At 39.9% G+C, this 144,179-nt stretch overlaps 6 protein-coding genes, 1 long non-coding RNA gene and 3 other non-coding genes across 15 annotated transcripts in view; 9 read left to right on the top strand and 1 right to left on the bottom strand.

Moving 5' to 3' along the window:
• The first annotated feature begins 967 nt into the window (after positions 1-967).
• Positions 968-15,488, top strand: LOC139611922 (uncharacterized). 4 transcript variants are annotated; one of them, XR_011686392.1, is made up of 4 exons: positions 968-1,302; positions 2,281-2,354; positions 7,139-7,495; positions 8,080-8,172. It is a non-coding gene; the product is annotated as an uncharacterized lncRNA (long non-coding RNA). The 4 variants fall into 4 exon arrangements; XR_011686394.1 differs by having other exon boundaries at positions 7,139-7,228; positions 7,327-8,168; XR_011686393.1 differs by lacking the exons at positions 7,139-7,495; positions 8,080-8,172 and adding an exon at positions 14,715-15,488.
• trnap-ugg (transfer RNA proline (anticodon UGG)) lies at positions 12,586-12,657 on the top strand. The gene has a single exon. It is a non-coding gene; the product is annotated as a tRNA-Pro (tRNA).
• A 24,854-nt stretch (positions 15,489-40,342) lies between the features above and the next one.
• On the top strand, positions 40,343-40,414 carry trnap-agg (transfer RNA proline (anticodon AGG)). The gene has a single exon. It is a non-coding gene; the product is annotated as a tRNA-Pro (tRNA).
• A 1,399-nt stretch (positions 40,415-41,813) lies between these two features.
• On the top strand, positions 41,814-41,885 carry trnap-ugg (transfer RNA proline (anticodon UGG)). The gene has a single exon. It is a non-coding gene; the product is annotated as a tRNA-Pro (tRNA).
• An 11,821-nt stretch (positions 41,886-53,706) lies between these two features.
• Positions 53,707-91,254, bottom strand: atp8b1 (ATPase phospholipid transporting 8B1). 2 transcript variants are annotated; one of them, XM_071465567.1, is made up of 31 exons: positions 91,114-91,248; positions 84,775-84,844; positions 77,102-77,281; positions 76,748-76,845; positions 73,602-73,715; positions 73,411-73,509; positions 73,179-73,240; positions 72,976-73,048; positions 72,062-72,132; positions 71,090-71,172; positions 69,968-70,126; positions 69,301-69,389; positions 68,900-69,090; positions 68,245-68,329; positions 67,414-67,537; positions 66,179-66,222; positions 65,657-65,813; positions 65,221-65,409; positions 64,504-64,616; positions 64,206-64,370; positions 63,512-63,623; positions 63,288-63,363; positions 60,213-60,345; positions 59,948-60,076; positions 59,670-59,826; positions 59,335-59,558; positions 58,309-58,392; positions 57,594-57,839; positions 57,175-57,313; positions 55,999-56,129; positions 53,707-55,527 (listed from the first exon to the last, which is right to left on the bottom strand). In XM_071465567.1, the coding sequence occupies exons 3-31, from the start codon at positions 77,262-77,264 to the stop codon at positions 55,291-55,293; spliced, it is 3,747 nt and encodes a 1,248-aa protein (XP_071321668.1). In that variant the 5' UTR covers positions 77,265-77,281; positions 84,775-84,844; positions 91,114-91,248; the 3' UTR covers positions 53,707-55,290. The 2 variants fall into 2 exon arrangements, with proteins under 2 accessions (XP_071321668.1, XP_071321667.1); XM_071465566.1 differs by lacking the exon at positions 84,775-84,844 and having other exon boundaries at positions 91,114-91,254.
• A 65-nt stretch (positions 91,255-91,319) lies between these two features.
• On the top strand, positions 91,320-100,307 carry txnl1 (thioredoxin-like 1). Its single transcript, XM_071465568.1, has 9 exons — positions 91,320-91,408; positions 93,438-93,799; positions 95,091-95,187; positions 96,863-97,036; positions 97,578-97,700; positions 98,971-99,040; positions 99,212-99,384; positions 99,819-99,923; positions 100,020-100,307. The coding sequence occupies exons 2-9, from the start codon at positions 93,702-93,704 to the stop codon at positions 100,047-100,049; spliced, it is 870 nt and encodes a 289-aa protein (XP_071321669.1). The 5' UTR covers positions 91,320-91,408; positions 93,438-93,701; the 3' UTR covers positions 100,050-100,307.
• A 12,769-nt stretch (positions 100,308-113,076) lies between these two features.
• On the top strand, positions 113,077-115,535 carry LOC139611173 (tripartite motif-containing protein 16-like). Its single transcript, XM_071465575.1, has one exon. It carries the CDS (start codon positions 113,208-113,210, stop codon positions 114,867-114,869), a length of 1,662 nt encoding a protein of 553 aa, XP_071321676.1. The 5' UTR covers positions 113,077-113,207; the 3' UTR covers positions 114,870-115,535.
• A 1,198-nt stretch (positions 115,536-116,733) lies between these two features.
• Positions 116,734-119,310, top strand: LOC139611170 (tripartite motif-containing protein 16-like). Its single transcript, XM_071465572.1, has one exon. The coding sequence runs from the start codon at positions 116,943-116,945 to the stop codon at positions 118,638-118,640; it is 1,698 nt and encodes a 565-aa protein (XP_071321673.1). The 5' UTR covers positions 116,734-116,942; the 3' UTR covers positions 118,641-119,310.
• Positions 119,311-120,446: 1,136 nt separating this feature from the next.
• Positions 120,447-136,609, top strand: nars1 (asparaginyl-tRNA synthetase 1). Of its 2 annotated transcripts, none has more exons than XM_071465573.1 (15): positions 120,447-120,641; positions 123,151-123,233; positions 123,325-123,390; positions 124,024-124,116; positions 124,286-124,375; positions 125,261-125,339; positions 125,492-125,562; positions 126,111-126,197; positions 127,112-127,333; positions 128,979-129,178; positions 131,060-131,195; positions 131,809-131,922; positions 133,336-133,467; positions 134,373-134,504; positions 135,098-136,609. In XM_071465573.1, exons 1-15 carry the CDS (start codon positions 120,599-120,601, stop codon positions 135,227-135,229), a joined length of 1,680 nt encoding a protein of 559 aa, XP_071321674.1. In that variant the 5' UTR covers positions 120,447-120,598; the 3' UTR covers positions 135,230-136,609. The 2 variants fall into 2 exon arrangements, with proteins under 2 accessions (XP_071321674.1, XP_071321675.1); XM_071465574.1 differs by having other exon boundaries at positions 120,454-120,620.
• Positions 136,610-139,376: 2,767 nt separating this feature from the next.
• fech (ferrochelatase) overlaps positions 139,377-144,179 on the top strand; it is a 17,406-nt gene continuing 12,603 nt past the window's right edge. The window contains exons 1-3 of the mRNA XM_071465963.1: positions 139,377-139,563; positions 141,722-141,812; positions 143,807-143,926. Coding sequence (XP_071322064.1) covers positions 139,524-139,563; positions 141,722-141,812; positions 143,807-143,926 — 251 coding nt within the window. The 5' untranslated portion in view covers positions 139,377-139,523. The remainder of the gene's footprint in view (positions 139,564-141,721; positions 141,813-143,806; positions 143,927-144,179) is intronic.

A 144,179-nucleotide genomic window follows, 5' to 3' on the forward strand; every position in this document is an offset into this window, starting at 1 on the left:
AAAGAGAAGCGTTGGACAGAAGAATGGGGTGAGTGTGAGGGGGAGAGAGGAAGAGGTCAAGAAAATGATGGAACTGTGAGAGGGAAGAGGAGGAATGAGAGAGAGATTCAGAGCGAGAGCTGGAAGAAGTCGAAATCGACTGAGCAAGAATTAAGAGGAGGTAGAGGAGGATAGAGAGCGAGGGATGACAGAATGAAAGAGAGAGATTAATAGACGACAGAGGTAGTTCAGAGAGGAATGCTGACAAGTCTCTTTCAAGTGTTGGAGACTGACACACACTCACAAACACTCTCACACACTCAGGTCCCAGCGGAGGGCAGGTGTAGACAGCACCACCATCTGTGTATCAAAGCTTCAGATATTACTACTGACACACACACACACACATTTTAATGTAGGTGTGTGTGTGTGTGTGTGTGTGATGTACATAAACAAAATCATATAGACATCTCTATCAGGTGTAGAAAAAATACTTTTTTACTCTTCAACTCCATCTCTCTCTCTCTCTCGCTCTTTCTCTCTCTCATCCCTCCTTAATATAAAATGCTTATCTAAACCAACCATCTGCTCCACACACACACACACACACACACACACACATCTGTAGTGAGCACTTATTATGAAGCATCAAACTCAAACTTAAGTTTATTTATGGTTCATTAATTGTGCAGAGGCTAAACAGTGTGATTGACACACACAGGGTCACATGAGAGCGAAGGTCGGGTTTCTCCTGAACCTTTTCAATCTTTGTTCACTTATTACGACCAGTGCATTAAACTAGGGACATCAGCTCATTAATCAGCGCTAATTAAGATTAATTACATCACAAAGGAGTAGATTACTACTATTACAATACTCTATGTAATTGCTCACAACTGAATATGATATATGTTTTTCTGGAAATGACATTTGAAGAAGTTGGAGTCTGTCTTGAATCGAGGAGTGAGTATTTTGCATTATGGGTTGTTTGTAGCCTTAATGTTGCTAGGCTAGTGAGTTTGTCATATGTCTTTTAGGGTAAATCTGCCCTTGAAGGTGCATATGTAAGTTTTGTTACATAGCCAACATTAGCATTAACAGCTGTTTACCTAGCAGTCTAGAAGGAACACTATTCACCAAGCACCGTCTCCAGCAGTGGAAAGCTGCGTCAAAGTTAACTGTTGTTTTGCTCCTGCTTCTATTTTCTTCTACTGAAGTTAGCATGCTAGCCAGCTAGCCCTGGCATGGCACTGTCGCGTCCTGTCTGCCCTGGAGAAGTACCTGTAGTAAATGCAGTAATGGCTGCAGCTCTTGGCAAGACTGGTAAGTAAACAGCTGTTAATTCCAATGCTGTCTATGTAGCAATAGTGAAACTTACAAATAGGTTCTTTAAAGAGAATCTAATGGTCAAGGCATAACCACACAACTGTAACGCCCATGGTTCGACTTGTAGCTGGGGTACCCCTGTGCTATAACTGTCACTCTCCTAACATTTGCTGTCTGTATCTCTACGACTGATATAAAATACAGGCAAAAATGCCAAAAACAACTTTACCAGTGTCACTGAAAGTCATGGATGAAACGTTAGCCACTCTTAAGGTCATAATAGGAGAAGCTACACAAATGTAGGATTTACATAATGCTTCAATTGTAGAAATCTAATTTTCACTTGTAAAAGGTTTGACTTTTATAAGAGAAAAGTTTTTCTGTCTTTCCTTGAAGAATCTTTTTCCACAGGACTAATGTCAAAGTATTTTGTATCAGCAAAAACTGTTGGTTTTTTTTTTTTTTTTTACAAAAGCAGGTGTTAGAAAAGGGGGCTAGTTGTCTTATGCTCAGGGCTGTCTCATATTCAGGACAGTGCAGTATTTTAGTAAAACTTTATATCCTGGTCTAACATAATGTTTTGTGATAGTTTGTAATGTAACACGATGAAACATAATATAGCATACACAGCATCAAATAACCTGTAAGGCAATATGGTATAGGTTAATGTTTCATAGTGTTTTGTAGACTGAAACAACAACAATCCATAAGTTACAGTTTACGAGCATCAAACAATTTTATGTCACAAATCTAGAATAATGGTTGGAAAGTAATAATGGGTACTACTACTAATAATAATAATACTGATCGTAATAATAATCAAACTGAGACAGAACTAAGACGGAATGACATTATGATAGTTATCGACATGAAACTTTCAAAGTCTGTGGACAACACAGTTTACACTGCATGTGAGAGTCCAGTTTCACTTATCACATCACTGTTGACTAAATAAACTTGATTTTATTCATTTAGATCAATTGTTTTCACCCAGAGCGATGACGGATGAAGAGACCTGACCAGTTCAGTTCAGAGTCACGTCACTGCAGGTAAGAGATGCTACGGTCAAGGTCAAAATAAAATGCAAATACATCAAGTGTCCTGCAAACCTTACATGCTTAATGTTAAATATTTGACAGTGTGCTTGTGTGTGTGTGTGTGTGTGTGTGTTTGAACTCCATAAATTACAATGAGATGAATAGTTAAATATGAAAATGTGACAGGTTCGTCGTTTGACACTTGTTCACATTGACAAGAGACATCTGCTCTGGCCTGTGGAGAGAACAAGCTGAGTGTGTGTGTGCATGTGTGTGCATGTGTGTGCATGTGTGTGCGCGCGTGTGTGTGTGTTTAGGGTGGAGGAGTTGTACAGAAAACTTCTCATTTACATTTTTCCTGGGCATTTAGCCGACACTCTTGCATGTGTGCAGTTGCATAACTGTGTGTATTTTGTGTGTGTCTGTGCACGCACACTTCTGTCAGAAGAGGGGATGAAAGGATGAGGGAGTCTCATGAGAACAAACGGATGAGCAGACAGCGGATGATGGCGAGGGAGGGACGGAGCGTGACACTAGGCTGTACGAATGCCGCCACAGCAGCATTGCTCTGATTAAAACACACGTTCTTCTAACTAATACTTTAATGAAATATTAACACAGTTAACTGTAATTAAATTAATAGGAGAGCCGGGAGTGAGATTAGCGGCCATGTCAGAACAACCTTAGGAGGATAACCTCCCTCCAAATTAATGCCAGAGCATTAGCTTAGCCCCTCTGCTGTCACACACACAGGCTTATAGTGAGCGGACACCAATTCTCATGAGCAGATACACATACACAGACAAACTCTGAATCGCACTTTTACAAATACCTACAGAACCTAGAAGGTACTCCAGTCATGTTATGAAAACCCTGTTGAACAGCCCTTTCCTGTGGAACTACATTTTCAAAGTAGTTGCACTACACACAAGTACACTTATGCTGAGTACTTTCTGACTCAAACAGCTGATCTGAAAGATAAAGAGGTGAAAATATTTAAAATATGGTGTACATTTCAACTTTTCACTGGGACATTTTTTATTAGTTGCTAAAACACGTTTTTTTTCTGCTGGCCAGTACCTCTGGCTGTTTCTCTCAACTAGCGTTGCCACTTTCTATGTGAATAAATAAAGGGAAAAAATGCAGCATAATGCTGATTTAAATTTACGATTAGAGAGGGAAGGAGAAACTGCAGTAAAGGGCTACAGGTTGGACTTAAACCCAGGCCGCTGCAGTAAGGACTAAACCTTTAAAGTGTGCAGTCTACTAAGTGAGCTACAGAGAAACCATACTTCTGTCTTTATCTGTAGACGGAAACCATACGCGCATTTTCTCTCAGCACACAGAGCCCGTCAGTCTACTGCTCATTGACTTTTCCAGTCCATTTGTAGGACTGATTTGGCTTTACTTGGTGTTTCATTATTTGCAACACTTTGATTCTATGTGTATAAAAATACGGGACAAATCAATACAGAACACAACTTTTTTTTTTAATTGAAATTTGGAACGCTCTTGTATTATACAGGACGGGTGGCAACCCTACTCTCATCTGACAGCATGCCGATCTGAATCTACCGCAGGTATAAAACTGACTATAGATAAATACATCACACAAATAAATCAAATAACTCCAACTATCACTTTCAACTGCCAAAAAAAATCACTGATCTTGAAGCTGAATGACTCCATATGGGGAAAAAGGAGATAATCTGGAGGGAAATGACAAAGAGATCACAAACACACACTTACTGACCAACAGTGTTGTCTAGTGTTACATGAAGAACAGGCACTCTTGTTATTGCATGTGTGCATGTTTGTGTGTGCTGATGACAACTGGTGAGAAATAATTGCTAACAGTGTTAGCAGCAGGATGGTTGAGCCTTAAAGTGATAGTTCGGGTTATTTGATGTGGGGTTGTGTGAGATACTTATCTATGGTCATTGTATTAATTGCAGTAGATTCAGATCAGCTCCCAGGTTATAGAAGCAACAGGAGCACCGGTACAGAAGGCGAGTGAAGCTGCAGAAACGTGTTTTAGCCACTTTAAAAAAATGCCCACAGAACAAAGCTAATATTAGCTTAAGTGTGCACTTTATTTTGAATATTTTCCCATTTTTATCTTGCTGTCAAACTGCCTTTTCCTTTAGAACTATAATTAGTGAACCATCACACTACCGTATCCCTTTGCACAAGTGCAATTACAGTGCACAGCGTAGCACTCCACAGATCAGCTGTTTGGTCACATAGTGCTAAGCATAAGTGCGCTCGTGCATAGGAATGCAGTAGTTCGAGAGCGCCGTGATCCGAATCTAGTGCATTTACTGCAGGTAGTAGACGAACTAGAGGTAACTACCTCACACTGACCCAAGTCAAATAACCTGTGCTATCACTTTAACATGAGTTAGCATCAGTGACTAGCTCTAGAAGAGAACCAGCAAACTGCCAGTTACAGCTTTGGCTGATCAGACCTCAGGACTGTATGTACAAGCTGCCATTAATTAACAGTATCTGTTGTCAGGGCAGGACAAATCGTTCTTATTGGTCCATAGAGATTGGTGACCTCACATAAAGGCAGAATAACTCAAAACATCAGTGTGGGTGTTGCTTTGTATGACTTCTGTGTGGTTCAAGAATGTAGCACTTGCAACATGCATGATGTGACACAATGTTGTGATTGGAGCATGTTCAGTCCAGATTTCATCATATATCATGGGTAACTACATTTCTGGATTCTGGGCTATTTTGCACAGTGGTAGAAACCATAATCCTCAAAGCGATTAAATTTCCCTTGTTGTTAGCTGGTACTGTACCACTCCCTCCCAACCCCCCATATGGATGGGCTGTCCGTCCATATGTCCATATGTCCCATTCTTGTGAATGCTACATCTCGGACATGCTTTGAGGGATTTTCTTCAAATTTGGCAGAAACAATCATTTGGACTCAAGGATGAACTGATTAGAATTTGATGGTCAAAGGTCACTGCGACTCACAGAGCACTAATTATGACATAATTTTAGACAAATGTTGAATGGAATAAAAAGATGAAATGATGAGGTTTATATCCAAAAGGTCAAAGGTCACCTTCACTGTGACATCAGAATGTTCTGCAAAAACTCCTCGCCAGTACTCAATGCTGCAAAGGGGCGATTGGGACCAGATTTCCTGCAATTTAACTGGTTGGCTGAGGGAGGCGGTAATTCTAGTTTTGCTCTAAAATCTGACATCACAGCTTAGTTTACAACTTTCTCTAACCATGAGACCTGCTGAAATCATTTACACACTCACATATATGCATATATATATATATATATATATATATATATATATATATATATATATATATATATATATATATATATACACACATACACACAGTATATATACATACATATACTCAATAGACACACACATAAATAAATAAAAAGGCTATGCTAAAATGAACATGCAAAGATATAGGACCTGCATTCATCTTTTACATTACATTTACAGTAAACTAAAGCGAGCATAAAAACACACACATGCACACACACACACACACACACACACACACACACATAAATTTAGGCACAGTTACATAAAACTACACTTCTCTTTGCTCCCCGTCTTACAGCATGCACACGCATATTGAAATGAGAAGATTACCTTTGTTTGTGTGTGTTTGTGTGTGTGTGTGTGTGTGTGTTGTAGGAGACATGCTGTCACTGTTAATCATAAAGAGTATAAGACTTATAATGACTCGACTAAATAGACTTTGAATGACAAGTAATAACATTAAGTGTGTGTGTGTCTGTGTCTGTGTGTGTGTGTGTTTGTTGTGGGGGGGGATTAAGTCGTCCTGACGCTGAATTAAAACTCCCAATTAGCTGAAACTGTTTGATCTGCATTCACCAGGCCTGACCCAACACACAAACACACACACACCTCTGAACGCATGTTTGCATATGAGTGTGAGTGTGTGTGTGTGTTTGTAACAGAAGTAATGTGTGTATTATGGTGAAGTAGGATGAGGCATGAATGTCTAGATGATTTAAAATAAAATAAAAATGAAAAATGATGATTATTATTATGTAAATCCATGAATTTCAGTGACATTTACATTTGAGTTAAAGAGAGAGCGAGAAAGAGAGCGAGTGAGCGTGTTCGCCTGGTCTAACAACATTATCATAATTAATCAGATAACACACATTATTGGTGTAGCAATTGCCATTGCAGTTATCTGTTGCCTGCTGCTTGTTATTGTCCTTTCATTGTTTCTGTAATCATGACCATCATCATCATCCTTTATATGCTGATTAGTAAAATTGACAATTAATTTGCTCTCTGTAATATTTAAGTCATATGTCCTATAAAACCTGATCTGAGCTGCTGGTATGAAACAGTTTATCTGACTCTAATTGTCTTTAATTATAATTAAATATATTTTAGATATGTTTTTCTTCTAGCCAACGTACTGTACCCGGAGAAGAACAAAACCAACAGTGTGTTAGTATGCAAAGCCCTTTGGTTTCTGCAGACGTGCAGAGTTTAATTTTGGTTTTTTTTAAAGACTATATAATAATAATAAGTAGAATAAGAATAAGAAGAATGACAATAACAATAACACTAACAATAATAATAATAATTTGAAAGGAAATATATATCACTATATCACTATATATCATATATATCACTAAACTTATCCCATAATATGCATTTGGGAACTTTGTCATCTCCCTTTTTAGCCCAAAAGGAAAACCTGAACTTCCTCCATCACAGCTGCTTTCCCACCCTTAACTTATCTAGATATTACCCGCAGGAGCTGGATGTGTCAACGGCAAGTGTCCGAATTGGTTGGATCAAACATTAAACGGACGTTACCCTGCCAGCTCCCGAATACAAAATCCAGGTAATGTCCGGTTGACCCTCCATTGTCTGGAGAATTCACAGTGAGCGCGTTGGCGTGTTGATGACATTTCTCTAATTTCTCCTGCACACTCCACCCAGGCACCACCCCTCGCCTAAACTATTGCACGCAAAAGAGCAACTCACATCCTCAGGGGAAGAGTTGGCTAGCCAAATGCAGAAGGGAGGAAACTGATTGAGGTGCTGCAGGAGGTGTTGCATTCCCTTAAATGCATTCCAGAAGAGCAGCTCAGAGCAAGAAAACACAGGTGTATCCTATGTGAACCAGTTGCCATGCACAGTATCAGGACCCTGGAAGTAGCTCAGCTAAATGGAACGCAGTTGTTTTAATGTTGTCACTTATACCTGTAAATTTCCACAGCTATCAGCTGTGAAGGTCTGTCTGACAAGAACAACCAGGCCACTGTGGAAACAGCGTGACTGCAAATTCACAATACTCTATTTAAGCAAACTACTTATTGAGACAGGAATATACATTTACAACAGCTCTAATGTTACACATATTCCTATAAAGGAATATATATTTATATAGTCCATGTGTTTAATCTGAATCATGAGTAACTGATAAAAAACACTGCTGCAACTTCTTTTGCTTTTCTTTAGTATCCAAAAAAAATTCTATTTTCATTTTCTTTTCTTTTTTTCTTCCTTCTTTTGTCGCAAGTGGAATATTTACCATGGTCACCATCTTAGTGTAGCATGTCAGTCAGTACTTGCTAGTGAGACCTAAACAGTAAGTATAGGATTCTGTCAATATGTTTGCAGGTATTTGGACATAAATTAAAGTATTGGACAGCCTGTATTCAGAAACTGAGCCTTAAAACCAGCCTTCAGGACTTCTGGAACTTTGTGATGTCACAAGAAAGCAGTCACCAACCTCAGCCAAGCCCCAAGCCCCGCCTACCTGGACCCACCATCCAACCCTGCAGGATTTGATTTCTCAGAGTGTTCACCTGAAATCTGTTTTATTTATATTTGATCACTCAGAAAACAGTCAGCCAATCAGAAGAGAGGCTCAGAGTCTCTCTTCTGATTGGCTGACTGACCTGTTGTTACTAGAGCTTCAGAGAGAAGCCTGAGAGAGGAGATGTAAAACTAGATGGTTTTTGGTTCTTAAAACCACAAATATAGGTTCTAATGGATATCAACACTTTAGATAAAACACAGGAGACTTGTCAAATACGGGACCTTTAAATGAAACTAAATGTTCCCCTGACATTAACTCAGTTGTCAGATAGCATTCTGTGCAATGTAGGAAATCACAACTGAAACACAGGGTGGTCAGAGACAAAAGAAAACATTTCCTTTGTGTCCAGATGGACCTGAAGGAACTTTGTCTCCTGTTTTCCACTTACAAACCATCCACCTTGTTTGTCCTGATAAAGCCAGACGTAATTCCGTCGCCTCCCTTTTTACCATTGGTAGGAATAGCTTGTTCCACCCGGCGACCGGATGATGATGGATGATGATTGGCCGGCTGGATCAGGGTCTGCCATGTATTTCCATACATCATCTGACTCTCTTTCTCTGCCCCCGACGATCTGCACCTGCGCCGCCTCGCTTCCCCCGAAAATACCTCTGATTAATGTCCGGAGCCGGAGAGGGGAGCAGAGCGGGGAGATGCTGGGGTATTAATTGAACCAACCCTAATACCCCCTCCTCCATCACACATGTGGAAGAGGAAGAGAGATAGAGAGAGGACAGACTGGAGAAATGAAACAAATATCAAAAAAAAAAAACAGAAAGGGGAGAAAAGTGACAAGAAAAAGACAAGAAAGGAATAACAAGAAACAAAAACAGAAAAGTGGAAGGGGCTATAATGGAAAGACTGAAAGATGAAGAAAAGAAGAGGGAGAAGAAAGCAAGTGAGAAATGGAGAGAAGGAAAGAGTGAGATAAAGGAGATGTACATGAATCAGAGAGAGAGGGAAAGTGAGAGACAAGCAAAAACAAAGGAGAATGAAAAAGAGGGAGAAAACAAAGAGTGAAAGTAAAACAAAGAAAAGTAACGAGAAAGTAAAAGTCAAAAATGAAATATTGATACAAAAATAGAATTTGAGGTAACTGTAGATAAGAGACAAATGAGAAGAAACAGATTTAGTGAACGACATGGAAATAAAGTAACAGAGAGATAGTGTGGATGTATGGACGCTGTTCTGCCACCATACACAGGCTGCAGTGCTGCTATTGGTCAGGTGATCAACCTAATAATAAAATCTGCCGCTAGCTGTCCAGATAAATAACCCTGATCTAGTAAGCATGCATGCTGTGTGTGTGTGTGTGTGTGTGTGTGTGTGTGTGTGTGTGTGTGTGTGTGTGTGTTGGTGTAATATCTGTGTTAGCCACGTCACAGTAGGTATTGTGTGAAAAGTATTAAAGAGTCAAGAGTCAAATTTAACCATCAGGTTACACCGAGAAGACAACAGTTTGTATGTTTCCAATCATGTTGGAAATTAATGCCCTTTTTAAACCAAAATAAACTATAGGCAGGTTTTTTAAATGCAGCGATTGACTCCTTTTACACAGCTAGTAGCTGTCATGCAGACTTGTAAAACAGATCCTTTGCGTCTCATCCCCAGGTTGGAGTCAGTGTCGGAGCCGCCGTGTGAGCTGCTTCGGTCTGTCATTGTGTGTTTTTAGAACTTATTTCTGGGCTGCAGCTCACTCTTTCATCCTCAAGTGGAGTGTAGCAGTGTTTCTGGTTTAACAGCACCGTGCTGGTCATGTGACAGGACTGTTTACAGTGTGCTCTCTGAAAGATGCCACACCATAGAGGAGCAAAAATTAGCGTGTTCACCCAGGTGTTGTGTTTACATCAGAGCTGGAGCCGATAAATACCCACATCTACTGTAGAGTCAGTTTCATCCAGGAGTGCATGCTGATTGTATCCTTTTCCAAAGCCGAAAAAGTCAGATGTTAGTGGTTATTTGACGAGTGTGAAAGTGGCATTAGTGTTTGTACCTGAATGGTACCTTGGAAGGTTTGGAAAAAGCCGTCTGTCACAGCGAGGAGGAAGTCGGGATGTTGTTTTAAGAAAGTCTCTCCTGGAGATCAGTGATGCTCTCAGATATTGAGGAGTTTTTCTTATCTCCATTGTTATCTTGTTTTCCTAGGCCTCACTTGTGTCCCAGAGTTCAGGCCATAATAACCTTCACTGTGTTATATAATGGGTTACCATTTATACACTGTTATGACTGATAGATGAGGTCCGGAGACACTTTTATCCTCCGCTGCTGGGGCAACCAAGGTCTTATAGATAGGGATGTACTGTAGAGAAAAGCATAAACTAAGTACCAATGTAGTTCTTGTCAAGGATGAGCGGAGTAAGGGAAAGGACAAGACAGATTTAATATTTATTAGGTAAGGGCATGAGTTAATGCAGATTTGTGTGTGTCACACATGCCTAATTTGAAGTAAGAAAATTGTTGAAACCATGTGATACCTAGAAATATATAAGACAAGGCATGTCTTTATAACTTGGTGTGACTCTACTATGATTCACTTGCTGTCATTCGCTTGCAATAAATATTTCTGCGTGAGACATCTGCACTGGTCATCGCATTTTCTTCAGCTCACAAGGATTCTGTCACAAGAAGGGAGCTACAGAGCCGGTTCAAACCCCGGCCCCTTTCTCTCCTGCCAGACATGGGTGTGAATATGGACTGTTGGTTACGAAGGAAATTTTCAGACACAGACCTCTTCAATACGTCATTGGACAGTTGTAAAGAGAAAAGGTTTCAGAGCCTATTCGACTGTCCATGTTAATTTCGTGGTTGGATTTTCAATAATATTTGTACGGTGAAATAATTAAGGGAGACATTATGCACCATGAATAATAGATAAATTATCCCTTAATACAATAGAAGTGTATGGAGACCGTAACAATTATAATAATTCACATACACAGGAATAAATTCCGTTTGTACTTCAACAGCTGCTGGTTCTGATTTGGCCATTTGTGTGTCCTAAGTGATGCATAATGTCACATCAGCTTTAGTATGAACATTTTGTCACTGAGGAGGGGCTGCAGGATTCAGCTCACCTTCTGATTTTAAGGAGATGTAAAGAAGTTAGTTCTGAGCTGCAAAAGTCTTTTCACACATAAAATCACCTGTGTAAACAACACGGCAACAAGAAAATACTGTATATATACATGGCTAAAAAATAACAATCATAATTTACTGTGGAATCCCTCTTAAAGTTATTAAATAATGTTCTCAGGCAGATTTTGCATTAGTGAGGCAGATACAGAGAGAAAAAGAGCTGACTCCAGTAAACAAACTGAAATGTTTTTGTCATTGAAAGGCCTTCCTAACTTTTTGAAGGGCAGCAGCATCTCCCTGCTTTCAACCTCTGAAATAGTACTAATATTAATCCTACAAATAATGAGATAATGTATCTGCTTATTAAAAGGCTGAAACGATAATCGGAAAAGAAAACAGGCAGAAATGTAAAAAAAAAAAAAAAAGAAAAAAAAAAGCAACTCCCCCTGTGAGTGAGCGACTCTGCCGTTTACACCTAGCAGCCACTGTCTACAGCAAACACATTTATTTTTCAGCTGCATTATTTAAAAATGCAAATAGATGCAATTACACTCGCCTTGTTTATCAGCAGTTATTACCAGTATTTTGGCGTCGCCGCGCTGAAGAGGAGCCATATTTCAAAGCGTTCGCCGTTGGCCGCTCGCTAACGCAGATAACGAGTTTCCCCCCTCGCAGATGTAATTACAAAACTATTTTCTGGAAAACAACCCGGCCCCACGACCCCCACAAACACACACACACGCATATATGCATGTATGTAGAAAAAAATATATACATGTATATACAGATTTACATGTGGAGGCAAACACATGCACACGTATTCCCTCGCAGCAGTTCTAAATATAGCTTGGTCCTTACAGATAGAGATCAGTTGATGGATTCACAGAGAGGCCATTATTACCGGGATTAATAATAATTTACTCTGTGTGTGTGTGTGTGTGTGTGTGTGTATGTGGGTGTTGGGGTGGGGTGGGGGCCATGTTTTAGATTGCATTAATCATGTGATTAAGGCTCATAATTTAATTTTTTCAGATTGTTTTAAAGGAGGATCATTTGAAGCTGTTTTTCATAGAGAATGTGTCTGTACATGTAAACACTGTAGTAGTGTACTGTATAGTGAGCGGTAAATAAAGAATCCTTCATCATCGTCGTCATTTGTCACAGATGACTTGCCGTCAACATCAAATACAATGCAGGATCCACAACTACGCTGTGTTTCTTTGTAAAGGGTTTGGTTTCTGTTTCAAAGCTCAGCTCAGAATTTCAGATTTTTCTTGAGATGAAGGTCAAACTCCAGTGGCTTGTTGGTCTAGGGGTATGATTCTCGCTTTGGATGTGAGAGGTCCTGGGTGCAAATCCCAGACAAGCCCCATGTTTGGAACTATCTAGAAACTGAAGAAACACCTCTCATAACTTGTCTTTCTAAGGTGTGGGGTCTCCCACACTTCTAGTCTGTTTTTTATTTTTGGTCTTATAATTGCGAATGTGGCTGACTGACTGAGTGATGTTATTTCCACCAGTGCTCAGTGGAGTGCTGAGCTGCAGTCTACCAAGCCACTCTGGTTTCCCGGCTGCTCAGGACCTGCAGGGAAGTAGGGTGCGCTTCCAATACACTAAGCCTCCATTACAGCAAATAACCTTCTTTCATTACATGTATCATTATTACTAAAGGAGGCAGAGGAATAACTAAACTAAGACACATCGAGCAGAGAGAGCAGGAGACAGGGAGAAAGAGAAAAATCATTGGCCAAGCCATTTAGGCTTCGCCTTTGCCCTGGCGATCCAGGTTTGAGTTCAGCATGAAGCACTTTGTGACATCCTCTCTCACCAATTTTCCCGTATTTTTCATTATGACTGTACTAAAGTTCAAATGCCTCAAATAATAACTTAAATGGAAAAAGAATGATAGTCTCTCTCTCCTAACTTTCTCTCTGAGTGATCGTAAATGCAGCTGAAATCACAGCTCAGTCTTTGTTTTTCATTCATGGGATTTTGTCAGAAGACGTCGCAGTTATAAAATCAGGATTTGACCATAGGTGGCCCAGCCAGACACTAAGTTTTGACCTAGTCTTGTTATTTTAATACTGGAGAGTTTTATCTCTTTGGGCCTCAAAAAAATTAAATGGTATGTTACCTCCTGAAAACAATCTCACAATTCACTTATCATCTTTCAGATGTCTATGAATTGTTTTCACTTCAGAATTTTCAGGCTTAAAGAGAAACACAATACACGTTGATGAATGGTTAAAATAAACTGATAAAGCTGCGTATAAATCAGAGGAATATATTAGAACCTGTTGTCATAGAGACCAAAGTTCTATATGGAGCACAACATCTTTGTCTTTTTTATAGATGCCTGAGAGCCACTTCATGGCCATCTCTTCACTGTTCTAAACAATGGGCTCATCCAGGATTTGAACCCAGAAGCTCTCACACCCTAAGCAAGAATCATACCCCTAGACCAATGAGCCACATTCAAGGAGCTCTTTATGACAAGAAAGATCTCACGACTGTAGTATCAATAGGCTCAATGCCAGTTTCGGTTTCTCTCTTCTACATTCAACTCATTTCAGAGACGAACTGTTGCGTTAAAAAAAAGAAAAAAGGCAAAAACACCCAGAAAATTAAAGAAGTGATTCATTTAGCACTTTTCGTGCTGCATGAATGAATGAATCCACATTTTGCTCTTCTTCCCTTGTTACATACATGCTTCAGTTGGGAATCAGACCTAGGTCTCACAGGTAAAAGGTATAAATTCTAACATCTACATGAAAATACATTATCTGCTTTTAAATTAAAAAATTCTGATTTTGTGGTATCCTCAACCCCTAGCACATAATCAACAAAGTTTGGTTAAATTTGATAGATTTTATGAAATTGTCATCATGTGTGCTTTAACACTGTTGTCATATCAGCATGTAAAGTGTGAAGTGAAACTCATATATTCATCATCCGCCATCTGCGCACACGTCAATCTGTCACATAAACACAGAAAAGACACAACAACAAACACACAGCCAAGGATACCATCAGCTTTCACTCACTCACTCACTCACACATCTGCACACACACCTGCATTCATGTACATATGCACTTGCTAAAATGTCACAGACATGATTCATACACACATGTGAAAGCACAGATGCACAGTTAAACATATTTCTTACACACAGACACACACACACACACACACATACACTCTCTCTCTCTCTCTCCTGCAGCGAAGGCGTTGCAGTGCAGATGTGTGTGTTGAATGCACAGGATGCGACGCCACACATGAGTGGTTGTCATGGCGTTTGGATGACAGATGTAGTCCTCTGGTCTAGGCTCAGTTCCAGACACACATACACACACACACACACACACACACACACAGCTAAAGCCACTCTTCATTTATCAATAATTGTTTTTTAATTCCATTTGGCAGCCACCAGCGCGAGCGGCAGAACGACAATAATTAGTCCATCAGAGAGAAAGAGAAAGAAGAAGAAGAGATGAGAGGCAAAGTTTTGGGGACCATCTCAAATGTGACAAAAGCCCATCTGACCACCAATCGGATGAAAAGATTTGTTGACAGTAATATACTGTTATTTCTGTGGTCTTATTTTTAGAGACCAAAATGATTCAAACTGGGGACACCGCTGTGACATGATACATATCTGGGACCACTGAGCCGACAAGATGCCCCAAGGTTCCTGGTCTTTTTTTGTTTGTGACATATTTTTTTCTCAGATTTGTGCATTAACCCTGTCACCTACAAATTGCAGTGTGTGTGTCTTAGATGACAACATTAAAGGTCCCATATAGTATAAAGGTAGATGTCCTTGTCTTTTTTTATTATAAAGCAGGTCTAGTTTCTATATTAATACTGTGAAAGTATGAAAGCCTCAGTCCACAGAGAAATGCACACAGCCTGTATTCAGAAACTGAGCCTTAAAACCAGCCGCCAGGACTTCTTTAACTTTGTGATGTCACAATGAAACAGTCACTGCTCTCAGCCCTGCCCACCTGGACCCACCATCCAACCTTGCAGGATCTGGTTTCTCTGAGTGAAACCTGCTGTATTTTTATTTGATCAGAAGAGAGGCTCAGAGCCGCTCTGATCTGACTGGCTCACTGACCTGTTGTTACTACAGCTCCACAGAGAAGCCTGAGAGAAGAGATGTAAAACTACACTGAGATGTTTTTGGCTCTTAAAACTACAAATATATCTTCTTTTAGACACCAACACTTAAAATAAAACAAAGGAAAAGTGTAAAATATGGGACCTTTAAATCCCACTGTCGTGTTTGTGCCTTAAAGATAACACAGCTGGTTAGCTGAGCAGGAGAAAGATTGATCCTTCATCCTGTCCTGATGATGATCTCATCGTGACCCTTCATTATCACATCTCATAATCAGAGTAAAACTCGCTGAGCCTTTAATCCCCCACAGAGATGATTCCAGATTGTTCCTCTGCTCTGGCCTCAGTTCATTACATTTGATTCATATTAACTCTATAGATTTAATTCTAATTAATTTCATTAGTAAAAGTGGAGCTGCAGAACGCGGCTCTGACCTGTGACCTTTTGATTTGCAGTCGGCTACAGCAGATTGCAGACAACACTCAGGCAGCATGACCTTATTTAGAGTTTAATCACACACACACACAACATTTTTCTTTTATATTTCTGGTGATGTGGATGTCAGACATACATCACACACACACACACACACACACACACACACACACACACACACACACAGGTGTTTTAACCTCAGCTGCTGATGAAGCAAACAGGTGTTAACGCTCCCACATGAACCACAGAGCTGCCAGAATCACCACACTGACGGGTGATAACTGAGACAGACATAAATAAGAAAATATTGAATCCAATTCATTTACAACCATATTTAATCCAATGATATTCTAATTAAATGCACATGATGATTGTCAGTCAGCTGCTGAGGCAGGTTGTTGTAGAAAACACTGGTTAGACAGAGGGAAAAATAATTCTGTGAGGCAGAAGTAATATTTCTTACAAAATAACCAAAATACATAATATGAATATATTGTATATGTATATACATAAATGAATATATAACTGCTGGTCCTCTGACCTTAAAGTGATAGTGGGGCTGTGTGAGGTACTTATCTATAGTCAGTGTGTCAGCTGCAGTAGATTCAGATCAGTGCGCTCTCAGTTCAGAGAAGATGAGCTGCTGTGGATGGGGACAGAGAAGAAAATGTGTTTTAGCCACTTCAGAAAATGATCACAGAAAAAGTTTATATCAGTTGAAGAGTACACTTTATTTTTGATACGTTCACCACCTGATCTTGCCATCAAACAACCCTTTCCTTTGGAAGTACAAGTTTGTGAACTGTTGAACTCCTGTATTACTCCACAGATCAGCTGTTTGAGTCAGACAGAGTGAAGTGTAGGTGCACTTCTTCGTGGGAATACAGTAGTTCAACGGTTGAAAAAATATAGTTCCAAAATAAAGGGCTGTTTGGCGGCAAGATAAAGAATGAAATATGAAAATATTCAAAATAAAGAAACCACTTCAACTGATATTAGTTTTTTTGTTTTGCTTTGGGTTTTTTTTTCCTGTGGGCATTTTTGAAAGTGGCTAAAGGACTTTTTACAGATGGCCTGAACCACAGCAGCTCATCACTCAGCTTCTGTGCTGCTGCTCCTGCTGCTTCTCTACAGGGTGCTGATCTGAATCTGATCTACTGCAGATAACTCAGACTATGGATAACTACCTCAAATAAACCCACGTAAAATAACTATCACTTTAAGGAAGTACTTTCACCCAAACCGCAGTCTTCTCCTGAGTATTGTTGGGCATGGACTCGTGGCTGGATAGTGTGTGTCATGGAGGGTCAGGGGACATGGGCGAGACCAACTGACCACCTCTCAGTGCAGCACAGACGTGAGAAGTGAGAAGCTACTGACTTCAGACCCCCCCCCCCCCCCCCATTTATGGAACATGTGACTACAAAATGACCTCCGTCCCTGCCTGACCTTATTTCTACGTCACAACATCTCTCTAAATGTTGGCAACTTACTGGTCAGGTCAGACTTTTTGTGCCCTGAGTTTCGCCTCTCAGGCACGATACAGGCTGTCCAACGTTAAATATTTATTACAGTTAATATTCCCCTAAAAATGAGTGAGGAAGCAGCTGCCACAGCCAATGCCCAGTGACAGCAATTTTCCATATTTTCAATTGGCGGCAACTGTTGATGGAGCTGCTCAGTAAAACAGAAAAAAACTCTGCTCTTCCAAATTATTGAAACTGAATTTGAAATTTGACAAAAAAGCTCTTATTTAACAGTTTTTTTTTCATGACTCAGATTATAATTTTGTTGCTGAATTCCAGTGGCTCTGAACCTCCTCACCTGTCCGGACAGATTTGCAAAAGGAAGGAACATGTGCCTGTGCATGCATGCGTGTGTGTGTGTGTGTGTGTATGTGTGTGTGTGCAGGGGGTGGCAGAGGGGGATGGGGTCCTTTCATAGCCACAGGGCCAGATGTTCATGGTGAACGCCCCCCTCTTCCCTCCATCCCTCATTTTTTCCTCTCTCCCTGCTCCTTTTACCTCAATCTTCCATCCATCCTTCTTCCTTTTTTTCATTCTCAGTGTCGAATACAACACCAACAAATATATAAAAAAATCAACTGATACTGTAAATGAAGGTTATAAACCATATAGATACATATAACCGCAAACAACAGTCTGTGATCCAGTATATGATGCACACCTAAAGGCCCCCGCCCTTGCCTGCCACCCAGCTTACATGGCACCCAACCCCGACTCCTACCCCTGCAGGTGGTGGGCCCAGTTTTTGCAGGTTGTGCGTGACGACCCCTCCAAATGAGGTGACGTGTCCGAAAAAACTTACTCTGCTTCTGGGCTGGTTCTCTGTTGAAAAATTGTGGACCCCAAGTTAAAGAGTTTGAGCGCCTCAGGGTCTTGTTGCCGAGCGAGGGTAAAATGGAGCGTGACAATGGCAGACGGACTGATGCAGCATCAGCAACACTGTACCGGATCATGGTGGAGAAGACTTCAATTTACCAGTCGATCTACGATCCAACCCTCAGCTGACGTCATGAGCTTCGGGTAGCGACCGACAGAATGACATCATGAATATGAGCAGCCGAGATGAGTCTCCTCCATGAGGTGGCTGGACTCACTTGTAGAGATGGGTCAGGAGCTGGGAGTGTAGCAGATGGATGGATGGATGGATCTTCAACCCCCCACCACCTCCACCCACACACACACACACACCTTCCTCCACAGCAGCAACTTAAAAATGAACTGCACCTGCAGTCTGACAAAGGTGGGGGTTGTGTGTGTGTGTGTGTGTGTGTGTGTGTGTGTGTGTGTGTGTGTGTGTGTACATCATTCCTGACCACTGACCTCCAGCTGTCATCACAGTAACATCACATTAGAAATGTTAGATACAAGGAATCAAACCAGACTCACATGCATGTCAGTCTCTCTTCTCTTCTCTTCTTTTCTCTTCTCTTCTCTTCTCTTCTCTTCTCGTAGTGGAGCTAAAAATGTAAAGTTTGTCCTGAGGCTGGTGTTAGAAGTAAAAGTCACAGGGTTGCTAAAATGTAAAGGGTTCATCCTCTGGGCAGCAGGAAAGTGATCAGAAAAAAATAGAAACAATCTCTTTTGATATTTTTGTGAGCAAGTGAATACTTTGTGGATGGTGGAGCTAAAGGAAAGTCTGGACATGGACAAAATCAGTAGGAATCATCCTGTGGTTTATTCTGAAGCTGCTACTGCAAAATATTTCATAGCCACAATTAAATATCATTAAAGCGCTACTAATCGGTGTTTCTACATCACCCCTTAATCAAATAACTGTGTGTAATATGACAGGGGTAGTTTGCAGTGACAAAACCACAGAAATATCATTAACTCTGCCTCTCTACAGAATGATTTAACCCTCTCCAACCTCCTCTCTAGCATCTCAGCAAACAAGCTCTGATGAACCCACTACACACTTCATGCCTGGCACCAAACATTACACAGGCAGACAAGCTGGTGAAGAAAGTGAGACGTGTTTTTTTCTTATAATACATTTAATTAATAAATAAAATAAATTAAATTAAATTAAATTAATTTTCCTAATAAATCCTGTCTCCAGCAGAGGAGATTCAATAAAAGTAAATTCCTCTCCTCAGCTAATTAGCCACAATAACTTCTCTAACTAATCTGTTCTGGACAATCAGGCTCTCCGTCCCCTCCGTTCACCAAGGTCGACCTCTCCTCTGTGATTCCATTGGAAACAGTGTTACAGAAAATAAACAAAAAAATAACCTCTACACAGAAAATGATCATGGTAATCAAATTAAGACTCTTCTGCATTGGTGAATTTCCTTCTGTTTTCTTTTAATCATTGACACATCTTGAACCATCAGGGCTCTTCAGCGCTGAGTGAAGTGCGTGTGATGTTGTGATATATTGTGACTTAGGGCTTTAAGGAGGAAACATAATGAAATGTAAACCTGCAGGTTTTAGGATAATCCATTTCCCATACAGTCAGCTGGTGAGAAAATATGCTCTGCTATCCGATACCTCACACACACACACACACACACACACACACACACACACACACACACACACTGGTGAGTTAAAGCAGCTGTTGTTGTGGACTGAGAGAGACATATAGATGGCATCAGAGTGAGAGAGACAGTGTTGTCATCCTCCTCCATCGTGGGAAATGATTCTTTCCAGATTAAAATTTCTTTCCACAATTTCTTCATTTAAGTGAAGCACTGACTCATCACCTTTTAAGTTTATATGACCTGACCTGTTTATCAGACGGCTTCTTATTTACACAGAGAAACATTATCATTTATTTAGAGTCATGTTTCTGTCCTCCTGTCGAATGTAAGTCCAGTATTCACTTTCATTCAGCTCTGGTCTGGTCTTCCAACCCCTGGGAAAATTAGATTGATTGATTTATTTGATTTATTTATCTGCAAACATAAAACATTACAAATACATTGTACACAATGTGAGGTGAGGTAAGAAAGCCATCTAGGGCTTACGTTAAACCTCACCTCATCGCAGAAAGATGTAGATAATACAAGATGAGAAAAGAAAGAAAGAAAGAAAAGAAATTTAAATTAGAAAACCAGTTTAAAAAAACAAAAAACAGTAAAGGCCACCCAGTATTCAAATGATTACCTCAACCATAAATTCAATGAAAATCTACAAAAACAAAAACCCACTTAGTTTAGTGAGTGTTTACTATTGCATCTTTTAATTTTCTTTTAAAAACAGGTATCAGGCTCAACTTAGTGAACATATTGGAGCCAGATACCTGTTCATCCGTGGTCCATGTTCTGTTACTGTGGCTGCTGTTTGGTGCTGAGCAGGTATTGGACAGTGGGTCTCCACAGCTTTTCCTTGGAGAACAGCAGCTGTCTGTGTTTGGAAACAACATCTGATGGGAGTGGTGAGACTGAACCAGAACAGTAAAGTTGAGCTGTAAAACCAAAACAATGAGCTAGAAGATGCTGAAATGTGCCGTGAAGTAAGGATGAAGAGCTGTGTGACAGTTCTTTGTGGGACATGTAGGAAACATTTTTCATCAGCTATTGTGAGCTAATTAATTAGCATTAATTCAGATCATTGCAATCAAATGTATGAGGTTTTTCAGTTCACCTTTGATAAACATATCAGTTATTTAGTTTGAGACTTAATTTAGCCATGAAACAAAGCAGTAACTTACAATATTTCAGTTTTATGCTGCAGTTTTGGCTGTTTTCATCACCCAGCTGAGACAAAGACACTCACTATAAATAACTGGAGGGAAACAGATATAGAAAGTCAGCCAGACTTAAGGACAGACAGACAGACAGACAGACAGAGGTCAGGAGGGTGGGACAGAGCCATCAGTTCACCACTTGAACAAACTCTCCACATCCTTAAATATTTACCCGGTTGCCCAGACAACGGACATTCTTCCTGTCCCAGTATTTTAACGTTTGGGTTTCCCCGTCTGGAAAACTTTGCTCTGATGAATGAAGGTATCAGATTCAGATCTGACCACTGGTGACGTTACGTTTTTGTCTTTCTTTAGGTATGTATTCTCATTCTCATGCTTTTTTTTCCTCCAGTCTAAAGCAGGTGTGTGAATGAACGTCATCGTCTTAAAGAAATGTTGGACGGTCGGAGGTTGAATCTGTTTAGCGTCGGACTAAACCTCTGTGGAGTTTTACTTGTAAGTCAGACTTGTTTTTAATGGTTTCTTAACAGTCTTTAATATTCAAAATGACTACAAATTATGAAATATTTTTAAAAAGTTGTACAATGTTACGAGCACAGAAAATATTATAAAATATCATATTTGCAGTGCAGGATCTTCCATGACTGAAGTGGGTTTGAAGGAGCTAGGACTAATAACTAAGAACTAAGGAGCCAGTTTTCCTGTTGCTGCATAGCCAATGTTAGCATTAACAGCCGTTCATTTATCAGTCCTAGCAAGAGCTTCAGCTATCATTGAATTTACAAGATGAGAGGTTATAATACGTCCTGTAAACGGTGCCTCTTCGGGGGAGACCAGACGCTACAGTGACTCACGACTGGAAAGTGACAGTCAGCTGGTTAGCATGCTAACTTTGCTAATTTCAGTAGAAGAAAAGAAGTAAGAGGGTTTCCTCCCCCATTAGAGACAGCTAACAGTGAATAAAGGAATTAAGTTTGACCATGAACTCGCAACATTTCTTCTAGAGTGGTACATAAACAGCTGTTAACAACATGTTAATGCTAACGATATGTAGCAATAGCAAGTAACCTCACCACTGATGTAATTTATTTGCAGATTTTATTCACACAAGCTGTGTGAAGATCTACAAAGGTGTGGCCCTTCGTAGCCGTTGTAGACCGCTGAGGCCCGACCGAAATGAGACGGTCTGGTCTGGTCTTTTTTCTGATTACAAATACAAATTGTTTCTACATATTCAGCAGATTCATTTTATTCAGGTTTACAAAGGCTGATTTATGACTACAAACTTAAGAATTATTTGTTCATAAGCTCTAAATCTTATTGACCCTAATTTGAGCCTGTACCCCCCATGTGAAAATACATTCCTGCACACATGCACAGCTTAAATACAAAATGAAAAATACATATGTAGGTCGTGTCTGGAATTGTTGAAACATACTACAGAGTAAAGAGGGAGCCAAACAGAAGTGATGGAGAGTCTTTGGTGATGAGAGGTAGTGTGTGTTCTCGTCTGTAAACAGTGTGTGTATACAAAAGAGAGCTTGATTTTTGTTCAGCAGCAGTGTGTGATCTACAGTGATCTGATATCAGCTTAATAACAGAGACTCCAATTAGAGAGACACATGCGATACAGTCGGACCTGAGCTCTGACTGAGAAAAGTGCTTTAACCCATCCAGTGTTTTGATTATTGTTTTGATGCTTTGAACTCGACTCGATCATTTGATTTTAAACAAATTCAAACATTAAGTGTACATTTCTCCTTCTTGGACATGTCCACTTTTACCATTACAGCTGCGGTGGGGTAACTGTGGGGCTTTTTTTCCCATCAGGATGAAGTCAATGAATGCTCATCTTACAGAAAGAAGGAAAATAATATTATAATTTAAAAACTGTGTCTTATATTGTGTCTAAATGGCTTAAACCTGAAGCTGAACAGTCTGGTTTGCACCAGCTGACACAATGTAAATCTATCTGTCTCATGTTTCTGTAAGGTCTTTGGATAATTCACAGACATTCTCTGGGTTTCATGAAGATGTAATTACACTTAATATGATATTCAAGAAAATCCCACAACCAGTTGGAACCCTGTTGGGAAAATGACGGAACCATTATTATTTTTTTAATAAATAATGATTATCAATAACACTTTAATGTCATATTAATGCACAAAAATAGCACAGAAAGAAAACAGAACAAGATGGTCCTGTTCTTCTCTCTCTGCTGTCTTTGAAAACTGAAAAGTGACAGGAATCTTTTAAACCGTGCATCTGTGATGACAACCTATTTCCTCTCCAAAGAATAAAGAGAAAAAAATATCAAATTTAAAAGGTAATGTGCTGTCCATCGTGTGGAAACAAATTCTTTCCAACCAGGACTTTGCACCATCGACAGGTTCCCAGTGCATCATTGCCAATAAAGACATCTTTGAGCAGGTTCAGCAGGTATGTGTGTTTTTGTTTCCCAGGACCGACACAGGATTTGAATATACAAACTCTGTGCTACTAAACCAGCTGTTTAACTGTGCTGCCAACAACTACCTCAACTATCTTTGTACATTTTCAGATTTTTAACACCCACTTAGCGACTTTTATTTCCTTTCAAAAGAGAACCAGCATCTGAGCTGCCGCAGCTTTCTGAGCTACATCAGCTCTCACGCACAGAAAAATTGGACACAAGCCTGACATTTTTACATTTTCTTTCTTACATTTTCTTCTCTTAGTTTTTGCTACTGTGAATTTGTTGCAGACTCAAGACACAGCACTGCTGCACAGTATGAATGTACGACTTAAAAAAGACTTTAAAAGGTTTTCTCCCTCTCTCTCTTTCTACACTTTCATTATGGTCAGTTCATCTTTTTATACTTGCTGATCATGAGCAAGTGGAGAGGATAGTCTAAGCACAGAGGCACTGTGCAAAAACATCAAGATGTGGGATTGAATACCAGTTAAAAAAAAACAGACAAAAACATTGAAATAAATACTCAACAAATGTCACAAAATGTAAGTCAAAAACAAGGCTTTATATTCCTTTAGTGGATGTAAAAGGTAAGTTATTGTACTTTAATTGCACAGTATGTAACTGGGCTGTTAGGGGTCTCAGTCAAAACAATAACACAATACAGTGTTTGGTGACATCGTGAAGTAGCATGGGATCATGGGAGGCACTGGTGTCAGTGCAGTCAGCTTCCCCTGGTTTGGATTTCTTCAGTGCCAGTCGTTCAGGAGTTTGAATTATCCACAGAGGTCTCCTCCTCCAGACCAGGTGATTAGAACAGGTAAATAAAGCAGCTTCACATTAAAAGTTAGTGTTTCGCCAACGCTGTATGGTGGACGCAGGACGTCGGGGAGTGGTTGGGAGAGAGGACTGCTGCTAACGTTTGCTTGGCATTATTTGATCCAGACGTCTGATGACTAAAATCCTTCATTTGGGAAAAATACATAGTTGAAAACAACAAAAAAAAAAGTATCTTAAAATGAGGCTTTAACCTGGATAAAAAAGTCTGTACTGACCACTTCTGCAGATGCTTGCACAAATGGGATATGATGCCATTGACAGGAAACATCGATGTAAGTATGTAAGTGCACAACTCATCAGTGTATATAACAATGGTCTAGTCATTTTTAGACATTTTAACATTGAAAAAGTTACATATCGTACCTTTAGTGTAGGTTATAAACTGTTTCATTGTAGTTTCCTTTTTACCACATTTGATGAGGTTTGCTGTAGCTCAATTCGTCTGTATTTACCTGCACTGTGACTGTTCTCTATACAGTCTGGACATCTGATCCACAGAAGCCAACCAAGTATAAAACTTCTCAAAAATGCAGGGAGATTAATTTTCATTAAAAAAAAAAAAGAAAAAAAGGAAAATATATTTGATAAACATTCATCATGTTAAAGTAGGCCTTTGTAAGCAACATCACACCAGGAGGTCCAGGAGCAGGACCTGCAGCTGATATCAGGCATGGGGGGTAAATCCAGGTCTCCTGCAGGTGAAAGCCATTTACAGACGCTGAAGCACACAGCGTTCAGGGTTTGTGCGTCGGCTGCAGCTGTCATCCTGCATGGAGCTGCGCGCTGCAGCAGAGCGGCGGCAGCTGGTGATTGGCAGCTCTAATGACATGCAACAGTATTCAAACCAGAACGGAGGAAAGGAAGAGACTGCTATTTGGACCGATGCCAACAATCCTCCCTCCTCTTCTTCTTCTCCTTCTCCTCCACCTCTCCTTTGTGTCGACTTTTTCATGTCTTTTACTTTTCTCATGATTCCTCCTTCGCTCCACTCATCTCATCCCCTCTCCCTTTCTTTCCTGTTTTCTCCAGATGTTTTGCACTCTCCCTCCCTCCTTCCTTTTCTTTTATCTGCATTTTTCTCTCCCATCTCCTCATTTCACTTTCTATTCTTTGCAGTTCCTTCCAGATTTTCCAGGAAAAAAGGGGAATTTTTCTGTTTTTGTTGTTTTCCATCTCTATAACTTCCCTTTTGTTTTCCAACTCATATTTTCTTTCACAATTTTTTTTTTACATTTTCCTCTTATCTTTTCCTACCACAGTTCTGTCATTTCTATTTCTTCTTTTACATTCTCCTTTCTATTTTCTTTTCTTACTTGTTTCCTTTCTTTCATTCTGTCCTTCCCTCCTTTCCTTCTCTCTTTTTTTTTACATTACACCATTTCTCTCCACTCTGCATTTGTATGTGTGTTTGTGTGTGTGTTTGTGTGTGTTGCTGACAGCTGCAGATCATTAGTGTAGCAGGTAGATGCACAGACACCAACCACTGTATGTACACACTTCATGGCCAGACATGCTCCTGCACCTGGCCTATTGCATGCTCTTTGTGTGTGTGTGTGTGTGTGTGTGTGCTGAGGATGACAGAGATAAATAAACATTTATTAAGAGATTTCAAATGTCCTTATTTTTAGTCCAGGAAAAAACACACACACACACACACACACACACAAATGTTCAGATTCACACCATAACCTCTGTGTAGTTCAGAGACCCAAAACAGGGCAAGATTAATGTTGCTACTTTCCACCAGAGACTACTTCACCATGAGCACAAAACACACACACACACACACACACACTGTATCTGCTGATGTCTACATTTCCATTGTGGAATTTATGCTAAATATGCATATCTTAATTGCATTATCTGAAATAATTAGCTGGTGTATTTTTCTTTCCCGCTTGTCCGTCCATGAGCTGTGCAAACAGCACCACGCTGCAGGGGGCGGGGCACCGCCTGCCGCCGTCACCTCCACCAAATTAATCCAGTCCCTGGTTGCTAATTATTATCAACTCTGCTGTTCAGTTACACAAACGGAGAGTCAGAGTCTGCTAGGAGGGAAAGATCCTTCCTTTCCTGCTGTCCAAACGCAACAGAATAAAAATGAAACAACAATCAGAGGATGAGAGGAAGAATGGAGGTGACAAAGGAAAGTTGTGAATGAATCGTGGAATATAGTTGGATTATTTAACTGGTCATTAGTTTGATGTCTATGTAATTAATTATAATTACATTGATATGAGTAATTTAGGAATATTGTTGTAGACATGAAGAAATCTGATTTGGCAAGTCATATGAATTGTTATGCATAACAAGCCAGTACAAACTTCATCATCATCAAAGTGAGGAGGAAACCAAACAACAGAAGAAGAGAAAAATAAGTAAGGACAGAGGGAGAGAGGGGAGGAAAGCAGGGGAGGAAGTGAGAAGAGAGGAAATAAGGACACAAAAGATGGAAGGATTAAGTCTTAAGGAACGTCCTGTCCAACCTTAGTGAAAAGAAGAAAGAAATGCTGGAAACAAATAGGGATGAATGAAGAAAGAAGGCCAGGAGCATACAGGGCATAAAGAAGTGAAGGAAGTAACATTATATTGCCTGAGAAGGGTGAAAAGAAAGTTATAAGAAAAGAGTGTAGGTGAAGGAATAAGTGCAAGGACATAGACTTAAATATATGCAGTGAAAATGAGTGATTTAAGGGCAAGTTTATAGATGTTTTAAATATAATTTCAAAGAAAATGATGTTCCAGTTAATAAAAGTGTACAAAGTTCCTTAAATGCAACACTACATGTAAATGTACCAAAATGCAAATGAGAACATTTTGATTTGTTGTTTTAATATTAAATGTTCTAATTTCATATTTTATGACTAAAACTGACAAAATACTTTCCAAGAAGAGAAGAGATGAAAATAAACCTTCCATGTTGCATTTCATCCTTTAGCTGTTCGCTCCCTCCGAGGTACCAGGAAATGCCCCAAATACATCACACTCAATGACACCAATTAATCATATACACAGCTAATGAATATTTCTTTATTTGCCTTAAGTACCAAATACATTATCTCCTCTCTGAAGCTGAAAAGGTCAGTGTGATCCTTTAAGCCTCCAAACGCTTCAGGATGATACCTGCCGAGGCCTTCAGGGACACACTGTTGTCCAGTGTGTCCCTGAAGGCCTCTGATGGCTGACTGAAAATAAAAGACAGATCATACAGGTTCGTTTTATCACTTATTGGTTGATGTGTGAACGACAGGAGATGTTGTGACAGGATGGAGAGTCACATCTGTAACCATCCCACAAAACAGCGTAACTTTAGCTCTCGCTAATTAGTTGCTGGTGAGCACAAATATTGTTTTTTTTAATTATTTTTAATGACTTTCATTGAAAAAGGTACTTTTAAAAAAATGATTGATTAATTTAAACCTGAATTTGTTGATAACTGCTGTCACTTAAAGGAGTGGAAGTGGCAGTTGAGTGGGAACACTGAAATGAAAAAAGGGCTCAAAGTGTCATTTGAAATGAAGGAAATTAAAGAAGCTGGACTGAAATCTTCACTAAAAGGAGTTAAAGGAGTTGTTCTGAACTATAGGTAGTGTTTCTAGTGACAGTAGTACTAGTAAAACTAGTATTAACAGCAGTGTTAGTGCTCATACTGGCTTTACTATTTGTGGTATTGCCATTTCATGCTGCATTCCTATTGGTTGGTTGGTCGACATACGTCATAGCAGCGGTCACGTTCTGACACTGAGGCTGTCTTTGAACCTCTCTCCCAGTGCGACATGAGACCACCACTTTGGGGCCTCAACCAGACGTCTCCATGCTTCTGTCCCGTTGGTCGTCTTTTGTGCGGGGCAGCCCAGAGTCACACAGTGTGTACCTGCCTGAGGAGCTGTGGTGGGGCGCCGCAGCGGTGCGCGAGCCACGTGTAAGAACTCTGCAGCGATCACAAACATGATTACAGGGATGTTCCTGCCTTCAGATGGCATTATTTGAATGGACCTTCAGTCAGAACCTGGAGCTGTTCTATTCTCAATGATTATTGGTTGTTCGGCTGCCATGACAACAAACCATCCCCCAAATGAAGAGGCCCGGGAACAATGTTCCTGTTTTAGAGATGCAGACCAGTGCTCCTGCATCCGATCACAAGTTAATGGCTGTTTTACATGGTCACCGGCGCCCGTGGTTAAGGTGTTTCGGCCTCATCGGGCCACCTACTGCTCAGGCTCCATCCTGAGCAGTCCACCTTAACAACGCTCTGCCTGGCACTCAAACAAGCTTTGTTTACTGACAGGATTTGGCAGTCAGCCATTTTGTTTTTGCACATTTACATAAACACCAAATGGTGCCTGTTTCCTCTGTGTGTGTGTGTGTATGTGTGCAGGGGCCCCGGCTAATTCCCTCCCTTGCCGCTGCAGATGAAAATCGGAGGCAGTTTGAGATTCATTAAAGCGCGGCGGCTGCCTGGACACCGTTTTCCTGCAAAAGCCGATGAACTTGACACAAATGCTCACAAGCTGCAAGTTCATCTCTCCGTGCCTTAATTTAGTTGATTACTAAATTATGCAATGACCCAGCCAAAGACACTGAGGGCGGGGGGGTGTGGAGATGGGGGTGGTGGGGGGTTGATTTTTCGCTGCCAGTGATTTTTCCAGAATTACCCTGTTTTTAGAAATACTTCCTGCTCGCCGTCACCCCAGGCTAAACATGTGTGCCAGGCAGCACAGCAGAAAATAAATGAAGAAGTTTCTCTCTCCCACCTCCCCGCCAGTGGACTGTAATATAACCCTCATACATCAGGTGGACACGGACACGTACCATCAACCTAATTGTTCAGTATTATTGATTTTACCACATATAAAGTGGATAAACTGTGTTCTGCACTGAACGTGAAACATTTAAACCAGGTTCAAACTGATTTTAACTGGTTGGAGATGAATTATTTACTCTCAGTTCTTGAACTGTTTCTCTGACAGTTTTCTTCATCTGTTATTTAACTGTTTATTTAGCTCCTTACAGTCAGTATTAATTCATTATTATTCACTGTTTTTATCATTCATTTAATAATTCAATCTATCATTTCTTATAACCTGTGAATTAACGCTTTATAAGAAACGTTTTATTAATCCTTAAAGAGGAAACCAGTCAGATGTACAGACTGCAGCACCTGGTTTCCCACATAACCTTTGAGATTAAAAGTAAACATTATAAATATAATTGACCATTTAATGAAGAATAAGATTTACCCCAAAACAATAAAAAAAATAAAAAATGTGTACAAATCAGCTGAAACCGTTAGAAGTATGTCATAAATATGTAAGTGCCAGCGCTGAAAAGAGAGGAGGTGGCGATGGACGTTCACCGATGTTGCGAAGACGAAGAGGCAGCTGAAGTGAGGGAAGGTAAAGAGGGAGGAGCTGAAGTGTCACTTTGAGGAGTAAAACCTGAAAGATACTGAAGTGTGAGGAAATAAAGGCGTGAAATTAAACTACAGCAACAAAAAACTGTTGAATTAGCAGTTGAAGAATTTCACAGATCTGTTACAAAAGAAACAGCAGCGAGGAAGTTTATTCATCCTGTTAATCAGCTGCACACCAGGAGCTGTTTTACAGTTTTTAACACACAGTGTGTGTTTGGAAGTTTGCAGCCCAGTTGTACACTGAAGTTTACAGGTGAAGTCCTGTCTCACTGTGATCACCATGAACCTGACTCTCACTGTTTGTATTTGCAGTGCAGCTTGTTCACTGTAAAGTTTATTCACAGCATCATCAGACTCAGATTTCTCGTTCAATATTTTATCATTTGGTAACTTATTCTTCAGCACACTTGTGTTGTGTCTTTTCGTTGTGTTTTGATTCTGCATTTTGTAGTATCAGTAAAAGTGGTGACCTCCACCCACCTCCTGCCTCGCCACATGAAGGACGCGCTGCTTTCTAAGATGGCGCTGACCGCTGGTGTTGCTCGCTGATTGTGAGGAAAATAAAGTTTCTTCACTGCAGGTTCGGACACTGTAAAGTTTATTGGTTTAAAGTAAAGTCAGTTCATTTTCCGAAAACTTTATTTATAATAATTCACAGCCTTCCAAACACACCCTGACTTTACCTTTTTTAGATCTTAAATTAATGAAGTTAAATTAATTATACCTGAACATACTCAACATGTATTTTCGACACTCTCACTTGTTTTTGTTTGGAGGTGAGATGATTTTTTTTTAAAGCCTCCTGGGTGGTTTTATTTTTATATCACTGTCATGATTCACCTTCTCTCTCTCTTTCATTTGGTTTTATTCTCAGGTATGTGGCACTACATGTGTGAGTGTCTGTGGGGTCTGTGAGGTGATTTCTCTGGGACATCTAATAAATATCTAATAAACAGATGAAGATTCCTTCATGAGTCAAAGTGACTTATCATCCTGACTTAACAGCAGATCAGCCCAGAAGTCATTATTTCATTCCTTCACTCCTTGCCTCCTTTCTTCTTTCCTTCCTAAAACTAAAACTCACTTCCTTCCTCCCTTTCCTGCTCCCTTCCGTCCTAGCGTCCTCCCCGTGTTTCCGCTCTGATGAAGACTCCCGTCTCTTCAGGCTGTAATTAAGCAGCCCTGCCTCTGTCTCTGCGTTCAGTCATGGGTGGCTCATTGTGCACATGGATTCCTCTGCAACGCTTAATCGGCTAAACATTGTTTAGCCCACTTTGTCAGTTTTTCCCTCCTCTACTCTTATTCTTTTTTATTATTATCATCATCATGACTTCACCCATCCAGCTGCCCTCACCTCGCCCTGTTTTTCTTTCACTCAGATGACTCCTGCTCTGTCTTCACTCTTCTCATCATCACCTCTTCCTCTACTTCAGTGGCTGCCACCGTTTTTCACTTTAGCTCTTTACCTCTGGGTCTTTATGTTGAATCTGCTTTTGCTTTCTCTCTCAGTTTCTCTCTGTCCCCCATTCATCTGGCTGTGCTCCAGATCCAGCAGGGCTTTAGCCTGTGGTCCTAATTGTCAGGATGAGGGTAGATCCTGTATGAGACGGCCATATGGTGCCTGGCTACAGGGCGAAACTCCTCGGGCATTTTAAGGTGAATGTTTGTGAAACGACCTCAAAGAAAAAAAGAAAACTGGATGTACGTTACAGGCCAAAGTATGTTCAGTGGGGTTTGTGGGTAAACTCAGCTTAGTCAGAAGTTGGCACAACTTTGATCAGTCTAACCTGGACAAACTAAGTATTATTATGTATGTATGTATTTTGAGCAAGTAAAATGAATAGGTAATTTTTTGTAACTGCAGCAGTGGTCAGTTTGACGTCTAAGTAAAGCAGGTGAATAATCTGTAGTAGACTCAGCTCCACAAAGAGCAGAAATTCATTTATATTTCAGATGATTTTACTTTTCTGTTTCCTGCAGTTGCATCTTGCAGCTTATTTTCCTGACTTTTAATGTTTCACAGAAGCTCCAGTCCAGTGTGATCATTAAAAATTAAAAATTAAAAAATCATGCTTAAAAGGAGTTCAAAAGTTTTACCAACATCTCCTACACTTATGCTTCGTGAGTTTTAGTGTCTGATCTTTCTGTTGAGCTGACAACATCAGGCTATTTTACATTTTGTGTTAACACCATAAAAGTCTTCACCTCAACCAGATATAAAGTTTGGCAGCAGAAAACACTTTCACACTTTCCCTCCAACATGTGTCGGAACAGTCCAGCCTCAGAGCTCATTTAGCTGCACTTAATGCAAATCAAATATAATGTGACTGGGCTCGTTAACATATTTAAGTCTGAAGTTAAATACCCAACTAAATAAAATTTAAAAAATGTACCTAAGGCAATGATTTGTGACAGGCTTCATAAATATTCCTACATAAACATATCTGTAGCTTCATCTGTACATGTACGTTACTGCAGGGTTTACTTGCTGTGTGGCTCCTCGAAGCCTCAAAGTCCAATGACTTTCAACTTCCTGTCACATGGGACAAGAAAACCAAACAGGACAAACTGAAAGAACTTCAGCAAATTAGGAAGCACATTATATTGATGGGATAATTTTACACTTATTATTAGTGATGTAAATATCTAAATAAAATGAAACTAAATGACCAAACTGAAACACTTTTCAGTAATAACATTGTAATAATAATAATTATAATAGGTATTTTTTAATTGGTATGTTTGTTATCCTATTTCAAATGTTTTAAATGATTTCATAAAATGTATTTAATATGACACTATATCACTATAAGATGGTAATTTAAGCTCCAATAAAGTGCAGTTATTACTCAACATGCACCTGTTTTCATATGTTATATGTTAAACTGTTAACTTCTGTTTCCAACTGTTTCTGCTGAGGGAAAGTAAAGAAAAAGAAAAAGAAAGTTTTTCAGCTGAAATTTGTTCTCCCCTCTGAACTCTGGGAATCTTCCTTCAAAGGTTTGTTTAGAAAATAAAATCTGTGAGTGTGTGAGTGTGTGTGTTACCTGTGGTCAATGTATGCAGGTAATCTGCTCCATATGTTAATGGTCAGCAGTTCAGCGCTGCAAATATCCACACACACACACACACACACACACACACACACACACACCACTGCTTCACTTCAACAAACAGCAGGACACACAACCTGTTGGTCTCTGACACACACACACATGCACATGCGCACACACACATACAGGACTGCTGTCCCACATGACATCTGTCTGCGTGTGTGTGTCAGTGTGTAGTCCACAGGTAGGGCTGATGGTTGGCAGTGTGTGTGTGTGTGTGTGTGTGTGTGTTGTAGACATAACACAGGTCCCATCGGGAACTTAGGATCCAGCTGCTGATTTCAGTACAAATGGCATCTGCTGCCACACACACACACACACACACACACACACACACACACACAAACAAACCACCACCACCACCAAGAGTATACACAAACACACATGCACGTGCTAACTGGTGGTGTGACACACACACACTGGAGTGTAACAGATGTGTGTGGGCCTGAGACACATGCTCGCTCTCCTCCAGCTCAGGTGGTGAGGGAGCAGAGGATGTCACAGAGAGAGAAAGAGAGTGAACTGAGTGAAGAGGTGTCCATTTAACGTCTTGCTTTCTTTTTTATTGCTTTCTATACATTTGTTTTAGTTTTTTATTTTCAGACCTCTGTAGCTTGTTTTTGGTTTTTTTTCCGTTAAAGCACCTACAGACAAATCTAGTGACTTTTGGTCAAACCTTTCAATCGAAGAGAGTAGCAGTGTACAGACAGACAGAGGCTGTGTGAGACAAAATAAGAGAGATATTCCATCTGTCAAACTTTCTCTCAGTGATCATGTTAAGTTTATCCAGTCTTTTCTTTAACTTGTGTGTTTGGCAGCAGAGCAGCAGCGTGGAGATGGCTGGGGAGTTAATATGTCGTCTTAATGGGCCAAGTTTCAGTCACTATTTCTTTTGTCTTACAACAGAAACAGGAAAACGTGTAAATTAAAACAGTTTTATTGGGAATTTGGCTGCATTAAAACACTGTATGTGTGAGCACAGAGAGGAGGAGAGAGGCAAACAGATAAAGGGCTGAAACGAGGCCAACACCAGGCAGAATGCAAATACAACACGATGACTTTATAAATGTGCTAATCAGCATATTACATCATCTGGCGACAGTTAGAGGCTTTTCCAGCAGGCTTTAGCTACTTCGGTTTGATCAGAGACACGTGGTCAGTTTTTAGGAATCCTCCTGTCTTTTGCTCTTTGACGATGTTCTGGGGTCAGTTCAGTGTTGGTCTGTTCCCTGCTCTGTGGTCGACCCTGAGTTTCCCCTCAGTTGAATTTAACGAACATACATGACGTGCGTCATGTTTGGTGTATTCTCCCGGGAATTGAACCTGTAGCCTTCAGGTGTCAGTTTGCTGCTTTCAGTCCTCTGCTCCAGTTGTGATGTTGCAGGAGCAGGTTTGTTTTTTCCTCTCCAGGCAGGTACGATGTGTTTAAATGTGTTCAGACCAGTGTGCCTGTGATTTTGTCTCTATTTATATTTTCGTTAATTGCTCTGTGTTACGTTTTGCATCTTGTTTTATTTAAGGAATTTACACAGTTGTGTGTTTTCATGTGTGTTGGTTGAAGTACTGCAGCTGTGTGTTGTGTTTCTGCCGCCTGGTTTTGTGTGTGTTTATGTGCATGAACCACAGTGTGTGTGTGTGTGTGTGTGTGTGTGTTTTGTTAGTTTGTGTGTGTTTTATCCTCTGCACAAAGCTTGTATATCCTGCTCATGTACATTTGTCTGTGGTTTTATGTTTGTGTATGAATGTGTGTGTGTGTGTGTGTGTGTGTGTGTGTGTGTGTGTGTCTGTGTGTGTGTGTGTTTGTGTGTGTGTATGGGGTGTGGGGGGTGGGGGTCAGTGGATCAGAGTGGCAGGTGCAAGGATCGTGGCGACGCCCCTGGGCCAACCACAGGGCTCGAACGCTCGCCGCGGCGATTAATCACCCGGCAAAATGCTTCTGACGTGCCGAAGAGGGAAAGAGAGGAGCTTCATGTTTCTGCATCCTCCACTGAACACGTGTGTGTGTGTGTGTGTGTGTGTGTGTGTGTGTGTGTGTGTGTCTGTCTGTCTGTGTAAGAGAGAGAGAGAAGATGGGGATAACACACACAAACATACACACAACAATGAATATCTAGGCAGGAAGTCTTAGGTGTATGTGGGGGGGGGGGGGGGGCAGGACTGAACACCTCTGTGTCGAAGGGTACACCTAATGACGCGAGTGTTGGAGCCAGGTGGTGAAATCATTATTATTTTTTATTTGCAGTCATTCAACTGCAGGAAATAACTGGACATCCGATTCTTAATTTCAGCAAGGCCCGAGACACTGAAGGACACATCTGTGGTGCCACGCTCATACAGTTGTGTATCATCCATGTAGTAGTGAAAATAAATATCATGTCTATGCATGATTTACCCCAGGGGTAGCATGTATGTAGGTATTAAAAGGGGGTCCAGAATAGACTCCTGTGGGACCCCACAAGAGACAGAAGCATCTCCATGCATAACAGAGAGGGACCTGCCTGACAGATAAGAGATGAATCAAACCAGAGCCACATGACTGATGCCATCGTAGTTTTATATCATGTGTTAAAGTGGAGCACAGGCCTGCATTAACAGCAAGCAGCAAGTCATTGGTGCAGTTCTGCTTCAGCTTTGACTTACTGTGTGTACCATCACCAGTGTGCACAAAGGTCTCCTGTGCATGGAGGTAGGACAGTATGACCAACATTTCAGGTACAATCATCATAGGTTTCTACTCACATATCTTGTACTGTCAGATTTCCTTCAGGTGTTGTCACCATGTTCCCTTGATGAAATGAACTGGAAATATATATATACAGTAAAACTTCAATTAACCACCAAGTCCCTTTCACTTGCCTGATGTGGCTGCACATTTTGTCAAATAAACGCAGGTCTCAAATAAACGCAGGTCGAGAGCGAACAACGTTCAGTCTCAGAAACAATGGCGGCAAAGAGAAAAAGGTACGTGAAATTTAATTCAGTCATCAAAGTTGCTCATGAAAATAAAGGTAAGTATGGTAACCTTCAGCTTTCATCTGTTCTAAGGTAGGCTGCTGCTATTTTGATATGGGTCTCTCTCTCTCACTCTCTCTCTCTCTCTTCCTCTCTCTCTCTCTGTGCAGGGGGTCAGCCTGTCTCCCAGAGCTGGATCAAATGAATGAGCCGTAATATGTAATTTGATGGCCTGGTAATTTTTATACAAGTAATATTCATTCTGGTTTAAATAATCAGTTTGATAGTGTTTCCCATCTTTGCTGTGGACAAGTTTTGTGTGAAAGGAATTAAAGGTCCCATGTAAATGACTGTCCCAAATATATGAATTCAGTGACTAAATCAAATAAAAGTGCAGGTTGTCAATTGAAGTTTTTACGGTGTATATTCATTTGTTTTCATAAATATATTGGATTATACTCACTTTGTTTACAAAACATGGTATGTTTTTTTTTTCTAGGAAAAATGCTTTAATGTTTCACTATATGTTAGTCACAAGGAGATGCTCATATAAGGGGAAGGCAGGACTTTGACTTTCAGAATATAAGCTTAAAGGGTTACTCAGAATGAACCTCAAACAAAAAGAAATATCTTGTTTTTAATTCCACCAAAATACAAAAGAAACAAAGGCTAACGCTCATCAGGATCTGCACATTCACAAACAGGGAAGTGAAGAGAGACCTGAAACAACAGAAGAATGAAGAAAAAACTGATGCTGCTAACTGTACATGTGTTGATATTATTCTGTCAGCCTGATATTTTCTGGTGGTCTTTTACAGAAACATTATTATTGATGAGAATCATAAATCTTACATATTATTTGTCCTTTATTAGGTTTACAGTAATATCCCGTCTCTCTCTCTCTCTCGCTCTCTCGCTCTCTGTCTCTCTCACTTGTCTCTCTTCATCTAATGACGCAGAAAATCACACAGGAAAGAAAAATATATGAAGATTATATACAAGTCCAAACATGTCAATATAACCAGATTTAAAAAAGTTTAGTTTTTTTTTTGTTGTTTTTTTTTTTTTTTACTGCAGCAAATGAGATTTTGTGGCTGTGACTTGAAGCAAAAATGTATTTACACACTAAAATATCAAAAACATTATTTATTCATTAAAGATCATCAAACATATACATACACACAGTGGAAACAAATGGAGGGAAATGGGCGAGAAGCCCAGAAAAATTGTCTTTCTGTGAACAGGAGAGCGAAAACAATGATGTTCACCATTATAGAATACTTTATTGAAGACGGCCTTTGAGGCTAAACGCAGACGTCATTAAACAGACAGACTGGACTGATGAAACTCCACTGTCTATCACACACGAAGGAAAAATCAGTGATGATAAATTAGCAACAGCAGCAACTGCAAAGCTGGCCTTCTCAGTAGGCTATTTCATGATGATAAGCAGCATGTTAGCAACATTAGCATGTAAGCGGAAGACGCATGTAAACGAACCACACTGCTCATAAACAGTTGACCTATAATATCACTCAGTCTTTATGCAAGCATTTAATGAATGAATAGCACATTTCCTTTTTACTATAACTGAGCACGAACTTAGCAAGGTCTTGTGACCACATCATATCATTGGCTTTACAACAAAATGAGTGAGGATGTCCCACTGTTCCTTCATTGTTTACTCATTCACTGATTCACTAACCTGTCTCATGCTGGCAAACCATTCAGATAATATAGAAGGCGTCTGACTGATCCACAGTCCTTGTTGTAAACTGACACCTGACTCCACGAACTGTCCCTTTATGTCTCCAGTTCAGCTCCACCCACAAAACACGTCATTGCTGTTTACAAACACAAAAACGGTTGATTGTACATTCATTCAGATTCGTGCACTTTCACAGAAACATGATCCCAACACCCCACTTTTTAATTGATGAAATGAAACTCAGTTCCCATTACATGAACAATTATTGGTCAAGTTTAATTATTGGTCCAGCCAATCCCAGCCATTCCAGTCAACCTACCAGGCCTGGGAAGAGTTAAAGGTTGAAGTGCGGTAAAGTCATGTACATGCATGCAGAAAAAGGGTTCTGTCACTTATTGATATTCTAGTTTCTTTTTTTCAGATGGGTAAACACTTAAGTCATTGTATACCTGTGCCAGTGTATTGATTCACGTGGACCATCAAAAAATCCATAAAGTTTTTATGGTCCCTGTCAGTTTACAGGTCCTCTCTCTGTCTGTCTGTCTGTCTGTCATTCAGGGTGTGCACCAACTACAATATGTAATCAATTGTTTGAGGGTTTGCTACACACAACGTGAAGCAATGGAAGTTGTATATTTTTCAGTTATTTATTTGTCACAGAGTAGGCTACTTGGCAATTGAAGTATTAGCAGTGGAGCGTGTGAAATAGGCCATGATATTATTTAATGTTTTTACCTTAATGCTACATAGGTGTTCATTTACATGACTTAAGGTTATTACTTTGAGCTTAAAACCTTTTTTTTCCTACATCACCTCATCCCTCTAACTGCTGTGTTAGGAAATCACATCAGGCATTAACCTCAATGAGAGGATGAAGGTAATGCTGCACAGGTGCAGCTTATTGTGCATCGTTGATGAAATAAGAAAAGACAATTAAAGTCTTATTCCATTTTTTGGAAAGTGTGTGAGGATGTTAGGGAATATATCTGTGAGTGAAGGGTATGGTGCATGATGTCGCGTATATTTTGAACTCAATAATATTTGAATATAGTGGTGAAGAAAATGAAATGCATGGCATTAATTTTGATTTGGCATGTTGTGGAGACAGGGGCCGAAGGCGGGGACTTACACTGCTCATGTCCCAGCCTTAGTACTCCAACACTTTTCAAATTGCTGCTCCACCCCTTTCTGGGGCCAAGCAGATATTGCCCACTTAGTCCAGTTGACGATCCAGTTTAATGATTAAAAGTTGCATGGGGTTCTCAAGATGCATCTGAGTTGACTCTGATGACATGATCATCATTACAAGTGACACCTTTCATTTCATTCATTCTTATTAACTATGGATTAGTGCAGCTTTAAATGCAATACAGTCATTTTTCTGTGTTAGCTTCAACAGCTGCAGAAAGACAGTGAAGGAAAGGCAGAGAAAACCAACCCTGCATCGTTACAGTTAGGCACTAAAGAAAGAAAGAAAGAAAGAAAGAAAGAAAGAAAGGAAAAGAAAGGGATTTATTTTCCTGGAGGGACGAGGGAGAGACAGAGAAGAGTATTATTATTTGTTGTTTTCTTATTGTTTGGGTCTCAGCTGGCAGAGTAATGTCTTCTCTCTCTCTCTGTGTGTGTGTGTGTGTGTGTGTGTGTGTATGTGCGTGTGTGTGTGAGTGTGTGTGAGAGAGAGAGAGAGAGAGAGATAAAGAGATGCAAAACTGCTTCACACGCACACACACACACACACACTTACATCAGTACTAAGTGAAACTGCCCTCTGAGGTTAAAATTTACATAATGATCCTGTATCAGTTTGATTTATCAGATCAAATCCATGCCTCCTCTCTTTTTTATTTTCTTATTTTTACTCTTATTTTTTTCTTTTTCGATCCCCTGGGTAAAGCAGTTTACTGATCTACTGTCCCTAATTGGCAGAGCAAGGCACTAACACATCCCGGGTGAGAGTTCGATTCCCAGTGGGGCAACATGTGCTAAAAATGAGCACTAACTGTGTTAGTTAAATGGGACGTAATATTATATGTTTAATGATAATAAAGTAGTTGTTTTTTAATATAAGGGGAAGAGATTTAGAGTCAAATGAATGAGAAACCTCAGGGGATGTAGTGCACCAAGGGAGTTTAAATGTTAGGAAGAATTGGGTTGAACAAAAAAGGAAAAGCATAATGAAAAAGTATTAGGCTTTAGGGAGCATATCCTGTTATATGTAGTGTGACACTACTTGATGAATTTTTACTGCAACTGTAATGCAGTGTTATTGTGTAATACTGTCTCATTGTTTTCTTGTATATCAGATAAAAAATTAGTGTTGTGATTCTATATTTTTCTTATTGTCATGAAATCCTATGAAAAGATGTTTTAGTTCACCTCTCAGTACCTTCTGTCTTCTGCGTTCTCTGTACCTGTCAGTCACAAGACTATTGTTTCAAAGATATATGTTATAATTTTTCAATGACTCAGTAATATAGGTGGTCACTATTTACAACTATTTTAACCTGTCAACTGATACAGGTTTAATGCTCTTGTGAGGATATGTACAGTGTATGCGGGGTGAGTCTAAATAAACTATACTATCAAAGTACTACCGAACATAAAACAAACAATAACATATCAGGAAGGTTGTGAATGTTAAGGCAAAAAGGAAACCACGTCTGAGTGTTCATGTTTGCTGGTCTAGGAATATGATTCTTGCTTTGGGTGCGAGAAGTACTTTCTGAAAGTTGACAACGAACCACACATACACTCTTTCTTTGTAAAAGGTTTTGGCCATAGTTTAAAGTTCAGCTCAGAATTTCAGATTTTTCTTGAGATAATGTTGGGTTTTGTGTGGCTCGTTGGTCTAGGGGTATGATTCTCGCTTAGGGTGCGAGAGGTCCCGGGTTCAAATCCCGGACGAGCCCGTTGCTTGGAATGGTGGCGAGATGGCTGTTGGCAAATCCCTTAAAACCACCTCTTAGCTCCATAAATGTGGCAGAGAAGATTTACTCTATGAGCTCTCTAGGCAAGTTTACTTCTAAGGCAATATGATGTAATGTATGTTTCTCTGACTTCTACAGGTTATAAAGTCTCTCTTTCAACTGTTCATTAAGATGAGATTGTTCATGAGATTGTGTATCTCTTTATGGCTCACGTACTTATTTAAATGAAGCAATCTGAGATGTTTGAAGCACAAATGTGTCTCAAGTGAAAAAGCTAACAACTCACAGACATCTGAAAGATGACAGTGAACCACACCTACACTCTTTCTTTGTAAAGGGTTTTGGCCGTAGTTTAAAGTTCAGGTCAGAATTTCAGATTGTTATTGAGATGCAGCTGAGTTTGGTGTGGCTCGTTGGGGTATGATTCTCGCTTAGGGTGCGAGAGGTCCTGGGTTCAAATCCAGGTTGAGCTTGTTTGGCGGGTTAGAGAAATGGACACTAGTAACATGTCAAAGTCACATGAAATGTCTGTTAAAATGTCAAAGTAGTCCTACCATGTGAGCTAGTAGATGATGTTACTTGGATGCAAGCTAGAATCAGGTAACATGTGGTCAGGTTTTAAGTGAGTTAAGATGTGGATTGCAGCCCATGTTTGTTCACATTTTGGAAAATTAAGTCTATCGAATGAACAACTCTAAGTGCCTGTTTGTTATGTGCCATTGTTTTTATTGACAACTATCACTAGATTATAAAGATGGTTTATCAGATGTTTTTTAAGTCAACTACACGTACCAAGTATTACTGCGCTGAAATGCCACCATTGACAGTTTGATGACTATTAATGACAATGAACATGAGCACTGTAAATAAACCAGATGTGTTAGATCTTTCTTGTCATAAATTCTTCTCTATAAAATGAGGCTCGTTGGTCTAGGGGTATGATTCTCCCTTAGAGTGCGAGAGGTCCGGGGTTCAAATCCCGGACGAGCCCATAGCTTGCAATAGTGGAGAGATGGCCATTGGCAACTCCCTAAAAACCACCTCTTAGCTTCATAAACATGGCAGAGAACAGGCATTCTGTCAGCTCTCTGGTCATGTTTCCTCCTAAGGCAATACAATGTAATGTATGTTTCTCTGATTCAGGATATAATGTGTTTATTAAAGACTTATAGTGCATCTCTTTATGCCTCACGTACTTATTTAAATGAAGCAATCTGAGATGTTTGAAGCACAAATGTGTCTCAAGTGAAAAAGCTAACTCACAGACATCTGAAAGATGACAGTGAACCACACCTCTATTTCATTGTAAATGGTTTTGGTCGTACTTTAAAGTTCAGCTCAGAATTTCAGATTTTTCTTGAGATACAGCAGAGTTTGGTGTGGCTCGTTGGTCTAGGGGTATGATTCTCGCTTTGGGTGTGAGAGGTCCCGGGTTCAAATCCCGGACGAGCCCAGCCAGAGAAGATGTACTCTGTCAGCTCTATGGTCATGTTTCCTCCTAAGGCAATAAGATCTAATATATGTTCTCTGACTTGTACAGGATGTAAAGTCTCTCTTTCAACTGTTCATTAAGGTCTGATTGTGTATCTCTTTATGCCTCACGTAGTTAGTTAAATGAAGCAATCTGAGATGTTTGAAACACAAATGTGTCTCAAGTGAAAAAGCTAACAACTCACAGACATCTGAAAGATGACAACGAACCACACCTACACTCTTTCTTTGTAAAGGGTTTTGGCCGTAGTTTAAAGTTCAGCTCAGAATTTCAGCTTTTTCTTGAGATAATGTTGAGTTTGGTGTGGCTTGTTGGTCTAGGGGTTACATACTTGCAGACTCTAAGGGGTCTTTCAATCAAAACAATAACAAAAGACAGTGTTGAGTAAAATCATGAAATAGCATGGGTTCATGTGAGCTGTCTTATCCACAGCCATTGCCTTAATCTTCTCTTGGTTCGGATTCAGTCGGTGACAGTCATTCAGGAGGTGTTTACTGGAAGCTGAATTATTGACTGAGGTCTCCTCCCCTCCAAAACAAAAAGACCTCATGATTATAATCATTAAAAACTCTGAATAAAGCCTTTTCACATTTAAAGTCAGTGTTTTGCTGACACTATTCTGCAGACACAAGATGTCAGGGAAGGATTGGGAGCTGAGACTGATGCTACCCTTTGTTTCAATTGTTTCTTTTATAACTTATGAACCAGTATTTCAGGAGGATTTAATAGTAATTTAATTTAATAGTTTAAGTAATTCCAATTCTATTTCCACACATTTTGTGCCAGTGCTTCATCAAATGTCTTCATCAAATTTGGTATATAATATTAAAATTTTGAGCCTTTTCATGACCTTCCGTCTGTCATATTCTTCTGGTCTGTATGCTGCAAACCACCACAACTCCTGAACATGCAACAAACTTGCAGCCAAATTTAGACGAAACATGCAAACAGCAATTCTGACAGAACCTGCAAAATTTAAAGGACTTTAATTTACAGAAGGCACTACATCAACACGATTAATTTCAGTGGTGATAACGCAGTGGTTGTGAGTCTGACTCACTTTGAATTTTGCACATTTCATCCTTGAACAACGTGTTACATTCCCAGGTAGAATTTAGCCATCACACAGTACAGTTGTTCAGCAGGATTTGTGTTTGATGCAGATCAAATAAAATTTTTATAACATTTTCTATCATCATTCACTTTCTTTATTCACACACTGTCATCTATTTGATACCTACTTACTCATTCATTCACTCTGTCTCATTTGTTCATCCATTCATTCATCAACTCTCTTGCTTATGTGTGCATTTATTCATGTTAATTTTTCAGTATGCATGTTTAGTGCACTCTGTGTGGCTGACTTCAATCAAACATACATTTTAATTTAGTACGTTTGATCAGCAGTTTAATTCATTCATCTGTTCATTCGTTCGTTCGTTTGTTGGTTCCATATTCTCACAGTCAACATGATTTAAATTTTTCAGCTGTGATCTGCGCAGGTGTCTGTCATGAATATCAAACTCACCTCAAAGAGAATAGCACTCCTCTGAGGCCTCACACACGCACACACACACATGCAAAAGCCCAAGTGTCGAGCTGTGATTGGATGAAGTCACTCAATCACACATTACACTGATTTGATCAACTCAAAAATAAGAAAAATAACTAAATGCATGAGAAGATGATTTCCCTTCTGAAACCAGTCAATCAATCAGTTTAACAAACAGCTCATCAATTCCACAATCTTTCTGTTTGTTTAAGTCTATCATTTTTCATAAGGAGGGGTTATGCAAACTGATCACTGACAAAAGTAAAACTTAAATGTTTACATTTTATTTCACATTTTTAAAATATGTGTGTTTTTTGTGGAAATCAATAGGCATGTTTTCTAATAGCATGAGCCAGCCTCTCCTGTTTTCCTGCACTTCTCCCTCTGTGTGTTTCTATAGTAACCTTGGCTAAAATCCAAACAGCCGGTAGGGCCCTCTGAAGGGCACTACACAGGCAAGATGAAAGATTTCCACCAGGCGACTGCAGCTTCCAGTCAACAGATAAATGTGATTTTGAAAGGAGGACATAGTTACACTGAGCAGAAGAGCGACAGTGAAAATCAGGGTGACAGTGGCCTGTCTAATGTTTTTAATGTTTTTAACAAATAATAGCCTGGTTCCAAATTAGCTCCAGTCTCCAATCTGATCAAATCTAAGGAATTGAAAACAACAAGCAAAATGTTCCAAAACTATTCTGAATTGCCAACTGTGGTGCATCTGTGCAAAGCTGTGGTACAGAGGCTACTGCAGTAGCTACAAGTGCCCCTCTGTGGGACTGCAAGAGCCTGAATTTTGGCCCAGCCGACCTGGACAACTGTAATTGATTCAGACTGCAAAAAGGAACAAGATGAAATAAAATTCAACGCCAGTTTCCCTGCACCAACAATTCATAAATCCATCACTACATTTTTTTAACCTCCTTAGTTAGTAGCTAGTAGCCAGTTTCAAACCAGTGGTTTATTAATCAAATTACACCATTAAAATCAAAACTTCAGTAAGTGGTTTTGTGAACCCATGGGGGCAGTGGAAACAAATTGCTTTGTGTGGTGCAAATAGTTTTAATGCATTTATCTCCACTTAGTAAACACTTCATTCATGTTAAGTTACACACAACTGGTGCAACTGGCTGTCGATCCCATAATATTCTTAAACCGCAATTAGTATCATTTAACTCATTAGCAATTCCATATTAGAAATGCTCAGAACTTTGAAGATGGGTGTGGTCCGACCCATGAGTACTGAGCACCCATGTAAGGTCACAGCCTTCTCCTCGGTGCCGATGGAAAAGCAGCAAAAAAGTGATGCCGCAAAAAAGAAATAAATAAAAGGACAAATCCCTCTGGAGCACAGAAAAGATAGAAGATGTATGAGAGGTACAATGATGACTAATTACAGTATTTTACCATAAATATTCACTGGTTAGACATATAGTTCAGTTAAGGTATGTTTGGCTAATGTTAGCTAGCTAGCAATTTTTATAATCTAACATAGCTAAAAAATACAACAGTGGCTGAAACTGTCCCCATTAAAACCAACATTCCACTTGCGAGCTACTTAAAAATAACTTGCTGCTGGGTATGTTTCTGTAATGAAAATGTTTCTGTTCCATAAACGTGATACTACTTCTTAGCCATTTCAGCATATTATTATATTACAATATCATTATGCTTTAATTAGGAGATAAATATATCTAATTATAATTATTAATGCTATTTCCCTGTAGAATGTACTTATCTGTGGTTATTGTGATTGATGTTACATTTACTCCCTCAGCAGCTTCCAGCCAACACCGTGGATCAGCAGTTCCTCCAGTAGACCCAGATGAGCCTCTTCCTATATAGCATTACCTTACCTTCCCTAAAGACATGATGGCCAAAGCTTCCCCTGCCACTACACCAGTAGTTAATGGGGAAAACTATCAGGCAGAGCTGGCTCTCTTATTCAGAAAGAAATGATGCAATCTACTGCTGCTGCAAATTGTTCTCCAGAAAGTCCATAAAAGTGATAAAAGAGGGAGAGCGGGATTGGGTCAATATAGGTGCACTACTGAAACAGCATAGCTCTGATCATTGCAACAACATTTTTGAAAAGAAGGATTTTGCAAGGAAAACTATCAGTGAGACAGAAATGGTCCTCTTGGATGCAGAAAAGAAATATGGACTCACTGGGGAGTCGTTCTTACCTGCTTAATTAGTATTATTCAGTCCTTGGCAGAAAGGAATCTGGCACTCAGCGGATCTGTTGATACATTAGATCAAGACAATAATGGGAGCTTTCTAAAAGAACAGATATCTGAATTTGATTTGATTTGATTTTAGGGATCATGTGAGACGAATCGGCAGTGGAGCACAGCATACTTAGGGAAGACAGTCCACAGTGAGTGATAAGCATTTTAAGGGAGGAAATACTGGATAAAATGGCAGAAATCAAAGCTTGTTAATATTATGCCTAAATATTTGTTTGCACCGCAGATGTTAGTCACCAAGAAAAGATCTGCTGTCGTGCACACTGTAAGTCACCAGAGATAAAAGAACACTTCATGTTAAGCTACTGGTTTAGGGCAAAGCTTGTCCACACTCATTTGTAACATGTTGAAGTGTTCAGCTTTACAGCAGAAATAAACATATTTACAGCCTGGTACAAAAAAAACTTTCTCAGCCTCTGTCCTCCTTCATGACTACTGTGAATTTTAACACAACTCACCTGTTTAAACACCTCTTTGTCCATTTTGGGATTAGCTGGGACTCAGACACTGCCAAGATGGCGACAGCAGAGCAGCCCACTCTGAGCTTCAAAACCACCCTTCAGAAATCATCCCATAGGTGATGTCAAGGTGTCTACGTCCATCTTTATTTACAGTCTATGAGGGAAACGTGATGGTGGAGCTAGGTTAACACTTTTGAACCTTCACGGTACCAAGCAGACAAGGTAAGAGAAGCATTTTGTGTAAGCTTCATGGAGACAAACTCACCTGTGGAGAAGAGACTGATGTTGAAGGCAGTGCGCTGGCTACAGAGACAAAGAGCCTTCCAGAACTTCCCCAAGTAAAGATGGCCACATTTGAGCTTCTCACTGACCTCTCTCAAAATGAGATCTGTGAATTGTACCTAAATCTCAGTGTAGCTCTCCGGACAGCCTGCGCTCTCCCTGTGACTGTTGCGTCTGCATGGTAGAGCTTTCTAAGCTCAAACTGAGGCAGTAGGGGGCCACAAATCATGGCTAAGGCCGCATAAAGTCTGGGCCAGCCTCGACTCACAATACCAGTTGGACATTTAATTTTCAGGCAGATGATGGCTCAGGCCCATATACGGCTATACAGACTTTGGCAGACAGACAGCTACATTTAGCAGTTCTTGGACCAGACTTGGAATCAGACCAGAACTGGGCTGGTTCCTGTGAATCTTTCAAGTCTTGCATTAGCCCAGCAACCAGACATGTCTGATTTAGGCACACAACACTGCTGTGAAGTGACTACGATTTTAACTTTTAAAATAGATTTCATTTAAATAACTGATATGTTAAACTCTGAATACGTTACATTATGAATAACCTGCAAAATCTCAAGTTACCAGCACTGTCCAGGAGTCCAAATGTCCGTTCAATCTACGTTAATACTCCTGTGACCCTTAGAAGTGATTACAAAAGAAATCAGAAAAATAAAAACTTGGAGAGGAGGTAGGTAGGATTTTTATTCCCACACTCACGTCACAGTTTGTTTGGTTCCCAGATGCTCAGTTTGGCTGTTGAAGCAACGACTAGCGAAGGAGTTTAAAGCTCTGAGCATCAGTGTTTCTGTTTGTTCTCTGAAAGATTCATGAGCGCCACATCCACATGAATCATTCACTAAGGAAATGATTGTCGTAAACATGAAGTGCCATCTCTGCCACTGTGCGCTGAAAAATTCATGCTTTTTAAGTCATAAATTATGACAAGGTGCTCTCTGCCTCTGCCGGGGGAGGGCTGTGACTTCCTCCTCATCAGCCTTCCTCTTCCTGACCGAGGTTCACTGTCACTCACACACACACACACACACACACACACTCACACACACATTCGCAGGGATCACAGGGGAATACACTTAGTTCTTATTTTTATAGTTTCATCCATAATTATGATCAGTAATAATGACATTGTACTCACCAACATGAAACAAAGGCAAACTGTTTCAACTTCTACAGCTGGATAAACTCAAACACAAATATACCATATGTGCATATGAAGTAAACACATGTAAAAATTATACCTTCTAGAAATTGGAACAATGTCTAACCCATACAAATATGTATGTTATATATTCTTATTCGATAAACATAGATTACATATCTATATTAGAATTATATAGAATTTTGAGTATGTTTTTTTAATAAACTTGCAAATATAAATCAAATATGTGTTGTTGACCAATATGATAAAATCAACATATAGAAATAAAACAACAACATATAGATATTCTTTAATATTTGTACAATTTTTCTTTGGGTATTTCATAGGCACCATATGTTATATATTTATATCTTCATACATCCAGAGGATGTATGTATGTGATATTAATATCTTGCCTTTTATAGGTGTCATACAATGCAACATCACCCTTGATATAGGGGCATATATGTCTTATATTACATTACTGGGTGGGGACTGTTGTTTTGTTTACCACCTGTGTATACCTGACTTTTTTGTGCCTCTGTGCTGGAGGCAGCCAGGGCTGGAGTTATATTGTTTTTCAGGTTGTCCGTCCGTCCCATTCTCTTGGACACGATATCTCAGTATCGCCTCGGCACAACTTCTTCAAATTTGGCACAAACATTCACGTTAACTCAAGGATGAACTGATTCGATTTTTGTGGTCAAAGTGGAGGTCAGTGTGATGCAAACACTTTTTAGCCATAACTCAAGACTTCACACCACAATTATGACAAATTTTCACACAAATGTTATATTTTATATGTCTGAGGCGTACACCCGAGAGGCGGTAATTCTAGTTAGTGATGTCACTGTGCTCCCAGATCAACTCAGTTACATTGGTGCGGACAATCAAACCTAAACCATGTCCGTACAGAGAGTGACAGTTTGAATTACTTTGAATTGTGTCAGCCACTTCCAGTTACAAGCTAACAAACGTGCTAACATGCAAAAAGATGCTACCTACGCTTTTGGTCATAACAGACTCTCAGTCAGACTCTGCTCAACTGCTCAATGAGGAAGTAAGAGCAGATGAGCTTCCTGCCCCATTTTTTTCACTTTGTAGTGACACATCAGGGGGAAAGAATACTACAAACACATTTTAATATAATGCAGGAAAACTCCACAAGGACATTTGAATATGTTTTTGAGCTGCTCAAGGTACACGTGAGTTGGGACAGATTCAAATTACACTCGGTGTAACTAAAGCAGACCCACAGGTCTCTGTGTCAGTTTGTGGAACCAAGTGGACTTCAAGCTCTGACCATGTTGGGGGGTCACATCATCACAAGAGAAAAATGGATCTTAAGGCAGATGCAGAGTGTGAATTGTGAGGTGCAACAGAGAGTTTTTATCTTCCAGCACAGTGTTTAGTTCTCATGTACATGGAGCACATTTTGGCTCAGGTCTCAGGCCTGATAGCAGCATCTTTTCTTTCAAGATTCATTTATGCACGTCAGCTTTGACCTCTCCAGAACATAAAGAGGAGAAGAGTTAAACAGATCATTTCTGTTTTACCATTTCAGTTTTTAAATCGTATGAGCTCTCTCTCTCTCTCTCTCTCTCTTACAATCATCATCATCACAGGCCCTTGGTTTCCGTTCATCATGTTGAAGTGTGTGTTCCTCTTCCCCACTCTCACTGCCAGGTCCTGATTTTTTCTGGGGAGTGTGTGGTCCTATCTGTGTGAGCATGTTCCCGTCTTGTGTGTGTTCCCCCCTCCCTCTGTCTCTCTCGCTCTCTCTCTGTCTCTGTTTCTTTCTCTCTCTCTCTGTCTCTCACTCCCTGTATATTCAGCCCTTACCTCGAGGCGAGTCGATCCTCTTACAGTAATACCATTGCCTAATCTCAGAGGCGTATCAGAGGGAGCTCAGAGCGCTCAGCACTAATAGGTTCACACAAATGGGATCTAGTCAAAAACCTCCCAATCCTCCTGCCACTGTAAATATGGAGAGCATTATCTGAGTCCGCCTGGAGGCCTCCGATGTGGAACTGATGCAGATTTGACAGAGAGACTGAGAGATAGCAGCCAAAAAAAGATGATTTAACATGCTGTTAGCAGTGTTACAGGAGTTATTTTATTGGTTGTAGGGATGAATCAAGTAAAATTTCAACTTTTAAAAGCCCAGTGGAATCATATGTCATTTATACTGGTTTGCTGCAAAGAACACAACAAACCATTGTTAAATTGTTATTGTAAACATGAAACATTAAGGGGCTTGTAAAGAATAAATGAATGGGTTTTTTGTTGTTACATTTAGTTTTGTTTTGTTTTCATGAAGCCATAAATCTGACTGCTCTTACATTAATGTTTATGGGTAGAAATAACCTTTTTTTTTCATTTGGCTCTTTAGAAATAATCTCCAGTAACTCAATAGTTCAGTGTTCAGCTTACAGTTGTACAAGTCTGTACATCTTTGAAACCTTGGCTGCGTCTTAAGGATGTAAAGAGTTAATTAAAGGAGGAAACTCCCTAACATTTTCCATTAAATCCTGAAACAGTTTCACCCTATTCACTTTTGTTTCATCCTACTTTTCTCCGTCATGTCTGTCCAAGTTTTCATCCCTTCTTTAAAAATCTGGAAATATAAAAAGCTCCCATTTTAAAGGTTGGACAGTGTATGAAGCAGGACTCAAATGTGCATTGTTGTTAAAGGTCCCATATACCATAAAGGTAGATGTCCATGTGTTTTTTGATTATACAGCAGGTCTAGGTTCTATATTAATACTGTGAAAGTATCAAAGCCTCAGTCCACAGAGAAAGGCACACAGCCTGTATTCAGACACTGAGCCTTAAAACCAGCCATCAGGACTTCTGGAACTTTGTGATGTCACAACAAAAAAGTCACGCCCTTAGCCAAGGCCCGCCCACCTGGACCCACCATCCAACCTTGAAGAATTTGGTTTCTCTGAGTGTTAAGCTGAAATCTGCTATATTTTTATTGGATCACTCAGAAAACAGACAGCCAATCAGAAGAGAGGCTCAGATCCTGTCCTCTGATTGGCTCACTGCTCCAGCTCCAGAGAGAAGCCTGAGAGAGGAGATGTAAAACTACACTGAGATGGTTTTTAATTCTTAAAACCACAAATATATCTTCTGATGGAGATCAACACTTCAGGTAAAATGTGGAACCTTTAAATCAACTGTGGATTAACAGCATACTGTGGGAATGTGTAAGATGTGATGTTAAACTAATGTCAAGCAAGCGTTAAGCTGCAACTAGATAAGCTAGACAATTAACCTCAGGTCTTTAGTGACCCAGGACTATATTACACCCTGTCTAATTAGATTAAATTCCTCAAACTTTCTGTCTCTGACAATGTTCTATCAAAATGTCAAATTGATAAGCAACATTGTTCTTCTCAATGTTTTCTCTGAAACGTCTGTAGCAGTTAGGTTTGCCATCCATCCTGTATAATATGGGATCATCTGACCCATTACCCTTTGCTGCATGTCATCCTCTCTCTCTCCCTGACTGTCCTCTATAATTCTTATTGTAAGTCAGCGTTATGCTACATTTTTTGTCTCTCTTGATATTTAGGTTATTTTAGGTTATAAATACATGAAAGAGTGTGTAGCAGCATTTTGAATTCCCTTATTTCTTCACATAGAAGGTGGCAACCCAAGCAGAAGTGTAACTTGTGTCAATTATAGCAGGTTTTATTTTCCAGTTAGGCCTCATGGTGGCGCTGTTGTCTGACTGTTGCTATTAACTATCACAGTGATGAGATGGTGCAGCACCAGGGAGTCAGGTTGAGAGCAGAGCAGCATTTTCTTTGATAATGGAGGTTTAGATGAGAGAAGCTCTGGAAATGAATGAAAACGTACCTGAGACCAGGTTCAGATTCAGGTTCAGATTCAGGATGAAGAATTCATTTTTGTGCCATTTATGAATCAGATCATTTCAAAGTAGAATTGGAGCTTGAGAGTGATGAAGGCAGCTCAGACGATATGAGCTACTGAATGGGTCAAGAAGCGTCCAAGTAGTGGCCCAAGACGAGTGAGGACTGATGAGGGAAGCTTACATAGTTACCTCAGCCTGCACATGCTTCTCAGGAACAAAATTAAAGAGGAAAAAAGGAAGGAAAAGTCAGATTCTTCTTCAAGGTCTAAGTGTTGAACAACCGTTAATCAGCAGAAGCTGTAGATAGATGTAGAACAATCACACACACACATGATAAAATACGTGTGTGATGTTTTTGGTGCCATGTGAGCTGCCGTCCTCTGCTCCTGCAGCTGAACCTCTCACTGACTCTTCACTGGAGTCAGAAACCAGTCAGAGCAGAGCTGACAGACAGGCACAGTCCTGCAGTGACACCCAGCGGCTGCAAACAGTACTGCTTTAATATGATTAAACCTGTACTGTTAGAATGATTGATTTATTCATCTTTAATAAAACACACAGCAGGTTCTACAGCAGTTCACTATGATACACAGACAGCAGTATAAAACAGGATGATGACAAACTGTCAGTGAGAGAACAGGAACAGCTGTATTTATTCTTTATTTTAGTGTTTGTGGAAATTTCAATTTGTTGCTTTGGCAATATCGTTTGTTTTTTTTTCATGCCAATAAAATGCATTTGAATTAAATGAAACTGAATTGAACAGCTGTGTATAATGTTGCATTCAGGCACTGTCAGACTCGTTATAGTGGCAATGATGACAGTGATATTTATAGGTGTAACAGTGTTAATAACAACAGCAATGCAGCAATGATAGCAGCACCATTGTTATTGTTGTTATTACCATTATTATTAATATTATTAATGTTGTTGTTGTAGAAGAAGAAGTGCTCAGTGCATCATAGGAGCAGCCACCTAAGCCAAAAGCAGCAGAACTAAGCTTTATCAAAGAAGAATGTTTCAGGGCTAATTGTAAATGTTGAGAGAACATCTGCCTCCCAAACCCACAACAAGCAAACTGAGCAATAAGATATGTTTCTTCCTACCATTATTGTAAAATCATTACTTACTTTGGACATAATCCTCGCACTGATTCATTTGATTATATTATTCAATACATTCCACGTAGATTAATCAGAATCCCTCAAATTTATTTTTTAAATGATCTCACAAATTTTATGCCTGTCTAGAAAAACTATTTGACTGTGGTGTAGGTCTCTCTGTGATAGATCCTGTTGCTCTCTGGTCGAAGGTTTTTTCCTTTGTAAGGTCACAGATTTCAGTTTGGTACAACGAAATCACGGCCATCAAACTTTGTGATCCTATCTCACCGCAGAAGATGTTTGGTAACACCGATCAAAGTAAAGATACAACCCTAATTATGAGAAAAGAAAGTAAAAGTGGTAAACTGCTTCATTCCTATATCTTTAAAACTAATATTTCCTTACAATTGACCTATGATCTAACGGAGCAAACAGTATTTGTCCTGTTCGTTCATTTATTTCAAAATATATGTGACATTAGTTTCATTAATTGTTCTCATCTTGTCCAGAATAAGTAGCTAAATGATATACTTTGTTTTCCCCTGATCTTTATGCTCAATAATAAAAGTAGAGTCATTTAATCCAGTCTGTTGCAGCAAGCAGTTCAGTCACTCAGTGTATGGCTGTGCTTGTGTGTGTGCTCTGCTTCCTGCAGTTGTGTGTGCGTCCTGTCAGTCCAAACAGAAAGGTAAACCAATGTCATTTATTAGAGTGTTTATCCACATTGAAAAAACGCTTATATGTGCTAATTCAGGTGTAAGAAGGGTATATGAATACTGTCAGTTGACGTCTGTGGGAATCTGACTTTACTTTATTCGTTACTTCGCCAGATGCTGCAGGTAGAAAACCATTTAAAATGTGTTTGCAAAGATTTTAATGGTCACGTGTGTTCAGACACAATTAAACACTCATACAGTTGGAGAGTTTGTCTTTGTTGAATGAAAAATGTTTTTTTGTGGAAAAGCATTAACTGAAACCCCTACCAGTCTGTACTGATACGTTATGGTCAGCACCAGGACTTAATCATGTTAATCATTTATGAGATACAGTAATGTACAATCACTACAGTCAGGAATACAACAATAAAATAAAGACTCATCTCAGATTGCTAAATGTGCCCTTGGCTTTTATTAACAACCACATGATAAAATATTATCATATGACAGAGACCAGACCGCTGGTGGTGCAATCAGCAGCAGTTACGACCAACTGCCTCCATTCATTCAGTAATAAAACGACATCATCTGTATACAGTAACACTAGCATGAGGGGAATACAGTAACAGTCAGAACAGGTATATGACAGTTTTGGCTTTATAATATCCTAAATCAGAGTATATGACTGAAAAAAACACAAACATCGTCTTTGGGTTCATTGTAAACAACCAGTGACACACCCACACACTCAAAATAAACAATCCTAATTCTTGTAATTACATAAGGAACGTGTTATTTAACTTCCAAAGAGTTAAGAAAATAAAAAGAAAAGGAAACGACCAACTCATAGTTAAATGAAGATAGACCCAGACCTCCGTCCTGTGTTTCTTCCCCCTTGAGACGTGAGGAGCTCTTAAATTTACATTCAGCACATTAAAAACACATCGAGACGCTGCTGTTGGACGACAAACCAGAGCTCCTGGCAGGTTCCCTACAGTTTGTTTACAGCACCTTAGGAAAAGGAAAATAAACAGAATGTGGGGTATAGAAAAAATTATATTAGGATCCAGCTTTGAAAGAGGTATGTTTAAAGACTTTAAGCCTAAAGTTCAAGTCACTCAAATTAGTGACTACACCTGTCTGTAAGGACACTTGGGATATTTTATACAGCAGAGGAGAGAGGATCACTATTCACAACTTATTTTTAAATTAAGACACATTTTATAACATCTGACAACCTTGCATAGCCTGGCATAATGACATCCCATCATTATTTATAATAAAACATTAAAAAGAAGATACATTGACATGTTTAGCTTTAGCCCGTTTTTAGTTTGATGGACAGAAATAAAACCAAACTTAACTTAAGTGGATGTTGCCGTTCAATTTCATGTAGCTAATGGACGATTTAACTGGAATATATTTTTTAATCTTAATAAAACACCATCATATCAAATGTTCAGGCTAAAACTGTGAATGTCAAAAAGTATCCTATTAAACCTCATGATGTCTCCCCATCCATCACAGTAGTGATGAGCAGGGACACACCAATTAAAAACAAGGCTCTGATATTAAAAATCCTGAGTTAAACAACATTGTCAGTCACACAGTCGCTGCATGACTTCAGACCCCAGTAATGGCAGTCGTCTGTTCGGTGAGCTTTTTTTTTTTCTATTGCATTTTTTTTTCAGAGAGTCTGTGCATAGAGGAGGAACTGGAGGCAGTGGAGTCGAGGTCACACACTGGAGCAGAAACACACTCAGCAGCGCTTCATTTGACTTTCTGCAAATCAGGTTAACACACGGGTGGAGAATAAGCTCCTCGTTTCTTCAGGAACTTCGGGAGTGCTTCTTTTGTTTCGTCACCTCCTAAAGCACTCAAATCCAACAAGGGAAAAGGTCAAGTTAAACTCCGACCGGCTGTCATTTGCAGAGTTCCTGATGATTACCATTTCAGCACGTGTTCCTGTTCCTTGCACACACATATTCACAACCCCTCTGACTACAGTTTTGCTCAATCTGCAGCTCTTTAGATGTTTTCGGCTTCTCTCTGGGGAACCTCCCTGATGCTGTCCTGGAGTCCAGGACGGGTCGTCGGGCGTCGCCGAATGCTTCGCCCGGACGCGATGAGGTCAGCATAGCCACGGGAGTGAGAGAAGGCGTAGGCAGAACGGCGGGAACGCTGGCCACGCTGGAAGGCTGATGGCTTTTTCTTCCTCTCGTCCTCCTCCATCTCCATCTCGTACTTCTTCCTGTTCCTCTGGACCTGGTGGATGATCGGAAATAAGCATGTAAAATTAGAGAAGCATTGTTTTAATTTTTTTTTTTTTTCAATTTTTAAGAAAAATAAGAGTTGCGTAAAGTTGTGTAATTTTATGGTTCAGTCCAACTGCAATTTGATTAGACTTCTATTCTGATCTTGTCCACAATTTGATTATTTTTGATAAATATTTCTTAAAATAAAATTTTGGTGTAATAGTTTTCATCCATATTTGCTTTTGAGCATAAAATATTTTGGAACTTTTAGCCCTGGAGACTGAGAGGAAATTGGTCAGTTTTAATTACTGTAAGTCATACATATTAATGCTGGGGACTTTTTAAGGTTGTAAACATACTGTTCCATTTTAACAGATTATTAAAGAATTAAAAGTAATCCCCTCTGAGAGACAATGGAAGCTGCTGTTGTCTCATCAACATTTCCCCGAGAGAGTGCAGACTAGAGTCCCTGAGGTCTCACCTTGTCTCCTACAGAGGGCCAGATGGTTTTATGTAGGAACTGGATGCAGATGACGGGCAGCAGGCTGATGCCGACAGTCAGGATGATGGTTAACCACAGGTAAGGCTGTCGCAGAGCATTTGATGCTGCACCTACAAACACAAAATATATAGACATGTTAGGAGAGGATTCACTCCTCTTCACGAGGGTGGGGTTTGATGTGACAGACAGTCTCAACGTGAAAAATGACAAACTAAAAAACTCAGGATAGACAGATGTAATGAATGTTGTGTGTAGAGAGTGAAAGAATTCACAGTAGCAGAATTAAAATAATGAAAAACAAACATACATAAAAGTAAAATAAAGTGTGGCATGTGTTAAATAAATATTAGGTGTAATATTTTCAGACAAAGTGAAAACTGAAGTCAGAAATAAAATGTTCTGAATATTCAGTGCAACTCAGAAACAACTGCTGAGGCTCATGGGAACTGTAGTGTTTTAACTACGTCAGGAAGGAAGTTGAAACATTGCTAACAGGTTGATGATTGTCTAGAAGACTCCTGAGCCTCTGTGTTCAGTAACTGAGGTTTTTCAATAAAAGGAAACGTTCAGATGCAAACTGTTAATTTACATAAAAATGTTGAGAGAAAGCACAAGAACTACAGGTCCCATCAACACTGACTACTGTGTCTGAAAGTTGTTGCCTGTAGCGACAGAATGAGCTCATTAACCTCTTTTCTAGTGCAACTTTATCGTTGTAACCTCATTTGTTGCAACTCTATTGCGTTCAAAAGCAGAAGGCTCCGTTTTCTTGCAAAAAGCTTTAAAAGACATCTGTACATTACCTGCCAAGCAACTAACAGCAGACAGACTAAGTCAGTCACTAGCAAGCAACTAGTGTTCAGCAACTATAAAAAGGTCATTTTCTCAGGAGCTAGTTTAGACCAAACCAGAGAAGGGGGGTGGATACTGGACTAACATTAATCAGGTGGACACAAACTCCAAGTGAATGTCTGGGTTGTTGCATTTATGTGTAACAAGTTAACTATATTAATTCATATGGTGATAATCAGTCTGTTTTGTGCTTACAGCTTGTTTGAAAAGAAATAAATAGTTATTGCACATTTAGGAAGCAACTCCACCTGCTTTGGAGTAGAAACTCTAAAGCCAGATCATTTCAGTTTTTGGGGGCCTGACCTGTGAAGGTGAACACTGAGGGGAAGATGACGTGGATCCCGGCACTGTGGATGTCGAACATGATGCCAAAGTAAATGGCAATGCTGCCCAAAACTGCAAAGCAGTTGACGAAGGTCCAGTAGGAGGTATCCAGAGAGATCTGACAAATAAGGGGTGAAGGTCAGCAACAGAATAAACTCATTACATCCACATCTTCTGAACCTCTTTTCTCTTATATTTCTCCTTCAGTAGCTTCAGAGTCCAAAAAATTATCTTATTCTACACTGATATGATTGATATATTTATTTCAGATTCAAATAAGAATTCAGACCTTATTGATATATTTTTTACATTTATTTATTTAAAACTAATACCCGTCCATTCTTGAAAAATGACATCAAATCAGCATGTTAGTGTTGAGTTACGACCATGTGACCAACCTGCAGGTTGACGGTAAAAATCAGCGACGAAGCAGTGACAACAGCAAAGGACTGGTAGTCGGAGGGGGCTTCTCCGTCCTGCCCCATGGTCTGCAGGAAGGCTCCGTAGGGGATGAAGAAGATGATGAGTGAGACGAAGATGCCATGGAACAAGCTGACGAAAAAGTTCCTATAGTTGAACAGCGTCCCTTGCTGGCCAGGAAGGTAAAGCTTAGGGAATTTCAGGCTGAGTTTGTCATTAACATCCTGCAGAGGAGAAGGAAGAGGAGGAGGAGGAGGAGGAGGAGGAGGAGGAGGAGGAGGAGGAGGTGGAGGGGATCAGTTGACAGTTCTGGATGAGTTTTTCTCTTATTGAGCAGAAGAGAAAGGAACTGGTTTCCCAATCTGCATTGCAATGAATTGTGAGTTTCCAGTGTTATGATATTTATCACAACAGTAAAAGCAGGATCATAATGACAGTGAGAGAAAATTTAACAATGAGCTTGATGATTTTTTTTTTATCTACACATGAAAATGTGTCTTAGCTCATATATTATACATTAACCTTCAGATCAACATGTACAATTTCAATTGTACTGCAATGAATTTACAGCAAAAAAACTGCAGTGTTGATATTGTGAATGACATTTATGCAAAAAATGTAACCTAATAACCAACAATGTTCTTACCAATTACACTTTTCTGAACCATTTCTGTGTCTAAAGCTGGTTTTTACCTGGTCCAGAAGTCCAACTAGTAGAACAGGTAAGCTGCTGTAACAGAGGTTGTAGAGAGTGATGAACCAATCTTCATAGGCAACCTGCAGACAGGAAAACAGTTGAAATCACTGTGAGTGTAAACTGACAGCTGCCGGGATCGGGCCACAATATCAGCTTGATAATGTAGCGACCAAACAGATGAGTGGAACAAAACTGAGCATTCGGTGCAACATCTGTCCCGGTGGAAGACAACCATTGTAGTTAATTCTTGTTCTGTAATGATAATTCAAAGATAATAAAAGATCTAACATTTATCACCCAATGTTTGTACATTTGTAAATTTTTTATATTTATATTGGTTGCTTATTTTGTTTTGTTGAAAAATACTAAGAGTAGAGAACCACCTCAACAGCTGGAGCTGTTCTGGTCTTAGGTCATGTGATGACAACTGGACCAACTCCATGACAGGTCAACAAACAACCTCCTCCACTGATGGAGACCATGAGGTGTAGCTGAAAGCTCCAGAAAAAGGAACTAAATGGCTCTTCAGATAAGTTTATTTTGACAAACTATTTTGAGGATGTTGATGTTGTTGATCTCTCCACTTTTCAGAATCAAAGCTGACAATAGATTATAATAAAGCACTGCTGCTGCTGCAAAAAAGAAAACTTTCTCACACTTTTATTTTGTAGAGAGGAAGTGATTCTTTGGGTAACTGATGCTGCGATGATGGAGCTCTATTTTAACACCAGGTGCTGTGCACCGACCACAGTGCAGCCTGTGCCCTGATGTGTGACTGTTTGTGCCTCTCATTCACCCTCAACATGGATAAAAGCGTAATAAGCATCTTCAGGTGAGGGGAGATTCTCTTTTTGTACATTATAATTAAATGTGGGACTGTCAGTACAATAGTCTAAGAAAAAAAAAAATCAGATTATCAAAATAATCTGCTGGGCCAGATATTATTGTTGGGTGGCCAGTTTTGACCCGCGGGCCACTGGTTGCCAACCACAGGTTTACATCCTGCATCCTGTGCTGCTGACCTGTGCGGAGTATCCACTGAAGAAGGAGTACCAGAAGTGGACCAGAGTGAAGGCGAAGTTCTTGAAGAAGAAGAAACGCAGAAACTTGCACATTCGGATGTAGGACCAGCGTCCGTGCACCAGCAGGAGGCGCTGCAGGTAACGGAACTGAGCGAAGGCGTAGTCGCTGGACATGACGGCCTGCATCCCCTCCTGGCCACTGATACCTACACCGATGTCTGCAGCTGGGAGGACGGAGGACAGGGAGACAGACATTAGAGCAGATTCACTGGAACGTGGTACAAGCAGAACAAAATTTGTCCTTCAACTTGGACAAAATCCATTTATGTTCTTACTTTTGATCATGTTGACGTCGTTGGCTCCGTCTCCAATGGACAATGTCACGGCTTTCTTGTACTTCTTCACCAAACTCACCACGTTGGCCTTCTGCTTCGGTGTGACACGACAGCAGATGACAGCTTCACACTCACAGGCCATGTCCACAAAGTCGATCTAGAGAAAACAAAGACATTTTACCACATTTGTTCTTAGGTAAACCATCAAGAGAAGTATTGTCCAATGGACATGTGACATACTCATGTCCTCATCACGTTCAGAGTTTGTTTAGTTGTACCTGTCTCATCTCTTTCTCCCAGTCGTTCATTGGCTGTCCGTCTTGAGGGTTGCTGGGAGGTGGTCGCTTGCCCAGACGACGCAGACGCAGACGTCGGCGTTTCTTCTTCTTTTCATACAGAATCTCGTTCTGACAAAATAATAACAGTACAAATCAGTACAGTCCACCATGATGGCTGGTGGGACAATGAGAATTTGGGTTAAAAATGTTTCCCATAGAGGAAGAAAGGCTGATCTGAACAGTATTACTGTTGACTGGAACTCACCAGCCATCCTCCGGTGATGATGAGAGCGTTTTTGCCCGACTGGGTGAAGAAAGGCTCTGCAGGTTTCTTTTTGCCTCGACCAAAAGTTGTGGGCTCCGTTCTCCTGTTGGCCTGACGAATTGTCAGCTTCTCACTGGGGACAGAAACAGAGAAACTCTCAACACAGCACAATAAGAAACCAAGATATCGAGGCGACACATGAAACAGGCTCTTAGTTCTTGTTGTACCAGTGTGATAAAAACGTTAACAAGTTGGAGAGCATCAGCTATGCCCAGCAACTGGTCGAACCAAACCAAGAGGCAAAAGCCCTGACTGTAGTGAACTGATGATGAATGTAAGGATCCCTCACCACAACCACAAATCATAGTCACACCACATTTGATTGGATTTCTTTTCTGTTTACTGCACTTTATATGAAGTTAACTGACAAATAGCTAGAAGTACCGCCTCATGGTTTTTAACGCCTCTGCCACTCAGACTGGTTTCAGGTTACATCCCTGTTTATCCAGAGTCATACAAAATATTGAATATTGAATGTTAAGTCTTGAGGTACTGCAAGAGTTTCCAAGATATTGTGTTCACAAAGCCAAAACCATATTTTGTGAAGACCTTGACCTTTGACTTTTAACCATCAAAGTCAGTGTTTCCTTATTAGATGGCAGCAGAGGGTCACTTCCTGGTGGCCATATCATGTCTTTCCAAGTATTATGATAGTTTGTTGCAGGAACAAAACACCCTACAATAACCTTCCAAGCAGGATGAAGAGAGCCACTCTGCTGATGCCTCATATTAACACAGCGCTCCACCAGTTCAGCACTGCAGCCCTATGACATCACCAGACTCATGATTGACGGTTAAGAGAACCAGAGATATTGTCTTTCTTATTCCACACATCCTTCTTCCTCGTCATTACCCACAATGCAGCGTGACTGCTGACATTTGGTTGGAGCCGGGTGTGGCTCGTAGTGACTGATGAAGCCTGGAGCCTTAAGCTGTGATTAGGAGCTGCCACAGAGGTCTGGTGAACTCCTCACCCTCAGAGTTCTTTATTTTCAAACTGTTGGCCTCAGGCCCAACTGATGCTGACTCAAGTGGGGCATTTACCAGACTTCACGCAGCTTCTCTGGAGACATTAAAGGCTTTACAGAGCTCTTTCATATACAGGACTGTCTCAGAAAATTAGAATATTGTGATAAAGTTCTTTATTTTCTGTAATGCAATTAAAAAAACAAAAATGTCATACATTCTGGATTCATTACAAATCAACTGAAATATTGCAAGCCTTTTATTATTTTAATATTGCTGATTATGGCATACAGCTTAAGAAAACTCAAATATCCTATCTCAAAAAATTAGAATATTTCCTCAGACCAAGTAAAAAAAAAAAGATTTATAACAGCAAAACAAAATCAAACATTTGAAAATGTCCATTAATGCACTCAGTACTTGGTTGGGAATCCTTTTGCACGGATTACTGCATCAATGCGGCGTGGCATGGAGGCAATCAGCCTGTGGCATTGCTGAGGTGTTAGGGATGCCCAGGATGCTTCAATAGCGGCCTTTAGCTCATTTGCATTGTTGGGTCTGGTGTCTTTCTGCTCCTTCTTCACAATACCCCACAAATTCTCTATGGGGTTCAGGTCAGGGGAATTGGCAGGCCAATCGAGGACAGTAATGCCATGGTCAGTACACCATCTACTGGTGGTTTTGGCACTGTGGGCAGGTGCCAGATCATGCTGGAAAATGAAATCATCATCTCCATAGAGCTTTTCAGCAGACGGAAGCATGTAGTGCTCTAAAATCTCTTGGTACACAGCTGCATTTACTCTGGACTTGATGAAACACAGTGGACCAACACCAGCAGCTGACATGGCTCCCCAAACCATCGCTGACTGTGGGAACTTCACACTGGATTTCAAGCAACTTGGATTTTGCTCCTCTCCAGCCTTTCTCCAGACTCTAGCGCCTTGACTTCCAAATGACATACAAAACTTGCTTTCGTCTGAAAAGAGGACTTTGGACCACTCTGCAACTGTCCAGTGCTTCTTTTCCATAGCCCAAGTCAGACGCTTCTTCCGTTGTCTTGAGTTCAGAAGTGGCTTGACCATGGGAATACGGCTATTGTAGCCCATTTCCCGGACACGTCTGTGAACAGTGGCTTTTGATACCTGGACTCCAGCTTCAGTCCACTGTCTTTGAAGCTCCCCCAAATTCTGGAAGCGACTCTTCTTCACAATGCTGTTAAGGCTGCGGTCATCTCTCTTGGTTGTGCAGCGTTTCCTGCCACATTTCCCCCTTCCAACAGACTTTTTGTGGATGTGCTTTGAAACTGCACTCTGTGAACAGCTTGCTCTTTGAGAAATTTCTTTTTGTGTCTTACCCTCCTGATGGAGGGTGTCAATGATGGTCCTCTGGACAGCAGTCAGATCAGCAGTCTTCCCCATACTTGTGATTTAGTTTACTGAACCAAGCTGAGTGTTTTTCAAGGCTCAGGAAACCCTTGCAGGTGTTCCGAGTTAATTAGACGATTCAAGTGATTAGTTGAATACCCTACTAGTATACTTTTTCATGATATTCTAATATTTTGAGATAGGATATTTGAGTTTTCTTAAGCTGTATGCCATAATCAGCAATATTAAAATAATAAAAGGCTTGCAATATTTCAGTTGATTTGTAATGAATCCAGAATGTATGACATTTTTGTTTTTTTAATTGCATTACAGAAAATAAAGAACTTTATCACAATATTCTAATTTTCTGAGACAGTCCTGTATGCAGTGGTGCTCCACGACACCTGGGATTACACTGATGTGTAAAATGAGCAGAGTTCCCCTTTAACTTCATCTGAAATGATGAAGGAATCACAACACAGTCAGGAATGATTACAGCAACCAATAACTCTCTCAACATCCGTGTGTGTGTGTGTGTGTGTGTGTGTGTGTGTGTGCGCGCGTGCGCTCTCTTTCTTCACTCCAAACATTACACTGATGATGACTGATGATGCGTAAAACATAAACACTGGTTGGTCTTTTAATCACAGCACTGTTTTAGGCTGTGACATTTTAATCAACTCACTTGACGTCTTCTCCGTAGTGGATCTGCATGTCGTCCGTCAGAAGTGAACAGGAATATCCAATGTTTTCGGCCGTTTCTGGGGGAAAAGATTTTCAGTGTTTCATCTATTCATCCATTTATCCTTTGGTACTTTTTTGCTGAGACATGTAGCCGAATTGGTTCTTGTAGCCTCATTGGCACATATATCCAGACAGAGTCTTCTCTGTAGTCTGGTGTGATGGTACCTTTCTTATCTCCGGTCAGGACCCAGATCTTGATGTCAGCCTTGGCCAGTTTGGCGATGGTCTCCGGCACTCCATCCTGCAGTTTGTCCTCGATGGCCGTCGCCCCGATCAGCTACACAGAGGGACACTACTGGTTAGATATGACTGAGGTGCATTGTTTTTAACTTTTTATAGCAAAAATAAATAATAAATATAATCCCGGATTTAGAAGAGGACTTTAAAATTTATTCCAGCTGGATTTTTAAAAAGACACTTTGCACAGTTTAAATGTGTAGAAAAAAAGCTGCTGACTCGACTAAAGATCAGCCAGAGCCTCTTCAAGAACAACAGAAACATTAAAAACAAGAAACACAGACTACACTTGATTTTCACAATTTTCCCCATTTAAAAAATCCAATGAATTCACTTTTTTTCCCAAATAAAAAAATTACCCCAAGATTGAAAAACATTGTTTTCCATTATTCTCATTTTATACTCTGCTGAAATAACAGCGGCATTGTTTACCAAACTCTACAACTGTTTCTATGCAATTTTCTTGTTCTATGATTTCTACTGTTCTCAGTGTTCATTTCAACAGTTCATGTCCTTCAATGCCCCAGTTTCCCAATGGAAACTTAAGTTTTTATTAAGCATTGAAGTTCCCTCTTCATACATTTGTCAAACTAAAGCTTACTTCTTGTTTTTTTTAACTCACCATGAGGTTCTTCTCAATTTCCTCGTACACGCGGTCGAGGGCAGCATCTCGGTTCGTCATGGCCACCTGGGCTTCTTCATGTTTCCTGGACCAGGCTTCAAACTCCTCTCTGCTGATGTCTTTGTAACACAAGCACAGCGTCCGCAAGGTCTCATTGGCAAATTCCTGCAACGCAAAAAATAGGATGTGTATCCTTCCACAGAAACGAGAGAAGAACAGCTGCTGTACATACATACACGTCTGCTGCTCCATGACCGTATACAGCAGTGAAATACAGAATAAAGCCATGTGCACTCACATCCAGAGCAGTCTGGGTAGTGTCCTTGTGTCTGGAGTTGGGGGACAGTCGCTCATAGATGACCGTGTCTGCTCCTTTACAGTAGAGACGAATACGCCCATCAGGAAACTTCACTGAAAGACACAGAAGGAAGATTAGAGGAGAAGAGGAGGGACAAAACCTTAGTTTTGCAAATGACAGACAAGTCTTAAGTTTTTTCTGTAAAGTCCCACATCAAGACCAACAAGTGAAGTCCAAGTTTTAAACAAGACATTTCTCATGTGTCTGCTTGTTTGAACCTATGTGACTGGTTGGTGTCATCACAGTATATCTACTATAGAAGAATGAAGTTGCAAGTAAAGTCACTATGGTATTTATAATATAATAAATCAAAAATATTTTTTTCTTAAGAAAGAACTGGTCACTAGTTTTTAACAAATATCTCTCAAACAAGAGGACACAGTGCATTTGTTTGGGACTATTTTCAGCAGTGCATTAATTTACATTTGATGCCCTAAAGAGTATTTTAGGTTGCAGGATGCTGAATGTGCTGCAGTGTGTGCAACTTGATACTTAAATTGTTGTATGTTTATCCAGTTTTCATGCAAATTTACTGAGTGGCAAGGCAAGTGCACAGCCAAACTGGAGAAGTGTATATATGTATGTGTGTGTGTGTATGTGCATGTGTGTGTGTGTGTGTGTGTGTGTGTGTGTGTGTGTGTGTGTGTGCGCTCTTACAGACGATAGACATGCGCTTGCGGTCGGAGTTGAAGTCGAGCAGCGCCAACATTTCGTACGTCGTCTCCTGGTCCATCTCCCTGATAGTGATGGTGTCCTGGGTACGAGACAGGAACACGTAGCCGAAGTTCCTGGCCGCCGTCACCAGGGCGCCCTCATCAGGTGACGCTGCCTGGTACACCAGATCATCTGAGGGATGTAATGTGTTGTAAGGGAAGGATGTAATGTCCAACTCAAAACCTGTTGTTTTCTTTTTCAGTGCTTCATCATGGAGACTTTTGATTCAATGACAGTATGAGAAATATTGTTTAAGGCAGCTTTAAGGACCACGCCCCTCCAGGTACTGCAGCCTATCACAGTCAGCCATGGGGGCTGCAGCTTACTTATCTCCTTATCTCCTTATTCCTCCACCTTCCAGTAATGATTGTGGGTTTACCATCTTTCTGCTCCACCATGACCGTGTGGCAGAGGGAGAGCAGTTTGAAGAACTCTGAAGCATCTTTGTCCTTCCTGGACCGGACCAAGGCGACCAGGGAGTGATCCATGAACGGGAACTTCCTGTCAGCGTAGCGGTTCCAGCTCCAGTCCACCGGCTGCCAGGAAACAGGAAAGCATTTTTAAAAACTATTGCAGAAATTAAGTGAGAAGTAATTATTCCTGAGTTAAGTATTTAACTGGTTTATGTGTGTTCAGGAATGTCGGTCTAATGGATAATCTAAGAGTGGCATTTTTCTGTTTAAATAAAGTTATAAACCATAAATAAAAAACCTGCACTCTACATATACAGTGTATATGTCCAAAATTCATTATACCAGGAAATTTCAGTATTTGTGAAACACTGAAATTTTGTTAATTAAGAACAGATTAGGATTCATCGTTTCTCTCAGTATTTTCTCCTACAGACTGATTCTTTTCACATCTCAATCATCTTCTGAAGTGAATGTATTTGATATTTTACCCGTCCTCTGTCCAGTGCCACCCCTTCAGCAGTGGTCGGGCAACCTAAGTAGAGGACACAGCAGAGTTTAATGAACACACACGCAGAGTGGTGGAAAAGGAAACACATAATTCACTTGGCAGTGTTGAGCAGACTTCTTTGTGTAATTTTGATGCAGATGCAGCTTTTGACGATCAGTTCAAGAACATTGTCTGATCTTCTTTTCTCCCCAATTCAAGAAAATTTCTTCAGATTAGTTCATTTTTGTCTTTTGCTCCTTTACACAAAGTCAAACGTGCTTTTATTTTTTCAGCGTGTTAGATTCACTTTAATTTGAAATGTTACTGACTTTCAAGGTATTGAATGGCTTTGATCTGAAACATGACATAATGCGTTGACACCCTCTGGTTCTGCTGTCCATTCCCAGGTCTGATCACTGGGTTTGTTGCAGTACACTGATATCTGTCAGATATCTTGTAACTTCTATTAAAACATTTGTTAATATATATAATATATTATTTCTTTAAAAAAAAGATTTTGTGAATATTTAAATGTTTCTTCTGGGGTAACAACTTCACTTTTCTTTCACATTTCCTTTTATTTTATTTTTATTTTCTATCGTCTTTTAATCTTATTTCATTTCTTGCTTTTATTGCGTTTGCTTTCAGTTATCTTTTCTTTCCTGTAAAACATGTTGTAACTGTGTGACAACACTTGCACTCTCTACAAATCTTTGTACAGTATCTTTTGTTGCTGTTACTCAACAGTCTGTTTGTTTTGCTCTTATCTAAACTCCACTTCTTCCCGCAACAGTGAACCAGTTTCCCCAAAGGCATCATTAAAGGCTCAGTCTTCATCTTTCTGATAACACAGTGCTGCTGGCCTGCACAGACAGAGTCGGCACAAACCTTCTACTTCCTGCATCAACTGAATCTATGTGTATAACATCAACTTCACGTAAAAATCATGAATATTCATGTACATTATTGATGTTTTCAGAAGCAACAAAACAGCTGCGATTGCAATGAAAGGGCAGCAGGTGTCACTCTCTCACTTTCAGATCTGTCTTCATATTTCACAGGTTCAATTAGTAATTTAATTCAATACAGCAAAGAAAAAAAACTTATGTTGCCAGAGTCTCAGTTCTCTCCCTCTCATCTCTGTTAACACTTATTTTGGAGCAACAACACCATTAAAAGGTGAAAAGGTAGTAAATCAGATTATTTATGTCAGAGTGAAATGACACGGGTTGGTACCATAGCTGCGTCCAGCAATGGTGCACTTCTTGAACTGCATGATGTTCTGAGTCAGAGTTCCCGTCTTGTCGGAGAAGATGTACTCGATCTGCCCAAGCTGCTCGTTCAGGGTGGTGGTCCGAGCCTAAAGGATAGATTTAATGAGAGGTGTCTTCAAAATGATGCACAGGGAAAGAATTTAAGTCCTAGATTCACTGCAAAGGAAAAAAAAAAAATCATACTTCAGAAGTCATTTGACTAAATAGCAACTCAAGGTCCACTTACTGGCTTTTTCCAAAAATCTCATCAGCGTCTCATGGCCTTTATCGGTGAATAGAGTTTATTCACTTATCATTACACAATCACAGTATGAAACACTGGTCACGTGATAACAAGCAGCTGTATAATACAACACCATTCAGTGATGAAGATCATGAGACATGGCTGAAAGTTCCAGAAAAAGCTTGTAAAAGGACTTTGAGTTTAGATTATTTTGTTGGAAAAAGGGAGGAAAAGGTTTTTGCTCTCTAAAGTTTTTAGCTGTGACAAGTTTATAGTTTATCACTAAGCTATGAAGCTTTGTGCAGTAAAAAATACGTGAATATAAGCTTTCAATCTCTCTTGTCTAAGTGCAGTTCTTCCAAATTTCCTAAAGACTTTTTAAACTCTGATAAATGTCTTTTCATTTTGAAGTGATGCACAAACCTTCGTAAAACCTTCAACAAATAAAGTTTCATGAAAATTGAACATGATACTGGTCCCTGAAGAGTTATTATTACTTTTGTCTGGTATTTCTTCGCTGGGGGTGAGAAGTTGCCACAGGAAATCATTATTAAAACAGTAATAATGTACCTTAGCTGGAGTGTCTTTCTCTGAGAAATACATCTGCAGGTCCCAGTTGATGAACTTACTCTGGCCCAGACGAATCACCTCCACACTGAACACAAAGCAGACAAACAGGAGATGTAAAGAAAACCAGTACTACTGGATTTGAGCAGGTTCGTTGAAGTTAAAGAAAAACATTTATAGGTAGAAAAAACAAAACAGCTGCACCATTAAAACCCTCACAGATGTTGTGTTTTCCAAACTGCAAAAAGACAGCGACATTAAATTACTAAGACATGTTAACGACAGCTTTCCCTCAGAATTTCACTGATCTCAAAGATCAGTAGATATTTCAGACTAATGTACTTTAAATGTCATTAAAATCCATTTATTACAATAATTGATGAGATCATCAATCGGACACAAAAAAATACATGTAGTTAATTACAAAAGGGTTTAGACAGATTCATCCCTAAGAAAAAAAACAAATCAAAAGAAATTTTCAATGACAGATAAAAGTGCAACATAAACTGCATCTGCTTCCTGAGAACTGTAACAAGCCAATTTCACTCTTGTCTTTCTGTAGAAAAAACAGTAACCCTCCTGTATAACGCTGAACACCCTATTATCTCTCAAAAGGCTGAATATGTGGACATGAGTATGTGGGGAAGGGTTAACTGACCTGACGTATAGTGAAATGGGCACCATGGTGTTGAGGACGATGATGTATCCCCAGAAGCTCAGGAAACCTCTGTGAGAGGCGTCCTGGTTTTTGCCATCGAACAAATACCAGGCCTTAGAGCCGATTTCCTCATACCAGAAAGAGTGACCGATGGCCAGACCTGCCGACCCAAAGATCAGCAGTGCGAAGATCTATGGGTAGGGGAGGGAGACACACAGAGCAACTATTAAAAATACCCAATAATAAAAGATAATGAATAAATGACAAAATCTTAAATACACCACCTCAAATAAAGAGACTTTTACATGATGCTGATAATGATAAAAGGAGCTTAATGACACAAAACTGATGGTGAAATACAGACAGTAATGTGCGTCCAGTCTGTCTGGATTTAAACTCACTGTGTAAACCATGTAGTTCATCAGCTCGTCAATTTTGGTTCGTTTGAACCTCGTCTTCCCACCATTCCTCATGATTTTAGTATCGGCGCCTTCAACAAGTAAAACATTTTGAAAGTTATCCATCAGTCATGATTCATTTTCACTCATCTCTAATATTACAAATTATTTATGGTCAAATTTCATCTAATGCCAGAGGGAAGTTAATGTCGGCTACAGCCGGCTGAATTTCCCCAAAGTACAAGATGAAGTCGTCCTCACTTGTCCTGTTTTGTCCAACCAACAAACCAATACTCAGAAATATTCAGTTTACAACGATGTAAACGGAGAAAAGCAGCAAGTGCTCTCATTGTAGAAGCTGGAACCAGACAATCTTTGACAATCTTTGATTGAAATTTTATTGAAACAATAATTTGTTAATCAGGACTGTGAACAACTAATTCCACAACTGTGGTTTATTTCAGCCAGAATATGGATTTTTCTTGCATTAGGTCAAATCATCTCATCCATATGCAATCACACAAAAAAATAACATCTAACTAATTTTCAACAGCTATTTCTTCTAAAGACCAGCAGTATCCACATCTTCAGTTTACTCTCAGTGACACAGCTGGATTTTTTCCCCACAGGGAACTCTCTGGTCAAAGCAGTGATGTAGCAGCGTTCACACCTGCGTAGATGACCAGGCCGTGACAATACTCCGTGTTTCTGATCTTGCAGCCTCGGAGCAGCATGTTGTCCAGGTCCAGAGGGTAGCGCTTCCTGTCCCACAGCATTGTCCCTATGAACTTATCCAATCGATTGTTTGGCTCCTCGCACTCAATCAGAGCTGTGAGAGAGACAGGAAGAGGTCAAAATTATAAGTGCTGTCCCTAAGTAGCTTCATCAATTCTTACACAGGGTAAACTTAAAATTAACTGTGAATTTATTGTGAATTATTTATTTTCAACACATTTATACCGAGAATGATCACATATACTTACAAAAATAAATCTTAAAAAAAAAAAAAAAGAAAAACATTTTTTTAGTAAAAACAAATTTAGAAATGAAACATGAAGAAAAAAAAACACAAATATTCCTGAGAATCGCTTGCATAACACACATAACACACATTAAACAATGCAAATACAAACTCTCTTTATCTTAATTCTTATCTGCTACTGCTGCCGTTATCAGAACGAGCGTGTAATTATTATTTATTCACTGGCACTGACATAAAAAACTTGTTTTTTCTTTCTCATGCAGGTGTAAATGAAAAAATATATTTGTTAAAGGAGCTATATGTAAGTTTTTCTGTTGCTACATAGCTAACATTAGCATCTTTACTTACTTAGCAATAGCATGTTTACTTACTAGCTACTACTAGTCATTGTGACTTCAGCATCAAATTTCATTCCTTTACTCACTCACTGTCTCCAGAGGTGGAAAGCAACACCAGTGTTAACTTTTGTTCTGTTTCTATTTCTATCACTTCTTTTCTTCTACTGAAGTTAGCATGCTAACCAGCTAGCCCCAGATGTAGCCTCCAGTCTGAAGAGCTGTCCTGAAGAAGCAGCTGCTGAGGACGTGTAATAACCACTTGTCTTTTAAACACAATGAGGTTGAAGCTCTTGGTAGGTAAAGAGCTGTTAATTCTAACATTGGCCAAGTTGCAATAGCAAAATTACAAATAGCTTTAATTTCAAAATGAAAAATGTGTTTCTTATTTATGGTTGAGCCTCATTCTGACTAATTAAAAGCAATTTAAGTTCATGAAAATAAACTTGGCTTGTGCTCGATTTGAAGCATTTACCATCAAACTCGGCCAGCTTTCGCTCCTCCTGCAGCCTCTCATCAGTCACTCTCAGTCCCATCTTAAACTTCAGGTTCGTCTCTCTGAAAGAAAAACAAACACATAAAGGACTGAAATCCAACTCCTGCGGCGTTAAACAGAGATGGATTCATTTTTATGTGGATGTTGATCTGGTTAACTTGACAACTAGAGGCCTCCTGTCTGGACAGAATTAGATTTGATCAAAATTAATTAATTCATAATTCACTAAGTTAAAAAAACAAATAAAGGTGAAATCCATATCCATGCTGCTACAGGCTCCATTAGAGACTCCTGTTTGTTTTACTTAAAGGTGTTTCTCACCTAACCGCAGAACATACATAACTGGTCACATGGTTGAGTTTAGCACAGGCTGTTTAACTCTCTTATCTGGGAGCAATTTGTTGACTGAATACTTCAGAAAAAGACAGATCCAACTAAAACTTCATGGAGCACAGAGCTCTAGTCGCTTATTGTGCAAAAATATTGTGCATTGCTCAATTTGAATAGTTTTCTTTTTAGTTTATTTATTTATTTAATAGGGACAATGCAATTTAATATAGTTCCCACACAAAGCTTAAAACTGATGTGAGAGTTTATAGCATCTTGCTAATTTTCAACTCTTGCTTCTAGTTGAGCTTTTAAATGTAAAGCGTAACTAAAATAGAGAGTTTTCATAACTTTAAAACCAAACTACACTACAGATATGAAAGTTAAAAAATATATTTTGAAACGCATTGATAGAGATGTACAGTCTAAGAAGAGAGAACAACAACACTAAACAAACAGACAAAACAACTGATATCATACAAAAAATAATTTAAAAAACAATTAACAATATGATACAATTAGCTAGAAATGGGTACAGCTTTGGTTTACTTTTAGCAGCACTTAAGGAATTGAAAGCTTGAATTTTTTTTTTTCTTTAAGTGGTGGAAAGGTGGAGAGTCTTACCCGTCGAGTTCAGCTGTTTCTACATAACACAGGCTGTTTGGGTTGGAGCTGGATAACAGCAGGATGTCGGCCTGAAGACAATAAAAAAATATATGCATATTAATTCAGTGAAATTTATCAAGCATTCTGCCACGTTTAATGCTCAATATGACCACATATCTGGTGTGTTTCTGTCCTGCTGTTTTTGCACCACTGAACTAGCACACCACCTCATATCTAAATCACCATCCCTGTCTCCAATCATAGAAAAAAATGGCTGCCAATCAGCTGAACCAAAGGACATCATGATTTTGGATAATGTTACATCTGGCTTGTCAAATATTCACAATACAAATAAGTTTAAAATTTCTAAAGTTCATAATTGATCTCTTTCAGCCAACAGATGCACAATTATTGAGTTTTAATCCAATTTTAATCCCTTTTTATGATTATTTACAGGAGCTGTCCCTTATGTCCCTGCAAGTGGCTCACAATCTATTTTTTGTTTGTTTTTGAACTGACTTAATCTCCTTTCCTTCCTTTTCCAAAGATAGGAAGCATTGAGGTTTATTTCCTCAGTATTTAAAGAATTCGACCAGTTCCTATAATGGCTGCAACTTCAATACTTCAGGGTCCTTTCACTCAGTTAAGAACCTTCCTAAGCAAAAAATAATTTTCAACTGCATCCTTCATCTACCTTACGGTGACAAAAAAGCAAGTCCCCTTAATGTAAATCATTAAATTTTAAGGTCAAGACGTGTTTTAAGGTTCAGGTAAGGTTAGGTTTAGGTTGAGGTTGATGGTAAGATTAGGATTAGGGTCAGGGTTAGTCAAATACTAGCTATGGTTGAGGTTGGAATGGATATCCAGAAAATGAATATGAGTCAATGTAAAGAGGGGCACAGACACACAGTCCAACAAAAATGAAATCATACCGGAATAAAGTCGTTTTTCTTCAGACGAACAACATCTCCGACCTGAATGTTCATCCACTTTGACTCTTGAAACCTGAAGCAGAGAATACGGATCAGTTTTTTTGTCGTCATGAAGGACTAGAGGAACTGGAAACTGGCCTTTTTCTCGTAAAATGAAAGCATCAGGATTTAAAGATTAAAGATCTTGATTTATAAAATCTTACCTGCCATCTAACAGGACCTCACACTTCCTGTTGTTGATCTCCTTGTCCATCCTGTGTCGTGCCTGGAAAACAAAAATTTAAAAAAAAGAGGACCAGGTACATCAAATAGTAACGTAATACATAATCAGATGACAATGTACTGTAGCTTGAATAGTAGTCAATAAACGTATACCAGTGTTTTATCATAGTTCTATTGATTTGTATGGGTGTGTGTCAGAAGGAGAAGTCTTACCAGATCGTCCACCAGGTCTTTAATGGCAGTAATTCCCAGCACCACAACCAAAGGAATCAGCGTGGTGTACCAGGGCAGAGTGGAAATGTCCGGGATAACCTGACAGAAAAACACAAACGTGTGATGGTTGGTTTTTCTAAGCAAATGCAGATCGGTTGACAGGTTTTTGGGATTTCTTTTTCCAGACGCACCTGTAAAATGAGCAGGGCCAGGAAGTAGAGGTTGGCAGCTCTCTTAAGCTGCTCGTACAGGTTCAGGGGGAGGAAGGTGAGGACGTTGTACTTGTAAGTCTTGATGGCATTTCCCTGCAGAGGAGAAACACACAGCGGACACACAAAGCCGGTTATCATTCTGTTCCGTTAAACCGCAGAAAGTGCCACTCATCCTCATGCTACTCGTCCCATGAAAACAGTTAAATAATAACATCATCTAAGGGGGGGGTCTCTCGAAAATAACCCTGATGATGTCATAACAGTGTCATCAGGGTGATTTCTGCTCGGGCTTTGGAGAGCAAAATTTTAAAGCTGAAAGCCTGCATTACAAACTGGAGGTGTCACAACATAGGTGGCTCACTGGGCATGGAGGTTCTCTGACAAAAAGTTGTTGAGTTGAGTTGTATTATGGGAAATGTAGGATCTGGAGTTTTTGACCCTGGACACATGCTAATGTCTGAAAGTCAGGATGTCTTGACATCTGTTGCTATGATTTTGACCATTCTTGTTTAAGTTCGTCTCTCTGCTATGCTACTGAGAGATTGCGGTGAAGGTTTGGTCAGTGATTGTTAGCGCCATTTTCATTTCAATAATTGGAAAATGTACAGACAGGAGAGTTTTTAAAGATGAAAAAGTTTAAAATAATCCATGGCTTGTATTCAGTCTGACTTGTATTCAGGAAGAGTCAAACATTAGTTCATTTATCTGTGCTGTGTTTCAGCAGAAGATCTGAAATGTGACCAGTACGGTCTGGTTTTCTCTTCCCTGCCACAGTGTCCCTGAGCAAGACGCTGTAGACCTACTCACTCCAGGTCTAAAAAATTGATTTCACAGGATACTGTCAACTGTGCTGACTCTCTCCTCACTGTGCTCTAGCACTAACTAGGACTGAACCATACACAAAAAATAAAAATAAAAATCATGCAATTATTTTGGCATATATTGCAATATGAAACAGTTTTCACTGAAAGAAAAATATAAAAATTATAAACATGATAAACAATAACCAATGATAAACAAAAAAACTTGCAGCTTCTGCGAATTGGATATTACACTGGGCCATATTGCGATTTCAATAATATTTCTATCAACCGTGCAGCCCTAGCAGTGACATTTCCCCTCACTGGGACTAAGAGGCCTAAAATGATCCAGGAAGAAAAGCCCCTGACAAAAAGCAAACAGAAGTATGAGGACAGAGGTTAGAGTTTATGGTATTGCTTTCCTGATATGTCTGCTCTACAGCCAAAGGACTATCAAGAATAATTGGCTTCCAACTTAGCAATCACTGATCCTGGGCGAGTGTGCAGGCAGTGGCCCAGTTTGTGGAGACGTCATTTTATTACAGATAACCATCTGTGGTGCAGACAGGTCAGACATGAATGTATCTGCAAAGACATTTACCACCTTTTTTACTTTCTCTCACTTACTATTACTCAGTGACTTTAATGTACAGAACATTAATGTTTGAATTGTCAGAACCATGTTCTGGCTTCAGTCCCACTCCCTCTCTTTGTGTCTAATGGGTGTATTAGTGGGACACAGGTCAGCTCAGCAGGATGATCAGGTTTCAGCCCCCGCGAAGACGACACAAAGCCTCAGGAACAAAAAAACCACTCCTGTGTTCAGCGGCTGAGTAACACCAGCGAGTTTAAGCATTTGAGCAGTCAGCTGGTTTAATTATAGAAAAAGTACTTTTTCCAGATGTAGGGTAGATTAACCTCACAAATGAGCTGAGTGAAAAAACCAAGGAAAAGCAGTGACCTAATGTTGCTCCTATAAGCATGAAATCATGAATCAAGTACAACACCTAGTTGTCATTCATTCACATGCTTCCTCTTCACCTCACCTTTCACATTCTCATTCAAAATTAAGCAGCATTTAACACAACAAACAGTTAGTGTTCATCTCTAAACATAACCTTTTTCAGCAGCTCAGGGAGCCCCGATGGAGTCGGCAGTGACTCAGCAGAAACAGAAAGGTGGCAGCGGGCTGGAGCACACAGGAGGAAAACTACTAAATCAACACAGCACACTTCCTTGTTGGAGTTATATGCCACTTTTTTATACGTCACATTTTCTACTTTGTTAAATGAAAGTTTGTTAAATATTGACTTGGCTAAAATCCTTAAAAGACATCTCTACACTAGATTATGTTTGTTCAATTAACAATAAATTCAACACTTCTCTTAACCATTTAGAACCATTTGTTTTGGTATATTTACATTTATTTGCTATCAGAATTAAATACTAGAAAAGTTGTTAAAAACTAAACACAGTGCTTTTATTGCTAACCAGTTAGCTGTACCATTCATATGTTTTACAGTGAGACTATCATCAGTGTTGCCAACTATCTTCAATGGAAAGTAGCTAAAGCATTCTTGGTGACGCAATACGCTAATTAGCATATTCATGACATCATCGTGTCATATCTGCATTCTGCAAGTGTGAGCTGGCTTCAGCCCCAGAAGTAACCGAGGCTTTGCATTAGCCTGACAAGTGAACGGTTTCAGGGTGGTTTTTGGGCTCAAATTTTGCAGAACCACACAGATTGTCTGCTTTAGCTCATTCACATCAAAAACGACTGCTGCATTTTCCAAATCACTTTCCTCTGCCCACGCAAACAATCTTGTTAATCACAGTGAACAACAGAGCAGATATTTGATCAAATCAACAAAATGCTTGTTAGAAATTCTGTCATCCAATAGTTGAGGGTCAGACTTTCAAATATTAACTTGTGTTTGTACTGCAGGATATAATATTTATCAGTATGACAGTGTAGCGCTCCTCCACACTTCAGGTTGCTTTAAATGCCACTGCGTTACCCAGTTATCAGATTATCTCTGCAGGAAGTTTCAGTGCCCTGCAGGTTGATTGTTTTAGAAATGAACTGAAACCAAAGGCTGTCTAGAAAGAATTATGATGTTTTAAAAAAAAAACAGAAATAGTCAGCATGATGAACTGCCAATGGGCAAAACATGCAGAACACATACTTGTCCTACTCTTTGCGCAGGGTGTGTTAGCCATGTTTACATGCTCAGGGTTTGGCTGGACCAACACGGAGAGAGGATAAAGACGCTTTCAGACGAGTTCATTAAATAGCAGTGTTATGTAAACAGTTGAACTTACAGAGTATATGCTCTTCTTGAAGCACAGGAAGGTTTTTTTCTGAAACTCCGGCAGGTGGTGGTAAGGTCGATCGTTGGCTTTCACCTTCCAGCCCATCTCTGAAGAAGAAAAAAGTTATACTTAAAAAATCATTTCCCTAACATTGTACTGCAGTTTATTACTGAATCTGTTTATTACTGAATTCCCTTTGTAAATCAGACAGCTTTTGCAGTTGGAATATATATTTGTCTCTAAGCTGGTAGTTTCCCCTTGCCTCCAGCCTTTGCGCTAAGCTAAGCTAAATACTAATGCTAGAGCGCATCTATACTGGAGTAAGTAAAATTAATTCAAAATATTTTTTTTTTAGTGACTCACCGCTTGGTTTAGCTTCTACCGGAGGATGTGGGGCTGCTGGCAGTGCCTCTGCCTCTCCTTCAGAGCTCACTGCCAATTCATCATCCGTCTCGTCATCACTGTATGGCATGACTTCATCGTCAGGCCTCATGGACCCCTGGGAGTCTACGCGCTCCCGACTCATCTTAGCAGCTCAGGTATCTTTGCAAAAGACAAAAAGACAAAGAGTTTCAGCTAGTCAATAAATGGAATTCATATTAAAATAATATTAATGATAATGACACGCTAAACTGAGATGGTGATTATGCTAAACATTATACATGCATACTATAAGCATGTTAGCATTGTCATTGGGGGCATGTCTCAAGCAGAGTCTGTCTTAAAGTCTGCTGTGTTATCTGCACTTGTGCAATCAATAACTCAAAACAACAAAGACACAAAAGAAAAGCTGTTCTTCGAGAGAGATCAGGGAGGCTGTGGGTTGTAGTCACAAGGAGCCTGTAACTTCTATGGCTTATTTTTTGTCTTGCTTTTTAGTAGAGATATTTGGAATAGGTGGGAACACGTTTGCCTTTCGAAGTGGTCTGGCAACACACTGTAACACATAGTTCCATTACAGCACAGTGAGGACTGTATGATTTCCAAAGTCCAGTACTGACAGAGTCCATTCAGAAACCAACAGTACCGTCAATTTTCTGTGGGAAGACCAAACGAATAGAGAAACTAACCTCAATACTCATATTATAATAATAGGAGAGAGTAAGAATACAAATCAATCAGGAAAGAAGGACGATCATTTACTAGCAGCTAATTTATTGGAGACAATAATAATAATTTGCATGTCTGCCTACAGCTGATGAATCAGGTACACTCAGGCCTGCAAGAAGTTAGTGTTATGTAATGTAATGTGATGTTGTACAGCATTTAAAACCAGAGAGGAAAACTAGAGACCATCCTGTGATGGAATCACACGAGCTGCGACGCCAAACAACATGTTGACATTCTGACTCATGAGTCTGAGCAATGAGCATTATAATAAAATAATAATGCAGATATTGCTACATAATTATATGAGTCTCAATATTGATGGGTCAGATCACACCCATATTTGAACACGGCCTTCATTCTGATCTCAACCACACACTTGTAAAGTTATATCACTGTATCTTGCACAAAATTTGTCCACACACATAAACACCTGCCAAAGCACTCAAGACCGCCTCTGCAGAAAATGAAGATCCACCTTGATCTATTGTATATGCCATCAATACTCAGTAAACAGATATAAGAATAAAGAGCTGCAGATCACCGTCTGATTTGACAGACTTCCTGATGTAATATGATGCCTCTGATGACTCGGAAATGTGGCCACACCCTCCTGATCACCTTCAGCTCAGGACTCATTATTGTTTAGTGTGTTAACATGAGCTTTACTCTGTTTTTAAACTGTAACACGACACCAATCGTGTCAGTGTGAACAGGAAACCCAATGATCTGTTCCAGATTACAGAGCTAAGAGAAACCGAGTTGATACTGAGACATCTGTGATGCTGAAACATCATCACCAGGTAAATGTTTGTTCAGGTTTTTCCAGAGGTTTGATTCTGGGCGTGAAGTACGACTGGAAGATCTGGATAAACCACCAACAGCTGACTGAGTTTTTATGAATTAGTCATTAGTCATTTTTAACCTTAAACCTTTTAGAAATGTATTTATAGAATAAGTCTATGACAGACACATTATGAGAACGATAAATCCAAAACCATCAATGAATGTATCCTACTGAGTTTTGTGTTTGTGTTCAAAGCCTGATAAATTCCTCTGAGCCATAGAGCTCCATTATTGTGCAAAAACTTAAAAGCACAGCAGTGAGCCCCACTAGGTGCGTTTCCATTAACCTGCTTAAGGCCCAATTTGTAATCACAAACTAAAAAACAAGTAATGGAGACACGTGAATCTAGAAAAGAAAAAAAAAAAAAAATCACAAATGTTGCAAAAAATTTATAAACTTGCACAGGGTGGTTTTTCAGACTATTCTACAAAGCAATATTTCGCATTCAGGTCTTGGCACCTGCTGTATTAGGCTTCAGTCAGCAATCTTTAACTGAGGGCAAGGTGCTGGAAATCTATCATCATGTTTAATTGAAATATAATGAGGAGAAAAAACAGTATTATTTGCATGACATCACTTAATGGAAACACAGACCATTTGCAATTGTGTTTTATCGACTTTTTCCTCATGTTTGAGCAACGTTTATTAAAAACTACAGTGCCAAGCTGTTTAAAAATTTACTGAGCCAAAAAATTTAACACTATTTGTGAGCTATTTTTAAAGATTTATGTTAGAATGTTAGCCAGGGTAAGGAAGGCAGATAAAACCTGGTGTGATACAAAGAAAGAATACTTTAGGCATTTTAGATATTCTTTGGTTATTGTTGGAAAAGATAGAAACTTTCATTGAATGCAGAATTGAAGCTGAATTGTGCTGGGGAACTGAAGGCAGTACAATCTGCTTCAATCTTAAGCTGATGGAGACATTAACCACTGATTAGTTGAGTTAGACGTATGGACACAGAGAGCACAGTTGTGTTCATAATTATGAACTGACTGCATTATTTTGTCCACTTCCTGTGCACTGAGGATGCAAACCAGGAGTATGTAGAAGAGCAGGTGTTCAACATATATGTACAGTTGAAATTATTGTCTGATGATCACTGATCCTGTCTACCTGCTGAAGAATGAAGTAACCAACCCGCTGCCTCATGGGAAATCCCTGTGACATCCGCCTGACTTCTCTGATTAGTGGGTGCCAAGTTTGGGTTGGCACTTCCCCTCAGCTTAATGTTTCATGATGTGGAGGAGTCCTTTAGCACAGCTGATAAGGTTCATTAGTCCTGTTTCCAAGAACAAACACACCTAAAAACCACTGAATAGATCCAGGAAGAACCAACCAAACAGAGCTGAACAGGAAGAGAGTTTATATTAACTGAATGTTGTCCCTCTCGCTACCTGTCCATTTTGAGTTTCACTGTACAGTTTTCAGTTTTCTTGATTGATAGAGCTTTATATTGATTCATATTGCCTGATGAACACAATAATTAACACACACCAACTGTGCAATATTCATTACATTAATTTAACATTTTTTATATATATCTGTACATCTATATTATTATACTATATTATTTATCTATCTTAAATTTTTAGTGTATGAAATTTCATATGCTGTTTTTTTTTTGTACTTTCCACTTTGCTGCTGTTACACTGCAGATTTTCCTACTGCAGGACTAATAAAGGACTATATTATATTATCTTATCTGATCTAATACCTGTGCTTTTACATCTAAGACAAGTCAGAATGTCTGCGGTGAAACAGGTCTATTGTGTCGTTGAACACTGTATGCTGTGTTCCTATTTTTAATCTGAACCAGATGAGGATACATTCTTCTTCATGTGTATGGCCAGAAAGACAAATTTAAAAAAAGGTATTGTAGACCTTGATTATTCAGTGAGAAACATTCAGCATCATCATGTGTTTAATTTAAGATCAAGTTCCTCTAACAATCCTGCTTTTTTTTTTTTTTTTGGCTGAAACCACATCATGCTGTTTCAACACGGAGGACTCAAGGGACGAGGTCCAAAGTCCACCGAGGTGGTTCGAGAGGGTTAAGCACCGTTCCCACTCCATCTCGATTCTGCACACAAGGCAGCTCATTTCCAGTTATGCTGCTTGGATCAATGGCTCTATGTGGTATGCAAACAAAATAGCATGTGTACCAACAGGGTGGTTAACAATACAATCTGACAGACACGTATTTCACACGACTTGTTGTGACAGCATAAAGATAGAGAAGGTAGTCTAATGTTTCTGCCAACATTTCAACGCTGCAAAAAGATTTAACATTTGAATTTATCTTTACCACGACATCTCCAGTACCTGCCTCACACTTTGGTCAGCCCGAGAGCCTTTAATGATCAACACCTCAGTGTGCTTTGTGTGTCTGTGTGCATATCTCAGACACGCCCATGATTCCTCCTCACAACCTGCTGTGTGTTTGTGTGAAACAACATTTCACAACTTTAATCTCTAGTTGCAGGAAAGTTTCCACTGGAAGTGCGACAGCAGCATTTCATTATGGATCCTACAGTGATACAGAGAAACAGGTCCACATGCTTAACACTGTAATTCTACTACTGAGCTCATTACATCACTAATGTAACAAAACAATTTTCATTTTACAATTAAAGGGCCCATATTTTACACTTTTCCTGTGTTTTATGCAAAGTGTTGATATCCATAAGAAGATATATTTGTGGCTTTAAGACCCAGAAAAACATCTCAGTGTCGTTTCACATCTCCTCTCTCAGGCTTCTCTCTGGAGCTCTGGTAACAACAGGCTAATCAGAAGAGCCTCGCTTCTGATTGACTGACTGTATTTTGAATGTTCAAATATAAATATAGCAGATTTCAGATAAACACTACAGGCTGTGTGCATTTCTCTGTGGACTGAGGCTTTGATACTTTCACAGTATTAATATAGAACCTAGACCTGCTTTATTATCAAAAACACATGGACATCTACTTTCGGCTGTATGGCACCTTTAACACTATAACACATGTAAATCACAAAATTATTATTCCATTTAATGTTCGCGCAAGCTGTATATTTTGTCAATATTTTAATAATCTACTACACCTATTTTATTGTCTTCCAACAGCATGTGTCACATGACTGTTGTGGTCTGATCATGATTGGTCCAATCACACCTGTGGTCAAAGTTAGGTGAGTTTAATTAGCTCAAGATGGATAATAACCCTGAGACTGCAGACTTCTCGTACACATTCAAGTCAGCAGTGTGGGAACATTTTGGTTATACCAGAGAAACACTTGGTTTATAAACCAAGTGGTCCAGTGCGTAAAGCACTTCTCAGAATCAAAGGTGCTCTCCCACACAGCTATGCATTGACTGTCAGTGACAGATCTTCAGCCAAGCACAGACTTCCACTCTGCACTGTTTGTGTTGACAAGACTGATCAGACTGATATCTACAGACAGCTGATCGCTAGTGCTCGCTCTCTGGCTGAGACACTGAGTAAAGTAGAAATAGACACACTGTTCACTTGAGATAACGTCTCTTCAGAGTTCAAACGAGTTTGTAGAGTCTTTTTTTAGCCTTCTTGTAGATGCAGTCTCTAAATCCACTACAAGATAGCCAGAGTCTCAACACTCCCATAAACTGCAACAGGTTCACACACACTAATTCTTCATGTCAGTTTCCGGGACTGTCACGTCTCATGGTGGCGAACAGAGCCAGCTATCATTTATATCCCATTTTAATTTAATTTGTGCAGACTGTAATAAATCAGTTTCCACAAGGCAGACATTGTACACATCATGCAGCCCTAACTGAACCACTTGCAACAGGTAAACACTGCATACACAGAACACTTAGTGCAGAGGCAGCCTACATGTACTAGTTAATGAGAAAGGGTGCAAATGCTAAGATCAATCTTTAATCATCAATAAAAACAAATAATAGCTCCCAGAGCATTTAGGTCATTTCCTTTAGACAAAAACTAAAGGCGAGCAGAGCAACTGATGAAATCAGACCATTGGCTGCTGCTCGACACAGTTTTCATGCAAACTTCTCATTTAAAGAAACTGAACGAGCTCTGGCTGGTCACACAAGTCTGCACATGAAAACTCTGAGGAGGGGGAGGGAAACAGAGCCGTGTGGGTCCTCAGAGGAGGGAACTAATGAGAGAAAGAAGAAAACCTGGAGCGGAGAGTAAATACGGTCACATTTAAACTCACAGGAGAGATTTTAAATACATATTAAAACTTCTCTCAGTGTTACCATTCTACCTTTGTGTTTTTGGTTTTGATGTTCAAGTCTTGATGCCAGTAACCAAGACAGAAGGAAGTTTAGAGGACACACAAAAGGACACTAGAAACACTAGTCCCTTCACATAAAAACAACCTGTCCAAACTTCAAGACCAGCAAAGTCAACTTTCAATGCCCATATGGTCTGAGGGAAACGCCTACATACCAGACTTCTTCATTCATTTGGAAATAATCGTTAATTCAAAGTGTTTTTTTAGCTAAACTGTCGTCATCATGCAGTCAAACAACATACCACACCAACACAATATTTAACAGGAGCCCTGCGTCATGCCTGCATTCATCCACACTGTCCTTCTGAAACCTGTCATCACTGATGGTATGCACGCAATTAAAAAGTAGCATGGCACTTAGTGGAGCGCATACCTCAGCCAGGGCCGAGCAGTCCTACACACGTCTGCCAGATCCAGATCATTATCTGGATCCAGATTATTATCGGGATCTAAACCTAAATGTACAAAGTCATAGATCTCAACACCATAAATATCTCTGATTTTTTACATCTAGACCTAGACATTATTTTCTGAGAAAGTGTCGCAATATTAAGGAAAGTTTCTGGAGCCGCTGCTTTAACCCAATAAAAACATGAAGGTTCTCTAAAGTGAGAAATTGTTGCTTTTCTTGCTTTTACGTTATAATTTTGAGTATATTTATTTGAGAGTATTTCTGGCTTTTGATTGCTGGGTGGACAATTTCTGCTCGAGGATGTTGTGATGGGGATTTTTTATAGTATTCTCATGTTAAGTCCAAACAATTAAGTGATTCATTGAGAATATAACTGGCTGCTTAATCGATAATTAATTATCCTTCATGTGATAATTTGGAGGGAAAATGTGAACATAAGTCAGTTTATACTTCACTCTCTTATTGCTGCATATTAACAGAGACTGATAACAAGAAAACAGAAAATATAGACTCTCACCCCCAACACTGCCTGGGGGGGCATGGAGCTACTGCAGGAAGGGGTTGTGTTCATGACCAGGGGGTTGAATGTGAAATCTGATTCATGTGGGAACAACAAACAAACAAAGGTGCTCTGATGCTGGCAGCCTAACAACGGACTTTGAAGAAGGAAGAAAAGAGCAACAGGAGATGTTTATCAAGCGTACCTTGTTGGCAGGGCACGAGAAACACATGAAAAGAAAAGTGTGAATCACGTTCAAAACACTTTTATTTTCTTTAGTATTTTTCCACAGTATTTTGTTTTGCTGAAATTGTTAGTTGTGTTGCAAAGCGTGAAGAGCTGCTGAATCCGGAAGTGGTTCCTGGGCTCGCATTTCAAACTTCCTTAAAACAATATCCTCAGTGTAACTGACGACAGACACTCGGGACTCTCTGCAGTAATACAGCAATACTCATGAGCCTCAGCCACCAACATACAGCTTTATGTATTTATTGTGTTTAATCCTTATGCAAAACAGCTGTGTGCTTTTATCGGCATGATGGTTAGGGTTAGTGTTGCACGGCTCAACAGACGGATGAACCATCTCTTGTACTGAAGTAAATTAAATAGACAGTGTGAAAACTAATTTGTGCGACACTGCCTGAGACATCCACTGCATCTGAAAACATCCTCATTAAAAAGATCAGAATCACCTGCCCCCCCCGCGCTCCTGCCTGATATCATTTCTTACACCATCCACAAAAAACAACCAATCAGAGGTTCAGCAGCAGCTGCCCTGCTGCTCCATCTAGGTGAACAGGTTTTGGTGGCTGGCCCAGGGCGTAGCTATAACAACAACGAGCAGGGAAGAAGGGAGGGAGGGGGAGGGACTCAGAGGAGAACATACCTGAGCGACGACAGTGAAACCTGAGGGGGGGGGGGTTCAGCAGAGGAGAGGAGGCGGCTTCTCAGACGAACTAAACAAAACACAAGGAGAGACTTTAGTTTCTCCTCCTGTGACCAAAACACTGAAGACAGAGTGTGGATCTGAAGACCGTCAGTGTCATGTTTAAATGCACTGAAAAGGGTGGAGTTTATTATTAGTAGTAGGAGTAGGAGTAGTAGAAGTAGTATAATAATGTACATGTCAGTGGTTCAGTTACAAAAACGTCATATTAGAGATATTAAAACTATCAACATATTAGTTTATGTACAGTAAAGGGAATGTAGAGCAAATGACGGCATCATTTCTTATGAATCTCTTCTGTCTGGCAGACTATTAAAAAAAATACTTAATAGAGAGAATATTACTAAATGTAAAAACACTGATTGGCTATTTCAGAAACACTGATAAACATAAACAGTATCAACAAAGAGATATTTCACTAAAATCTTGAGGATTACGCTTTTAATATTTATCTGCCGCAGTCGTGTGTTGTATCAGGGTGGGAGAAGTCGTCTTTAATTACAACATATAGTATCATTTTAAAGTCAACCTGCACCAATTTTATAGATTGTTTGCAGGTGCTGGGAAGAACCACTGCATGTAAGAAAAGGGTTGTATGAACGTTGTGCGTCTCTAGAACAGCTGTGTGACCAATGTCTTTAATGTCACGTCAGTCAGAAGACAACCAGTTTGAAAATAAAAAAAAATGTGGGGAAAAAACGATCCTTTGTGTTTTTGAAGTGGACCACTGTTTTCAGTATGATGAGATTTATGAGAGCACAGTCACAGACACAAACAGACGCTGGAATGATTTCCTTACAATTCCTGTCAAATAAGCCACATCTACAGGAATTTGTCAGCCCATTATTAGGAAAACACACAAAATATAAAATTTCAGAGAATACGTTTTAAAAAGACAAGGACTGATTTATGATGAGCAGAAGCCGAATTTTGAACTGAAGTTAAATAAACCTGTTTGACACCACCGGCTGATGAAGAGCAGAAAAGAAATCCTCCACAGAAAGAGCTGGTTCGTTTATGAAATGTGAATGATATTCGAATTATTCGCTATTTTTCAGGATGAGTTCCCGATGAGGTGGAAGTGTGGGCTGCAGGGAATGTGAAGTATTTGTGCCAGTGACTGAGCGTCCCGGTCAGATTAACACAGAGTCAGGTTTCTGCAGCACCTGAGGGGAATCTGTTGCTAACTCAGCCTTAAAGGCTCAATCTGTGTCAACCTGTGTCAACCTGTGTCCTGCAGAGCTGAGCAGTACATCAGCATCCTTATTCATTCCCTGTGTTGGCTACGATCATCCAGTCTGAATGCATGATGATGAACTCTCGGTGAGATCTAGCAATTAAATTAATCTATACGATTTAATTTTAGTCACATGGCAGAGTGACACGAACATGTGTCCTGTTGCCTGTCACATAATCAGGTGTATTAGTAGTTGCCTGAATAATAATAAAGAAGAAGAGAAAAAAGAATAAAGAATTTATAAAAAAGAATTTTTTTATTAAAAAAAATTAAATAACGGTTTCAGAATGGCTTCTGCTTTATATCATGCAATATAAGCACATGTCTGTGTGTGTGTTTGTGCTTGCGTGTGTGTGTGTGTGTCTTAATGAAGGTTAATGAGTCGGGTCTTCAATGAGATTCTCCTGTATTCTGCTCACAGCTGGAGGCCAGACAATGAATCCACAGCCAGACAGACAGAGACACCTGCTGCGACCACAACATGTGATCCCACACTGCCAGAGCGCCTGAGCAGGACACTAACACCACCAGAGTTACCGGCTCATGGATGATGAAGCTGCTTTAGAGTAGAACCGATACTTGTGTGACGCTTGTTTTTCTACAGAACCGTTAAGGCACCACAGATGTTGTAGGTACTAGAGATGTGATTCTTCTGGGACTGACAAGAGCAGTACAACAACACTGCAAGTGTTCTAGGCTGACATTAGACTAAAAGAAGAAGAAGAAGAAGAAGAAGAAGAAGAAGAAGAAGAAGAAGAAGAAAGTGGGCGCAGTAAACAATAACACGTTGAATGACAGCAGCAAGTGCAGATGCAGCAACAGGTCTGCGGCGACTGGTGTATAGAGATATGATGTGTTTGACGCACATCACCAGGGACAAGTTACAGACGACCAGAAGCCAGTACGTAAACAGCGTTTGAGGAAACAGCTCAAACTGATCTAAGCAGCTCAGAGACAGATCAGATCTGTGCAGAGTTCAGGGTGAGGGAGCTTCATTTGTTCACTTTATACCAACAACGTGTTGTCTCGGTGTTCATGTCCTGAAATGTTACTGTTATTGTTTGTGAATTTCAACAGGTGACATTCGCTGTAGCAACACTCTACACTCAACGTTCACAAAGCCTAATGTTAGCTTGTTTGTGCTAACATTCACTTGTTTAGGCCAACATTCACTTGTTTAGGCCAACATTAGCTTGTTTAGGCCAACATTAGCTTGTTTAGGCTAACATTAGCTTGTTTAGGCTAACATTAGCTTGTTTAGGCTAACATTAGCTTGTTTAGGCCAACATTCACTTGTTTAGGCCAACATTAGCTTGTTTAGGCTAACATTAGCTTGTTTAGGCCAACATTCACTTGTTTAGGCCAACATTAGCTTGTTTAGGCCAACATTAGCTTGTTTAGGCTAACATTAGCTTGTTTAGGCTAACGCGGCTACAGGTCATAACGTGAGTTGGGAGCTCACAACATGAGCAGCTACAGTCATCACTGTTCAGTCTGTTCAAATATAACAGTGACTTGAAATGAATGTGTTACTGTCATGGGTCTGTCACCTTGTTAGCCCGTTTACACCACTGTTTGCACACTGACTGGATGCATATATGGACACATATGCACACATGCACGCACATGTGCACGTGTATAAGGACACTGTGTGTGCAGCCACCTCTGTAGTTTCCTGGTTTTTGCTGTGGTACCAATGTTGGTATCAATGGTATTTCAATGGTGTTGGTACCGAATACCAAAACTGTGTCGCGACATCTCCTCTAGAGCCACAGTCCTTCAGCTCAGCAGGAATCATAAGAACAACGTGAAATGGCTTCCTCCAACAACAAACGCACAAACACAAACACCATCCCCTATGTAGTCAGATTCTGTGTGACTCCCAGTTTGCATGTGTATATCCAGCACATATGAGTGATTACTGAAACCTACAGGGCTCAAGCCTCAGGTGAAAAACTTCCTGACAGAGGTGGTTTTGGCCGTTTTAAAGGTGTCCTGTGGAGTTTATGGACCTCTGGTGATGCTATGGATCACTACAAATAAAAAATACAGTCATTGCATCATCATGAATGGATAAATGAATGGGTTTGTATGGTGGGAGGTTCTGGGGATTTGGTTTCATTGTGAGCAACATACACAAGGATACATATGTACAAGTATTAGCTTGTGATGCTGAGTCACTGTGAGGAGAATATTTTTAATTGGCTCTTACGTGTAGATCAGTTTTGCTACAAAGACTATTTTAGGATAAACACACCTAAAAAAAAAAAAAAAAAAAGTGGGTGCTTGTTTTCTTCTGGCTGGGTATACATCTGTTTCCTCAGCCCGGATCTGAGCGTGACTGTGAGACGCCACTTGGACCAACTCCGGCACACACACAGAAACAGCCAATACTGGAGGATAACAGCCTGACTCTGCCCAGATCTGCAGGTATATGGGGCAGGACCCTGTCATATGCTGTGCAAGAAGTTGAATTTTGCTATCTGGGATAGAGTTAGCTAACGTTTTAAGGATTGATGGATCTCATCACTTGCTAGCTAGGCCTGCACATCAAATAGCAGATGGTAAATAAAACAGGCTACCACAGCACCTCAGTTGCTGGTGGAGCATGGTAATGCACTAGCTATCTGAAAGGCTGCTAAGTTTTAAATATATACATACAAATATTCATATATGAGCAAACTCCACAAGCAATAATTGAATTATTTGAAACTATTTTTTGTTGACCCTTGGCACAGAAAAGTCTGGGTGTGGATGTTTCTACAGATCTGCTCTGAGCTGAATAAAAAAAAAAACTGAGATCCTTTCAGAAACAAATGAAACTAAACAAAGTAGAGAGATGATGTAAAACACTTTTAAGAAAGCAAATCAACCAGTGAAGGACAACACAAACTCACACAGCAGACAGAAAGCGCCATTCCCAAACAGACAAACAAATGTCATCCAGGAAATATTCAGAAGATTTAAAACAGCTGCCATGACGCCTGCACCTCAGCTTCACCTTCAGTCCATTTGACTCTCAAGTCACAATTCAAATTCTCCACCACTGCTTTCAAGGCCAACCATTTCCATAAGGAAGCAACGATTTCCCTAATCAAAGGACGCAAACTCGTCTTGTCTGAAGGTTGGTAGAACACATGTCACATTTTCATGTTGTAACAAAGGTGAAGTGATACTGCACCAAAATCACCAAAAGATTTACCTCCTGCACACCGAGAGGCGGCGGTAAGGGTCAGGAAGCAGGAAGCTAAGGTCAGGTCTGATTCATGTCAGTTACAATCCACTTCTTGAAACACTCACATCTTCACATTAAATCATATAAACTATAAATTGTTTTAAAAGCTTTAAGCAGGAGGACAGCAGCACAACACAAAAGCCGCATTTTGTTAAAATAATGTTAGTTTGGACACTGAAGAGACAGATGGAAAATGGAAAACTAATAAATGCTGTAGATTTGGCTTGAGTGTTAAGTTTTTAATGGAGACTGAATTCATAAAATAGATTTGATTAATAATCCACAAACAGAGCAGGAGACATGGAGAAAAACATTTTTTAGATTGGAGGAAAAAGGTTGACTTTTTAAACTGTTTCATGAGTATGATTTGTTCATCAATAATCAAGCAGATCCTGCACCACGGACACTTTAGGCTACAGATGTCACCATTGGTGCTTATGTGACACACTTTGAAACAGAGCTATTTCTACTGGCAAACCAGGTGTCAATATGTTTGTTGACCAGTTCAACCCAAGACATAATATTTTTTCTATATTACTTTCAGTATCCACTAATTCATAAGAATAAAACAACAGAGAAAGTTCTGGAAAAAAACAAAAAAACCAAACATGATTATGTGCAGTATAAGCACTTTTGGGGAACTGAGGAACCACTGGCTCGAAACAGCTGATTTTCAATGAATTTTTTTTTTTTTATAAATAAAATTTCAGACATTGGAGAGTCTATTTTTTCTTCTCATTAAAAATATTTTCCTCCATTTCTCCTCTAAGGCTCGAGACACAGCCTTCATCCATCCACCCATCCCACAGATGTTCAGGGACAAACTGAGCGATGGTTTTCCTGAAATCATTAAGGCAACAATCAAACCAAAACAGTGATGCTCTCCATTTCCAAATAACACAAAAACATAGATGCTGATGCTTCTCTATTATTTTTAAACATATGATATTTTTCCCTTAGTCATCATGGTATGACACTTGATTATGTAATGGAAAGATTTAGCCATGCTGCAACCGTGGGAGGGGGCGGTCATCGGTCACTAGTTGTTTCATTACTGTAGACCTACATCACTAGTTTTTGTGCATTCCTTCATGTATATGCACATGGTATTTTAAAGGTACACCTAGTTCTAAAATAAAGTCAGTTTTATGAGGTGTTAGTTCTACTTGATGATCATTTGTTGCTGTTGTCTGTTTCTAATATTTATTATAGTATTTAATATTTAGGTCACCCTCGCTGATCTGAATGGGCTGAACAAATTATAACAGACCTTTCCAAACTAGAAATAGTCAGTTAAGTCTTTATTTTCTACTGTCTTCTGTAATTCCCTCTAAAATATCTGTAACCATCAACTCTGACTTTGCAGAGACATTTGTTTAAACGTGAAAGAAAGTCATGGGATTTTAGACCTTGTAAGGGATCTTATAGGATTTGTCTGTCTAACCTGAAAGGCCTTTGGGACTTTTTGACTTGGAGAACAGAGCCAGAGCCCTGAAATGAGGAGGATGAAACTACAACTGCCACAAAAATGTGTAAGCAGGCTGTTCTGAACCATTCATCCCCTGGAGCGGTTTAAACATGATTTCACTAGAATAAAAAAAAAAGAAGAAGAAAACTACACACAACAGCTCACATTTCCTCTCAGAGGAGAGGTGAGTTTTTCCACCTGGGCGACTTCCCAGGTGAAACACTGATCCTGCTCTTGGTGTTTTTAAACACTTCATAAAAAAACAAACAAAAAAAACATACTCAAAGCAAAACACACACAAACACACACACGGTTATTTATGTGTTGGTCTGCACTTACCCGATGCCCTTGATATAAAAAAAGATGAATCCTAACTGTCGTCGGTGTGCGGGAGCTTTGTCACCGCACCATGTTTTCCTCTTCTTCCTGCTTGTAAAGAGCTGCGGCGGCTCCCCGCCCTTCTCCCCCCGCTGCCTCACCTGCCCCGTCCCGCTCAAACCTGCAGGACCGGTCCGACGCCTCCAGCTCCACACAGCAAGAAACAGGCCGCTCCAAAACAACGCGTGGCATTCAGTGAGGCAGCGCCGCGGAAGTGGACACGGAGGTGATCTGGTCACATGGTGCGCAGGTACAGGTATGTCACTGAATTCTTGATGAAACCAGGTGATCGTTTCCAGGGACAGTTCCACTTTACCTGCATGTGTCTCCCGTACAGAATTATTACCATCTGCAAAGAAACTGGTGCTCGGCATGGGAACTTTAATGACAAGACAAGGTGGAACATAGACACAAGGAAGTATTAAATCAAATTTCATTCATTAGAAGCCAGTGCAGAAAAGCTGCTTTTCTCACATCAACATTAATAACTTAGCTTTAGTCTGTGTAATGAATGACCTGTGGCCTGAATTGGGAGTTATAGCTTGACTGAGTGTTTTTTTCTGGTTGTGGTGGGTGAGTCACAGGTTGTAGTTATTTATTTTATTTTTTTATTCTCAGTGGGCTACTGATGGTCCCTGTTAGGCACCAGATGCACTGGTTTCATTGCTGGGCTAGACACAGGAATTTGTCTCCAGTTTCTTCAGTTCAGTTCAGTTCAATTCAGTTCCTTTGCTGCCATTGTACAAGCTGTAGGTACAATGAAATTAAGTGTGCGCTCTCAGCCAAAGCCACATAGAAACAAATAAAAACTTCAGCACAAGTGAATAAAACGAGTTGAAATAAAAGGACAAACAAGGAATCATGTATATTAGTATATAACTGTACAACATACAGTTACAAATACACATATAAGTATCACAAACAGCACACAATGGTACAACTATTTGAAGTGGCAGTGCAGCCGTGGTAGACTGAGCTGAGCAGTGTATGTTCTGTGCACTATGATGAGCGCAGTAATACTGGTGCAGAACAATGTAAAATTTATAGTCAGCAGAGGGTGACAAAGGGTATGGTAGTAACCATCTGTTATAGATTATTGAGTTCACAATATCGTTGCTATTTTGCAGTTGTAAATTGCCTGGGTTATGTGATAAATTTCTCTTGGGTAAAAACTGTTCCTGAGTCTGGTGGTGCAGAAGCAGATGCTCCTGTAGCACCTCCCAGAGGGCAGGAGCGTGAACAGGTGGTGGCCAGAGTGTGTTGGAGATGTGAGGATAACTTTCGCTTCCTGGAGCCTGTTCCTGGTGATGTTTACTTTGTTCAGTGAACTCAGACAGTAAAGTTTCTGCTGGGCTTTTTTAACCACCGCTGTGCTGTTTCCTGTTCAGGTCAGGTCCTCTGAAAGGTGGACGCCCCGGAACTTGAAAGTTGTGACTCCTCCACGTCAGCAGTAATGAAAACTGGAATAAGTGTTATTTGTTTATTTTAGGTAAACATGCAGGTACATTAAAAAAAATATGCTGTAGTGTTGTCCCTCACTTGTAAGTCGCTTTGGATAAAAGTGACTTACAAGTGCCAAATGATCAAATATAATGTAATGTTTTCATTGTCTTCATTTTTGTAACACTTCAACAAGGACAAAAGTGACAGAAACACATGTACAAAAAAAAATGCCATACATGTTACACAATGTCATGCAATTGACAGATAATTCTGTATTTTGTTTTGTTTTTTTGGAACAGTCTAACAAAAAAGTTCATTCATGAATATTAAAGGGCACTTCTGTACTGCTCAGCCAAGCAGTATTCTGCTGCTTCAATTTTTACCACTCTTTTTTTGATCCGTCTTCATCAAGGCCCCCACCCTTATGGAAGGCCACACCGCACAACTAATTCCCAGAATATCTTCAAAATATTATTGAAAAACTGCACACCATCAACAGAAATAGTTGATAGAAATTCTGTTTTGTACTGCAGATGGCAGCAATATAAACCGTCTGAACGAAAGAAGAAAAAGATGAAACTCTGTGATGGGAAACCCAAAGATCAACCGGACTCCATTAATGAGATTACCTTCCCCCTTTCTATGTTTGATTTTCTTCCTCTGAGTTGGAAAGATGGACTGTTATTTTACATGGGCATGCTGGTGATGCTAATGATGCTAATGTAGCAGTCAGACAGTTCAGTCAGCAAATACAGCACTGAGAGCGGAGCAGTATTAAAGATATGTGGGGGGGTCAGTCTTTTTTTTAAGAAATGTTTTACGTTTTTTCCTCTATCCTGTAGGGAGCTGTGGAGTGCATCTTTACTGCCAAAGATCGCAGAAGAAGAGCAAAGCTCCACCTTTCCTGTTGTCTGTTGGCCAATCAGGAGTCCACATCCCAAAGCGGCTCACTGTACCTGTAGTGTGGCTCAGACACCGGATAGCTAGGAAGCTAATATACTGACAGAAAGCTAAAAACACAACGCGTTTTACTTATCAGGTTACCCACTTTCTTGTCCTGAACGTCGCCCAGGTAACCTGCTCGCACCGCAGCCGCAAACGGTACCATGGTCGGTGTTAAAGTGATCGGGAGTGACCCGGACTTCCAGCCGGAGCTAGCGGCCGCCGGCTCCAGGCTCGCCGTGGTGAAGTTCACAATGGCTGGGTAAGCTTACCAAGCCGGCTTCGAGGCCGCGCTGTCACCCGGGCTTAGCTTGTCAGTCTCCTTTTAACACAGGGCTGGGAAACATTCAGAGCTCAGTGTTAAAGTGTTCTGGAGAGCTGACATGAGCCGGAGAGCTACGTTATCTGACTGGGGTGGCTTTCATCAACAGGAAAGCTAAGTTAGCATGCTATCGTTAGCTGACTAGCTGTGTTGCTTACAATGACATAGCAGTATTACAGTAACTTGGCCGTTAAGGTGTCCTAAGATTTACTGATGAGTGGGTCAATTAAATGGAGAGTGGGCTATCCACTCCAGTCTGTGGTCATCACCTGGAAAAGCAGCAGCGTTACCACCAGTATTGAGCCAACGTTGAATAAAATGGTTACAAGTAACAACGTGTCTTTACACTTTGATATTCGTCGTACATCAATACATCTATGTATTTGTTAACGAAACACTGATCTTTTTGTCTGTCGACCTGTTAATGGCAGCAGAAGTATTCTGTTCACGGCCTGTAAAATGTCAAGATTTAGTAACATTTCTTTCTGAAGCGTGAAACATCGATACTAAGTTATAATGTAAGTTTGAACTTTAGTATAATTAAATCAACATTGTTACATCTAAATAATCGGTATTAGCTTGGCTTAGCAGATTTATTATATCTGAAAAAAATGTCAGCTGGTAAATGACAAGAAATGAATCTCAGAAATGCCATAGGTATCTTATAGTTAGAGACAGTAGCTGCATTACATAGTCTGTCCGCCAGAGAGCGCTGTCCGGTCTATTCTTCAGCTGCAAAATGTCCCACTCAGTGTACCCTATCCACTTATTAAAGAACAGATTTAAGGCGTCTTTATTGTAAATATATGCTTATGTTCTGTGTTGATGTAAAAATCACCATGAGTTGTTATTTCATATTTTAAACTGTGCCTTAAAAATCCACTGTCAGTCTGGCTATAAGCAATTCATGAGAGTGAATAACAGTTTTGGAAACTGTCAGGTATGAAACAGTCGAATGACAGTATTTACATGTTCAGATTTTTAGTTTTGTTACTTATCTTGTACCTGATAAACATCAAGTCACACCAGAATGATTCAGTTTACTAATATGTACAGCAGTGATCAGCAGAAACTCCTGCTGGAGCTGGAGCTCACTAAGGTTTTGCTTGATAAATAGCTGAAACAATTCAATTGATATTGGATTTTTCCCCCCTTAAATAGTAATGATTAACTCTCTTTAAGCGCTACTTCAGAGACTAGATCACTAACGCACTGTCTTCCATCTCCTCAGGTGTCGGCCCTGTGTCACAATAGCTCCAGCTTTCAACAGTTTGAGTAACAAGTACCCACAAGTCGTCTTCCTTGAAGTAGATGTTCATGTGTGTCAGGTAAGTCTTAATTGTACGGGTTCAAGTTAGGGCCAAAAAGACTTGAGACTGTAAAGTGATGTTCACAAACATTTACACACATTTACATTTATGCATTTGTCAGGCGCTTTTATCCAAAGCATCTTACAAATGAAGGATATCAGTAAAGCTTCAGTGCAGTGGGAAACCTCAAGTTTGTAGTTGTAAATCAACCTTTTAAAACTTGTTAAATGAATCTTCATGAGAAACTCAAGTCTGTGCATGTTTAGAAAAGATTTGTATTTGGAAAAAAGGTATGGGGACATTGTGAATAAAATATGTGAACAAATGACATCACTGATGAGGTTAAATAAAGACTCTGTGAAAGAAGTGCTTTTGTGAACGTGAGTACAGATACAAAGCAGAAAACTGCACGTAAAAGTCAGCGCTAATTATTCAAGCTGTGTCAGACCAGTGCTAAAGTTAGCCTGGATAACTTTTGTTGACCCATTCAAACCAAGGATATCCCTATTTTCTGATCCAGTTTTGAAGCAGTATTTCTCTTTTCTCTTTCTCTCAAATTAATTATGAAGCAACTTAACTTACAAACTTCACTTGAGTGAAAGTGAAATCACTCATTGAAACTTTTTGTCCAAATTTGCACCAATCATCTTATTACATTTTGGCTAAGGTGATTGGTGGAACATCCCACCCCAAAAAGTCAGTGTAGTTATGAGAGAGAGTAAGTAATTTATAAGATTTATAATATTTAACGGGTGAATCTATACATGCAGGCTTTATTTCCTGGCGACCATTGGAAGTGCAGTTATGGCTGGTAGGAGCCTGGTCTTGTTAGCTCATTTCACCAGTCACTGCCGGGGTGGGGGTGTTGCCAAGATGGCTGGCAAGACTTGCTCATCAGCACATTGATGTAGTTTGGAGGAGGTAGAGTTTCTTAAAGGACAGGGCTAGTGTTGCGCTATATATTTCTTTTTGTAAACAAATTGCATAAAAAGACCAAAGCCAATGCTTTGTTAGTGTTTCAGTAGCTCAAAGCCTATTGGCTCATAGTTTCCTATCACAGTTGGGTACTGTAGTTTTTTAGCAGGGATACACTGCATTTGTAGGGAACTGTTTTCAGCTGCACATGAATACACGTTTGTATTTATGAGTGTTTCCAGGGTCGGGATGGTGTAGGTGGGATTCAGTTAAACTGAACCACACTGTGTGAACATGTCACCCAGTGCAACAGTGCAGCTCACTGATGTGTTCTTAATACATTCTGGACAACAGTGGTGCTCTGTGGCAGAGAGGAAGAGGATGTATCAGGCTTTGGATACCCAAACAATAATTGTTGGTGGGATACATTCATTGTTGGCTTTAGTCTTTTCATGGAACTGTTTTACTAAGATTTCTGGCAGGAAGCAGTCATCATTTTACAGTGAGTGAGTGAAATTGAAACAGGTGGTTGACTAATGAAACGGTGACTGGGGCTGTAAAGTTGGCTTTGCAGAAATTGTAGAACAAAAACACCATCTTCCTGTCGTGCAGCAACGGACAGCAGAAAGTTTTCATGCTGAGACAGAGGTTCAAAATGAACACAAGTCACCAGACAGTTAGAAACAATAAGGAGAACCAGCTCTAAGCTCTCACTGTTATAAAGAAAATTTGTATGGATACCAAGCTAATTTTACAAAACCATTTCTCTTTTTCTCAGGCGACAGCAGCAGCCAACAACATCTCAGCCACACCGACGTTCCTGTTCTTCAGGAACAGGGTTCGGGTGGATCAGTATCAGGGGGCGGACGCTGCAGGTCTGGAGGAGAAGATCAAACAGCACACAGAGAATGACCCGGGAAACAGCGAGGACTCCGACATTCCAAAGGGATACGTGAGTGAACGATTCCTGACACCTCATCATTCTGTTGAAGGGTTGGTTTGGTCGCGTGTGCGCAGGATTTACTGGCCTCTTATCGTTATTACACAGTCCCCACTACCCTCCAGGTTTAATACATTACTCTCAATGTAGGCATTTTGGTCACAGCTGATCCTGCTCAGCCCTGTTGAGAGTATGAAATGATATGTAACATAAAAAAGACAGGATCATTTTTGTTTTTCATTTTCACTGAAAAAAATTTAAAATGATGATGATGATGTGATTTTTGTTGGGGCTTGTTCCAAACAAGTATTTTCCCTCACATCTTATGGAGAACTTGATTTGTAGGCCAGGGCATCTCTGTAGCAATGCTTGTGGTGCAAGCAATGCACAACAATGTTGTGACACATTTCACCTTTATACAAAAAAGGTAGCAGCTCCTGTGATTTGAATACTGCACTTGGCCATATTGTGATTTCCATTATATTTCAATTAATTGCACAGTCCCACAGAAAAGACCCAGAAGTTGAGTTTGTTGTGTTTGATTTGTTTTCAGATGGACCTCATGCCTTTTGTCAACAAAGCCGGCTGCGAGTGCCTCAACGAGAGCGACGACTGTGGCTTTGATAACTGCTTAATCAAAGACTCCTCCTACCTGGAGTCTGACTGTGACGAACAGGTACAAGCATGTTTCATTTGAAGTCTCAGTACTTAATAATAACTAACAACTCCTGCTAAAAACCAGATCAGACTAAATCAGTCCTCGCAGATGTGTCAGGGTGGATATGCTTAGCTGGGCCGTGAACGGCCTTCAGCAGTGGAGCTGTGCTGATAAAGTGCTGCCAGTGTTATTCCACCACATCGCACAGCAAGATAGTTGTTTACCTTGATGATGGGTTGACTGGGTGCTAGTCCCGTACCACAGCATGAGCCTGTCACCTGCAGTCCTTCTCAGCTCACTGTGGCTGTTTGTATTATTCCTCTCTGCAAAATGTAAAACTGATCAAATAGCACAGAATACACATGATAACACATAGCACTGCTAATGAAGCTCCATTAACTTATCACAATAATCACATTGCATTTCCTTTAACTTCTTCACAGTAAAAGCACATCACTTCACTGGTTGGACAGTGGAGAGGAAATGTTTGAGTTTGCATCAGCAGCAGCTTAACACAGCTCCGGTAGAGCAAACGGTCAAATGAGGCTGATATCTGAAAGCAGAAACATAAAAACAGGAGTGAAACTAAACTCCAAACAACTGAGATTCAGCTGGAAAAAGAAGCAGTGAGAGCCGAACACAGAGATTTAAAAAGTGATGCGGCTAACTGCAGCTGTGGTGCAGCTACCCTGCTGTGAGGCTGTAATGGAAACACACGTCATCACAGCCCAGCTTCACATGACACGGCTGAAGCAGGCTAATGAAAAAACTCAGTTTGTTGTGTGTGGGATTTTATTTATCAAGATTAATACAACATATAATATACCAGTGATATTCTGATTAAGAAGGGCCGAAGTTTGTTTTGCTGCGATGTGTAAACTATAGATTGTTTGCTCAGTGTTGGGGAGTATGTCAATGGTTCAATGACATTTCCTTATAACACTCAGGTAGCATTGGTATTTACAGTAGCGTGACCAAAAACTTCACTTCCTCATTTTTTTAATTCCGGAGAAAACTGAGCAACAGGTCTCTGTCATGTTTTTAATGGTAAAAAAGGTTTCTGTCAGTGAAACAGTGGAAACACAAGGTAGAAGCTAGAAACAAGGCCCTACAGATGATTACAGTTATGAGAAGCTCTGGATTACAGGTTGCTTAGTTCCCTTGGTGGAAAAGGTAAAACGCCACATAAAGCATAAATGAAAAAAACATCATCTAACCAAGAAATTGAATGTTGTTAGTGGGAAGGTAGTTTGTTTAGCATGTTAACTTTTTTTTCTATCTGGTCCAGTTGCTGATAACTATCGCCTTCAACCAGCCTGTGAAGCTCTTCTCTATGAAGCTGCTGACGTCAGACTTTGGTGAGTTTTATTCTGTGTGTTATTAATCTAAATCTGTCAGATCATCTTCACTTTGATAAGTAACCTGTCCTTTTCTCAATCCTTCTTCCGTTCCCTCCCTCTACCACCTTTCTCTCCCACTCCTTTCTTCCTTGTCTCATTTTTCCCTCTGCTCATCTTTCTCTGCATCAGCCCAAGCCCCTAAGGTGATGAAGGTGTTCATCAATCTCCCTCGGTCGATGGGTTTTGACGACGCAGAGAGGAGTGAAGCCACTCAGGCTCTGGAGCTGTCAGAGGAAGACTACAAAGACGACGGTTTGATTCCTCTGCGCTACGTCAAGTTTCAGAACGTACAGAGTGTTACGGTGAGGACCAGGCAGTACTCATCATTTCAGCATGTGCAAAGAAACGCGCACCTGCTGAGTTTAAAGCTGTTCTTTATCACCTCTTCAAAAATATGAAGTGGCATGTCAGAATTATGAAACATCTACTTTTTATGAGTTTGTATTTACTGTATGTGACTGTAAAATTATTCATGTTTCCATTCAGAGCTGATGCAGGAAGGATGTGGCACCACTCACACACCCCCTGCATCTCTCTTATTTTTCAGACCTATCAGTGAAGTAGTTTGTGCTTTGTATGGAGGTACTGATGACTGTGAATGATGAACCAACAGAAAACTGCTCTGTCTATACTAACATGGTGCCAGCAGAACCATTCAGTGTTTGAAAACTCACAGGTTTAACTGGTTTAGTCTGTTTACTGATGGTATTTGGGTTTTCTTGTTTTTTTTTACCAGTTGTTTGTCAAGTCGAACCAAGGAGACGAAGAGACGACAAAAATCAACTATCTTACATTCATAGGCACCCCAGTACAGGCCACCAACATGAACGACTTCAAAAGGGTACGGAGCAGTTACAGCAGCCGGGGTTTGTTTATGTTCAGGTTCGTTTGTGAGTGTGTTGTCACGGGGTGATCATTTTATTTTGTTCCCTTGCAGGTTGTGGGAAAGAAAGGAGAGAGTCACTGAACAGGACAATGAAGAGGAGGAGAAGAGAAGAGGAGGAGGCTACAGATACATCTAAGGACTTTCACTCTGCCAAAGCTGCCACACACTCTACTGTCACACACACACACACACACACACACACACACACACACACACACAGCCTCCAGGTGTCCTCCTTAAGCTCTGAATGAATTCTCTGTCTGTGGAGTCTACAAATCATTTGTATTGTAATACTGATGACAGTCACTGTAAATAAAACACAATCCTTTTTCAAAGGCATGTGCGTCAAGTCTGCTTTTTGTGGGAACTAATGTTGGTCGAAGAGGAGAAGGACTGAAAGTAGCAGTAGTGTAAGTTCCTTCACAGTTCTCTCTCGCTCTCACCTCATTTCTTGCAACCAGCTGACTTCAGCTGTTTTCAGGAACCAATCACATTACACCACAATCTCAGCTAGCCACTCACGTTGTCACTGTCGAGCTTTAAAATCAGTTCTCCTCTCTTCTGCTGTCAGCTGTCAATTCATTGCTTATTGCTGGGGCCATCTCCACGCCATTCACTTCCAGTCTTCATATCCAGTACCAGTCCAGCTCATCAGAGTCCACATCACATCCAGATCTGCACCATCACCATCAGTGTCTAAACCCCCGGGGCTTTCCTATGCTTCACACAGCCTCACCCCCTTTTCACATATGATGACATCACGATGGGGTCTAATCCCCAGGGAAAGTGGAAGGGGTCGCTGGTAGTGATGACCCTCCAGAGAACCTGCTTTACACGTCGTCCTCGTGAGGCTCTGCTCAGTGTTTAATTATCCAGTCAACAACTTCACTGTCTTGGTTCCTTGTCATTGCTTTTTTTTTTTTTTTTTTTTTGGCTGCAGCAGTTTGTTCAGGGAAGAAAGTACAAAAACCCTCTGAACACAACCTGCTCGGCTCTTCACAGTAAACAAAATGACTCCTTGGTCCAATTGTGAAATAATGTAAAATTGTTTTTGTCATTGTGTTGTGCGTGTCTATAAATTTCAGTTGTTACTTAGTACAGAAACATGATTACTAATAAAAAAGCACTGCTTACACTCTTTTTCTGTCGCTGAAGGACGTACTTTTCGCTGCCTGGTCATAGTATGTGTGTGGCATGTTCGGCTTCTCCTGGTGGCCCCTGACACACGCCCAAGAAATGTTGCCAGTTATGGCTCAGCTGGGAGGCTATAGAATGGATTATGACAGTTAAAATAAGATTGGGTGGGTTAAACAAATTTTACTTTCCTGGTGGATAATGACATTTTCTAACCAACCTGGCTACACTATGAAGCTGGGCTGGTCAACCAACCAGGTGCACCCACCAGTTTCTAGCTGTCAGACCAGCTGGTAGCAACAATGGCTTATATAAACAAACAATACTGCTCACAATGAAAAATCTGACACCAGACCAGCTGAAGAGCCTAAATGATGCAGTTACCCAGCTACAATCATCCTCACAGCTGTATACTGCATCACCCAGCAACACATACCTGATATGAAACTTAACCCCAAAGGAAAAACTCAACACAACCAAAGCAACTAACTTTGATTTCGTGCCATCCTGGAGTTTCATGGACTTGCTAGCTGGTGAGGACCACTCGTCAATGAGGCGGGAGCAGCCGAGGAAACGGAGGACATGAAAGAAGGAAGCAGTCACTATAAGAAGAAGTCACTATACCTAAGCCTACTGTTCTTCTGGCACTAAAGCAAGCTGTTGAAATACTGAAATATCACCACAGTCTCTAATACAACTGCTACCACTTAGATGTTTTTCTGTTCCTGCTGTCAGACAAACACTACATGCTGAGCAGCAGTTGTAAACACAGGTTAATAACAGCATTCACTGTTACACTATGTTAAACATAGGTAGCTTGTAAACTCAAATGCAAGCTAGGGCATCTGCCATGACATTATCTACCTCTCTAGGAAGTGAAGAGCACAGCAAAGTGAGGCCTATAGTCACTATGAAGTGAAGCTCAACCACTGACTCAAAGTAGGTATCAAAATGTTGCTCAAAATGAATACTGAAGTGTCCAACACGTGGCCTGCAGCTAGACAAAGCAAATTCAGTGCCATGCCCTCACCAAACTCCAGCTACCAAATATACACAAAACTGGAATTAACGCAGCACTAACCCAAAGTAGCATACCAAAAGGTTCCTCAAAATCAAAGGCTCACTAACCGAAGCTACAACAAAGCTCACAACATGAGCTGTAACACTGCGCTTACCACAGCCACCAGGCTAAGCTACCAAGTTGTGGACATGCAACAACATCTAAAACGTACTACTTCCTCACTTATCAAATACACCTTCATCCAGAAATGTGTGTCAGTCCCTAATTGTTTCTTTCAGTTTGTCAGGAATTTCAATTTTACAGTGCTCAGCAATTTTCAAAAGCCAGTCTCTTGGACACACAGTTCCTCAAAGACTGCACCAAGTCCTCCCCAAAAGAGGCCATACTTCAGTCAAGCAAAACAACAAGGCAGTGTAAATCATCCATTGTTAGTTTTAATCTTACGGAACCTAGCAGCACAATGATCCAGTTGAACAAACCCAAGTAGCCACAACACAATTGAGTCAAAACCCCCGCTAACTAAGAGTAGAACAAGCTAACTAACTCAACCCTAGTCTTCAGGCTGCTACCAGCGAGAGGGTCTTTAATCACAGACCAGTGGGACTGGAAAGCACCTGCTACACTGAAGGCCAACCACTGACATGACCATTACCAAAACTGAGCACCACAAACAAACAGCTCTCTCTAATCCTTCCTCCAACAATAACAAACTACCACGTGTAATTCTCCCCATAACACATATGTCAAACCCAATAAAGACAACAGTTAAACAAAGTCACTTACCAAAAACCATGAGGTCAACCATGTTCAAACAAATAACAGGCCTTCATGAATGGACAAACCTCCATTTTATCACGCTAAGGCTGGATTTAACCTCACTGTACGGATTCCTTGATCCTGGACGAGCCCCCATTTTCTCACGAACTGGCTCAAGGTTCGGACAGAGAAGGAGGGAGAACACATATGCTGGAAAAGCAAATAACAAAATTAATTTATTAAAGTAACCTAGTTACATAACTTAACCTAAACAGGACATGCTCAATCAGTACAATCAGTAGTGTATGGGAATGCATGGATGAGGGAAAGTGTTGAGTGCTAAAATTAACCAAACAAATGAAACAAACAGGGGATGTTGCTGATGAAAGAGAGACAGAGTGAGCAGGCAGCTTTTAAAGGGTGGCCCAGCCCACAGCCCAGGTGAACCACTTCTGGCTGGCAACCACTCGGCTTGGTTGCTTCGTGAAATGGAGGAAGAAAGAAAGGGCAAGCAACAGGCCAGACAGAGCAAAAGAGGAAGAGGAGATTAAAAACATGGATCAGGGGCACCACTGTGACTCACCTGGCAAAGTGCATACCATTAGGCTAAGTCCTTACCACGGCGGCCTGGGTTCAAATCTGATTCAGGCCCTTTGCTGCATGTCATTCACTTTACTGTTTCTCTCACTCCCACTGTCCTTATCGCAATAAAGACAAAAATGGTAAAAAAAAAAAACCCATCCAGATAGGAGATGGTGTGGGTTAGCCCACTGATAAAACCAAGTACAGAACAGTTGTTACCACATCTACATTAGCTACACATGTGTATTTATGCTTATACAACACCAAACATGCCTGGGAAACTACTATAAACTAGATTAGACATATGGCTGCTGAAGAACCACAAAAAATATTTCACAACACAACACATATAAATACTGTGGACACTGGATGTCAATATACTTTTCAGTTTCACTTTGTCTCTTTTGACCTCTGTATGAAAGAAAAAAAGGTCATTAAGAGGGTCTGTCCCTCCCTGACCGTGACCCTGTGACACTGTTCCATCCAAATACCTGCTTCCTTTTGTTCATATAACAATGTAGGCCGTCTACAAAATAAGAGTCTAAAAAACAATTTAGAGAAAAGTTATGAAAGACCCTCAAAGACAAACCTGATGTTACTTTTCCTGATCAAAAGGATTTAGTCAAATTAAATTAGTTATTACAAACACTTTGGGTATGACTACGAGTCAGTCTGTCAGTTGTCAGTAATTTTATCATTCCTGATAGTGAGGAGGCAGCAGGACGTCCATCACAGCTACTGATAGTTTACAGTCTGTTAGTACGACACAGATCACTCTCTGAGGTTTAGTAATGCTGAACACTTTATAATATAATAGGTCTTTAGGAGGGTCTAACCCACCCTAACCCAAACCCTCTGACAATGCTCCACCCAAACAGATGTTTCCTTCTGTTCAAACTGAAAAGTCAAGACTTTAAAACTGTGTTATTCTCTAATGTAACATCATTTATTCATCTTTTCTCTCACTGTGATGAACCTACAGTGACCTTCAGAGCCAGTGTTTGTTTGTCTGTTCTGGGCTACTGTAGGAACATGGCAGTGCAACATGGTGGCCTCTGTGGAAGAGGACCCACTATGTAGATATGAAGGACTCAAAGCTAAAGAAAATAATGATTCTTAGTTTCAGCTGATTATTCACGAATGAAAACATAATGAGGAGTATTATATTCCATTTCTGCCAATAAAACCCCCTGAATCCTACACACTGCTCCTTTAACTAACTCATCAGTTAATATATTGACATTAATTTAAAAATGAATTTCATGGAAAATTTATCGAACAAGAAAAATCTTAAGATGCTGTATTGTCTGTCATTATACTGACATGTGAACTGTGGGAAGAACATGTTGGAGTGGAACATTGTCAGTCGACCCTCCTAAAGCTCTTTACCTCTATGACAACTTGGTTTCAATAGACAGTCTTATTAATTGTTATTATTATTCTTTTTAAATAGTTTCATTACTTCAAACCTAACTTAATAATTTATGTATGTGTGGTCTAAATTGCTTTAAGTTCATAGTTCACATCTTGATAATATATCAAGATGTGAACCCATATAATATTATTAAAAATGTGTGTCAAAGTTTACATACTCATGTACTATCTACATACTAAGATGGAATGTTTTTTTTGTTTGTTTTTTGGGTGGTTTTTTTTGTGGATTTTTTAAAGTTTTTATTTTGGGGAAACTGCAGAAGAAAAAAGAAAAAAGTTAGAAAAGTGTGAATACTTACCATTTCTTCTTTAAGGAAAGTTCTTAAAAAGAAGTGCTGAAGAAACTAAATACCTGGAAGGCTTCAAGAACATCTGTACAAACTTATTAAAACAAAAATTAAATACAAAATAAAAAAGTTAAAACTTATCTAAAGACTAAAATTAATCAAAATCTATCTAGAAAATATGAACTATAAAGAACTATCTTCATGTTATTAACCTATCTATATCTTATCTACAAGTAGTGTGTGTTTGTGTGTGTGTGTGTGTGTCCCTGTGTGTGTGTGTTAATGTCATTATACTAAGAAGAGTTAAAACTTAAACTATACTATACAAAAAAAAGATAAAACTAAGCTAAGATCTTAGAAGTGTTAAAACTTCTAAAAACTATAACAGAGTTCAAATCAAAAACTATGAAGTTAAAACTTATCTAGAAAGTTAAAACCAAAGGTTATTTACAATATGAAAAGATTTAAAACTTATCTACATAGTAAAAATATCTTATACAGTATACACAGAAAAAACATGAAGCATAGCTACAGACTAAAAAAGGTTAAAACTGATCTATGAACTAAAAATAATTAAAAACTCATTGAGAAAGTAAGAAAGAATTAAAACTTATCTGTGTACTATGAAGAGTTAAACCTTATCTTCATATTACAGATAATTAAAATTTATCTTTATAATAAAAAGAGTTAAAACTTAACTAGAAAGTAAGAACAAATAAAATGTATTTTCATCATAGAAATATTTCTTATCTTTCTAAGATTACTATTTCTTATCTTACTTATCTTAAGACAAAAAAGAGTTTAAACTTATCTATGTCTTATCTATGTCTTATCTATCTTATCTACAGGTATGTGTGTGTGTGTGTGTGTTACTGTAACAAGCACTAGCTGGTCCAGCCATGGAGCTCTGCACCTGGCCTCACATCTCCGGGTTGTATGGAGAGTCAGTCATCCACGACATGATCATCTCCACCACTGCATTAAAAGCAGAGGGGGGGAGACCACCGGGCTGGGGGCCGTAGGGGCTGGGCCGGAGGGGATGCTCGCCGTCATCCCCGGGTTCCTGGAGGGCTCTGGGCTGGCTGTCCTGCTGCCTTTCTCCTGCTGTTCTTTGCTGAACATTTCAGAGAGACAGAGAGTGGAGGAGAGGGAAGGTCACACTGGTTCAGCTACATCCTTTAGACTGACGCAGCAGAGAGGGGGAGATGTGAGTGGTGACCATCCAGTGAGGACAAAATGCTTCTGACAGAGACAAAAACTCTCATTCACATTTGGAGCACTCACCTCCAGCTGGACACCTTCCAGTCTGGCCTGTGGGGCCGAGGTGGAGGGCTGTGGGCTGGGGCTCCAGTCTGACGGGACAGCAGCATTCTCACGGAGTCTTCTCTCTGGAGGCTCCTCGAGGGCTCTGGAGCTGCTCTCCTGCTCCCTCTTTCTCTTCCTGCTCTCAGCAGCCTGATAGAGAGATGGACAGAGGGAGGAGGTGAAGGACCAGGTCAAACTGGTCCAGGTCTAGTCCTCTCAGACTGCTGCTGTAACATCAGTGGATCCACTCTGTGTTTCCCCACTGACTGAGTATCACTAACCTGGGTACCGTTTACCTAATGATTACTATACACACAATTATTACAGAGATGCTATAACTCCACAGTCACAGACCACCTCTGTTACATGATAAAACTCTTTTATGAAATAAAATATGAAGCTTTGAGGCCAAAGAGCAGAGGTGCTCTAACACACACCGCAGACGCAGCAGATGTAATGAGTGTGGATACTGTTTAGGACGTCTGATACTGACTCGCTGGATCACCAGATGAGATGTGTCAGGATCAGGGTGGTTTACCACCTCAGCCAGACAATGACCTGCTACAGCCCACTCCACAGAGCCCCCACTCACAGCAGTAATAAAGGAAACCAGACATGTAGCACTCCAGCACACACCTCCACTCCACACTTCTATCCACAGTCTCATCATACAACCACTCCCACTGATCTCTGAGCAGCAGCGACACATCAAACTTACTGATCGCTCACTGTAAAGCACGGACCGAGGCGGAACCAAGCGCACAGTCAGCAGAACAATAACACATCATCATCCAGGCAGCGCATGAAGACCTGCAGGAGGACAAACAACCAGTGGGTCAGCAGATGTTGGGTAGAAGACAGATGTTACTGCTGCTCCCAGCAGAGCTAATCCTCACATGATGACACCTCACAGATCGGTGGAGCCTCATCCGGAGGGATGGAGGTTGGAGGCTTTGCCAGACTGCAACTTTCTACTATTTAATATCTCCACCAACGTCCACTGTTAAACTTTAGTTGACATCCTTCAGGCTAAATGTAAATAAACTGTTTTATGTAAAGTAACAAAGTAAAGAGCTACTCTAACCCTCACCCCCATTCAACATTTCACCTTCTGCAGTGAACATTTGTCCATAATTAAAATCAAACGTGAAACAAACTTGAAATCAAATGTCACTGATGCACCATAAGAATCTTTTTGTACACAGGTAAAGCCCGTCCATTGTCCATACAACGTCCTTGTGTTTTCTTGAGGATTCTTGATACTAGTAAAGCAAGTAAACAACAGAAGAAAAGAATCATGGCTCCTGCTTCCTTTCTTACTCTGGAAAAAAAAATTACAAGCCCTCCCAGGTGCATGCTGGTCCTATACCTGCCTACCTGCTGAAAAGCTGAGGTACAGCACAAATGTTACGAGACAAACCAAAAATAGACTAAAATCATCTAAACAAACAACTTGCCAAACTAACAAACTACACAAATAACGAAGAAAAGAAAAAAAATCTTGACTATGAAAGAAATAAAGAAAATATTCCTACATGTTCCTACATAAATAAGGTAAAAATGTTGAAGTGACACAAATGACCTCAACAAACCAAGTGGGTGATAACTTTCACAGTGTTGTTTCAGTTATTTCATCTAATTACTTTTTACAATTATTGGTGAGCTTGTTTTAGTAGAAGGCCCCATTTTCATTTTAAAAACATTTTGCTGTTGATAAAGTTTTACAAATCAAATCAGGGCTAATTGTGGAATAGATTAGTGAAGAGCTTGAGGAACTGATGATTAAAAATGATTTTGTATTTTTCATCAAATTAAAATCTCTGTTTCGTGTAGCTTTATGTGAATTTTAGAGACAGTTTCACTGTCTATACATGATAATATTTATCCAGTGTTATCACAAACCTTATGGGCAATTACACTAATAGTCATTTAAAAACATTAGGCATGAAAGCACTTCATAAAACTAAAAATAATATTTCAGATCAGTGAAAACTCATAATAGATGTAACAGCATACTCACTTTTACAGTGTCCTCCCACACAACAAAAGAAAGGTGTTTTACCCTGTGGCTGTTGGTGCTGCTCTGGCTCCTGCTGGGCTCTCTCCTCCAGTAGTTGTGGTCATGGAGGTGAGCCGGCACATCACACGTCTGTAACCATACAGTTTACAGTTTAATTCAGCACAACTGCATTTGACTGAACATTGAGTAGAATGGTGACCCTGCTGAGCTCACTGATGTTCCCCTTAATTAGACAAAACATTTTTCTGCTCTGTATCTGAATTTCTGTTTGTTTTTTTATTTCCTATAGAACTAATCCACTTGTTTATTGCTTTAACATAGAAACAAGACAAAAGAAAAAAACAACAACAACAAAACGTAGCTAGTTTCTAACTTTAGCCTTAAGTTACAGTTCAGCTAACTAATGTTAGCTAGTTTCTAACTCTAGCCTGAAAGTACAGTTTAGCTAACTAATGTGAGCTATTTTCTAACTTCAGCCTTAAGTTACAGTTTAGCTAACTAATGTTAGCTAGTTTCTAACTTCAGCCTGTTTAGCAAACTAATGTTAAGTAGTTTTTAATTTTAGTCTCAAATTACAGTTTAGGTAACTAATGTTAGCTAGTTTCTAACTTTAGCCTGAAAGCACAGTTTAGCTAACTAATGTTAGCTCGTTTTTAATTTTAGCTTAAATTACAGTTTAGCTAACTAATATTAGCTAGTTTCTAACTTGAGCCTTAAGTTACAGTTTAGCCAACTAATGTTTACTACTTACTAACTTTAGCCATGAGTTATAATTTAGCTAACTTGTTATTTTTTAACTTTAGCTTAAATTGTTTTTAATTTTAGCTAAAATTAGTTTAGCTAACTAATATTAGCTAAAATTACAGTTTAGCTAACTAATATTAGCTAGTTTCTAACTTTAGCCTTAAGTTACAGTTTAGCTAACTAGTGTTAGCTAGTTTTTAATTTTAGCTTAAATTACAGGTTAGCTATCTAATGTTAGCCAGTTTCTAACTAGCCTGAAAGTATAGTTTAGCTAACTAATGTTAACTAGTTTATAACTTTAGTCTTAAATTATACTTTAGCTAACTAATCTTAGCTAGTTTCTAACTTTTGCCTTAAGTTACAGATTAGCTAACTAATATTAGCTAGTTTTTAAATTTAGCATAAATTACAGTTAAGCCAACTAATATTTTCTATTTTCTAACTTTAGCTTTAAGTCACTCTTCAATATCTGATGTTAGCCAATTTCTAAATTTAGCCCAAAGTTACAGGTTAGCTAACCAACCAATGTTAGCTAGCTGATTATGCAAAGTAATGTTTCATGTCTTGATTTTCACCCGAGGAAGCTGAAACAAGTTAAGACTGTGTCAGTTTGCCTTTAAATCAGCAGTTTCTTCTGAATATGGCAGGATTACTTCTGTCTTCACACTTCAGTCTCTTTAATATTTTATATTTGTGCTTATATTAATTACTGGACAAACTGATACTGCATCAAAATCCTTCTTGTACTGCGCCGAGGTGTGGAAAAAAATGGCTTGAAAAAAGCCATTTAAATGACCTTGTGACTTAAACTGCTTTTATTCTCACATTTTCCATGATGAAACAGTGACAGAGGTCAACTGAGGTCGGCGGGGGTCCTTCCTTCGATGGTCACTTGCTCTCTTTTCCAAAAATCGTTCAGTAAATGTTTTGAGTTTCTCTTCCAGTGTCTCAGAGTACAATGGTGGATTTTGGAACTATTTTCTTGCTTATATAGGCTCTCCATGGCAACCAGCTTCTTACGTCAACTGCCAAACTTAACTGGTATTGTTTTTTAAAAATGTTTTTTTTTTTTTTTGACGGAAGTTTTATTTAATCTTTTATTTATTTATTTTTTATTATGACACAATAGAAAATATATTATTTGCTCCAGCAATCAGTACTTGTAGGTTTAATGTTAATATATTGTAAAAAGTATTCTTTTTGTATTGATAAAAGAAGCGAGTTTAGTACCGTTTATTTTAGGTCAATTTAAGCAATAACGTTGTAGCGACACAATGTGATTAATATTATTAAAGTCAGTCAATAAGTTAATAGTCTCTGTCACCAAGTTGAGAGAAGAGAACATGGGAAAATCCAAATACATTAAAATGTAGTTGATGAGGTCAGCTGACAAAGTTGTCTGCAGCTCGGTTATGAAATAGTAATTAGGGTAAGTGATCAGCCATATTTCTAATTAATCATGTAGCAGTCTCTTTGCCCTGCTCTCGCTGACAGGCGTTGTGCTGGAGTCACCTGTTTATTGAACAAATTTCTCCAGTCCTCTTAGCTGAAGTATAGTTACTAGAATTAACCTGTATCAGTCTGTTGTAGCTTAAAGCAAAACTAAATAATATTAATTTGTTCAGGTGTGAATCCAACAGCAATTTAAATGCTGTTGGATTCACACCTATTCACATATTTATTATTATTATGATTATTACTTAAAGTCTATTACTGTAATAACAACTTGGTTTTTGTTTTAAATTGTTAATAGTAGTTTTTCTTTTCTTTTTGTCTAAATTTACACAAAGAAGTCACATTTGTATCAGAACGATTTTAGATTTTAGATCCCATTGACTTCAGTTTAACTTCTTAGTATCAGTTGAAAGCAATAGACAGCCCGTACCTGAACAGATATGATGTACATCATTGTTGGAAAGAAAGATCTACTGGTCAAAGAGATATAAATATATATTTTACTGTATGACCCAGTCCTTGTTTGCATCTGCACTACTGAATGAGTTGTGTGGGCTCACCTCCATGTAGGTTAGTCATTATTAGCATTAGTAATGTTTTATCAGACAGTTATTGCAATTTATTTGTTTTATCATATATATATATTTTTTGGCATCATTTAATGAGATGTAGGACACGGTCTGGATATTAAAAACATCTTCCAGTGACAGGTCTTTTCTTCCATCATTTATCTGAAAGCTGATGGTTTATAATCTAAACACACACTTCATGAACAAAATACTATATTTTGCTAATCATTTCTATTTTGACATTTTGAATGCCTGAAACAAATGTACAACTTCATAATTTTTTCTTTCAGGTGAAAGAGACGATGTGAGCATTTTCTTACACTGATGAAATCTCCAGACTCGCCGGCAGGATCAGTCAGGATCTCATGTTAATTCATGTTCTGTGCTCTTCTACACATCCAGAAGGTCAGCTGTTACTCACACACAGTCCAGGTTCATACAGTGAACTTGTTTGGAGTAAAGCAGCTGGCATCCTGATAAATCCTGAGCTCCATCAGAGCTGTCTGAAGAGAATATTTCAGGAGCTCAAAGTTTGATTCTGTTTCCTCCCGGAGAGTTTCCTCTGTCCTGTCAAGTTCATAACTACGGTTTTTAGTTTTGCTTCCACTCACTCCAATATCTTTACTACGCACTGCAGTGTGTGTTTGTGGTCTACAGTCAACCAATGAAATGCTATTTAATAAGGAAACATTATTATTGTAAATAATGTAATAATAATAACGGACTATTTTTATCAATAGGTCTATTGTTATTATTGTTAACACTGCTTCCTTGATGATGTTTCCCCCCTGAAAGCAGCCAGAATATACAGGGATCGTTGTGGTGCTGTGGTGATCATTGTCAAGTGAAATCAGTTGTTAAGTGGCCACCAAAAGACCATTTTTTAAACTTTTAAAACCACCACCAGCAGCTGGCTCTCTGCTTTATACCTGGAGCCGCAGCCCCACCTAGTGGAAAAGTCATGCCACTGGAAGGTACCAGGGTCAACCTTTAGTTCCTGCTGTGAAGTTCATGTTTTTTTTTTTTTTTTTACCAAACATAAGATTTGTAAGAGATCTGATTTTTACAAGAAAATATAGCAGGAATGCATTGTTTTATAGAAAGTTTTTATAACGTGTTTTTATTAAATGAATAAACTTGACAAATGCAGTGATTTAAAAATGGACGTCTTAGACATAATTAGATTTGTACCTGACCTTTTACAATTATATAGATATAAAAACACTTGCCTGTTGTCAATAAACTTGACTTTTGCCTAAGAATGAATACCTTGTTTCTGAAATTATGTCTATTATGAGAGTATAACTGAAGCTATGTACTCCTTAAAACATAACAAAGTGCAATCTGAAGATCTGATGTGGATCGAAAAGTGAGCATCAGTTTTCCCAAAGAAGAAACACCACTGAAGAAGACAAGGCTGACGGATCATCCTGATGTTATCTGAACAGTTTCACTGTGAATGTTTAGGTCAATAATCCTTGAGGATAGAAAGAGTTAAAAGTCTGGTCACCAACATCTCTGAGAATATTTACTGATTTTTTCTACATGAGAAGTGTTTTTAGGTTTAACTTGTCCACTTTATGTCTCATATTCAAATCCTCATGTTGTAAAAAGGGAGTGTAACTGTACTTTGTTCCACTGAAGGTTCCCAGAAATAATCAGACCCTGAAAACCTCAACCTGTTTTCCTTGTTCCCAAACAAGGCCACTCCCATTAAGTCCATGTGTTTCCTGCTCCCTGCAGACCTGACAGTGTATGGATGAGTATAAACAACATGCTGTGAAGTGTAAAAGCTAACAAGCCATATACACTACAGATTAAGTGTACATGCAGAAGGCGTGGGGAAGTGGGTGTTGGTTCAAACCAGCTAACAGCTTCAATCCTTTATGCGAAAGTGAAACTATTTGACATTTCCTATCTCTCTGAGGTGAAATGGCGCAGCGAGAAATTAACCAGGAGAAACTCTGCTGTTCGATCTGTTTGGATCTACTGAAAGATCCAGTGACTATTCCCTGTGGACACAACTACTGTATGAGCTGCATTAAAAGTCACTGGGATCAAGATGATCAGAGGAGGATCCACAGCTGCCCTCAGTGCAGACAGGATTTCATACCAAGACCTGTCCTAGTGAAAAACACCATGTTAGCAGATCTAGTGGAGGACCTGAAGAAGACTGGACCCCAAGCTGCTCCAGCTGATCACTGCTATGCTGGAACTGATGATGTGGCCTGTGATGTCTGCACTGGGAGAAAGCTGAAAGCTCTCAAGTCCTGTCTGCAGTGTCAGGTCTCTTACTGTGAGCAGCACCTCCAGCCTCACTATGAATCCTCTGCCTTTGAAAAACACAAGCTGGTCCACCCCTCCAAGAAGCTTCAGGAGAACATCTGCAGTTGTCATGATGAAGTGATGAAGATTTTCTGCCGCACTGATCAACAGTGTATCTGTTATCTCTGCTCCATGGATGAGCATAAAGGACATGACATAGTCTCTGCTGCAGCAGAAAGAGGTGAGAGGCAGAGAGATCTCAAACTGAATCAGCAAAAAATCCAGCAGAGAATCCAGGACAGAGAGGAAGTCGTAAAGGTGCTTCAGCAGGAAGTGGTGGCTATCAATGGCTCTGCTGATAAAGCAGTGAGGGACAGTGAGAAGATCTTTACTGAGCTGATCAGTCTTATTGAGAAGAAAAGTTCAGATGCAAAGCAGCAGATCAGATCCCAGCAGAAAACTGAAGTCAGTCAAGTCAAAGAGCTTGAAGAGAAACTGGGGAAGGAAATTACTGAACTGAGGAAGAAAGATGATGAGCTGGAGCAGCTCTCACTCACAGAAGATCACATCCAGTTCTTACACAATTATCCATCACTGTCAAATCTCACTGACTCTTCAGTGTCACCCAAGATCAATATCCGACCTCTGAGGTACTTTGAGGATGTGGTGGCAGCTGTGTCAGAGGCCAGAGATAAACTACAAGATATTCTCAGAGAGGAATGGACTAAGATCTCACGGACAGTGGCTGATGTGGACGTTTTACTGCCACAAGCAGAGCCCGAGACCAGGGCTGGATTCTTGAAATACTCACATGAAATCACACTGGATCCAAACACAGCAAACACATGCCTGTTATTATCTGAAGGGAATAGAAAAGTAACAGTAACATTAGAAGAACAGTTAGATTCTAGTCACCCAGACAGATTCACCAACTGGTTACAGGTCCTGAGTAGAGGATGTCTGATGAGACGTTGTTACTGGGAGGTTGAGAGGAGTGGGTTACAAGTTTCAGTAGCAGTCACAGACATGGACATTAGCAAGACAGGAGTTGAAAGTTTGTTTGGAAACAATGAGCAGTCGTGGACTTTAGCATGTTTCAACAAAAGTTATGAATTCCGACATGACGGTACCAGCACTGTCATCTCAGGTCCTCAGTCCTCCAGAGTGGGAGTGTACCTGGATCACAGTGCAGGTGTTCTGTCCTTCTACAGCGTCGCTGAAACCATGACTCTCCTCCACAGAGTCCAGACCACATTCACTCAGCCTCTTTTTGCTGGACTTGGGTTTGTTGGTTCAGGATCCACAGCTGAGTTGTGTGAGCTCAAGTAGACAAGAGTTATGAGGGACGCAATGGGTGAGAGTCTGCTTTCAGATTGTACATTTATTTTGTCTCAGTCTTTGTTGTTAGCTCCTCTTAGTTCTCCTCATGGTGATGTCTCTGCAGAGCACTTCCCAGAATTCACCTGTCAATCAAACATTGTGGGTGGAACTGTGACATCATGTTTTTTAGAATATTTTTTCAGAAAATACATCAAGCCAAGTTGCAGAGGAAACAACAGAACAGAAGAAATCCCGAAACTAAATATATTGAATAATGAAAACATTGAAATTAAAATAATCATTTTTAGATGTCTGTAAAATATTTCTGTCAAATGTTTTCCAATTTTCTTTTTAGTTTTAGTTTTTTATGGAAGCTGTAGCCTACTGTGTCAGCTATATATTTCTTCTGTGTGTTCTGTATTGTTATATTGTGTATTGTTGTTGTAAAATGTAATAGATCAGCACTGAAAGTTTTCCCTTAATCACAGCTGAATTGTAATAAATGCATAGTTAAGATGTAATCATTACTCTGATAATCAGGAAGAATCAGATTGAATAATATCCTCCATAGTGCTGAAATACTGGTGTTACAGACTGTGTGATTAAGTGAATATGTGGATCGCTGATTGAATATGTCAACAAAGTTAATCAATAAAGTTGATTGTTTTCCACTCAGAATGAATAATGTTTTTTTAAAAACTTATTTCAAGGAACTCTTTTAAAATTTCTGCACAAAATCTGAAACTTGCATGACACTGAGGAAACACAACAAAGAGCAGTCTGAGTATCTAGAACAAAGGCTCATGTCTGTTATGATACCTTGTGTTTAATCATTGATCATGTATGTTTCGGTCCAGCAGCATCTCTCCATCAGTCCTACTGTTTCTATGGTTTTTCTTCTCCCATGTGTCTTTGTTTCTCACACATCAAATCTTTGGGTTGATCCAACCTCCTGTCAGCAGGAGAGTTTGAAATAAATATGTTTAAACTAAATCATCAGAAAATAAAAGAAACCAAATAAACAAATGAAACTTCATATATATGGGCTGAGGAGAAACATGTTCCATCCTTATTTTGAGATTCTGGAGACATGCATGTCGGCTCCTCTGCAGTGATGCACATTTACAACAGGAAGCTGCTGCGTTTCGTTCTGTTGATATTTGAGTGGTGAAGGGTACTGCAGTATCCTAATAGAGAAAAACTATTCAAAGGGACCAGACTTCAACACAAGACCAGCACAGAGAGAGTGATTCACTGAGGGCTGATAAATAAATGAAAGGATGCAGTTGCTACTAGTGACAACATTGTAACATTGACAAAGATAAGCCTGGTTATGTAAAAGACTCAGAGAGGTACTTAGTATAGGTTGTGTTACACAAAACTGCCACTTTAACATAATAACCAACTCATCACCGAACCCAGTGTCAGAAGTCATGTTCCTGGTTGAGTGAAGCAGATGCCATCCTCAAGTCAGTTTAGAAGCTGAGCTGTTGTTTAATTTCTAACCTTTTTGTTATTGTTTGACTGAGGGTTCTTCGTGTCTTCGTCCACCACTTGTCACTTTCTGTTTTGGCCTGCTGACACTGGAACACTATATTTATTGCTTAGAGATCAACCTTTTGTTTTTTTCTCTGAAATAATGTGGCAAATGCTGATCAAGATGGCAAGAGATTATTCATTTTTCAGGGTTTTATGAGCCCTAGCTTTAACATTTTTAGGTTGAACTCTTCCAGTTTGTGTCTCACACTCATTTAATCAATAATAGGCCCTGAAAACACGAACTGCTCTACAGAAACCACTCCTCTTCCTGTAAGGGATCCAAGCATAAGGACCACCCCCTCTTCTTCCTGCTCTCAAATACAGCCAGTTGTTTACAAGAGATGTTTCCTGTTTCTTGCCCACATCACAGAGCTGCCAGTTTATAGCTGTCAGTCCGTGAATGACAGTCTGTGAATTTCCACAGCAGACGAGTCCTATTCACTGTAGATGAACAAGTGAAAACTAAAAAAAGGAGGTGAGCTTTGGTTTGGATCAAAGGGCAGCTTTTATCTTGAAGGGATTTGACTTTCTGGCAGTGGTAAAATGGCGCAGCGAGGAATTCAGCTGGACCAGGAAAAACTCTGCTGTTCGATCTGTTTGGATCTACTGAGGGATCCAGTGACTATTCCCTGTGGACACAACTACTGTATGAGCTGCATTAAATTCTTCTGGGATGAAAAACTGCCGAAGCAAAACCACAGCTGCCCTCAGTGCAGACAGACCTTCAGACCAAGACCTTTCCTAGTGAAAAACACCATGTTAGCAGATCTAGTGGAGGACCTGAAGAAGACTGGACCCCAAGCTGCTCCAGCTGATCACTGCTATGCTGGAACTGATGATGTGGCCTGTGATTTCTGCAGTGGGAGAAAGCTGAAAGCTGTCAAGTCCTGTCTGCAGTGTCTGGTCTCTTACTGTGAGCAGCACCTCCAGCCTCACTATGAATCCTCTGCCTTTGAAAAACACAAGCTGGTCCACCCCTCCAGAAAGCTTCAGGAGAACATCTGCAGTTATCATGGTAAAACAATGAAGATTTTCTGCCGCACTGATCAACAGTGTATCTGTTATCTCTGCTCCATGGGTGAACATAAAGGACATGAGTTTGTCTCAGCTGAAGAAGAAAGGACTGAGAGGCAAGGAGAGCTCGGAGTGAGTCGACAAAAGATCCAGCAGAGAATCCAGGACAGAGAGAAAAAATTGAAGGTGCTTCAGCAGGAGGTGGTGGCTATCAATCGCTCTGCTGATAAAGCAGTGAGGGACAGTGAGAAGGTCTTCACTGAGCTGATCAGTCTCATTGAGAAGAGAAGCTCTGACCTGAAGAAGCAGATCAGATCCCAGCAGAAAACTGAAGTCAGTCGGACCAAACGGTATGAGGGGGAACTGCAGCAGGAGATCGCAACGCTGATGAGGAAAGACACTGAGCTGGAGCAGCTCTCTCACACACACAATCACACCCAGTTTCTCTGTAATTACGCTTCACTGTCACAAGCCAGTGAATGTACAGACTCACCCAGCATTAGAATCCGACCTCTGAGCTACTTTGAGGATGTGATGGCAGCTGTGTCAGAGGCTAAAGATAAATTATGTGATGTTTTTAATGAGTTGTGGCCCAAGATCTCACTGACAGTGGCTGAAGTGGACGTTTTACTGCCACAAACAGAGCCTAAGACCAGAGCTGGATTCTTACAATATTCACAACAAATCACACTGGACCCAAACACAGCAAACACAATGTTGTTGTTATCTGAAGGGAACAGAAAGGTAACAGTAAAGGAAACATCATTGTTGGCAGTAGTGCAGTTGGCAGCAGAGATGTATGTCAGACAACCAGAATCGCCTGGATTCACTAACAGATTTCAGGTCATGAGCAGAGAGAGTCTGACCAGTCGCTGTTACTGGGAGGTGGAGAGGAGAGGAAGAGGAGTTTCAGTAGCAGTCACATATAAGAACATCAGCAGAGCAAAAGATGAAAGTGAATTTGGACACAATGACAAGTCTTGGGTCTTAAAATGTGTCAATAGAAGTTATGAATTCAGACATAACAACATCAGCACTTCTGTCTCAGGTCCTCAGTCCTCCAGAGTGGGAGTGTACCTGGATCACAGGGCAGGTGCTCTGTCCTTCTACAGTGTGTCTGACACCATGACTCTCCTCCACAGGGTCCAGACCACATTCACTCAGCCGCTCTACGCTGGACTTTGGCTTGAGTTTGAATCCACAGCTGAGTTGTGTGAGCTCAAGTAGACTGGTATTATTAAAAAAGCAGTAGGTGAGATTCTCTTTTTACTGGAAAAATGGATTCTGTTTCGGTTTTGTTGCTCAGCTCTATTTGCTGTGGTGTTTTTATGCTGAGATCATCTGCTCACCAGGTGACTCTGATAGCTGAATCTTTTATATCTCTGGAGTAAACCTCGGAAAACAATGCAGCAATCTTAGAAAATCAAGTCTAACGATCAATACAAATAGATAAGGAGAATGATGTCATGGAAATGAAAAAATACACATTTATCATTTTAAGATCTTTCTTCTTTTAATCTGTGTGTTGACATTGTGATAAGAAACTTTTTAGCTGGTAGTGACTGGTAAAGGTCAGGGCAGCAGAGGGGTATTTCAGAACTTGTCACATATTTAGCAAAAAAAAAAAAAAAATTCACTTATTGTGTGGTCTAAATAATTGTATTCTTCTGTGTGTTTTCATATCTATTTGTTATGTATATTGTTGCTGTGATATTTGCTCCTGTTCCTGTCTCACTTAATGGGACTTACAGAAGCAACAAAACAAGCCTTAGCTATCACTGAATTATTAATCATATGTTTATTTTAATCCTGTCACAAAATCATGTCAATAAATAATCAATGATTCAATTCAATAATCATTAAGTCGTTTTTTTCTTAATAAAGAATGACTTAAGTACTTGCAGAAAATTTTAAACTAGACTATAACTATAACAGCATAACTGAGCACATTTTCTCCCTAAAACAGTCTGCATGTTTGGAGCAGTTGTGAAATCAAGTCTGAAAAATTTGGTTGACAAAACTGCGTAAATGTGTGACTTTAGTAAAAGTTTGTTTCAGGACTCTTCTTTTTTGGCCTGTGATGCTGTTTTTTCATATTCTTTATTTATAAGAGTGTGAGGGTACATACGTGTATCACATATACTCTACATATGTGTAAGAATAAGAATCTTTGTACCTGTGGAGGCAGAAATTAGGCAGTGGACAGAAGTATTAGATCGATCGATTAAAACTGATGTATTTTACTTCATCTGGTAGTTTCTTAGTTTCAACAATTGGTGGAGCTGCTGCGTAAAACAATGACCTGAGGCCATACTATGCCTGAGGCGAGATCATACGTGTACTTCACTGAGTACTTAAAATCAAATAAAATACTACAGATGTAGATACAGACTAACCAGTATGTACTTGGTAATGTACACAAATATTTACTCATTGTACAATACTGTTCAAAGTCTAAATTAGTCCAGCTGATTAGACCTCTGCTCAGGGCTGAGTGGGCACTACCACAGTGATTCTGGCCTCTGCTGTATTGTCAACACCTTTTTTCTACAGGGTTGTAAAACTATTGGACCGACAAGAGGAACAATGGCCAGCTCAAAATCCACTGACTGAGGTCGTACTGTTATCAACTCAAAATATTATGTCATACCAGTGCTGAAAATAAACCCTTTCAGCATAGTTAGAGTAAGGAATCCTAAAGGATAAAAAATATTACAAAGTAATACGGTGGCCGTGAGTATAACTATTGTTTTCATCTATTGTTTTCATCTATCTCTTTAATTTCCTGAAAAACGTTATTTGTCAGATTGACCCGACCTGATAGAAATTTGTTTTAACCATGGATGGTCTTATAACACGTATATAACACGTTAAAACCATGGATGTATAACACATCCATGGTTTTAACGCTGACAAGAAAAACAACCAATCGGATTTGCTGTTATAATAGTGACGTTTCCACGCTGGCCCAATCAGCGCCAGCGAACTGTGACGTAAGGAAAAGCGACTGGAGCTGTCTCCTCCTCTGTCTGTACAGCGAGCTGCGGCTGGGCTGACGCAAAGTTGCGTATCCGTGGCTGAATAGGCACCACCGGCAGTCGCTTCTGGGGACTCATTTCCATTGTTCTGAATCAAAATTATTTAGTTTCCCCTCCATAGCGGACTGTCGTAGCAACTGGACTGACATGGCGACGGAGATAACGAAAGGTGTGGAACAAGTCTCAGTGGGTAAGGAAGAAAGTAGCTTAGCCAAAGCTAGCTAGCTAGCCAGCTTCCAAAGACATGTGTTTTGCGTATTGCATCAGTTTCAGTTGTGTTAGCAGTTAGCATGTAGCTAACGTTGGTTTCTGATTCTTTAGGTCTGGGTCGATATAGACTCAAACTGAACAGATTTACACAGTCACTGACATACGTACTAGAGCTGCTTGAATGAAAGTCATAGATAAAATCTGTGAGCCAGGCATAGGCTAATATCTAGCTCTGACAGCTGTCAGTTTGCTGCGCAGAAGCTAAGAGGCTGCGTCAGTCAGTTCACCCGGTGCATGACTATAATTATTCCCTTTTAGTCGCAACACGACACACATTTCAGTCTTGTGATCCCATAGAAACACTGGATGCTTTTTCAATTTTGTCTCATCGTGTCGCAACATGCAGCATCAAAATAGTCTGGCTCCACCCAGAGAAACCTATGGGGTGTGTAGCTCTATATGTGTGCTGTTCTTAACACACTGCATCTAATACCTGTGTTTCAAGCAAAAAGTTTAAGTGTGAGGAGCCTATGTGCGCACTGACTGTTTTGAAGCATATTTTAAACAAATTAAGTCGGTTTTACTAATTTTACAGCAAATATTTGTGGTAATTTAGAAAATTGTTTTATTAGGGAAGATTTTAACACCGTATGGTCAAAAGTATGTGGTAACCTCTGTACACATACTTTGGTGTATTTCTGGTCTCCAGTGTAGGTTTTGATTTATAATGCAGCATCGGGTTTCAGAAGTTGAGACAACCACCTTAGTGCTAGAGGGTTCTGTTTAATGTGGTCAGATCATACTGTACTTTTAATTATATTCACCACAGTAACTGTGCATATGCTCACATTCTTTTAGTTCAGTTTGGATAATGGGCAGCGGTGGGCTGTACATGACTACACATTTACTTACTGAACTGAAGTTACAGCCAGGTAACTTGTATTTTGCCTCACCTCAGGAACAGAGAAGAAGAAACTTTCTGTACAGTTACTGTTTAGACTCTTAGCAGTGATTGAAGTGAGTGTTTGTAATGGGGATAACTTTGCTATAGATATGTTAGTGAAAAGCAGTTCACTGACAGAGCTTTCCTTCATGGGGATTCTGAGGGTATGACCCCTGGAGAAAAGATTTTTTATTTCATGGAACGCCATTAAATGCAAATATGTAATTATTTGCTATTTGGGGTCTCACCATCAAAACAATAACAAAAGACAGAGTTTGGTGAAATTGAAGTAGGAGTTGTCATCACCATCATTACCATCATTGCCGTCATTGCAGTCAGCCAGTCCTGGTTAGGATTCCTTTAGTTGTAGTTGTTGAGGAGGTTTTTACCAGCAGCTGAATTATACACAGAGGCCTCCTCCTCCTCTTCAAAACAAACAGACCAGCTCATTAAATCTGGTAAAACACCAACTAAAACAGTGCCACATTAAAAATCACTGTTTCTCTGACACCTTTCCGACACAGGATATCTCGGAGGGGCTGGGAGCTGAGCTTCTGCTAGTGTTTGCTCAGCTTGTTTCTCTAATAACCCAAGATGCACACATCTGATGAATAAAATCCTTCATCAGGTTAAAATATATAGTTAAAAATGACCAAGATCTAAACAGTGTATCTTAAAACGGTATCTTAAAACTGGATAAAAATCTATTTTTACTAGTTTTAGTAGACAACTATAACACTGACGCAAGCACAAGGGGTTGTAATGTGATTTACAGGCGACCAAATGAAATGTACTGTTGATTGAAATGACTGATTTTTCTCTTGGTTTGAAAATATTTGGAAACATTTGGGATCATATAAAAACACAACTCAACAAAATGTAGAACAGAGGTCTAGTCATGTTTAGACATTTTAATACAGAACAGTTATATATTATTACTTTTACTAGAAGAATGGAGCAGATTAATGCCAATGTCCCACTATCACATATGCCTAAAATATTCAGTTATCCACATACTTTTGGCCATGTAGGGTATTCTGGACTTGCCCTGATTGACAGGTGTTAATGTTAGAGCTTTCACTCTTCCACATTGACAAAACAAATTGAATTTGGTTGCAGAATTCAGCTCTTGGCTTCAAACCTCACTACAGAGTGCTGTGTGAGATGCCACCAGCACAGATCCATGTTGTCTGACTCTGCCCACTCTGACAGAGCCTCAGATGACTAAGCACTTTAAAGTGTTGGTCCAGTTTCATTATGAGGCAAAAGTTCAAAACCTGACTCATCCTTGACCAAGCCTCTTGTAGGTTTTACTGGATTTCACTGTCTCATAGAGAATCAGTTCTCTGTCACTTGTTCTGCCTCTTTGGTCCCCAGGAGTCCAAATCACCCATGAGTTTCATTTTTTATGAAAAAAGGCTAAAGATCTTCCTCAAACAGCTGGGAACTTTCATTTAGAGCAAATATTAAAACCCCTGGTGCCCACAGGTATTTAGTGTTGACTGGAGGGAGGCGTCCAGCGTTTCACACTGCCTCTGTTTCTCAGGTGAGCTCTACGTGTCGGACAAATGTGGCAGCGACCAGGATGGAGACGGCACGGAGCAGAAACCCTTCAAAACTCCTCTCAAGGTCAATGGCCATGTTGCATAATCTACCAGGAGGAAGTTATTGATATCATGTCTGTCAGCACCTCATTGTGTTTATGATCAAATCCTCACAGGCTCTGATGTTTGCTGGGAAGGAGCCGTTCCCGACCATCTATGTGGAATCACAGAAGGAGGGAGAGGTTGGTTAAAAATCATCACTATTATTTCTTTTTTTTTTGTTTTCTACTTTAAACTTTATATCTTCCGAGAAGAAACACTGGAAACGATCCTGCTTTGGTTTACATGAAAAAAAATCCTATCTTTACTGGTTTTATTCCAGCCAAAGCAGCAGGATTAGTTTTCACTTCCTAGTTTATTCTCTCAGTCGAAGGTCGTTGTCACTGTGGTCGTTTGCTGCTGCTGAAAACTGCAGAATCATGTCATGATGCTGCTGGAGACACTCAATGCTGTACACAGTCGCTCACACAGACTTGATTTCAAAATGTAGAAAAGAGGATCTGTCTCTGGATGTCTAAGAAGAAGCTGACCCACTTTATACGTCACTTTTATTAATTCACTGGATATTAACATTTGTCTCAGGTAACACACAAGTGGACAGTTCTAAGTTCAGGTGTGAATGCACCTGAAACACATTGAGGACGCATTTGAGATCTGATGTCTCTCACATCTCTATCTCACGTTATTTTAGCAGTGTGAATGCAAATGCATCCTTGGCCACTTGTGACTGGATCACTGAAGACACACGTTAATACCAGGTCTGAACAGGACCTCAGTCTCTTCATGTGTGTGTGTTTCTTCTGTCTCTTCCTTAGCATTGGGTGGTGATCTCCAAGACGCAGATGAAGAATGCAAAGAAAGCCTTCAACCGTGAGCAGATGAAGAGTGATGCTAAAGAAAAGAAGGAGGTGTGTGTGTGTGCTTCACACCATAAAAGAGATCAGTTTGGTTTATAGGCAGCTTCATGTTTTTTCCTTCCATCAGTGAGTCATAAAAACTCACTGCAGGATATTTGTAGTTCATTCTGTGTGTGCTGCTGTAGTGCCTTTAAATGTTTGCTCAATGTTTGCCGTGCAGGCAGAGGACAACGAGAGGAGAGAGAAGAACCTGGAGGAGGCCAAGAAGATCATCATTGAGAAAGACCCCAGCCTGCCTGACCCTGAAGAGGTCAGACCGTCACATTCACACTGTTTCTACTGTCTAATTATTCCTGGTGAATGTAACTATGAAAGCTTTTCATTTAATGGATTTTATGGCAACTTATTATTTAGCATTTATAACCAGTATACAAATATTTATTATGTTGTACTATAACACTATATAATGTAGCTATAAGCAGATATAAAGATACTTAAAGTGTTAGCTCCGCCTATAACATAAAAATATGTAATAAAGTTAACGAACGCTCGCTAACACAAAACATAGATATAAATGTATCAAACCTTGTGAAGATTTTGTCATTTTATAAGATTATAACTACAGTATATTATCATTTAAACCGTTTCTACACCTGTGTCAGATGTGGAGTTGCAGTTATTGGCAAAAACATTTCTGAAGAATTGTCCTTACACCAGCTTATTTCTTATATTCATATATTATAAGCCTTTTATTAAAGAAATAGTTTGACATGTCTGAGAACATCAGACTTACATGAGAAGATTGATTCAACTCTCGTATCTGTGTGTTATAAAGTGTTGTATTTTCCAAACTATTCCTACAATACACTGCTTAGAACTGCTGTAAACGGGGCTTTTAGAAAAGGCTTTAGCACCTTGGGATTGTTACCGAGGCGAGTCAGACTCTGTTTCGTTCAACTGCCCGACGTGCTTTCTCTTTAAATGTTCGTGCATCACCGAGGTGCTGCCGTGATGCGCAAGGTCTGCTTTGCAAACCTTGCATGTAATCTTTGTATTCGCCGTGTCCAGGCTAAAATGCTAAAGATGATTTTAGAACTGACCAGATGTTTAATGTCAACGTTCAGTTCTTGACAGCTGTTGATAACTCCTGCCTGCAGTATGAATGACCTAAAGATGAGGGGTGGCTGTTTTGCAGGTTAAAATTCAGCATCTGGAGCCAAAGAGAGGTCAGAGAGTCAAAGTGTTTGGATGGGTCCATCGCCTCAGGAGACAGGGTGAGGAGCAAAACGCACGACAATAAAAATGATGAACCCATGGGTTTGATCTTTCGTTGTTGTTGACCATTTTTCAAAAGACTGACACTATGCTGAGTGTGAAGATGTTTCTGTGTTTGATCTGTTTCTGTCTATATTTTTGTCTCTTACAGGGAAGAACCTGATGTTCATCGTGCTGAGAGATGGAACTGGTTTCCTCCAGTGTGTCCTGTCTGATAAACTGGTACAACTTTATAGCTCCTCCAGCTTTTACAGTAGTGCTGTCATTTATGGTCATTCATGTAATATAACAATATAAGATGGGAAGAAATTTTATATTTAAAAAGGGTTAATATGTGGAGCTGCAAAACACATGTTTTTGATTTGTAGTTTTTAAAAAAAAATTTATTCACCAACAGACAACAAAAGCAAAGCTACTAAGTTTAATTAATTTAATTAGTCATTTTATTCTGGAAAGTAATGGAACTGAAACAGGATCAAGTTCCACTAAAACACTTAAAGGAGAAAATTAATTTTGCCATAGATATATTTTATGTTTACTTGAGATACTTTAAACGGTTCATAAAGTCAAAACCGGACTGAGACTGTTCATAATGCCATCTTTATAAGCTGCAAAACCTGCTTCAAATGAACACATCTGTAAACCAAAATAAGACACTTCAAACGGAACATTTTTTTGGAGAATTTTTGATCTCACACCTGTTGAGATTTTATTTTTCAAGCTGAAATGCTGATGTGATTATGACCCACTTGTTTTCTTCTTGTCTTCAGTGCCAGTGCTACAATGGCTTGGTGTTGTCCACAGAGAGCACGGTGGCTCTGTATGGGACTGTCACTCAGGTTCCTGAGGGGAAACAGGTAAACACACCTGCTGCAGCAGTCAATACCTGCTGTACGTACACACACACACACACACACACACACACACACACACACACACACACACACACACACACACACACACACACAGGAAACCAGGTCACCGAGGGAAATGTGGTTACGCAGGAAATCAGACAACAAGTTTTTCTGCACTTACATGGCTAATGTAACATCCACATATATAAATGGCTCAGGACTGTTCCGCGAGCATGGTTTACAATTTAAATGTACTTAAGTGATACAAGATGTGCTGCAGTTTTTCCTTAAGTTAATTCATCAAATGATCGGCTTCAGGAGTGTGCTTAGCGGTCAGATTCAGTTTTAGTCAGACGTCTGATTAAAGACCTTAAAAATTGGGATGCTCCTCCATGTGTAATGATATTTGTTTTACACACTGTGAAGCAACTGAGCTGTGTATTTTGTTCAGTTATTTATTTGTCACAAAATAAAGAAATATTTGCAATGGAGCACCTTATCCTAGGGTATCCTAGGGTAGTGTCCCTCTGATACAGGTACTGCATTAGCCATTTGGGGGGGGGGGGGGGGGGAGAACATATTCATATACATGGACATAATTAATTAATCCCTTGAGGAAATATTAGAATATTATAACAGACTGCTGGTCAGAGACAAAATGAGACATTCAAAGACCTGACTAGGTTTAAGATGAGCTTTTTTCACAGTTTTATTGTGAAGCCTTAAATTGACACATCTGAAGAGACTTCACACCTGAACTTGGTTCTGCCAAGATAAAACTTTGTTTTGGAAAAGAAACCACTAAACTGAACATGGTGAAAACATTTAGCAACATTCATGGAGACATGCACTGCAGGAGGGATACATTATGAGAACACGATGGAGGGCGTGAGTGAGTTCTTGTCTTCCTCTCCCAGGCGCCCGGAGGCCATGAGCTGCACTGTGACTTCTGGGAGCTGGTTGGTTTAGCACCAGCGGGTGGAGCTGACAACCTGCTGAATGAAGAGTCGGACGTAGACGTCCAGCTGAACAACCGCCACATGCTGATCAGAGGAGAGAACGTCTCCAAGATCCTCCGAGTCCGATCCACGGTCACACAGTGCTTCAGGGAACATTTCTTCAGCCACGGATACTACGAGGTGAAGCACACCAGCTGAAACCACAAGTTATTCCTTGTTACAGTCAAGAGATTTACAAATATATTCTATATATTTTTCATTTATAAGGAAAAAGGTTCTTCAGTACCTGTTAAATTCAGTTCCAGGTTGATAACAAATCTTCTATCAAATCTGTCTCTTTATTTCATTTATTTTTTTTTTTAAGCAAGGAGCAAAGTACAAAACATTTGGTCAGAAGGCTTCTCTCTTTTAGCCGGTTCAGGTTATATCAGCTTTAGCTTGTGCTCGAACTGGAATACAAAGGTGCCAGCTCGTTACAAGTCAAGAGTTGACCTTCACTAAAATAAACAAGCTGTGCTCTTTGAGTGCAGCTTTTTCTTCTGATCCTTTGAGTTCTGTGCAGCTCAAAAACTCCCAACAAGTCATTTTGTCAGTCATGATTAGTAGCCGTATCAGTGCAGTTTATTGGAGAATCTCTTTGAGGCAGCAGGATAAAGGTTTATTTTTCTCTTGTTCAGCTACTTGGTTTGAGTTGTCAGCATATTTAATCTGTAAATGACTCCATGCTCTTTGTTTGTGGTCTTTAGCTGACTGTCTTATCTAGAGCTTCAGTAGTTTTCTGTCAAATGTGAGTTCAGCACCAAATCTGCTTATCAGCTCCATTATTGAATATATTTAGTTATCTTAAAGTTATAATCCTTAAGATTTCAGTCCTGGTTGACATAGCAACACCTGTGGTTATCGTCATAATAGTAAGTGTGGTTTAATACTACAGCAAACAGCCAAGGAGCAGCTAATTTGTCAGAAACACAACAGAAGAGCAGCTGATACGTCTGTCTCTAGTTCAACCACACTAATTCAAGTTGTTCTAATCAGGGATCTGATTTCCAGCTGCAGACACACAAGTAGTTTTCCACAGAAAAGCAGGACACGCTGAAGTTTGTTACCTTTCAGAGATGTTGGAGTTCTTACACTACACTCTGGCTCCTCCTGATTTTTCTATTGCTACCACTACGGTTGACATGTACCAAGAACGATCCCTGTATTGTTTTGTAGAAGCATCTGTAATGAAAACTCATGGTTAGTTCTTGACCAATAACAAGCATTTCCTGGGACTGCATCACAATTAAACTAACTCCATGCTTTGCTGTTTGAATGCAGCTTTTAATGTGAAGCAGTAGTAGGAATCGTTTGCTTGGAGGAGCAGTAACTTAATACAGCTCTGACTCAACTGCAGGAGAGAGAACAGTAAACAGTGAGGCTGAGACCAGTGAGATAAAATACAGACAGTAACTCTGGATGATGTGGATGTCTGATGGTGAAGGTAATCCATGACAGACTCTGTATAGTTGAATTAATTACAGAATAGATACAGTGAATGTTGACTGAATAATATATAAGTTTTATTTCATGAACACATAATCATTACTTTAATATTTTAGAACTAAAGTACATTAATTCAAATAAAATTTGTAATTACATTGTGTTGTTGAGTCAGTAAAATTGAGAAGCCTTTTATCTGGATGTTCTAAATGTTAGTCTGTGCATATTAAGAGGAGGGCATTAAAGATTCACTGAGCAGGTTGTCATGCCGTTCTGTGGCAGATCAGACCCCTGTGAGCTCTGATCACTGGTTCTCTAACTGCTGTTTGTTCCCCGGGTGTAGATCACTCCTCCGACCCTGGTGCAGACTCAGGTGGAGGGCGGCTCCACGCTGTTTAACCTCAACTACTTTGGCGAGCAGGCGTACCTGACGCAGTCCTCCCAGCTCTACCTGGAGACCTGCATACCTGCCCTGGGCGACACCTTCTGCATTGCCCAGTCGTACCGAGCTGAGCAGTCTCGCACCCGGAGACACCTGTCGGAGTGAGTGTGCTGTTCAACACACTAACACGTAACGCTCACATACATTTAAGTAGTTCTGTGTAGGAACTGAAAAGCTGGTTCAGACTGATTGTGTGGTTTAACAGCTGCAGAAGCAACATGTTTACATTATTTTAACTGTAAATGTGTTTTTTTCTCTGAATTTGACCTAATTTTGCCATGTCCATTAAAGCAAGATGACCTCACATATATCAACATTTAGCTTACATGTCCCAGCACCACACAGCATACCGTCATCCTTCAACACCATTCCCAACATTTCATTTCTTCACACATTTCTAAAACACTGGAAAGACGGCTCCATACTAAAGTCCATCAGCGTCATTCATAACAGTATCTCCGTTCCTGACTGCAGCACAGACTTGGTCACGCCCAGATATTTACCCTGAAGCCATATAGTTAGGGTAATTAACTCATGACTGACATGACTAACTTCAATAATACACCATATATCTAGATATGTGGACAGAGGTGCTCAAACACAGCCACAGTAAAACAAAATTACTTCCTTCACCTGGTTCAGATTTTTTCCATAAAAATTACTTTTTCCATCACTACAAAGACAGTAGAGGAGAAAGATGAGACATAAAGAATTTGTCAGTCAGGTCAACTATCTTCTTTGTAAACTGGTGCAGCCAGTAAAGCTGTTCAGAGGCACCTGACAGGTTTTTTACTCACATACTACACAAAATAATTAGTGGGCGTAGGTGAGCACTGTGTTTAAGTGTGGACAAAAGAAATAGTAGGAATATTTCTCATTGTTCCATGAAAACGGACTCCGACTGTGGCCACACTCCGTGACGTCACCTACGGGTTTGTGAGCTGCTGTTTTGAAGCCTTGAGCTAAATTGGCTGTCGCCATCTTGGTTTTTTGGAACCCGAAGAAACCATATTAAGTTCTCCTCTTAATACGGTGGAGCTGAGGAGGAGTGAGGGGAGTCTGACCTGCTCTGTACTTAACCTGATTGTCAGGCAGGTTGCTGTGTGTGGTACAGTCTGTCAGTCACACAGTAGCCCCGCCCTAATGCATACCCTGCTTTATTAAATGAACATCATGTTGTATTGAAGGAGACTTGAAACTAGAGACTGCGTGACTTCACTTTTCAGACCTGGAGTCTGCGTTCATTTTTATACGCAGGCTATGCTCCCACCAAGTCTAATGGAGAACTGCATTTGTGAAAAAAGTAGAAAGCCTTTAGTGGGTCCAGGGGGACTTATGCAAGGTCCGAATTACCTGAAATGATGTTACCGCTGTATTGTGGGTAATAGAGGCCCCAGGTTTTAATTTATTCTGGGACTCCACCACAGTACCTTTGCATGATTCCCAGTTCTTATTTATGTCAAACTTCCTGTTCTGCAGCCCCTCACTCAAGCGTCTGACTGAAACGGGTGATGTTAGCTCAGACCTCCTTAACATCCCACTTCCCTCTGACTGGCCTCAGTCTCATCCTGTTAACAGCTCCGAGGTCCTGAAAGCAAACTGTAAAACTAAGTAACATAATTGACTGAAAAATGGCAAGTTCTCAAATCCAGATGTTCAGGTTTGAGCCTGAATCTGATCCAGAATATAAGAGTCTTCTCGACATGACAGCAGGTTAAAACTAATCAAACTCTTACCATCCTCCCCTCTAACCAGCTTTGACTGAGTGCTTGTCATGTTGTAGCCAGTAGGTGGGCAGGATGACTGTGTTACAAAGTGACGTAGATAAGTTAGAAGAAAAGCCTGGAATACAAACGAGGCGTTTAAGGCACTTCAGGAGCAGTGTCTTCTGTGGGAGATTTGTCTCACAGTTTGCTTAAGGCAGCTGACTTTAACCTGTGAAGGCTGGATAAGCACTTAATTAATTAATTTTCTGTTTGCAGGTACACTCACATCGAGGCCGAGTGTCCCTTCATATCGTTTGAGGATCTGCTGAACAGACTGGAGGACTTGGTGTGTGATGTGGTGGACCGAGTGCTCAAATCCCCCGCTGCAGAGCTGCTCTACGACATCAACCCGGTGCGTCGCAGGGTTTTTCAATATGTGGCAGCGGGTTCAAGCTAAAAAAGGGTGTGAAGCTGTATCACAGGAACACAGTTTGTGTCCTAATTAAAAGGGCAAATTGTAATTTTTGCTATTTCTACATAGCTAACATTAGCATTAACAGCTGTTTACTGACCATTTATCATTTTCCGATACCGAATCACTGTAGTGTCCAGTCTGCCCTGAAGAAGTAGCTGCTCAGAGGACCTAATATAACCTCTTGTCTTGTTATATCAATGATGGCGTAAGCTGTAGTTAACAGCTGTTAATGCTAACACTGGCTACGTAGCAATAGCAAAAACATACAAGTAGCTCCCTTTAACAATTAATTAATGTTGAAACAAACTGAATTGTATTATGGAGCCTTCATCAGTTATAGATTTTGATGATAGATGAATACTAACGACCACGTAACATAATACCGCGCTTCAATCTTCATTCTTGACCTTGGCAACAGCCGTTGACAAAACCTCAAGGTCCATTTCAGAGCTGTTCTGGAGCTTTTGATCACAGGATGTTCAGCAGCAGATGGACTTATATGTAGTTAAATCTAATGGAAATTTTTCTTTAATGTGGTGTTTTTTTCCAGAACTTCAAACCCCCCAAGAGGCCGTTCAAGAGGATGAACTACACTGAAGCCATCGAGTGGCTCAGAGAGCACGACGTCAAGAAGGACGACGGCTCCTATTACGAGTTTGGAGAGGTGACGACTGAACACGACGCACAACCTCCGTCAGAATATCTAACACACACATCGCTCTCCAGATGAGCTACTGTTGGTCAGGTCTCAACATGACTCAGTTTAACAGTGGCCAAGGATTTACTTTGATGAGAAGTAAAGAATGTAGAAACACACATAATAAAACTGAACAAATGAAATGTGACAATATCAAAGGCAGCAAAACGAATAATGAAGGTTTCTTCCTTTTATAAACCAGGTTTTCAGAAATGATTTTAGAGGATACATCAGTTATTTTGTGTTGCGCTTCCCTAACGGATTCACATGAGACAGATTAAAGTCAAAGCAGTATTGTCTGACTGAGATGTGCTGAATATGAGTTAAGCTCTAAAATTACTTGATCCTACATTTCTCAGAATGCACCTGAGAGCATCTTTCATTAGTGTCTGGGCCAGATGAGATATTTCAGACTGGCCTGTAGTGTTAGGCCAGTTTTAGTTGTGCTCACAGATCCGATCAGTCTAATGCAACTAAGACCTTCTCACAAAAAACGACTACTAACTGATTTTAAGACAAAAAAATTTGACATGTTCCCCACCAGACCAGTGTTACCATGGTAACAATCAATGACACCTGCGCTAACCAGCACCCAGCAACAAAAAACAGGAAAACACAGATCATATTTCATCAAATCTGATTTTTCTTTTTATTGTTAAATTCTTCACTTAATTCCCAAGTAAAATGTCCTTGTAATTGTTGAATTCTTCCAAAAGACAAACATTTGCTGCTGAGGTAAAAGGAGCTCAGAGGTTGGATGCAGCCATGTTTTTTATTTAAAAAAAAAAGTATTAATTTACCCAAAATTCATTGTACCACAGTACAGCTTAAGCTAGTCAAGAACTAACTTGCTTTGTGCGACGGATGAATTCAGTTGTCTATCTAAAGTCTAAACATTGTTACATCTCAGCCATAATCAGCATCTGTCTTTGTGAAACGGACCCTAATTGTACATTAGGTCAGCTGGGTCTCAGCTGCAGTTTTCAGACACTGTGATCTGAAGCCCTTATCCATATCAGGAACATGTGACCAACACTGAAGTCCCATCTGTGCTTATTCCTGAGCTCAGATTGTTTGTGTATTTGTGTATCACCCTATTCATTATGTTATTCTTCGATTGTGATAGAGTCAAACATCTGTTCTGTTATTCTTAGACAACATGGTAAATGAACATTTGTACTTGCTGTGGGTTTTTGACAATAACAAGGTTGAAGAAATTGTTACTCAGTCAAGCAAAACTTGTTTTATGTTTTTATTTTATATTTGTAAAATCCCCTTTTTATCATAGTGGTGTCAGTGTGATAGTTAATCAAAGCATCTGATTTTGACTTGTGTTGTTCTCTCTCTCTGTGTTTCCCTCTCTCTGTCTCTCTTTCCCAGGACATCCCTGAGGCTCCAGAGAGGTTGATGACAGACACCATCAACGAGACCATCTTGCTCTGTCGTTTCCCAGCTGAGATCAAATCCTTCTACATGCAGCGCTGCCCTGAGGACAGACGCCTCACTGAGTCGGTACGAACCTCAGTCAAACTTGAATCTAGTTGATCTAAAGGAAAAATGCTCAAAACTCTTTAACCTTTTAAGCATCTGGATTTCAGCCATGTCTGCTTCCTGCCACCTGCCCCTGTAATGCAACTGAAAGTACAACAACAAATCAAACTCAGTAGGCACAACCTGAAAAAAACTACAAATACTGGTTAACTGGTAACTGACCAGCTGCAGGGTGTCAGGTAAGAACTTAACCTGAGATGTATGACTTAAATATCCAAGACTCTCCTCTTGCTGCACTGCAGGACTTAGCAGTTTAGGAAATGCTTTGTTCCCACTGCCATCAGACTATTTAACAACTCAGACATGACAATGACAATGGATGACACACACTTACATGAACAAGCTGCAATTGTGAACTATAGGGGTAAATAAAATATTTCTTGTTCTTCTGACTATTAACTTTTGCACCCTGAGTTTGTCCTTCAGGCAGCACCTCTCCTCAGGCTTGGTTCAGATTTAACAGTGTTAACGTTACCTGTGGAACTGCACTGCCGTGAAGACTAAAGTCAGGGAATAAAAGTCTCCTGTTCGCAGTAAACACCACAGATAATTGTATGTGAAAGACTGTAAGATGATGGCCTATAGACTGCAACATGTGCAGTGCTACATATTTGTAGCTATTTCTGGCCAGGTAAATCTCCCTGAGCATCTTATGCAAAGGTGTATTTGATAAGATATTGTTTATTAAAGAGATACTCTGCTAAAGGCTACAAGCTGTGCAGGAAGCAGTTATGTTCAGCAGTTATGTGTTGAGCTAACTGTCCCACCGACTGTCGAGCTAGCTGTCCCACCGACTGTCGAGCTAGCTGTCCCACCGACTGTCGAGCTAACTGTCCCACTGACCAAGTGACCGTTTTGTCTCGCAGGTTGATGTGTTGATGCCAAATGTTGGTGAGATTGTTGGAGGCTCGATGCGTATCTGGGATGCTGAGGAGCTGCTGGAAGGATACAAGAGGGAGGGAATCGACCCCACCCCATACTACTGGTACACTGACCAGGTAAAGGGAAACTTAGGGGTTTTTTTTATGTTTTTGTTTTGTTTTGTTTGTTTTGCGCCTGGGCCCAGAGAGGATTACCATTTTATTCAGGTGTATTGGTGCCAAAATGATAAGCTGATTAATCATTTAGTCAATCAAATAATAACTCAATAATTAACCCAAAGCACCAAACACTCAGCCTCACTGTGTTATAGAAATGAAATGGTATAAAATTTAATATCACGATAACAGTGTCCAAAATGATCATGGTTATCAGTGTTATCACAGTATTGTTAAAATGTGCGGAAAATGTTCAAAAAGTATTGACACACAACCTGAAATCATTTCACCAAGTGAATGTTTTCATTTAAACACCAAAATAATAACGTGTCCAACACATCTGCGTCACGTTGCTTGCTGCTAGGATACTGTTGGTAATTAACCACCACGGTAATCGGCCACGGTTGTAGTAATAATAAAAATCTAAATGGTAATACTACCATCATGAAACAGTTTCATCTCTGCTGTGTTACTATGTTTACTATGTATGCGTTTGTTTTAGTGAAGGTGTGTATTAACTGGCTGCTGTGTCTGTCTGTCTGTGTGTGTTTCAGAGGAAGTACGGCACGTGTCCTCATGGTGGGTACGGTCTGGGTCTGGAGCGTTTCCTCACCTGGCTGCTGAACAGACATCACATCAGAGACGTCTGCCTGTACCCCAGGTTCATCCAGCGCTGCCGACCCTGAACACACACACACACATTCTGTTAGTGTATCTGGACCCGGCACATGAGCCATAAAATGTGCTGCTTCATCAAGTGACAAACGATTCAATGTGTTGCCCTGTTAGCTGTTTTATTTTTTACATTCTTTACAGTGAACTTCATATCTCACCACAGACAGTTAGAAATCTTTCCTTCCTCCTCAGTGGTTCTGACTTGAAACCTAAATCTGACCATTTCTGCCTCTGCTGATGCTTGATGGCTGATTATTTAACCAGTAATAAAAACTGTAGTTTCTTGTGCTTGCACAGTGTGTCTGCGAGTCCTGGACAAAATGTCTCAAATGTGATTCTCAACGCTGCTTAGTAATCGTTTTTCTTCAGTTTAGTTTATTATAATTATTCACAGGAATTTGTAAAAATTAACTTACCAATGAAGTTGCCGAGAAGAAATTCTTAAAGCTGCATGATCATTCATTTTTAAGTAAATATTTGCACATTCCTGTGGAAATTTGTAATAAAATAAACCAGAAGTTGAATTTATAACCTTCAGCATCTCATGGTAAACTGTCCATCAGCCATACAAACGGTCAACGCTTCAGTAGTTGGTATTTCAGATATATTAGAATATTAGGAATGCAGGAATATTACATTTATGGATTGAACTTGCAGCCGCCCTGTTGTTTTCTAAAGTAAACAATCACGTCAGCTTTCACAATAAGTGTCTCTAACTTCAGGAACCAAGTACTGTAGTTGGCTGAAATAAATTTGATGCCAAGTTTGTATTGAAAATCACATAAACACTGTATCAGCAAGATGCAGAATAAAATCCATTTGTGGCCAAAAAAATCCCACCGTCTGAAACAACTGAGAGTCAGATTCACAGAAATAAAAACAAATGAATTTTCTGTATATGAACAAACCAGGATGGAGTCTGTGTCCTGCCTTCTAAAGATGTGGGGAGAAAAAAAGGAAACATTTTCTCATAAGTATGACTTAACATTTTATTATTGAAAAGACCCTCAATGACAAGCTGTGCTGCCACACACACACACACACACACACACATACATACACTCCACTTCTCTCCTCCCATTATTGTAGCGATCACCGTCCTGACTCTCATTGTGGTTGGATTAAGTTTTTTCTCTTCAGCAATTGCCTCAAACTTAAATCGCAAAAACGACAGTGACGCTTTTATGCATGTTTCATATATTTGGGAACATTTTCTTCTTTCCTGAAAGAAACAGAGCCAGGGAATAAAAATGATGTGGAATGATTGGTGGTGTAGAAATGTGACGTAAGCGTCAGCCTCAGGGGGTCTCATCATGTTTGTCTGTTCCGCCTCTTTGTCTGAAAATACTCCTCAACTCAATAAACTGCACTTAAATGAAATGTAAGTCAAACAGATGATTGTTTGAGAGTTTTTCTTCAGTTTTTGTCTTGAAAACATTCCCCTGCTGAGTACTTGATTTTATAATCAACTTTAAATTTCATGTTTCTCTTCATCTTCAGGCACCTTTAAAATGCTAATGGGTTACAAAAGGTTTTAATGTGTAAAAGAAAATAACAAATACATTTTTTAAAACAACAGAATTAAAGAGACAATGACCTATATTCAGTATACCTGCTAAAAGTGCATAGACATCATGCACTTAGAAGTAAGAAAACAGCTGAAATTTTATATCACAGTATTGCTCAGGTGAAGTATATGTTCCACACTGTTTTTCATTATATGTCTTATTATTTTAATGGTATAATGGTCTTAATCATATTTTATTCCTGTTTCCTAATAGCTATATATTATTTGTACGGATCGGTTGGTGGTGTTACTTTTTTTTAAAATTATTGTTAATTAATACATATAATTTGTGGTTACAACTTCTGTGATAACTCACGCTTTATGCAGCACATTGTGGTTCCACCTGAATGAAATGTGCTGTATAAATAAAGCTTTGCTCGCTTGCACACTTTTACCATAGATATTATAGAAAGCCTGTCAAAAAAAGATTTCAGAAGTAGTTTTTCAGCAAAACCACAATGCAATGCAGGCATCAACACAACTGAAAAAATATACAAACTAAAAGTAAATTTTAGAACAATTACTATAATTATAGTATTATACTTAACTATATTTGAACTTAATAACTTAAGTTAGTAACTTAACCATTGAAGTAAACTTGCTATACATTTACTGTGCAAATATATTATATACACTAATTAAAAATAATTTCATTAAAATAAACTACATATGTACCATAACTAGTTAATGAATTAATACATGTACATTCTGTACAGTTTAAATCTATTTAAAAAAAGGATACTGTCATATGGAAAAACTCACATTTCCTGAATCTGAGCAGGAAGACAAACCATTTCCTTTTACAGACTTGTGAACTCAGTCATGTGGATAGACTGAACTCCTGATAATGTTCTTTTATTTTCTTAAAATGGCCTGTTCTGCTTGTCAGTATCATATAGTGAAGTTTATTTTGTTTTATGAGACTGGTTACATTTATATATCAGCATCAGCATCAACACTTCTGTGGTGTTTCATGTCTCATTGTCATACAACAGTTTGAACTCAGATTGCACTAACATTGGTGGATGACATCATTTAAAACCGTGTCCCTTCACGTTTATTTGTTGGTTAATGCAATTTAACTGAATCTCCATCCATGAATGTACTGTAATTACTTTAAGGTAGTTACCTTCAGATTTATTTGAGGGGAGAAAAAACTCTCCATGGCCAAAAGTGTGTGTACAGCCAAACCCCCTCTGTCGAAACAGCACAAGAGTAAGTGGTCAGGAATCATGTTTTATTCAGTTCGACAGGAAAAACAGACACAACCAGATGACGATTTCCTCAAGGTTTTACTGTAATCTTCATTTTCCCAGCATTGTGATGAGAGCGCTGTATTTTCCTCCCCCCCTCCTCTCCTTTCCTCTTTATTTCCTTCCCTCCTGCCTATACTGTTTCCCACTCTTTTACTTTCTGTCCTCCCTCTCTCCTGCTCTCCACCCCTTTCATCCTTTCTTAATCCTTTCCTTTCTGTCGTTATCCTTTCCTTACTGCCTGGTTAAACAGCAGGTGACCATCTCACTGAACACACTCACACACACACACACACACACACACACACGTTGGTCTGTCTATTCTTGTGAGGATACTCGTTACTTTATTCCCTAGCCCTTTAACCTAACCTCAACCATCACAGCTAAATCCTCAACCCCAACCTTAAGGTTAACCTAATTATAACCCTAATTCTGGCACAAGTCTGAACCCTCAAAGAATTCTTCAGCCCTTTACAGGTCCCCACAATGCAGAAATGTCCTCATGATGATGGAATTGATATAAAATTTGTCCACACAAACATAAAAAGTCACACACACACACACACGGTCTGGTGTGGGCGTGGCCGGCACGAGCGGGGGCGGGCTTAACTTGTAATTTAGACCTACGCAGTGATGACGCCATCGACCCTACGTCAAGGTAACCAGACTAAGCAGCGTTAGACCGGAAATTTGATAAAATTGTCTCCATGATAAAAGCATGAAATATATTATATTGCGTGGATATGGGACATGGATCACTATATATATTTACATGTATTCTAAAATTGTAATTATAAATTCCTTATTTAAGGCATGGCTTTTCAGTCTTGTAATGTTAAGATTAGAAATTAGAGATATATGTAATTTTGTAGGACAGATAGTTATTTTATCTTAAAATGTATCAATTATTTGTGCACACAAACCTTTTTGAATATTTATGTATGTCTTCATTATGTATGTCAATGTCTTCATAGATTTGTGTTTTTAGTTTGTGTTTTTACTAGATTTTTCCAATTCACGTGAAATGGAAATGTATGTTATAATTACTGTGAAATTACCCAAGGATTGTTTTTGTTCTTTATCTATACTAAAACAGATTAAAATATCAATTACAGCAATGATATGAAATGACTGGGATACTTAAAATGTAGTTAAAATGGCAACTAAAAATAAGTAAATAAACGATTAACCTGTTACAAATCGTAGGGTAACAAATCCAAATCTCATCTAAACCGTTGCATCAGCATGATCAATGGCTTTATTTTGAAATTGAAAACCGGAAGTACCAGAGTTATCGTTGACAGTCTTGACAGAAGTCTGTACGGCCAGCCGGTGGTGGTTGAAGGAACCGACAGACACTCGGGACTGACCGGCGCGTCGCGCAGCAGGGGGAACTCGTGGATCCAGCGGCTGTCAGCAGGAGCGTCCAGCCTCCGCCTTAGCAGGACCACGGACTGTCGTCGGCTCTGAAAACAGGAAGTTAACATGATGGCAGTCCTGGGCAGCGCCGGTCGCTTGATCCAATGTGAGTGTGGCTGTGCAGCTAAGTTAGCCTCATCAAAGCTGTGCACGGAAACCCTCAAGTTTCATGGTGTCGCTGAGATGTGACACCTCAGAGTGAACCCTGCTGCTCCGTCTCTCTGTCGGAATTTAAAGCGGCGTTGTTCGTTGTAACGTGGTGTAAACTCTGCAGCACGCCGCTGACATTGGCATCAACATGTCGTAAACGGCGTTAAGTGTGAGAGGACGTGGACATTTCACTTCCTGTCAGGACTTTCACAATATTGTCCTCACTGTCACGTTAACGTTTATTCACTTGTATTGTGGACTTGTACTGCAGCAGCGTCTCTTTTAACATATCGAAACGAACACGTTCTTGCGTTTATTTTCCACATGTGCCTTTTTTGTGAATCCTTCCTGCTGATATCTGCTGGAAGCTGGCCGTTGACGTGCTTTTATTTCACAAACGGATGACGGTGTTTCCGTTTCTAGCCAGTCGCGAACACGCGTCACCTTGACGCAGCCCAACATTTCTGTGGGTTACTGTTAAATGTTAATGTTATGTAATGGACTTATCCTGTACTTGTGCCGCATTTAGCAGCGGCCAGATGATCTGTACATACTACACGCAGACGTTAACGGCCTGTGTTTTCACGGCAAGTGAGAAAGAGCTGAACAATTTCACAGTTACACAATTCCAGCGTTGTGAACTTGCGTAATGCGGGCAGGCCTCCTGCCGGCGCGTCGCCGTACTGCAGGGTTATGAAAGTAAAGATGACCGATGTTCCAGAGACTCTATGAAAAGCTGTGTTCGCATCAGCCAGAAGACACTGGCCTCTGTGTGTCCTGCAGCTTGTAGCAGATGTCACGGTTATTTCACACACTGCTGTTGGGCACAGCGGTGGTAATTATTAGGGTAGGGTCAGGGTCACTTCATGTGACCTCATCTAAGAGGTCGACATTATAGAGGAAACAGTCAGCAGTGTAGACACCCATCAACTTTCTTTTGTCATTTTCCCCATGCAAATACCTTGTCTCCACCACTGAACCAGGTTTGAGCGCTGTTATTGTTAGGCTTTGGTGAACCACAGCCACACATATGAGTGATTCAACAGAGACAGACATTATGATAATACATACATGCAGTACCACAGTGGGACGAGCACTGGAACTGAATGGAGACTGGGGCGTAAGTGTAAAGCATGAGTTGATATGCTGCGCATCTGTGTGGGAAAGAAAAACTACTGCAGCTTTACTTTCACTTTCTAGTTGTAGATTCCACTTCTCCACATCACTCCTTCAGATCCTTACTCTTAAAGCTGGAGTGCAGGACTTTTACATACACTCAAGTCTGAACACACTTTCCCATTGGACCCCACTATAAATAAATGTCTGTCACATTCAAGCCCTTGGCAAACAAGTTCACACAATACTGATTAAGCCTGTAAACACTGGGTAAATCTCTGTATTTCACAGTATACCTGCATTTTAAATCTGCTGTCTGTGGCGACATTCCCACGCTGCCTCACTGGCAGCAATGCCTCTTATCTCAACCAGCAATTATTGGTTTGCCAGAGCTGAAGAGGGGAGCAACCATAGCAATGGGGATGGCTACAGCAGCTAGTATGTGGTGGGGCCCACTGCAGACAAACCCAAGAAGCATCCAGGAAATGTTTCTGATGCTCCAGATAAAAAAAAATAAAATAAAAAAAAAAACACAGAAAAATGACTCCACACTGCCAGGAGGTGAAAACAGAAGTTCCACACTGCAGGTTTAAAGAAGCAAAAAAAAAAAACCAAAAACTGGAGGGTTACTGGATGCAGTACTGGAAGACAGAACCGCAGTTACCCCCCTCACTAACCCCTATTTGTTGTCACCGCTGCAGGTGAAGCCTGTTGAGCTTATTGTTACTCGAGAATTATTTGTATTTATTTAAGAGAAGTATTTAAAGTGAAGTGGGAGGGGGAATCTTAGGCTCCAGAATCCCAAGCATCTTCAGACGGCGAAGGTAGGGTCGATTTGTTCCAGTGTGTTGTGTAGTGAGAGATTGTGGAGATGTTGTTAATGTTTTTGAAAGTTTCCCATAGTGACACATATGTACTGATATTAAATTAGATGATTACATAAAGAAATGTGTGGGTGACAGATGAAAGAAATAACCTGTTCTCTTCTTCTTCTTTAGTTGCCAGGAGCAGCGTCAGTCTGAGTGTGAGGAGACGCTCCACTGCTGCTGCATTAGCTCAGACTGCAACTCCAGAAACACAGGAGAACAGGTAACACACACACACACACACACACACACAAATACACGCACATTGCATGGATGTAAATGTACATTTACACAACCCATTTTACTGTTGGTGCAAATGCATCTCCAGAAATCCCTGACACAACACAACAACAGTCGGCTGTCAGTTATCTGTGTGCCGCTGGGCCATCTGCTTCTGACAGTTGCTGCTGTTTGTCTGGTAACACTGACTCTAATCTTCAGCTGAATCTGCATGTTGACTTGTCTTTCACCGCTGCATTTTTCTTTGTTCTGCAAGCAGAACACCACAGTCTGACAACGCCATTTCAAAACAAAGCAGAGCTTCACAGAGACTGTTACAACTTTCTGTCAGACCTACTCTGTATTTCAAAGATGGATTCTGTGGACACTGTGATGCAAAAACGGTTCAATAAGGAGAGATCAATGTGATATATATTAATATTAGTTGGCATAGCAACAGAGAAGATAGAGGTGATTACAGCGTGTACACTAGAATTACCAAAGTTTTATGGACATTTTCTTGAGCTTGCTTTTTACTAAAACTTGCACAGGAAGCATTTCAAAATGTTGAAACTATGTGAAACAAACTGTTTTATGAAACATGAGCAGAAAGTTTTTTTCTGGTTTCCTCTCCTGTCAATCATCTTGTGAACCCTCTGCTTTACACCTTCTAACACTTCTGTGGAGGCCCTGACCCAACATGCTTGGAACCATTAAATACATTTATTTCTTATTTTTCAATTAATAATTAATCATTACATTGTGTAAAAAAAAGTGTAAAAATAGTGATGAATGTTTGTTGTCAATTTGAAGACCCTGATCTGAAGTCCTCAAACTATTCACTGTGACCAACAAAAAGTCAAGGTGATTCACTTCACAAAGACATGAAACATAGAGAAGCAACAAGCTGCAGCCACACAGTGTGGGATATTTTTACTTGATTAATGACTAACAATCAATCAGTTGTCATTAAATGATTAAGCTTTTGATCAAAGAACTGACTAATCCTTTCAGGTCTACACATTTGTAGAAAATCTTATGATGAAACTTGAAGCTTATACAGTGGAGCAGCTGGCTGACAGGTGCCAGATGTCCTCATGTGACCTTTAGGTATTATTAGAAATGAAACAGTGGATCCTGTTGGCTTCAGCTTCCCGCTGGTGATTTTCACATACAGTCTTTATCATCTCTGTCCTCATGGCTTTTTGGCTCATATCTGCCCTTTCAAGGCAAACGAGCGATTATTGTGAATGAGATAGCAGATTCCTCAGGGTGTTCAAGGCTCGGTCTGTAAGGAAGTCATGAGTTGTGCATGTGAGTGTTTTACAAACTGTAAAAGCTGCAGTAATGTGGCATCAGAGAGAATGTGCCGGACACATTTTGACTGAACTGTACTGAACCCAGATTTCACACAACCTGCCACTCAGACCCAGATTATGGCAACCTGTAATATATGTATAGTACTTGTCATGAAAGGGTAATCATGGCAGTGGGTACAGTGGTGAGGCAGTGTACAGTGGACAGCATCCAGCCCTTACTGACAGGCTAACATTACCTGCTGGGGCTAAAGTTACTTTTACAGGCTGACACTTATCACTGTGTCACAAACTGACACGACGAGCTAACAACTGTTTAAGAGAATGTATATTTTACAAGGTTGCTCAATGAGTGGGCATTAGCTACTTGAGCTAATAATGATACGATAAATTAACATTGGATGCTTGAGGTAATGTTAGCTTTGTGAGCAGGCTAGCTAACACCTAGCACGTCAATTTCACAAACTGCATTAGCTGCTAACATTAGCTGCTTGAGCTGCTTGGGTTGACATGACTAGCCAATTTCAGAATAATGTGTAACCTCTTTATACTTTTTTCTGTTTTGGATCAAATGTTGTAAACTTTATCAAGTGTTCACTCACACTAAGCTCAAAACATCTTTGTGGGGCCTCAAGGTATTGTCAGATATGAATTATTGACTATTAATCTCATGCATCTACAGGAAACCTAAGACGGGCATCTTGATGCTGAACATGGGAGGACCCGAGAAACTAGAAGATGTTCACGACTTCCTGCTGCGGCTGTTCATGGACACTGACCTGATGAAACTCCCTGTGCAGAAGTACGCACTGCAGACACACACACACACGGTCGCATATATTGCCTTGTGAGCAAAAGCAGCCTTTTAGATAGTGAGCGGCAAAACTGAGCAGTAGATGCTGATATCTTTCTCAGGACCAATGACCTGATGGACTCAGACCATCAACTGCTTTTCCAGTCTCCTTTGCCAAAAATGTCACAGTTATCAGAAGTTAGTTGATAAACAAGTGTAATATTAATCTAGTGTGTGTCTGTCCAGGGATGCGAGTCCTTGC

Source organism: Trachinotus anak, unplaced genomic scaffold (genome assembly GCF_046630095.1).
Source record: "Trachinotus anak isolate AG129_WGS33_773 ecotype Australia unplaced genomic scaffold, CSIRO_AGI_Tana_v1 ptg000028l, whole genome shotgun sequence".
In the NCBI taxonomy this organism is placed as follows: domain Eukaryota; kingdom Metazoa; phylum Chordata; class Actinopteri; order Carangiformes; family Carangidae; genus Trachinotus; species Trachinotus anak.

Bases quoted from the DNA above. Each gene is read 5' to 3' on its own strand.
- LOC139611173 (XM_071465575.1), top strand. From the start codon at position 113,208: ATGGCGCAGCGAGAAATTAACCAGGAGAAACTCTGCTGTTCGATCTGT.
- txnl1 (XM_071465568.1), top strand. From the start codon at position 93,702: ATGGTCGGTGTTAAAGTGATCGGGAGTGACCCGGACTTCCAGCCGGAG. The intron at 99,041-99,211 runs GTGAGTTTTATT...TCTCTGCATCAG, and splicing joins GCTGCTGACGTCAGACTTTG to CCCAAGCCCCTAAGGTGATG. The intron at 99,385-99,818 runs GTGAGGACCAGG...TTTTTTTACCAG, and splicing joins AGAACGTACAGAGTGTTACG to TTGTTTGTCAAGTCGAACCA.
- atp8b1 (XM_071465566.1), bottom strand. From the start codon at position 77,264: ATGAGTCGGGAGCGCGTAGACTCCCAGGGGTCCATGAGGCCTGACGAT. The intron at 73,241-73,410 runs GTAAGACTTCTC...TTTGTTTTCCAG, and splicing joins AAGACCTGGTGGACGATCTG to GCACGACACAGGATGGACAA. The intron at 66,223-67,413 runs GTACCAACCCGT...TCCTCTACTTAG, and splicing joins CATTGCTGGACGCAGCTATG to GTTGCCCGACCACTGCTGAA.
- nars1 (XM_071465573.1), top strand. From the start codon at position 120,599: ATGGCGACGGAGATAACGAAAGGTGTGGAACAAGTCTCAGTGG. The intron at 125,340-125,491 runs GTGAGGAGCAAA...TGTCTCTTACAG, and splicing joins CCATCGCCTCAGGAGACAGG to GGAAGAACCTGATGTTCATC. The intron at 134,505-135,097 runs GTAAAGGGAAAC...TGTGTGTTTCAG, and splicing joins ACTACTGGTACACTGACCAG to AGGAAGTACGGCACGTGTCC.
- LOC139611170 (XM_071465572.1), top strand. From the start codon at position 116,943: ATGGCGCAGCGAGGAATTCAGCTGGACCAGGAAAAACTCTGCTGTTCG.